This window comes from Calonectris borealis, chromosome 14, assembly GCF_964195595.1.
Source record: "Calonectris borealis chromosome 14, bCalBor7.hap1.2, whole genome shotgun sequence".
Classification (NCBI taxonomy): Eukaryota; Metazoa; Chordata; class Aves; order Procellariiformes; family Procellariidae; genus Calonectris; species Calonectris borealis.
In genome coordinates this window covers 8,382,902-8,527,080 of record NC_134325.1, presented here as the reverse complement: position 1 = coordinate 8,527,080, position 144,179 = coordinate 8,382,902, and the positions used below count along the sequence as shown (strand labels likewise).

The 144,179-nt window shown below is 39.1% G+C and overlaps 2 protein-coding genes across 4 annotated transcripts in view; both read left to right on the top strand.

The window, feature by feature from the left end:
• Positions 1-27,546, top strand: part of TRIM66 (tripartite motif containing 66) — a 52,691-nt gene extending 25,145 nt beyond the window's left edge. For 2 of the 3 annotated variants that reach the window (XM_075163115.1, XM_075163114.1), the window contains 13 exons: positions 1,017-1,163; positions 1,309-1,426; positions 2,780-3,669; positions 4,664-4,825; positions 14,698-14,970; positions 15,177-15,405; positions 18,615-18,675; positions 19,390-19,564; positions 20,927-21,234; positions 22,795-22,918; positions 24,459-24,533; positions 25,725-25,877; positions 26,480-27,546. In XM_075163115.1, the coding sequence (XP_075019216.1) occupies positions 1,017-1,163; positions 1,309-1,426; positions 2,780-3,669; positions 4,664-4,825; positions 14,698-14,970; positions 15,177-15,405; positions 18,615-18,675; positions 19,390-19,564; positions 20,927-21,234; positions 22,795-22,918; positions 24,459-24,533; positions 25,725-25,877; positions 26,480-26,749 (2,985 nt within the window). In that variant the 3' untranslated portion in view covers positions 26,750-27,546. The remainder of the gene's footprint in view (positions 1-1,016; positions 1,164-1,308; positions 1,427-2,779; positions 3,670-4,663; positions 4,826-14,697; positions 14,971-15,176; positions 15,406-18,614; positions 18,676-19,389; positions 19,565-20,926; positions 21,235-22,794; positions 22,919-24,458; positions 24,534-25,724; positions 25,878-26,479) is intronic. The other variant, XM_075163116.1, reaches the window with a different exon arrangement.
• Positions 27,547-36,555: 9,009 nt separating this feature from the next.
• Positions 36,556-87,391, top strand: STK33 (serine/threonine kinase 33). Its single transcript, XM_075163832.1, is given in 8 exon segments — positions 36,556-36,681; positions 74,128-74,251; positions 74,857-74,909; positions 75,688-75,732; positions 75,734-75,824; positions 76,843-76,931; positions 80,866-80,947; positions 87,312-87,391. Coding segments are annotated over 8 exon segments (690 nt in total).
• The last annotated feature ends 56,788 nt before the right edge of the window (positions 87,392-144,179 follow it).

The following is a 144,179-nucleotide window of genomic DNA, read 5'->3' as shown; positions in this document are numbered from 1 at the left end:
GAAGCACGTTTAATAGCTTGTTTTGAAAATGATCCTGTGGTCTACTTTCTGTAACAGAGCCTGCAGTTTTGACTCTTCAGTTTTCGAATGTCCAGTTGAAGTATATAAGATTTTGTTTTGAAATGTGCTGAGCACAAAAATTGCTATCAGATCTGATCCGAATTTCCAGTTCTCAGTTATTCTTGGGTAATTTTAGCAAGTATTGGAAAGACAAGGCACTCAGCACTTGCTGGCTACCTTTGAACTTACATATTTGACTCAGCTAAGTAGCTTTACAAAGAAGAGAAACATATGTTCTCATTTCAGTATTATTAATCATGAAGTAAATTCAGTGTTCATGTTTTGACAACATTTCCGTGTTTGTCTGAGTTATCTATAACCACAACCAAACTGTGCAAACACTTGAAGTATATGCATAGTGTTCTGTTGAAGTGCATGTAGGGGGCATCAAATGAAATTGGGAGGTGCCGGGTTCAAATCAAACAAGGGCAGATAGTTCTTCATATAAATGGTAAATAAGTGTGGAACTCCTTGCAGCAAGATGTTGTCTGTGGGTTCAAAAGTCATTAGACAAATTCATGGAAAAATACACTGAGGGTGATGATGTAGCCTCTGTCTTTGTGGTCCCTAACTCATGAATTGCTGGAGACTGGAAGACCATTCTGAGGAAATGCTGCATGCTTCCCCTCTTTTTATATTCTTTCTTGGGTCTCTTCTGTTGTGTATTGTAAGAGACAAGAAAGCAGTCCAGGTGCAAATTTGATCCAACTTCCAGCTTTCTTGGGTTACATTATTCTGTTAAACCAAGACCAGTAGATTGTTTGCTCCTGGAGAAGTCATTGTTCCTCCTGAATTCAGACGTATCTGTTGAATAGGATTTGCTTTCTTTTTATGATTGGTGGTTTAAAGAGATTCTAAACAACAGTACCCCTACAAATAATGCATAATGTAGTGTCAATGCATTATGTTTGTCTGGAGAATGACAACTATCTTCTACTGATTCGCATTATTAACAGAAAATCACCAGTGAAAGGAAGCAGAAATTGGAGCAACAACTGCAAGGTGTTGTGGTTTTAAGCAGACAGGTAGAACATGTGCAGAACTTCATCAGTTGGGCAGTGTGCAGTAAAAACAGCATCCCATTTCTCTTCAGTAAAGAACTGGTAAGAGCAATACTTATTTTCTCAGTAAATTGAAATTGTGCAGTAAATGCGAGAACTGTTTTAAGGATTTAATGTTTCTCAGATAAAACATTTTTCATCATCTTATAATTGTGAATAAAATCATCATCCTTTGATTTGTCACCAGATTGTATTTCAGATCCAGCGCTTGTTAGAGACAAACTGTAACACAGACATAGGCCCTCCTCTGAAGATCAGATTTACTTGGGATCCCTCCTATTGGACTAAACAACTGTCCAATTTGGGTAAGAAAAGTATTTTGTTTTTTATTAGGCAAGTGCCCAAAGCTAGACAAGACAGATATAGACAATACAGTACTTTCCCTAAAGTGCTCCCCTTTTTTGTTTTGACTTCCAGTTTTGTACCTCTTGTCACATTCTGAAGAAAGGCTAGTGTGGCTGAACTTCCCTGGTTTTCCCTCCAGTTATATCAGTTCACCTATTAAAAGACATCGTTATATATAAATATAACCTAGAAATACACTCTATAAATATCATCTTTGATGGTCTTACAAAATCACAGTTTAAGAACACAACTACTAGTTTAGTGGAAACACTGTGCAGAACTAAAAAGAAAAACTTTTAACTGAAATTACTTAAAATGTAGCATTACTGGCTATCAAACAGCCTTGACTTTGCCCAAGGTATTTGAAATTCAGTTCTGTCCCAGCAAGCAATGGCTCTGTAAATACAAGACTGTGACTCTGGCAGTCCTGTAAGGAGTACTCTGGGTGAAATGGAGTATCTGCAATGGGCCTTGTGCTATTTCCTCTGCCTTACCCAAGGGCAGCTGGGCTCAGTCATGCCCGTGCTCCTCAGATCCTTTAGTATCTTAGTGGCCAAGGGACCTGAGCAGTGCTTGAGACGCTTGCAATTAATGGGCACAAAGATGGCTTTAAGACATTGACTGTATAATAATTGCAGTGTTATTTATATAATGAATGTGCATACTGTGACTTTGTTTCCCACCAGCTATAAATTTCCCAACTGCAGTGGGTTTTTACAGTAAATTCAGTTCGGGCTGATCAATGGTCTAAAAGATTGGTTCTCTTCCCATTTTAAGATATTTAGAACTAGATGGGGTAAAATACTATCAAAAGTATTACAGGGAATAATCTTCTCTTGACTAAAAGTGTGGACAAGATCAGTTCATAGGTCACTTCTATTTCTAGCTTTTACGATTCTCACCTACATAACATCAATCTCTTATTTTTGTCACTTTCACCCTTTCACCTGTCACTTTCAGGTCTTTTGTACCTGTGCTTATGGATGAGAAGGTATGCTCATACTTCAGTAAAAAATGAAAGTATAAGCCATATCCATCAGTTAAAATAAAATAAGTTGAGGTCAATTTTTCAAAGCATTTGCTGGTAATTCAACCATGAGTTCCACTGACATCAGTGGGAGTTTGGTGTGATTTTAAATCACTGAAAAGTCTTGCAAAATTTGTCTTGAAGGTGTGTTGAAGGACTGTTTGGATAGGAGATTTGAATATCTTTTATATTTGAAATGAAGACAAGGAAGTGGCCATTGTTCACAGTTTTTATTGTGTAAATTTGTCAAGATCATAGAAGGGAGTAAATTTGCTGTTTTTTCCAGGAGGTTTCACTATGGAAGGTGGACACATTTCTCACTCAGATGTGCTACTCTGTGGAAATGTGCAAGCGTTACAGACCTCCTTGTATCATGGGCACCGTTCACCAGCTTCACAGCTGGAGCCTGTGAATAGCCAGCCACATCAGTTTCCACCTGCAGTTCAGTGTCCTACGCCTGTGTGTTGCTCGCACTGCCTCAGCGTACCTCACCCAAACAAAGCTCAGCCTTCTTACCAAGACATAAACCGCCACCAAAATTTTCGACAACCTCCCGAATTGCGTCAGCAGCACTTTCCTCTGCAGTACAGCATGCAGCAACATGACAAAGAGCAAAGGGGTGCCCCCCAGCCTATGAAGCTAACACAGTCTGGGCTGGAACAGCAATCACGCTCAGAGCCAGAGAATGTGTCTGGGAGGATGGGAAAGCACTTACCATCCCAGCAGCTGCAGCAGACTGCACCTCTGGGTTATGCTGTTATATCGCATGAGGCTCAGCAAGTTCCCACGAGCCATCCACAGCAATTCCGCACACAGGCTTCTTTGCAGACATCAACTGTGCAAGTGCAACTTGGTCATCTCCAGAAGATAAAATCTAACCACTTGCAGCAGCCACCACAGCAGCAGCAGCTGCCACCAGCATCACCACCATCAGCTCAGAATGAGAACACCCACAAACAAGTCATCCAGCAGAGCCTGGACATAATGCACCACCAGTTGGAACTGGAGGAGATGAAAAAGGATCTGGAGCTTCTTCTGCAGGCCCAAGGACAGTCCAGCTTGCAGCTAAACCAAGCCAAGCCACCTCAGCATGTTCAACAGACCATAGTTGGTCAAATCAACTACATAGTGAGGCAGCCAGCCCCAGTTCAGCAACAAATCCAAGACGAAGCACAAGTAAGTTCTCTAGAAGTTCTTTCCTATTGCATTTATTCAATGTAAGCTTAGAAGTGGGAGACACCTTTGAGATTTCATGTATTTGGTTGAACTTTCTGCTGTTGTCTTGTCTATGTTTGTATTCAGCAGAGGCTTCATGCCTCATGCAGATTGGGCCAAAATTTTCTATAAAGTGCTGCATAAACAACCTGGATCCCAAAGATCTGAATCTCTAAATAGACCAGGTGAGCAGCAGGTGGGAGAATAAAAGTATTATTGTTCCTCCTTTGTGAATAGGTAACTGGGGGACTGCAGTAGTCTCACTCTCCATTTCAACTCCTTTTTACTGGAAACTTTAAGCCCTGAGTCCTTGAAAAAGATTCCCTTTTGATTCTGAATGATTAGTGAAAACAGAGTGAAGAACACCTTTTTTCGTTCTGAGAGTTATTTCCCATTCTACTAGTAACTGGTCTTGCTACTGCATCATGTCCTTTAAGATTTTTATCAGTATTCATACACGCTGTTCTGTTACAGTTTTGTCAGCAGGGCTAATTTCTCCCCTTTTCCCCTGCTTTTGAAAAAGGGACAGTGCTTGGTAGTAAACATCCAAATAAGACAGATAAAGTGCACAATAAGGTGGCTTTGAAACTCTCTTATAACAGTGGGGATTGCAGTGGAAAGGTGCCTGGGACTTCCTATTGTGTAAATTCTGTGGAGTTCCCACCTTGAATAGCTCTCAAAGTGGCTTACCTGTAGAGGCAGACTGCAGGCTTTTGGAATAGCTGTACATTTCAGCTGCTTTACTGATATTTTTTTTTTTTTTTGAATTCATTAATGTTTGAGAGAAGTCTTTCTCTATTCATTTATCTGTCTACTTAGGGTTACTTTGAACATCTTTGTTGTTTTAGAGTCTTTCCAGTCTTGTCATATTGTGTATGCTGTGAGTTGATGGGAATTTGTAACCATTTTTCTTTCTGAGATTTTGAAAACACAAATTCTTAATTGTGATTTGTAGGTCTGTGAGAGTTCCACTGAACTTGATGCCCAGAAGCCTGTAATTCCTCTTGACAAAAGTGATAGTCCCTTCCTGTCACAGTCACTAGATGAAGAAGCCAGTGTCAGCAGTCACTCCCCTGAGAGCACATTGCAACAATCAGCTTTCCATCCAGTGAGAAAGGTATAAAGAACTTTTTTCAAAAAAATATTTTAAAGGGAAAACATGATTTGATAATATTGAATATAATATTGGAATTGGAATTTGCAATGAGGTTGAAAAAATTAAAATACAGTAAAAGTTGACAAAATGGCTTGTAAATTTTGGAAGACAGTCATAGCCTAACTGCGTATGCATCTCCCAGAAAGATGCCTACACACTGTGCTGTAGCCAGGATCAGCAACTGTTCTATAAGCTGGTAGTGTTTAGATCTGGCTGGCATGATTGTTAAGCATGAACTGGTAAATAAATAGAAGACCTATTTCTTCACTGAGTAATTCTGCCCAGTCCCTATCTCTAGGGATTTAACTATCAGGACTCGTTAACTACCATTACTTAGCAGTTAATTTGGAAAAAAAAAAAAAAAAAAAAAGAGTCAGAGATTCTGATGAAATCAGGTCTAAGAAATAGTTGCTCCAGAAATAACAACACTAATTATTCCTGAAGACGTGGTGTCTGAAAGGGATATAATTCTGTTATACTCCTTCTCCTTGTTTGTGTATAAGCAGAAAAATCATAGATCTCTGTATCTCTAGAATATTTCAGCACATAATAGAGCCATGCTTTAATCCTTCCACCTACTGGGAAGCCCTAACTATTGCAGAAGTGCATAAACAAAACCAGGAGGGCTCATCTTTATCAGTAGATCCTTGCTGGCTCTGGATATCACCTGTGCATTTGAGGCAGAGAAGCTGCCTTTTACCTCTCCGTACAGTTTCTTTAAAACACTCCAAACAGCACTTCATATTCTGGTTGCTCAAAACTGTTTGGTACTTCTGTGCATGACTCGTGTCGTGTACCATGTTGAAGTCTTTCATGGATATTTTTTCTTGGAATTTGTGTGTGAAATATTGTGGAAGAACTTGTCTTTCCTTACTAGCCGCAAAAAGGAAGTTACTTTATCCTTTTTTAGTATGTAGCTTTGTTGACCCAACATATTTATGATGCAATACCCATTCAGAGAGTTGTTGGAGATCCTTCTGGGAATTGTAGAGACACAGAAAGGTAATGATTACTGAGCATCTGGAAGCAGCATGCAAATCAGATTTGGAAGCCACAAAGAAATCTGCAATTGCTAACTTAATCCTGTAGATGTGATGGAATTTCTGGATCAGGCTGATGGTATCACAACATTCTGAGATGATATTCTTTCGCTCTGAACTTTCACATGTGGAAGCAGATCTGCCTTAACCTCTGATGATAGAACACAGGACTGAGGAAAGCTATGCAAATTTTCTAGGATAGGGCTACCTTTACTTTAGGATATGACTGTAAAAATTGAAGATGTGTATTTAAGGTCTGAGCAAGACTATGAACTGAGCACGTACTTTTCTTGTAATGCAGACACACCCTCGAAGTTATTTGTGAAAATGAATGGTGATGCTAACCAATTAGCTTTCAGAGGCTTTTTCTATATGCATGTTGAAGAAGCTGTCCTTCGTCTTCTGGACCTTAAAGGAAGGTTGCTCCCAACAGCTTAAACATGAAAAGTCAGAAAGAGGGAAGAAAATGCAAGCAGATATGCAAGAGAGAGACTAGTGTAGTCTAATGGGAAAAGGAGGAGAAAAAAAGGAAGAAGGGCTGATTCATTGCTGTACAAGTTGAGAAGGTGGCAAGAGGAGGATACTCCTAGAAAAAACAAATAGAAATTTTTCTAATGGTGCTGAGAAGTGTATGCTCTTGTGCAGAAAGCACAGGTGTCTCTGTTTTTTTACTAGTTTCCTGGTACCTCTGCAAGAAATGAGGACATTCAACAGCTACAGTACCCCATCTTTGCTTGTATTTGTCTCTTGTAATGAGCTGTTTGGGATGAAGCCATAAAGTACTGACAGCTCTGGCAATGGCTAATTAGAAATGACGAAGGGAAACAGCACAGTAAGGAAATGCTTGAAATATATTCTTCATGAACGCTGTTTAAAGATATCTGGCTGCTTTTGCTGACAATTAGATTAAATCTAGGTTTAAATGGGAGATTGGTTCTTATTTAAGGACAAGGGGACGTGTCTATTCATTCTCATCTCTGTTTCACCTGATTAAAAATTTTCATGCTCATCTCCAGAGAAAAATTTCTGTATAGGTTTTGTCCATTTACTTTTATATGGCCTGTATTCAGAACATTTCATCTCTCTCAAGTTCTTGGAGGACATGGAAAAAGTGAATGTGGAGAAGTCTAAAATACTGCACTTGGAAAATATGGTAGAGAAAATGGCTAGAGAAAGCTTTTGCTACCTGGAGAAGAACTGTATTCTGCCTTTTGGAGAATAATTGGTATTGGACTTCTTGGCCTTGTGTTGCAGTTCAGCAGAACTCTGACAGCCTTCGTTGTGCGCAGCATTCCTAGTGGAGTAGGTAATTCTCTGGCTGCTGAGATTCTTTCATTGAAGAGAAAGCAGTGTGAACCAGGATGTAGCAAAACTCAGAATTAACTGTTTAGTGATATGTTTGCCAAGATCTGTCAAAAAATAAAGGCTTCCATCAACCCAGAGGTTTCCTTTATTTTGGAGGGGGGCAAGGCTTGATTGCTCATGTAATTAAACTTCTGTGCATTAATTTTGATGCATGTTTACGGTATGCATTTGATACTATTGACAGATAACTAGATGAATTGTCTGCATACGGGATCATATTTATGTGTGAAGTAATATAGAGCAGATGCTATTAATAGTTTGGGATCACAACGTTACTCATAAACGGGGAAACCACAAGTACGTTATTCAGATCATCCCAGACAAGTGCTAGTGCAGCCGTTACACCACGGTGTGAGGCGCTTGTATGCTGTGTGGATGCCTTTGAGTTCAAAGAACGCCCATTCAAGTTATTCTGATCAGTACTGTTTTCTGTCCCTCACATTTAAAGCTGATTATTGATAAGCAGAAGTAGAGAAGCAAGGATGAAACACTTCATGCACTTGTAAAATGCCCTCGTGTGTTACATTTCACCATCTATCAGGACAAAAATTAAATCTAGCTTCACTGAGCAGACAGAATTTTGGCTTTCCAGACGTATAAAGTAGGGTTTCCTAGCTGGTGTCGATCAGAAACATTGGCATCAAGGCTATTGCTGTCTTAAAGTTCAGAGTAATTCCTGTCTGTGCCCACCTGCTCTAATGCATGTGTATAGTATAGTCTCTAAACATGTAACTTCAGTTATCTGTGGGCTTGTTTTAATTTGTTTCACTGTTTTTGGAACATTAATAGTGATATTTTGTCAGCCTTTTTGTCTTCCTGTATATTCCTCTAAATACTCTTTCTCTGTGAATTGAATTTTTTGTGCAGAATAAATGTTTCTATACTTAGACCATTGATTGTTTGATATACTTAGTACTGCACTTAGAATAACTTTGGGCTTGATTGGCACCTTTTAAGAATGCAACACTAGAAATGGAAGTTTTCTGTCTATGTGCAAAATGGATATAATCTTCTCTTCACGGTCCCCTGTCAGTATACTTCACTCATGTAGCTGGGACCTCTGTTTTGGATTGTGGAGTTGTTCCGTCTCCATGCCTGTCAAATACCCAACCTCTCCAGTAAGAATGGCAGCAAGACAGAGGAGAAACCTCAGAATAACTTTTGTGATACCCACGCTTTTGTTCTGGGGAATCACGCCAAGCTCTAGCAAACAGATTTTATACAAGCTATTGAATTGCTAAGGTGCAGTGTGAAGGAATGAGTACTCAATTAGATTAACATTTTTGTGGAAAGGGTTACCAACCTCCTGCAATGATATGGTCCTCCTGTTGCTTTTACATATTGTGATATTGAGTTATTAATTTGCGCACAGGACTGGAGAGGTCATCTATTCTGTAGCAGAGGTGAGAATAATAAGATATTTTTGGCCTAATTGTGTTTTCAGGAGTAATAAAGGGCATACAATCCCTGTTTTGCTTACATGTACCTAATTGTCATTTGTGGCTGTGATGAATAAGAGGTCTAAAGGCTGTACCTAGCATTTGAAGAAATGTCATAATTACTGTACATCTATAGCACAAATTTGTAGTTTGAGCCTCAGGTACTGCTGCAACAGACATTGGCATTGTTGCAGAGCCAGCTGGACATCTCTCAGACTCCATAACTGCACCCCTTTCTCTAGTTAGGAGCAGGGCCTTTACTTCTGGAGGGAGGATTCCTTGTCTTGTCCAGCTCTTGGGTTGGGTCCTGGGCAGTGGAACACTGTATCATCCCCACTCATCCTAAAAACCTAACTGGCTTGGGTGCTCGTGGTTCTGCCATCTCGGACACTGATCAGTTATGAGTAGACTGGACAGTGTCTGTCAAACTCAGGTTTGGTTATGTTCCTTAGCAACCTTTGAGGGTTTCTTCCCTTGAGCTATTATTTCACCTTCTGCTTAAAATAAATCTTTGAATATGTCATGCACTGTATTAGTAAATTATTACTGAACAGCTGTATCTGTTCATTTATAGCTGTAGCCAGTAGCAGGTGCTTAGGAAAGGGTATAAGAAACAGACAAATATAAACTGATCCTTTGATGATACACTATCCCAGCTTCTGAAAACCAGCACTTTTGGGGACTTTCCAAACTGAAGATTGTACCCAGACAATTGTGTTTTGCAGCTCTTCATGGACCCCTCCTGTGTGAATTTGTCTAATCCATTTTTTGAGTCTGTTTTAATACTATTGGTCTCCTCAGAATTCTGCAGCAATGGAGTTTCACATTGTATGAGAAGTTCCTCTGTTTGCTTAGTTTAAGTCTGTTGCCTGATAATTCAGTAGGATGCCTTCTAGTTCTTGTGTTAGGAAAACCAGTGAATAATCACTCTGTATTCACCACCTTCATAATATCCGTATTTTATAGGTCTATATTGAATTTCCTCTCAAACATTTCTTTTTGAAGCTGAGAAGTGATTGCTGGCCTCTCTCCTGTCTTTTTTTTCATGGAAACCATTATATACTTTGGTCCTTTATATCTTTGGCCATTCTCCCTATATTTTGTGGTTTTGATAAATCCTTTCTGAAAGAGGGTGACCAATAATCAAGGTGCAAGTGCATGGAAATTTTGTATAGTGCTATAACTGATTTTCGTATTGTTCTTTTTGATTCGCAATAAGTCCCAGCTTCTTAGTTCAAGAGCTCTGTTTGTCTCAAGCACCATAAAGTACCTGAAATGGGGAAATCCTAGAAAATATTCCATGCCGCCCAAGGAGCACTCTTGAGAGCACTCTGAGAGAGGCTTCTGGTTTATTCCAATTTTATGCAATGGTGGCATTTCATGCAAGACTAATAGAGTGACAGTTCATGGTGGAACCTCTCAGCCTCTCCTGGGACTTGATGCATGTGAACTTCTAGGCTCTGACATGCCAATGCTGCTGTTACTACAGGATTATCAGAGAGAACAGTTGATCTCAGTCTGCTGTAGGTGGCATACTTGGGTATATTGCCCCCACACATTTGTCCTAAGCTTTATTAATGACAACTCTTCATCTCAGTGGCAAGTGCTTAACTAATGGTTTGGGTTTTTTTCTTCTTTAAAAGCATGTGAAATTTGTGGGAGAGGGGTTGGGGGGCACAGTACAGGTTTTATTTTTGTTAGTATTGCACTGAGCATGTTGTGATTACTTAGTGACTGAAAGTAATAATAATTTAATACCAACCCTAGGACTTTGAATCTAAGCTTGGGACCAGGGTGGGTTTGTTGTTGCTGGTTTTTTTTCTAATTACTATTAATTTTAGGGGCATTAGAGGTGAAGGAAATAATGATTACAGCCTGGAATTTAGGGTCCTGCAAATTCCTAAAGTATCAGGGTATTTTTTGACTTCAAAGAATTGAGCTGCTTACAGCACAAATGTGTTCATTCTTAATGCAATTGGGTACATTTCCCAGAATGTTAATTTAACAAAACCTTTTCCTTTGACCTGGAAAAAAGGATAAATAAAACATGATGCTGCTTGCTCCATACAATCTCTTCCTCCTTCCGCTTTAAGCCAGCTCCAGTTTATTCAGACAGAATATTAAGGAAGATTTGGATTCTTTTTCTCATAAAAACGGAAAGGAAATCCTTTGGATTCTATTCTGAAATTGGGAAATACGAGTAGGAAGCATGTGTAGACTGTGTTATCAGTGCTGCTCTGTGCGGCGAGTTAAACAACTGGATTGGAGTAGTACATTTGTTTAACCTCCTAGCATAATGAGCTGCCAGGGGGATTGCTCCACTTAATAGCAGCCGTTCATTACTCTGCAACCATTTGCAGCGTGTTATTTCTCTTGTAGCAAAGAGAATTGGCGGTTTCTAGTTTTAGCTTTCTTTATCTGTGACACTTAATGTCAACAGCCTTGAGACTTTGCCAAAACAATTCTAACAAATCCTAATCCCAGTGTTTCAAGGTAAGTATTTGCTTCTCAGAATTCTTCTGTATTAGTGCTGCATGTTTACACTGGACCTTTTTAAATGCAACAGTGATCAAAGAAATATTTGAACTGAACAATATGTTTATTTTTTGCTCTCTGAAGGCACTTTGCATGTTCTTTCTTCTTACCTTTCACTACCATAGCTATGAAATTTGTGGTAGAAGGCATTTTGGGGTGGTGATGCTGCTGCCATTATATTATAAGGATCATCAGACCAAAATTAATTATGAGACAATGAGAATTCCATTTATATGACACAGATGTAGTTTGATGTGCCAGGCTGTACATTAAAATGTCAAAAGTTTCAAAATTAACCTACAGCTGAAGCCACTATCTACCCAAGAGCATAATTAATGCTTGTTGTTGTTCAAAGGGTGCAATGTAAAAGCAATAGGGCTTTTATAAAATAGAGATCAATTCTTTAAAGGCATCCCATTTGCAAAAACTAGCTGAACTGTCAAGGGAAAAGAGAAATTTTTGCTAATGGCAAAAGAAATGATTATTTTAGGGAGTGAATTAATAGGCTATTAATGAGCCTTGTTCCCAGTGCATTGTTCACTTCACACTTGACAGCAGCTCCATGGATCAGAATGGAATGTGTCTGTTCTTAACTGTGAGTTTTAATATTTTGCACTGAAAGATCATAATGTTGCTTCATCATTAAAATAACCACAAAATTAACTTTTGCCCCAAGGGAAAGACAGATGGCAGTTTGATGGCCTCATTATTCTTTTTTCTTTTTAACAAGAGTAAGGTTTTATATTGGCTTATATAATCTAAAAAGATCTCTGAAGAAACTGATGCTAGCTAGAAGAGTAAAAAAGATATAGCCATATAATGCAATTGAATTCCACCTTTCTAAAAATTTTAGTTACAGCAAAGTCTTATGCGTGTATCTATTTCTTTTTTTCTGCAGTAGGAGTTGTCCCAGTGACTACTCCCAGTAAGTAAACTTGTCTGACTGAAGCGAGGAATAATCCTACCATTGTCTTAGTAGGGCTAACATTTCGCCTGCAGTGTATACAGTTACACACAGACGGGTCTTCACAGGGTCAGGTCTCAATACGTAATAGATGATGGCACGCTCTCGTAACACTAGTAAAGGAAGATGCATGTAGTTATTAGAAAAGTGAATAGCCACAGGGTCTCCAGTTACCTTGCTATGCAGCTTTGGGTGGTGTGCCTAGCACGTGTGTGCCTCAGCATGCCCATTTCCAATGGAGCACAGCATTAGGTAGTTCCTATTGACTCAGACAGGAATTTGTGGATGCTTCGTGGTTTTGAGAATCTGGCTAAATAAATATTTAACTACCTCACAGGGACTTAATTAATGCTCACAATGGACTTCAAAATAAGGGGAAAAGGCAAGGCTGATTACAGTCCATCTGTTCAGTTCAAGCATGAATTCTGCTTGTTTGTTTTATTTTCTGTAAGTGATATGAGAACAATTCACATGTTTATTTTGTCTGAAAAAGGCTTGTGATAAAAAGAGTGATGGAATGAAACGGAAAATGTGTACTCGATAGGCCACATTTGTCACTGCATGGAACCTGTCACAAGCAAATTATGACAGCAAATGAACATTTTTGATCTGTGTGGATTCTTTAGGATGTGTGACCGTGAAAGCTGGATTCCTTTCTGACCTACATATATTCCTTTGGTTTGAAACCTGAGCATACTTAGGAATGCTCTGTCGGACAGAGTATATGGAAAATTGTGCCTCCACCAATGCATTTCCTCATTTGCTGTGTTCTAGTTTTCAGCTCAACTGTAAGGTAGGAAGAACGTGTTTGACTAGTTCCAGCTGGTTCCAAGAAGTTTTTATAGCTCAGACAGCTTAGATTCAGGGACATTCATTTGCCTCAAGAGGAGGAAAATGGCCAATACCCTGGCTGCAGAGACCCAGTACTCTCTGGGGTGCCTTCTACGTGAAAGGACTGTTTAAAACAGACTTACTAGAGCACTGTGTGGTGGAATGGCACAAGCCTTCCCTAGCACTGCAGAAGAGCTGACCTCTTTCTGTCTCAAATGCAGGCTATTTTGCCTCATTGAATATAAGTGGTCACTGTTCAGGCAAATCTCGTACTGTAGCGTCTATTGGAAATTGAGGAAAAAGAAATTAAATTACATCCTTAGGTGGAAATTAATGTCCCTGGGCAGAGTGTTCTCTTAGCACATAGGTGATATGCATTGCAGGCAGAGGAATTCAAGACTGACTTCTTTGGCATTATATAGGATTTACACAGGCGCAACTGTCAGCTCAATCTAGGCTACTGTCTACCACTGTTGGATTAAGATGGACAGAGGTATCAAAATCCAAAATGGAGTAACAGTTGAGAAAAATACTAATTAAATCTAGGAAATGGGTCCTGTCTCAGATTCACTTCTAAGTCACAGGCCCCTAGCAGAAAAATAAGTATAACAATGAAATTAAACTCTAATTCAGATGCAATCAACACATTTCTTTTATCTTGATTTATATTACAATAAGTGCTACTTACTGTATTGTAGTCAAATGAAAATGATTTATTCAGTCAATTATCAAGGATGAAAGACCAATGAACTATGATGAAATAAATGGAAAATTACATATTCAAATGACACAGATCTGCATAGTTTTTAAGACTGCTTATATTTGCTTCATATGGATGCTAGAAGAATCCTGATTTCAGTACAGCTGCACATACCTGGATGTAAGGCAGCTTAACGAAGGTCACCTAGATGGGTGAATTTGCTTTGTTTTGCATAACAGTATTTCTGTGGTTTTGACAGTGACGAATCATGAGACAGTAGAAAATGCATGTTGCTAAAACTATTTCAGAGACTTTGGTAAATATTCCCTTTCTTTGGAAACTAGAGATGTACATCCTTTCCTCATTAGTACATGTAGGATGTTTCTGGGTTTACACTATGATATTTAAAGGGTAAGCACCTTAGGTTTTAATGGGACAGACTCACTAACTAGCATAAAGTTTTCAGCATCATTAACAGTAACAATAGTTTCATCCACTTGTGTCAGATCTGAATCTTATTTCTTCTGAATCTTCTCTCTGAATAAAGTGATCTGATGATTTTTGAATAAAATGATAAAATTTCTAATCTGAATCTTATTTCTTCTGGAGTAACTTAATGGAAGCTAGTAGGGTTTATATCAAGGATTGATTCAGTACAATATTCTACATGCTTAGATTTCCCATTCATTGTAGGGAGTTAAAAATCAGGATTCCTTGGACTGAACAAAGGAAGACATCTTTTGTAAATCACAAAGGTGTCTCCTTTTCCAGTCTTCAGTTTTAGTGGTGGAAACTCTAAAGCTTTTGGAAATGGTGTAAGATTACAATAGATACTTTCAAGCCCTCGTGACATGACTAGCTGAAACAGAGTATCTCATCCATTATAGAAAGAACAGTAGCATTTTGCTGCTGAAAAACTTATTAACGTATTGGTTTTTTTTTCTTTTTTCTTTTCCTAGCGTTCGGCATCCTTAAGCATTGTGGGCTTTTCAAACGGTTTAGAAATGGAATTACCTTCAACAAGGTTATCTAACTCGGCTGATCCACAGATGCAAGGTGCAGCCGCTGTAACACTTGGCCCATCCCCGAATGCCCTCTGTGACTGTGATACTCCACCAGAGTCGGTGCCCAGCTACAGCTTGGCGTTGGGCAGAGCTCCAAGTGACCTGAGCCCTGGGGCTGCCACTGGCTTCTCACCAGGTGATGCGCTCCAGGGCAGCACTAAGTGCAAGGTAGGAATCGCTCAAACTTCTTTACTGAAAGGGAATCCACTTTCATTGATAGCACATGTTATTGTTGGTCAGTCAGTCAAAGGCAGCTATTTCAGTAAGTAAAGTTTTCCTTATCTGGTATTTGAAGACTGATTACAAATTATTTTCTTAAGATGGAGAGAAAGAAAACTAATAATAAAATTTGATTTTTTTTTTTCCCCCTGAAGCTGGAAAATGAAGACTTCAATCCTGTAGATCATCCTCTGGAAAACAGCTTGGCTACTGCTGGGCAAGATGTAGTTAATGAATTAACTCTTTCTATGCAAAAAGTGCTGGAAGAACCTATTAATCTTTCGATCAAAAAATCTCAGCATTGCACTTCTCCTTCTGAACTGCTCAGCAACACTTCTTTCCTGCCCGTGAATGCCAGAATGAGACAACTTAGAAGCAAAGAAGGTACCAGGCTTTTCATCATTTCATTTAGGTTTTTGGTCTTTCTTTCTTTCTTAGCACTGTGCATTGCAAGCATTTCAAAGCAGTATGCTTATTAATGTACTTACATATAAATGTGCTTTTCCAGCAAGCTTCAAATATTATCAGAGTACTTAATCCAATGGAAAAGCGTGTTTGATCTCATTTGTGGAGGAAAAACATGGAAATGATATGCCTTGAATTTGTAACATCCTTCATCTATGAACCAGAAATGAGTGTGTCTGTGTGAAGTACCTGGAGTATTAGTTCTCTTAAAAGCATTCCTGTTAATGAGACCTGCAGTTATGACTATTGAAGAGCTGGTTTGGAGAGTCCAAATTCAATTAAAAAAAAAATTACTTCTGAAATGTAATGTGCCTTCTGCCTAAGTCCTTCACATCAGTAGCAGAGCAAATTTTTGTTAGGTTAATGTATTGCACAGTATGTGCTTTTGCTTGGCTCTGTCTACTGTGGAATATTCCCTTCAGCCAAGGCCTATTTCTTCAGCCTTAATGGAGAATTAGACCTTACTTAACTCTTTTCATGGGCAAATTGCCAGCATCCCTATGCTACACTGTAAAGCTTCATTCCTGCAAACTCTAAAAGTCAATGGGACTATCCATGCAAGCAAGGGATTGCAGGATCAAGCTGTTATCCTGTGACTTATGCCAATATTTGGCTGCTTTTCTCTGTAAAAAATGAATTAATATTTCTATCTCTGTGCTGTATTTTTATTCAGAGAATGCTAATTAGTACAAAGGAGGCCTAGCTCAGTGAGCCAAGGAAATGTATTTGTCTTCTCTTATATGTACTATGCCAAACTGTGACAATTATGCCACAATCATTTGTGTGAGTTGTAAGAATCAGGCGCACCTCTAAAAAGCTGTGCCTCAGTCAGGCTTAAGTGTGTCTGAGAGGAGCAGCTTTGTAGTATCTGGTTTGGGTCGCGTGACACTACGCACAGAAAGCAGCCCCAACATACAGAATCTCACTATCTATAACAGATGCTACAGATTTGCTCTGTGCAAAGCACAGGTCCTGTTGTGCAAGAGGATGGAAAGACTAGAGCGTTGAATTCAATGCTGCTCCCTTTTCACGAGGAAGGATCAGGAGTGAGCAATTCTCAGCCTGCTTTCACTGTTTAAAGGCGTGCAGTGGGGGGAGACCTGAGGAGATACAGTCCCTGTATGCAGTGTGCACCAGCGAGAGAGACTCACTCTGTTGCAAAGGCAACGTTATCTTTGCTAGTGGCTCTCAGTAGGACTTACTGGCTTCAGCAGTGCTGTGCTGCCAAACCCCACTGCTTCTGGTATGTATCTCCAATGACTCATCCTTTTCTAATATCAAATCTAAACATTTCACCTTAATTTACAACAACGTTCTTCTTATCGTAGCCCCAAGGGATGCGGTAAAAATTGTACATCATTTCATCATTTTCCCCCTTACAGCCACTTCTCTTCTTATCATGGCCTGCGTAAACATTCTCCCCTCCCCTTCTCCTTCCTAGACTAAACAAATCTGACAGTTTCAGTCTCTCTTCATGGGTCAGGGTTGTGATTTTTTTAAAACCACCTCATTCCTGCTGCACTATTCTGGCTTCTCTGCAATTAAGGAGTGCTGCCCACAGCCAAACGCGGTGCTGCAGCTGAGGCCTCTGGGGTGCCTTGCAGAGCCATGGTATCAACTTTGTGTGTTTTACGTTCCCCACTGCTGGTAATACACTGCAGGATGGCATTTGCCTTTTTTGCAGCAGCAGCATTACGTGGTTGACTCGCACGTAGTGAATGGTCCTCATTAATCCTTAGTTCCTTCTACAGAACAGTTCCCTAGTCAGTTATTTTCCTTTGTGATTACGTTCATCTGATCCTTCATAAGCATAATAGTTACAGTTATCTCAATTCAGTCTTACCGATTTAGGAGATTTTTTTTTCTCTGATGTATTAAGATAATTTTTTAATTGTAAACATTCTCCATAGTGTTTGCAACCCCTCTAGTTTGGTGTTTTCCACAAATTTTATAGGTACTATTATTTCATGATCCAAGTTGCTGATGGAAATGTTGATTAATATTAAGAAGCCAGCACCACTGGAACATCCTCTGGTTTGACAGCGTCCAACGAGAGCTGCTCCTTCAGCTCAGCGTGCAGTCACCCTTTAGTAATTCTGTCCAGAGCCATGAGTACCACCCTTCACCTGCACAACAATCACAAGTGAATAACACTTGAGGAGTGATGTGAAATGCACCTTTCCTTGTCAGCCTTGATTGTATTTTGTTTCCTGTGGCTGGGAACAACAGAGTATCTTAGAAGCACATTGCTTTCAAGCCATGGGCTAGGTACCATTGACCTGAGCTAGATTTTTTTTAAAAAAGCATGTTTTCCTGGCACTCCCTTATCTCCAGATAGCTATGATATTTTGTTTGTTTTCTTGTTAGTATTGTCTATGTCAAACTAATCCCTAACAAAAGGAGGAGTTACTGTGAAATTTGTCAGTGGACTGGTATTTACGAGGGCATCCACTGGGGCATTCATCTCTACCCCATCCCATCTCTCCAAAATTGTTTTGTTACTCTTGTGTCTAGTATCAGTCAGGAGCTACTTGCATGCTTATATAACGGATAGTTTTGAATTCATGTGTTTATATGTTACATACACTGGAGGATAGAAAGGAATCAGACAATGTAGCTTTTGTCCTTTAGTGGCAGATGGGAGACACAATTTCCTTCTTGTTTTCAAGTAACTAGAATTATCCAGAAGCTTCTTAGCATGGAGCAGGAGACTGCAGAGACTTCCTGAGCCTCAGGGGTTCAGACGTCAGTAGGTCTGTTTTTCTCAAGTGAAGGCTGTATAGCAAAGAGGATTACTTATGTTGTTCCATGTATATGGATGAATGTGGCATGGCTGTGTACATATATAATTCCCTGGGAATGTAACCATTTCGAGAAAATATTTTGAAAAGATTCCTCATATTCAGTACAGAAGCTGTGGTTAAAAGCAAAGAGAAAGACAAAGACTGTATCCCAGAATAGAAAATAGCATACACGTTTTCTATACATATAGATGAAATGATTCCATAATTCACTTATGATATCATATTAAACACCAGTCAGAAGTACATGAATATTGAAGTACTTTCTACCCTAATCTGACTCTGATACTATAAATATTTTATTCATTTTCTTATCTTCTTTTCCAGATTCCAATAACTGTGAAAAGGAACATTTTGAAATGGATATGAAAAGCAATCAGAATGTCAGGTAACAGAGTCTTTTTTATACAAAAGCACTGGCCATGAAATTTTATGCATGTATTTAGAAAATTTGTCATACTTAATGATAACAGAGAACTTAAAAAGAATGCAAGATTCCTTATAGATAATAATTCTGAAAGTTGTAAAGTATTCTCTTAAACTTGAAAACATCAATTTAAAAGAAGCGGTGAGTTCATGTATTTCTGTGTAATTTTCCAGAATGAATAAATATTTGCAAACTTATCTCACTTAACAATTAGAAACTCTTTAGCCCAAATTAAACCTAAAAATTATAATGGGAACAGAATTAACATTATCTCAACAGTTTTATAAAATTTTGTTTTCAGCTACTGCTGTGATAATATTTTAAAGTAAAGTTCATGATGTACTGTGTTCCTGCTTGAAGCCAACCACACTGAAAAAAATCAAGCATGACTTAAATTAGAATAATTAAAACAAAAATATACGGAGCAGGGCAAAGTTTTAGCACAGAAGTTAGTAATGCATTTACACATATGATTAATTTAGAGTGATTGCATTCACATTTTTTAAAGAATCAGCATGTGAAAAGATGTCCAGATTTTCAGCGTTTAGCCAGCAGAGTCACAGTTACAAAGGAAAAGGAACACAAACAATAGCGCGTGAAAAATGTTGAAACTGAATAGGGAGGAGAATTTTATGGAATATGATTGAATTTAACCACGGGTCATTTTGATTGTAGAGCTGGCCCTAAGGAGCAGAAGATCCCTTATGTGCGACTGGAACGTCTGAAAATATGTACATCAGAATCAGGGGAGCTCCCGGTGTTTAAGCTCCAGCCACAGGACAATAAGCAGGAGGGTAATTTCCTCCTGATAATTGAATGTGGGACCTGGTCTTCAAGTATGTCTATAAAGGTGAGTGGAATTTCCTTGAGACTTTACCTGCTTTCTCCCCTTTATCCCACTGGCTTGTACCCACAGTTTCTGAAAGTCACTATACACCAAACAAGTCTGTTGATTCATTTCACCCTCGGACACATCTGTGATGGATTGAAGTAATAGAGAATGCAGTTTTTAGTTTGCTGTGTAGCTCCCTGATACTTCCATTTCTGAGAAGTCTGTCATCGGGATTGCATAGCTGTAGTGTTTTTGTATTCTAACAAACAACCTGGCTCGTCTGTCTAGTTACAAATATCGGATAAATAGCTTAAAACTTACCTGAATGCATATTTGAATGATAGGTACCAATTCCAGAAATCACAGTGTAAGAGATTTTTAAAAGCTTTGTATTCCATTGCTTCATTGGAGTCTTGCGTGTGAACTTCTTTCCACAAAAGAAAATGGAAATTTCTGATGGGAACAAAAAACTATACTTTTTTTTTTTTTTTAGCTGTTTACTGTAAAATTTGCAAATAAGATTGTAAGGTATCCTGTTTCTATCATCTACCATCAGAAATAGTGTGGCCAGCAGGAGTAGGGAAGTGATCGTGCCCCTGTACTCGGCACTGGTGAGGCTGCACCTTGAATACTGTGTTCAGTTTTGGGCCCCTCACTACAAGAAAGACATGGAGGTGCTGGAGCGTGTCCAGAGAAGGGCAACGAAGCTGGTGAAGGGCCTGGAGCACAAGTCCTATGAGGAGTGGCTGAGGGAACTGGGGTTGTTTAGCCTGGAGAAGAGGAGGCTCAGGGGAGACCTCATCGCGCTCTACAACTACCTGAAAGGAGGTTGTAGTGAGGTGGGTGTTGATCTCTTCTCCCAAGTAACTAGCGATAGGACGAGAGGAAATGGCCTCAAGTTGTGCCAGTGGAGATTTAGATTGGACATTAGGAGAAATTTCTTTACTGAAAGAGTGGTCAGGCCTTGGAACAGGCTGCCCAGGGAAGTGGTTGAGTCACCATCCCTGGAGGGATTTAAAAGACATGTAGATGAGGCGGCTTAGGGACATGGTGTAGAGGGCATGGTGGTGTTGGGTTGACGGTTGGACTCGATGATCTTAGAGGTCTTTTCCAACCTTAATCATTCTATGATTCTATGATCTATGATATGAAATCTGTACAGCTCTCTCACAGTGCTATTACATTGTAGTATGTGGAGGAAATGACCTGACTTGGCCAGCCAGTGGCAGACGTCGAGCTGAGCGTGGGCCTGCTGATCTGCAGTGGCCTCTCCAGTGGAGTTCACTGCAGAGAAACCATTTTGTCTGCAGATAACCACTGCTGTTATATGCTTATATATGAAAATGATGATTGTGTGATCTCAAATTTTTTTCCTTCAAGATAAACAAAGATAGTTCACCTGAAGGACTGAAATCCAAAGAGGAGAGCTCAGAGGACAGAAAACTTCTCATATCCCAGGCTGGAGGACAGACACAATCTCTTCCTCTAGATACTCTGTCTGTTGATCAGAAGCTCAGCAATGGCATCTCCATCATGAAAAAGTCTCCAGTTACTCAGGAAGTCAATCCAATTGAAAACGAGGATTTCTGTGCTGTGTGTCTTAATGGAGGAGAACTATTGTGCTGTGATCACTGCCCCAAGGTCTTCCACCTCTCCTGCCATGTTCCAGCCCTGCTCAGCTTTCCAGTGTGAGTATGTATGATATTTCACTGATGTGCTCAGTTTCTGCTCACTGCCTTGGGGCAGAATATATCCTCAGGGATATATGTGTCAACCTTACACAAGAGCAAGGACTGCATGTCTCACTTGCGTTTTTTGTTACTTTTCTTGCAAAGGGAAGAATTGTCTTAGTCTTACACACTAGGAAGTAGATGAATTATTAACAAGAACTGTTTCCAGCCATGTATGCCCTTTCTGCAGTTAGCTGGCCAGTACAACAAAGGAGGTGGCAGACCTGAGCTTTAAAAAACATTCTTACGACTTACTGGAGAAAAATAAAATCCTAACTCTCATGTAACATCTGTGGTGTAGACGTCAGCTCTTCTCTGCAAGAACAGTGACTACCACAAGGAAAGGGCAATCAGTGAGTTCCTATTCAGTTTTCTAGATGGTTTTATGGGAAATCTAGGATTATTGGGGCTTTTGTGGAAATGTTTAGGACATTGGTTTCCCTACAACTTACATTGCCTGGTAACTTATCACAGATGAATTGTACGCGACAAAGAGCCAGAATTAGGTACACGTTCACATACTAAACTTTAAAAGTGAGGCTAAATAATGTGCATTACTGGAGGTGTATAATTCCGAGTTCTGTTACAAATCATTACCAGTTGGGACCAGAGGCTACTTCATTTGTGCCAAGCCCAAATAACTGTCTCAGCTGAGAAAAATATGTTGTGAGACATTAGTTTGGAGATTCAGATTTGTTCTTTCTGTTCGAAAAGCAGGAATTTCCATCTCTTGGCTTTCCACTCTTTTCTCTAATAGCTAAGTCATTATTAAACCTCTAGTTTCAAAACTGTGTGAAAACCAAGTTTTCCTTTTAAAATAAACTTCCTAGGCAAAGTTAAATTCTAATGAAGTAAATTAATTCCCTTAACTGAAGTTCTGCATTCATAGTTCTTCAATATACCTTCATCTATAGTTATTCAGGCCCTGATATTGCAGAAGTTGTATCACTGCCTTCATTAAATTCTTCAAGAGATTTCTGAAAATGTATCTACTAGGAAGGACGTTTATGCCCATGCAGAATTATGTCTGTTTCGTTTGGGAACCTGTGTATTAGCACACATTATGACCTTTTCTGATAATGTTGATTTCTTAGACAAATATGTCAATTATCATATCAATTGATACAAAAACATATCAGTAAATATATCAATTATCAAATGGATCTGGTTCTGTTTTATGACCCAACTCTTGGCTATTTTTCCTTAATAATTTTCTTTAAAAACAGCACTTGAATCAATGCAGCTGCACACACTGCTGGTACCTGATTTCAAACACTTACTGTTTTGTCTTTTTCTCTGTGACAGAAAAAGTGCAATGAGTATAATCTGAAATTATTACACTTCTAATTAGATTCAAATCTCTTGAAGAACACCTAGTACAGTGGGCTTCAGATTGCCTGCTATTGTAATACTAATTAAGGATGAGACTTGTTTCCAAATACAGTGATTCCTGAGGTTTGTTATTTGATAATGATGCTGACAAAATTTGATACAATTTTTTGGTTTCTTGTTTTGCAGGGGAGAATGGGTGTGCACGCTTTGCCGTAATCCAGTGAAGCCGGAGGTAGAATATGACTGTGAAAACACACGCTACAGCCACAGCTATAATGCACAATATGGCCTTGATGACTATGACCAGAAGGTGGGAATAACTATATATTGTACTCTTTAGAAAAGGACATGATCTCAGCATGAGGCTTTGCCTCTTCATTGGAAAAATGACTGTTTTGACTTGGTTGCTACTCGAATGTTTCAGAGAGTAGTAAATACAACAAGAGCATTGTCAGTATTCAGTTTTATCATTCTTTTCTATCTAGACATTGCTGTTCAATTTTAAAATGAATGACGTGTTATAGAAAGATGAAACAGGCAGATCTCGAATTCCTTTCTCCTTTGAACAGGGAAGTTGCACTCTACAGCAGAGCAAGCTTCCTGAGTCAACTTTGCCTGGCTTTCTGCCACTGAATCTTTTTCCTTTAAGATTTGGCACCTTCTCAGACATCTACTTAGGCCAGTTGCAATGACCTTTTTGTGATGTAGACACTTTCTGACTTTCAGTTGGATTGAAATCATCATATGGTCTTCATATGTACCATTAATTCCCTTGAAGATGACATTTAGGCACTGTTAACTCAGCCTAGATGAAAGTTTATCTCTTTACATCCCCATTACCAGTTTCCTCTACCAAATCTCCCATGAAAAAAATGCCTTTTCCTAAAGTGCACTTGGTACTTGGAAGCCACAAGTTCCAAATAAATGTCCTGTGTATATTGGTGACAGCTGGACAGGGAGGCTAAGTCCACACAGCTGAGTGCAGGTGCTGAGCTGGCCTTGCACAAATAAAGCCTAGAATAAGGCACTGGTCTAGTCTGAGCACCATACGTAAAGACAACAGCAATGGTTCTTAGAGCACTGGGGCCCCCTGGCAAGGCCTATGAACATAGCCACAGCACTGCTCAAATTCATCCTTGCTATTTCCAGACCTGAGCTACTCTGTCCATAAAGAGCTGGACATAATTTTGTGACATTGATGTGATCCCTGTTTCTAGTGGTTTGGGTACAACTGGCCAGAAATAGTTGGGATCTGGGTCTTGATTAGTGAGGTTCTGTTTAGAAAATGGAGTTGATTAGAAATTCCATTGCTTTTGAGCAAACATGGCTTATAATGTTTTTGCAGTCCATTTTTTTTCATCGTTGAAAAAAACAAAGACAAGTATTTTACAAGTTAACGATGATTAAACGGAACTGTTCTCATACAGTACTACCAACTATGTAACTTGCATCCATTTATGTGAATGGATGAACAGTGTGAAACATTTTCCATTTAACTGTTTCCACACTGTTGCTGCTGTTCTTTTAGTCAAGAGCCAAGGAATAGATCTGGAGTGCAGAAAGGAAGTAGTGATAGCGATGAATTCCCAAAAGTTTCCAGGAAAGATTCATGCATACAAAATTTTTACATGATGTTTCTTTATTTGCATTTCTTGACTATCCTCACTTTCAAAACTATAAAAATGCTATGAGGCAAAACGTCCCCTGGGTTAGAGTGAAGTGTGCCATTTTGCATCAGAAATGCACAGACTACATGAAAAATCCTCTTGTTACTATGATTGATTAACTAAGGGCAAGAATGAAACTCGCTTGTTTTGAATTAAAATTTATTTCAAATTTGGCTTCTACAGAAGTGTGAAAAGCTGGTGCTTTCCCTGTTCTGCAGTAGTATGAGCCTCCCATTCCATGAACCTGTCAGCCCCCTGGTAAGTACTGCACACGCATGGGTCAGAGGGAACCCAAAGAATACTCTGGCACCCCTCGCGAATTTCTCCTTTGTCTTCTTGAAAGATATTAATTAGCTTTTTTTCTGAACAGTATTGCTTCCTAGGGAAGAGTAGGTGTTTCCCTCTTGCAAGTGCTTTGAAGGTGCCAGGTCGGAGGCAGGTAAATGCTGGCCAATGTTCTCAGGCCAGGTTAGGTGCCAATTTAAGATGCTGGTAGGATACTAAAGGGATATAAGGGGTTCCAATGATTAAGAAAGTTGACTTGCTGCATACATGGAGAATGTTGCACTGCCATAAGAGAGGTCTGCTTTAGAAATAACCTCGGACTCGCTCTTTTCTGGTGTTTTGCACAAAAGTGGTAATGTGGCTGTTTTCAGGGGAAGATGTAGAGACTGCTGTTTCATCCATGTACTCAACATTTGCAATATTAACTGGCTATTTTAAGGAAAATGTAGATCCACGCAATTGTAACAACAGAAGACCATGTGACACGAGTTGGAGGAGGAAAATGAGAGTGAAAAAAAGGTTTTATGTGAAGGAATAGTCCAAATAACGATATAATAAACATTCCACCTAATAAAGTTTGCAGTGAACTTATAGAACACATTACCTAACAAGTAGATTTTGACCCAGAAAGATTTAAGGAGTGGGATGTCCTGATAGCTGGTGCTCATTGAAAAAGACTTTTGTTGAACTTGAAACTTTCAAAAAAAACTTTCTTTTGAAAAAGAGTGCATAGTAGCATATTTTTAGTCACTCTTGGCAGACTACTTCCCACAGTATCAGCTGCCAGTATCTCAGCACATTATTTTTATAACTGCTTGGGGGAAATGTTAGCTAATTGTCAATGTTACATACATTATTGATTATGGTTAAATGATGACATTTATATCTGGGGATAAACTTTAGAAAGTGCAAATAGCAAAGTAGTCACTGAAGTGTGCTATTTTCAGGATTGATCTTGCAGGCAAATACGTTTTTAATCAAACCAAAAAGCACCCAGGAAGATGATGTGCAAGTGTAGGTACTAAAAGACTAGAGCTCTCTTCCTTGATGCACTTGATGCAAGAAATCCTCTGCAATTATTTCTGTCCAAACTTGGTAGAAGTCACTGGAGAGAAAATGTTTTAATTAAAAAGTTTACATACCTGCGTTTTATTCTTATTGCAGGCTCGGCATTATTATCAGATCATCAAAAGGCCAATGGATTTGTCAATCATACGAAAAAAGCTGCAAAAAAAGGACAAGTCCCACTATTCTGCACCTGAGGAACTTGTGACTGACGTGCGTCTCATGTTTTGGAACTGTGCAAAGTTCAATTATGTAGGTTTCTAATAGGCATGGGTGGGGAGTTACAAACCGGAGGGTTGCTCTTTCAAGCTGTCACACTGGTGTAACTACTGGTTCCATTGACATCAGATATGGGATTGGGATAAACAGAAGTATTAATCAGTTTTACTCTTTGGAAATGATATAATTTTTTTTTTAATGACAGAAACGGAGATATATATGGATCTGAGAACTTGAGATACATATGGATCTAAAATTAAAGAGGCACAGCTTAGTGGACAGCTTTTTGGAATGATGTTGAGTTTGCTGTGAGAAGCCAGTCATAGCCAGCAAAATAGCTAGGGAAAATTCGGGTGTATAGAAATTCCTAAGCAATGATGACTGCTATTCTTTCTAGTTCACTGCACATCTCTTTTTCTTAGAGGTGCAGAAACGTGTTCCTTAATAGCAGCATCTGGTTTTTACTTACATTGTAAATGCAGAGGGACTAATGGACTGTAGAAAGTGGGCAGGAGACTAATGGAGATGTAGCAGACAGAACCAAGGCAAGACATTAGGGTAGGGTAGTAATTTGGTTTTGATCCTTGATGATTTCTGTGTGCTGTAACACTGAATGGTTATTTATTCTCTTACAGCCAGATTCAGAGGTTGCTGAGGCTGGACGATGCCTAGATGTATTCTTTGAGGGCAAACTGAAGGAGATTTATCCAGACAGGCATTTTCCTTCAATGCAACAAGAAGACTCTGATTCCGAAGAAGTGGAGAGTCAGAATAGCAAAATGCCGGCCCAAGATTTTCAGTGGCCATCATACGGACAGGAGTGCATTCAGCCTAAAAGAAGACGGCGCCATGCTGTAAGATTGCAAAAGCAAAAGCATTTGGTTTCTAAGTGGCCACCCTGCTAATTCTGTTTACAGCTACTGATGGGAAGTTTTGACAGGGCTCTGTGGGAAAACTGTCAAGCTTTGTGATGTGATCAGTTCTACAATTTTATGTCAAGATCCTCTGAGTGGAATAAAGTCTCAGTTGTGTATAAATGTGTGAGCATGAACAAATGAAGTCTCTCAGGCCACACAGTTATCTTCCTAGCAGAAAACTCTGTCAAGATTTTTAAAAAGACTAAGCCCTCTAGCTATTCACTGTTTGTTTCCTTTGTACACAGGAAAGTGAAAAAACTAAAAGAATGATGTTTCAGCCAGCTAACAGCCTTCCTCAGGTATGACCTCCTCAAGATATGAGATTTGCTATGAGGAATCCAGCAACATAACTGACAGAGTTAAGGTGTGTGGGAGGAAAGCAAAGCACTCGGGCTGTTTACTTAAACTCTCCTAATCTGCTGACCATATGCCTTATTTCTAGATCTTGTGGATAGATAACAGATCCAAAGTGTTTGAATCTGTGAATATTCAATCTGTTAAATCATGTATATGTTTTGCAGTGTTTACACTGAAGTACTAATGTTTTGGTGATAGGTAATGATGATTAATAATAAAAGTAACATGCTAATAATATCTAATACTGCAGTACTGTTTTAGAATCTGTTCAACATGACACCTCTGTTTTATAGAGCACAGGTAACCATGTAATAATCAAGCAATCTCAGTGTGAATGTTGGCCATGCTTTGTGATAAATACAATGTGTAGTCATAAAAGCCGTAATCCTGTTGTCTTATTCAATGATTTTTCTGAGAGCTTGACTGCTAAGGCCTATGAGATACAGTCTAATGTGATTATCTGATTAGCTGTTTCTTTTGAAGCACAGCATTTTCATTAAATCGCAAAAGAACAAGTGCTAATAGTGCTAATACTAGGGCTCTGTGTGAGCTGTTTCTGAGTGCATACTGGATGCTCTGTTTGCAAGGAATGATTCTTCTGGTATCTAATTCGTACTTGGTAAAGCAGTGTGGCATTTCTTGGGTCTCAAAGGTAACATTTTTATACAACCCAAGCCAGTTGTTTTTCTTTAAAGCAGAGATTAGAATTCAGTAAATTAACTATGAAGCAGATTACATGGTTATAGACATGCCTATAAAATAACGTCATATATTCCTGATTTTCTCTTTGCTTCTTTCTTGTAGTTGTGATTACCAACAGTGCTAGAAGATGATGATAATGTGTATATGTAGAAGCTCAAACAGAATGAAAGGATGTCTAAGCCTTTTTTTTTTTTTTGGCTAAATTCCACAATGTATTGGCAGAATACCACCAAGAGCCAGAAAAGCAATTTTAGACTTCACTTGAACAAAGGGTAACATGTAATTGTAAAGCCTGAAGGGTGGGATAGGCAACAAGACATGACACCAGATCAGAGAGTGATGGTTTGCAAGCTGCTTCTCACCTCTTTCAGAAGCAGGTGAGCCAGATCTTTGCATGGCCAATGCTTTCTTCGTGTGTGTGAGGGGCATCTTGCTCCCTAAAGCTCTGCCCAGCAGCGTAAAGCTGGGCTGTGGTCTGGCTCTGAGAGAGAAGGGTTGTTGCAGATCTCAAACACAATTAAAGTTAATTTTAATTAGGTTCCTGTAAATAAAGATGATATTTTCAGCATAATTTATATAGGCTATTTGGTCTGGTAACCACGTATGTTATTTTAGATAACACTTTAAAGTAAAGGTTTATATATGAAATAATAAGACGTGAATGTTATATTCTACTATCTATGTGACTTACTGTTTGCCATTAACTTGGTAGTGAGCTAATGTTTTCTTTTCTTTGAAGAAATGAAAATCTGGATATTATAAGCTGACTGGAAAACTGTGAGATGAAGGGACAGCCTTTACATTTTCTAGACATGAATTCCTATGTGTTTGCTTTCTGTCAAACTCCTGTTCTCAAAACAGTAAGTGTCTTGGCACAGGGAAATGAGTGCAGGTTTGTAACTGAATTAATCACCCTTATCTGTGCTACAGGTATCACCTTTTCTCAGTTGGTAATTAATTCCTCCACCAAATCTTTTACCACTAATAGCACAAAAATGATATGCTGTATAGCCTTCATCTAGGGGCAAAGGTAGAAATGGGAGAGACTTCCTCTTTTCCTGGAAAAGCAGAGTCAACAAGAGCCTGCTTCCATTTCTTAAAGGCTGTAAGATTGTTAACTGAACCATTAGTCTTGCAGAACACCTGTTTTAATAAAATTTTTCCAGAGTATATTATACCTTTATTAAAAATAGAAGTGTACCAGTTTGCATCATATATAAGATACCATTTGGATGTGTGCTGGCGGGACTCTATGGCCTGAGCACTCTTACGGCTAACCTTGTTTTTTATTACTTCTCTAAGACATAGTAACAGTTAAAAAAAATACTCGTAAACTTCATGTCATGTTGGTAAGCAGAACAAAAACTGAACTCATACATATGACTTCACATACTTTCAAACACAAATCTGTGGGTCAGCAACTTCACAATACATTGCATGTCGTAAGATCAACATTATCCGTCTTTGACGTTGCCTTAAAATTGCTGGCTTGTGATGTTCCTGCGGCTGGACACCATACCACTAGGGCCTGTAAATTCTTGGGGAGTTTGCTCTGTTGAAGTTCAATTGCACACTGGTAATGGCACTGACAGGTATGAAAGGAAGGGTCTCTCTTCTAAAATCTAACAGCCTACATGGCCCAAAAGAGAAGTGATAGGTTACGTAGTTACTTTTTTTTCTATCACACAGCCTGTTTCACAACCCAGAACGTAGGAAAGGAAGCAAGGAGGAACCCATGACGTTTTCCACTGGAAGTAAGTATAGCAGAAACAAATGTCAGAAACACTGTGAAAACCCCAGCAAATGCAAGCAAGGGCACAATTTTTCCTTTTGCCTTTAGTAATGGGTTATATGTAGAATGGGAAAGTCCTCTTTGTGCTTAAGCAGTTGGAAAAGAGATTAATTACACTTCAGTAATAGGTCTGTTGAAGAAATGACAGCTACAAATTTGACTTTCATTCCCCTACAGACAATTACTAAGATGTACTTCTTCCAGTATCATTACAGCAGAATGGCGTTAGAGTTAATACAAGCAGGTGTTTAACAATTCAGATTATCGAATGACTGCATGTTTATGTGTGTAATGTGCTTTGCTGAACAATAAAATATGTGAAATGTATTTTTGCACATCAATCTGAAATTTTTGCTCTGAATACATCTGCTGATCTGAATACATCAATTAGTATATGGATTATATAACATCGTTTAACACTGATTAGCTAACTTGTTGATAACTGATAGCAAAGTAGAATGGTTACAAAAGCAGCTATGCTAACACAGGAGATCGGCTTTCTATTTGTGCTGGAATTTTCAATACCAAGCAGGTATTTTGCCTTTTCGTTTTTCAATTAGTGCAAGTTAGTGAGAACCAAATGTGCCATGAACAAGTAACAAAAAATGTTTGTAGTTTAAATGTATGTATACATTAAAGTGCCAAGGAACATACCACTTACTAGTGAGACGAAAAAGCTATTGTAGTGTAATCAGAAGGAATCAGAAAAGATATTCTAAAATTGAAAATACTAGAAAATTAAGAATTATGGAATAATTTACAAAAAATATAACAAAAATACTCTATTGGCAAAAAGTCAAGCAGACACTGCAAGTGTTTTTCTATCGTTATTGGTTCCTCTCAGTTTGGTTTATGGGAGTATAAAACTATCAGCAGCAACTTTCTGACCTGGAGGCCTACTGGGTTGAGGGATAAGGAATCCTTTTTTCAGGGTTACAGCTGTGCTGCTCTTCAGACATAACTAAGAGAGGATTTGTAGATAGAAGTAACTTTTTTATTGTATAAACAGCAAAGTGTAGAAAAACTCCTGGGCATGCAATTCCTTCAAGTGTCAAATACAGGCAATAGACTTCAAAGCTAAATACCAGCTGAGTTTCTCTCACTTTAATTAGATATCAATGAGATAATCTGAGGAAAATTAAAGATAGGCAGTAGTTGTGGGCTAAGGAGGATGCACATCTTTTGAAGCTGTCTTTGTAGATCAGGAGCAAGAAGTGAGAGGTGGAGTAATTGTTTTTTGAGAAATATTACCCCACTGTCTGTTCCTGTCCTTTAGTAAATGTTTATGAAAGTCCATTTTAGTGTGTAGTTATGTGCATTTTCATGAGAGCATTTAATAGATTGGTAGCATTTAGTCTACTAAGTAGACTTTTGTAGAAGTTTATATTAGGATATGTAACAGTAGGAACATGGTATTTGGATGACTTTGTTGTGAAAAGTGTTTACTGTGGTAGGAATACTTACTGTGGAGATGAGAAATTGCAACGTTCAAATCTATTGTCAAATTTCTAGCTCCACTTGCTTCATTTTCATTCCAAGGGTCTGAAAAGAGGTTCTTGAAAGATATTTTTCAGATAACTTCTTCCTGCATAGGACGTAATTTGTAACGGATTCCCTGTAAATTCTATCTCACAGTATATTTTCACTGTAGAATAGAAAAGTCCTTTTTAGGTTAAGGAGATAAGATGTGCAAGTGTTTTCCCCAGAGCGAGTACGGTAGCGCCTGAAGGTCAGGGAGTATTTTACTGCTTTTGGAGAGTGTTTGAGATGGTTACCAGTTTTATGGAAGCAGCAACACTGATTTATGGTTGTGCTGTGGATGTTTGTTTGTAAATTACAGTTCTTGATCTTGATTGTAGCGCCTAGGACAATTATATCATTACGGAAGTGTTTCAGAGGCAGTCTGATACTGAGGCAATGCTTACTGAATTTGTTGTGAAAGTCAGTGAGGGAATCCAGGTTTCCAGTACAGATGAGAAAGATGTCACTTAGTTATTTTAGGCATAACATAGATGCCATGTTCCTAGATGGTCTGTGCTGAGATGATATACTGCCCTTTATTCTAACATTCCTCCCTTACCTGATGCACCTGATTGCTTGCCACACTAGAATGACTTTTTGACAATGTTTCTCATTAACAGTCGTGAGTTCACTTTAGATGGGGGGAAAAAAAAAATCTATTTTTATACACTGACATTTGGGCAGGAAACGAAACATGCTTGAATATTTTTCCTTGTTTGCTTATTAGCCTGCTCTTGCTTCTGATGAAGTTAGTAAGATGAGGAATGGTTCTTACATCTCTTATAAATTCAGTACTTGCTCATTATTCCATGATATCCTGCTCTAGGAAAATGTGTTGGTGCTATTTCATTTTTTACAGTAGACTTCCTAGAGTTTCTTGATGTAGTGCAGGTATGGGACAAACAAGAAAGTCACAAGATGCCTTATGGGAAATTTACAGTGAAAACATTGTAAAATACTCAAATTAGAGCTAATGTTTAGACTGTACCTCTGGAATGGTGCTCCTATGGATAGATGTTACAGACTTAGCTGGTTGCCAGGTCTTGTGCTGACTGCCTGCGCTGGGCTGAACTTCTCTCCTAGCTGAATAAACCCTAATAGTGTTTCAAATCTTGAATTACGCTCGTAGAAACTCATAGAACTTAATCTGGTTTTATATTGGGCCCAGCAAATGTCAGCATAGAGTGATCATGAAAAAGCAGCAGAACAGTGCTATCTTCAGACACTGAAAGTAAAACAGATAAACTGTGTTTAGGAACACAGTAGGAAAGTTAAGGTACTAGAGTGGTGGGATATTTTATGTAGTCATTTCTGGATCATACGGTAATTTATAAGTCAGTGTCTTCATTCTATAAATAATCTCACGTTTGCTATTTACTACACTTCTAACGTTTCTTGCAACAGATCTAAATTTAAGTCAAGGAAACAGTTTATGCACATGTCTATACGATATTGCGTAGTCTGTGATGCATAGTGCAACACTTCTGAATTTACAGATCACTGGGCCAAACTAAGCAGTTCTCTCCTGCAGCCAAACAGCGAATGGAAAACACCCTTAATCTCTAATAATGAAAATATTAATAGAATAACCAGCAGACTATGCAAAAGTGTTCTGTAAATCACAGAATTTAAACAAAAACCTTACAGGATATTTTCTTCTACGGTATAAATAAAGAAAAAATATAGAGCTTAAATAAAGTGAAAATCAATTCAAAATTCATCCTTACATCCTACCCAAACTCTGTGCTGCATCTTACACATAACTGTAAATACCTCAGGCATCTGCAGTGCAGTGTATTAACACATACAGGTGTGGGCTTCAGTTTATGAGAAATAACATTAAAAAATTCATTGCTTTAAGCAAACACTGGACATTCCTCTGTTTCTTTTTCCCTGTGGTCTTTGAGGGCTTTAGAAACATCGGTAAACTGGCTCTCATCCGTGTTTGTGATGTACTTATAGATATTTCCCATTTATAACTGTGAAAAACAGCATGATAAACTAATGGAACAAGTGAGCAGCAGAGGTGGAAATTGAATACAGCCCTCAGACCTGGTCGCAGGATTATCATCTAGCAGTGTTAAATGAAAGTATTGTGAGACATTTCAGGTTTGGGATGCACAGCTAAAACCATTCATTACGGAGGAGGGGATTTGGCTCTGGCAGCGTGCTGCAAACAGTGCTTGAGGTTAGCATCTCCAGTCCTGGAGCAGTGCTGAGAATCACACGAACCTTTTCTTACCTACCGGGAAGTTTTATCCAGTGAAGAGGAATGGGGCAATGTTCAATCCACTGCTGCAAACCTACCACTGCCTTACAGCACGGGAGCAGTCGCAGTGGCCTGGGCAATGCGGATACTATAACGATAATCTCTGGCTGAGTGAGGTTATCTCAGGGATGTTACAAACAGGATGGATTTTCTCCAGAGAATGAACCTCATAAAGGCTCCCCAGAAGTACTATTCACCACCATTTGAGAAAAATGAAAGTCTTTGTCTTTATTTTTGATTTCTGCAGTGCCAGCACTGTTGATTGGCATGAGTCTGCTGGACAAGGAAATCACAGCAATGATCTTTTGAGATGACAGTCTCACTGCTTGCTCGTAGCTCTTGCATCATGCTCAAAGCTCTTCCCAGACTGCTAGCACTGTGCTGTGCTGCATTGTGTTGCATCATGCCAGCCTGAGCCCTGTGCCAGGGGCCCTCTAATCCCCGGGAGCAGGGGAGAGGCAGCCTGCTGTGGACATGTGCTGGAGGGGTGGGAGCACCCTGGAGATATTCAGCCCCTGAGCTGGGAAAAGTGTCCCTCCAGCACACCCTTCATCTGCTATCTAGATGAGTCATATAGCAGAAGGATATTTAATGGAAGGAGAATATATAATTTCCCTCGTTTCACTGGTCCTAATTAGGAAATACTGTAAATATCTGAGTATATTTATAGCCACAGAACTCAGCCTTCTACTCCTCTGGCTAGAGCAGGGAAGATACCTGCAGAATTAGTCTGATTCTACATTTACTGGATTTTACTGCTTCCAAATAATGTATGTTCACTTTACAAACAGATTTACATTGGTTGCCTCACCTCTTTCCAGCTGTCAGTCCTATAATGCCCTTCTCGTTTTGAGTTAAGTTCTCCTGCATTATCAATTCAGCAGTTTGTAATTAAATGATTAGCTAACTAAATTGTTCCCTCAAGAGTACCTGTGTAAATGCATTGAAGACTGATTGATTTAACTGGGGTCACTTGGAGATAGTATAACCTTCAAACTCACCATTATGAAGGATGAGAAACAAAGAGGAACAGATCTCATAAGGAAAAGGCTCTCAGAGCTGAGGGCAGGAGGACTGTATCTTTTAACCTTGTACAAGTTTTCTTGTAATTCCTGTGGGAAAAAAATGGTTCTGGAACTAGAAATCCAAGATCACATGGACCTTTGTGTTCATATTACTTTATCTTTCAGAATTGCAGTTCAGATTTTAAAATGCATCATGACAATTAGCTGCTTTCTCTTTTGTTTTACACTCTCCCATCATATGGGAACAAAAGGAGAATTCCTTTAAAGGTACTAAAGGTGAGTAAACACAGAAGGGCGATACTATGGGGGTGGCATTTGCAGTATTGTTATTGCCGTTTTTGTCAGAGAAGTTAAGTTCTATGTATAACTGTCCCCACTGATTTGAGCAAAACTGCTTCTGCAGCTTGTATGAAAGGATGAAATGCTTACACAGTAGTAAAGGGGTGGGAGGAGATGAAGATACCTTTTTTATTTCTCCCTCAGTTAGCTTTTGCAACCAAATGGGTGTTTTCTCAGGTTCCTCAAAAGCATTTAGGTACTGGTCACTTCCAGAGGTGGTGGCACAGTCTGGATGGGTCGGTAAACTTTAATGATGCGGCAAAGCTCAGGTTTTCCCAATATTCCCTTTAGACCAAACGACACAGCGAGGCAACCTACTCCTCTCCCGTAACGGGAGATTCACCACCCTGTGGTAAAACAATGTAAAGATTTGGCACGCAGGCTGCTGGGCTGACTGTGGGGTAGCAAGCAGAGTTGGTACTTCTAAAACAAGGCAGCTGGCTCCCTCTGCTGATTTGCAGCATGATTTTAGTTGTTTTAAGCAACGAGCACTCTCCTCCTTTAGGTCCTGAAGGTTCCAGTATCATTGTGCTTTCTGGTTTTAATTTGGTTTCTTTCCCTATGAAGTAGCTACAAAGCTGTATCTTCCCCTTTAGCTTAAAATCTGTACAGACCTTTACAAAGATTAATATATGCATTTATAACCGAGAATCAAACTGTAATGTGGCAGCTGAGTATAAGCATTTTAGGTAAGACCTCCATAAAACCGTAATTACACCCATCTGTTTCCCTTAAGTATCCAGCAGAAAACAGTTAGCGCTTATATATCTCTTGATAGCTCGCTCTCAATCTGGCATTATGGGGAAAGAGGGAAATTAATTTCCCCCTTTCTTTCCTTTCTAGAAAAAGACAGTGCTTAAATTCAAATATATGAGAAAACCAAGCTGGAAGTGTTTGTCAAAGGAGCTTTATTTGTGTATGGATAGTATTAAAACAGCAGAGTTTTCTAAAAGTCTCTCTAACCCTTATGCATCAATTATGGAAAAGACAGAACAGCCACATTTCTAATAAAGCTGTGGCCATACAAATAGATATTAACAACAAACAAACACATACTATTTCTTAAAAATATGTACAGTTGCATCAAAGCTGTTGGATATAAAAAGAGCTTTGTAAATAGCTGTGAACTGAATTCTCATTAAGAAGATACTCAAATAAGCCTTACTATTATGGCCTGGCTGTTATATGATTATTTGACCAGATTCCCACCTGGGGTGAATTGGTGAACACTTCAGTGGAGGGCTGTGAAAGGCCAGTTTCCACTGTGGCAGGACTGATGCGCTGACTCTGAAATCGATACGTTTATATAGCCAAAAAGGGAACTGATTTGAGATGCTATTGGGGGGGGGAGAAAAGAAAAAAAAATTGGACTAAGAGAACTTGTCTGCTTGTGGGGTGTTTACCACTTATTGGTAACCATTTTAGGGACATTAGTGTTAGAATACTTATATTGCACACTTTTAAAAGGGTCACCTGTGAGAATTTGACAATCTGGGTGCAACCAAGTTACCTAAACCTAAGCTTCTCAATGCCTTTTGAAATGTCCTCGTGTACTGTACCACTTGGAAGTTACTGTGGAGTCTCAGTGATTTTTGAGCTCATTTGAAAGTACTTGAGACTTTCCACAGCCAAAGGAAGCTGACGCGCGCTGTCTCTCCTGTAGATACCTACATGAATCTTTCACGAACGAATCTTCCATGAACGAATCTTCCATGTGTCATGAACCTACGTGTGCCTTTCTCATTGCGCAGGCTGACCGGACACTCCAGCTGTCAGAGGGTTAAACATCATGACCAGGCGGTATCACTTTGTAGGGGATCTTCTGAATTCGCAGCAGCAGCAGCTTCCCGGAGAGGATCACGTTAAACTTGCAATTCCACCTGCAGCTGCCACTGTCGCTGTCCCGCGTGTTCAGGTGAGTGTCGCCTGCCGGCCGGCACTCCTCAGGCTGCTGCAGGGTACTTGGTACCGGTAGATGGAGCTAAAGGATCCCCATCACTAAAGAGATGGTAAAATTAATGTCGAAGGTGCAGGCCAAGATTTTGCCGTTGTCGTGTGCTGCTAATATTTGACCTTTGCTATGACATTTTTTTCCCCCTGAATGAACGTGCACTGAGAAATTTATACAAGTGGAGCACTTTACAAGATTTGAGAAGTCAGTTTGTCTAAAAAAAAATTAGATAAGCATTTACTGCTGTGTGTCTCTGCCCAAATAATGCTTCCCAAATTTTACCCATTGTCGGTGACACTGCAGCTCTTAATGTCACATTGTCACCGTCATGGCAATGAGTTAAAGGTACTGGCACTTGATAAGCTTATTATGCTCTGTACTGTGCAGGATGTAAAAATTTCTGTGCATCTGTATATGGGCTCTTACTAGAACCATGTTACTGTATGACAAATGACATCATTCTACATCTCTGGTAACTGTTTCCTCTGGTGTTGCTATTGATAGGGGGAGGCAAGGGGCTGGTGGTATTTTATCTACTGCGTATTTAATGCCATACCTATCCGAGATGAAAATAACTTTCTGCAGGCCCTAAGGAGAGAAGCAGGTATACTCACACATCACAAGATAAATATTTAGATAAATAGCAAGGATATCTAAAGCCATACCTAAAGCTTTCCCATGGACTTTCCGTTAGTACACACTTATGCTGGATTCTGTTCAAAGCACAGCTAAGTAGCACAGAGGAGTGAGAGCTTTCTAAAATTCCCCTTTCAGATAAAGAAGTTTAGATGTCACATATCAAATGTAATGTGACCTCAGGGGTTTCAACCTAGTCCTTAACAGGCATTTCTCACCCTTGAAAAAATGGCTGGCTTTTGAAACAATGCCTCCTTTCAAGAACTTTGGCTTAATATTATGGCATGAAGGTCGAGATTGTTTTGTACTGACTGAGAGGAGCACAGCAGCTTTCACAGTGGTTCCTTTCTTCATATGTGGCTCTTACTTGTACTTAACATTTTGAAGTAAAAAATGAAATGTAGCATGAGAAAGTATCATTTTCTGTGTGAGGCTTTGATGTGTTTTATCTCTTAGCCTCACTATTGTTGTCATATTGTCATAATAGTGAATGCTTATTCTCTTAGTAACTGATGCCCTTTATTTGACAGATCTATTTACTTTTGTTGGTCTTAAATTTCCTGGCAAGGTACACAGACAATTTCAACTTCAACCTTTCAGAGGAAGGAACACAGAGTCAATTCAGCGTGTCTCTTCTGCACAGGCCACCAATGGGATAAACAAACGATGGACCTGTGTGAGACTGTGAACAAGCCAGGTCAGCTCAACCCAGACACAATGAAGGTAAATTACAGCGCAGGCAGGCTGCGAGCAACCACCAGAAGGCCTGGAAAAGGTTATATTAAAACCTCTCGGATCTGAATAGAGGGATTACTTCTGGTTACAAAAAGAGTCTGCACATTGTATGTGTGCAATTACTTCAGAAGAGCAATCCTGCTGTAATTGACCCAAAAAGGCAGTTAGCCTGTCAGACAGCTGGCCATGGACAATGGGGCAAAACCCCCTGAAAACAGAGCTGCATTAGATTAGATTACATATTTTTGTTATCACCCACCCTGTATGGAGACCTCTTGCCCTCACCCCAGGTGACTGTTGGGTGGCTGTGTGAGCTGGCTCCTGGCCTGCTTTCCTGGGGTCGGGCGAACATGCCAGAAATAACGCACTTGTTTGGCAGCTGTAGATCAGAACATCAATCTGCAATGTAGGTATCTTCAAGGAGTCGGAGTTGCTCTTGATTCACAAGCCACAGTGGTCAAACAAGCAATTTTTCTTCTGTAGCTGGCATGTTATGCATGTTATGTATGATCTCTTCTGCTGGAAGTGGCCTTTCTCAGACGTACCTAAGTCACTCACTCTTGCCTCGGGCTTCATTTGCTGTGATGTATTTTTTTCTCAGACTGAAACTGAAGTCATCTGGAAAGGATGCCTGAAAGGACAAGAGAGAGAGATGGCTTAAGTAATAGGGCTCTTCCCAAACTCCTAGGGATAGCAAATATTGAGGAATTTAAATATAATCCATTCCTTTTTTTTTTTTAAGGTACCATTTTGCCTGGAAGGCCTTGTTTTTTATTAAATAAGCCTTTGAGAAAGCTCTCTTAGCATTGGTACTCCTGGTCACAGCTAGCGGCATCAGTGGGAACAGAACTAGAGGTGCTGTGCCCAAGCTAAAGCAAGATTGTAAATGGGGACTCCACTCCGAGGCTCACTCCATGCAAGGAAAAATTCAACACCCCTAAAGAAAGGACAGCACAAGTGCTCAAATTTTAATGGGAATGCCATGAAATTGTACCCAAAGCAGGGAGAACCACAGTTTGTCCCTAAATTGTGACAGTAGCCAATTTCACTTGCTTTCAGATTATTCCAGAGCTGACGAATACATACCCATGTATTTATGTCTAGGAAATTAATAATCTTTCTTCAGGAAAAAATAATGACAACTACACTGGCATACAAGGAATGCATAGTAGTTTACCTGGAGTAACTGATTCATCTATTACCTTAGTACTTACATAAATGGGTGGATATATGAGGTCTAATATTAAACTTGGCAATGTGGCCTATCTATTTGAATAGTATTGTTTTCGAGGACCTGTTTAATATGGTAATAGCGATAGTTGTGGAGAATATTTTTAAGCCTGGCTTTCTAAATTTCTCATCTTTAGGACTAATTCTTACTGAAGTAAATCCGGGGAGTCAGTGCTGGTTTTGGCAGGAGATGCCAGACGCTTAAAAATGTACCAGAAGTCCAAGCAAGGGGGAAAAAAAGCATCTTAAAGATCTTCATTAACTCCATTAGGTCTGACTTGCATTCAGATACCTTTTAAGATTACACATCTGCTTAAGTCCAATAAGTTAATATAGTAGTTTTCCTTTTTTGCCATCGCTATTCAGCATTCTCTTTGCCTTGCCCCTTTATTTTTTCCTGCGTTCAACTAAGACATTCAAGGTTTAAAACAGCGTACTGCCTGTGCTGAGAGAATCTCACCGAAACCATTGTCACACACTGCTCAGCAATGCAGGAATTTGTTTTTTTTCTCCAGCAGCCCTGTAATACTGTGTTTGTTTGCCTGCCTTCTGAAAGGCGAGTAGGGGTGCATGCCACCCCCCTGGGTCGACATGGACACTCCTCACGTACCACAACGGGGGAGGCTGCTGAGGTGAACCCCTTCCACTCAGCACGAGCTGGGACTGTGTAGCCTGTGCTACTTGAGGGAGACTGCAGCAACTTCAGATCCGTATTTTATAACGTATAATGAGCAGAATAAAAGCACTTTTTAAAATAGAACCTTTTTGCTTTGTTTCTTACTGGAAAATCAAATACATTTCAATCAGATTCTTCAGACATTTGTATCTATGAAAGTGAAATGACAATATTTTTGGCATAGAAAGAATATTGGAAAATTCAGAAAAGAAAATGTATAGTTACTGCTTGAACACAGCTTTTAATGCTCTAATCCCCAAAGGTGCTGTCTCTTGAGGTGGGAGCTGACTGCAGGCATAGGCTATGATGTCGTGCACCCGCTGGTTTTACTGTCTCTCCAATGGTGAGTAACTTTGGGGAAACAAGTGTAATTAGTTGAAGTACGATTACATGTGATGTTCTTAACATATATTAGAAATACCAATATTTAAGAATATTGAGCTTTTTCCTAAAATAAACCTATCTGGGTCTGAGTTAATCTGATGCCAAGGGTTAAGCTCTTTGTTACAGGCAGGCCAGGCAGTAACTCCTACTGTTCAACTTCTCCTACAGAATTTTATGAACAGACCAAAGTTTATGAATACACAGCGCTGGGCCTGGATTCACCTGCAGGATATAGCCCACGGCTACCAAAGAACAACTCAAAATTACAGTGGTAAAGGGAACACACCGGTGGGTCAGAGCAGGTGAGTGTGCCTGTTCATAGCACACCCGAGAGGCAGGCGGGACCGGTCCAGTCCTGGGCTGGAGACCGGGACAGCCATGGTTCGGCTACTGCCTGGGCGGGGGTGATGAGGTGTAGCGAGGCAGTAGCAAACCTCCGTGTGGGAGTCTTCGGGGAGTGCTCTGAATTTCAGTGTTAGGGAGGGGCAAGCAGCAACTCCATAGGTTTAAAGAAACCTGCAATAACAACTTAGGAACAAGTTAAATTAAAAAAACCCACAACTGAGTTAAGGGCACCACAAGCTGAGGCGTGCGTGGAGGGCCAAGCTGGTTGCAGGTCACTGGATGCGGGTCCGACTGCCACCCTTGCCGTAGCAATTTCAGTGAACAGAACATCGTGCTTTTACTAATTATTGAGCAATTACCAGGTCCACCCAGCACAGCGCATGCACCCGGCGCTCACGAGTGCTACTGCAGCTCTGACAGAAGGGTGCCCCAGGGTGGCCGCTCCTGGGCCCTGTGTGGCGGGAGAGGGTTTGGGAAGGCGGCTTCTTGGCTGCTGGGCAGGCAGGGGCTGAGCCAGAGCTTAGGGTCTGACTTCCAGGACGGTGCGTGCCCAGGGAAAGGACTGGGGTTAAGCAGCACTGTGAGAGTTAGGATTTTTATTCCCCCCCCGCCCCCCCTCCGAATTAACTTCATCATCCCTTAAATAGTTCAAGGAAGAGAGTGTTTTAGCCCTTCTCGTCCAGGTGAGACCACCTTCGCATTGCCCTCGCACACGCTCACCTGCTGCAGGCACGTGTGGAGCCACGCGGGCAGCAGAAGAGCGTAAGTGTGAAAGCTTAGCGCCCGCTGGGTGGTGGCCTCTGCCCCTCGCCTGCTGTGGAGTTGCCCAGACCTCCCTTGTGCCACCAAGGGAGAGAGTAGGCTGAAGAAGGAGGGAGAAACATCTCCTGTGAGGGAGAAACAGCTCTGCTGCCTGCCTGTGGGGAGAGGCCGCGCGGGGCCCTCGCCTTCGTTTCTTCCCTCCCTGAGTGAGCAGGCCCCTCGCCCCCGCCAGCCGCTTCTGCGCTCGCAGGGTGAGCACACGCGGCCTGCGGCTGCCGTTGCCATGCAGGAGGGGGTGGATTTTTTGTATGGCTTTGAGTTTATTTACGTGTCAAATGCGATGTGTGTCATGCAATTTAAATGAGTTGAAAAATACAAAGTTAATTTATCCTAAAATGGGTAAATTTTCATTATCGAGATTCTTCTGGCTTAGTAGCTGAAGACTTTGGTATTCTCTCATATTTAACAGTATGTCTGTTTTCATTAAGAACTGAATTTGCAATAAAGTAGAGGGTTTAATTTTGATATTAAAAGTATTCTTAAGTAATGTGTATTGCTAGCTTTCTCTGTTTGCCCGTAATAATCCAGTTTATCCAGAGATTACAGAAAAGGTAATCTAAGAGTTACTTTACTGAAATACAGCATATTAGTGATACGAATGCCAATTTACTGAATCAAACCATAAATATGTCCCTCAACTTTACTGCTACTTTTTTCCTCATTCCCAATGATGTAGCTATGTCCTGATTATATTGCAGTACAAACATCCAAATTCTTTGATCAAATCTACTTCACAATTGTGTAGACCCTGATCCTATAAAGCCCTTGCATTCTTTATATAAAGCTTTGTTTTGTTTTGTATTATTCATTTAAACACAGAAGTAATGCTTTGCAGTCAGTTTATTTTGATGTTCTAAAAACGGAAAACAGTGTCCCTGTCAGGGCTAAGGCGCAAAGGTTAGCTGCAGAGTCTTGCTTCTGTTGCCATAGCTGTTTTGTGGTTAAGATTTGTATTTAATTTTCCAGAACTCTGATATTATTCATAATTCTGGAGAGAAAAAAAAGTCAGCTAATTAAAAGCAAAGATTTTGATTTATGTAATAATGTCATGCAAAAGGCATACCATGAGAAGGTAAGATTGCATTTGGGTGTTTTCCAACATTGAAATGTGGCAGAAACATTGTTCCTCAAAAGTAAGATACTCTTCCTAAAATATGTTATTACCACAGACATGGAAGATGTGGGGATTTGTCTTGTATGGCAGTGATTTTAAACCTCCATCTGCCTCCCTTAGGCCCTAAGTAGCCATTTACTTATTTCGTGTTCAGTAGGTCTTTGAAAATGCTTAGAATGTTTAAAATATTAGGTGGTTTAAAAAGAACTAGATAAAAGAAAGTATAATTATTAGGTATAGATAGAATCACAGTAAAAAGTTTTTGAGTGCTTTCCAGGAGAATGCAGAAGCTCAGACTTGCCTGATCTATTTCCACCCATGTCCCTTCACAGTCTTTTTTTCTGATTCATTTGGGAAGCTTCCTTATCTGTACATTGCTTAGGAAGGGGTATGCCATCTGCATATAATTGTAAATTAGAGGATTCATCCATCTACTGTCTTAGATGAGTATGGCTTTCCTGCAGGAATTTGTTAAATTGTATGAATTTAATTCTCATATCCCTTCTGGAATATTGAACAAAACTCATTTTATCACTGCAGGGTTTTAAAGCAGAAGGGGCAGTAAACTAATATAATTAATCATTGTGTCAGTGCTACAGCATAATGGACTAATTCTTTTCCTAATTTCCAGTTACTTATCATTTTAAATCTCACAGGGAAAGCAGCACTGTATAGAAAGCAACAAGGAACAACCAATTAAAAAAAAGTGTTTTGTTTCATCATCTTAAGCAAGTGTAACAGAACTGAGGAAACTCTGGTTGTGATTTATTAGTTGCATTTGTTCTTTGAGTTTTCACATACAGTGAGATATTTCACTGAACTGCTTCATATGGAAAAAGTAATGATTTCCCTGTATCGACATATTTTGTGCATCAAATTTGCATTTTTAAAAAACACTCAAATATATAGAATAATTGGCTTGAGTTAAAATGAACAAAACAAGCCATCTAAAACCCTTAGTTAACAATCATTTTTTTTAACGTCAACTCTGAAAAAATTAAAAATTCCTGCAATTACAATTCAATTGTAATCTGACACTCTGTCCTAATTCAGGCCACTTATACTAAATACTTACATTTTACTTACAAGACTGTTTCAAATATTTATTTCACAGCTGAATTCAACTCTGCCATTACAGGTTGGTGAGTATATTCTTTACCAGCTGATGATTTTAAATGTATACTACCTGTCACTAGTTTGGGTGTGAGACTGTGGGCTCTACTAAATTTTTGCAGGTTCAAGTTTGGACTGGCACAATAAAGATGACCAATACCTCTGATATATCCCACTGGGATAGGAATTTGGATGCTTTTAGAGATTCAGGTCTTTTTTGCTAGAGGTAAGGAGAGATTATCAAGAAGGTGAAAAAGAATGGAAAGAAACAAAGCACTAGGAAAAACTGGTTCAGAGATAGCCAAGGAAGGAGCTGGGAAAAAAGCATCACTGAAAAGGCTGTCTGGAGCCTGTGGAGACGCAGCTGAGTACTAGATGAGATGAAGGAAAGGCAGAGTGGGAATGCAGGAGGGAAGAGGAGGTGCTTGATGGGAATAGAGAAGAAAGTTTTGGCACACATGAGATACGACTCCATGGGATGGGTAGGACAAAGGAGAGAGGGCTAGTAATGTCTGACAGGAGTGAATAGAGGAGGAAGGTAAATTGGTAGTTCCTGTTGCTGTACAGAGTTCAACATCATTTCTGGCAGCAAGCTGGAAAGCATTTAAAGGCTGAGCTTTCAATTAAAAATCCTCATTAAGTAGAGGCCCAGTAACCCTATCTGAAAGGTTAGAAGAAACACAGTAAACAGGGCAGCATTTTTTCCACTGGTTTTCATAGAAGTACAGCTAGTTGAACTGAACCTAGACAAAGTACTGACGTGAACCATTCTATGTTTTTTTTTCTTGAACAGGAATTCAGCATGAACTGTTTGTTATTTTGAAGTTTTATTAATCTGGAACAACTTTAGTCACTGCTGAACCCAAATTAGAACCTAACCAAATAGTTAACACATTTGACCCTTTGCTTAAATGTAATAAATTCAATATTAGTTTTGGGCAATACTGTTTTCTGCATTCCCCAGTTCAATCCCACTTCTCGTTTATCCTGCCCAGATTCCTTCCAGCCTCCTGCTTTGATTCAGGTGGTGCTATACATTGCAGAAGACCTTCTGGTGGGATGAGTTGGAGAAAATTGGTAGGGTTTGGCCTCTGTGAGTAGCATTGCTCAGAGTTCTCTTTTTTGGTATTTCTCTATTACTGCTTCCATCCTCATTACAAACTTCATGAAAGGTGCAAAGGAATGACCTACCTGCCTGTCAGACACTAGGGAGAATATTTCTCCATGTTCTGTTGTACGGCTAAGCCAGCTGTCCTCTGCCTAATCATCAGAGGAGCACTGCTGTGACAAGCCATCTGGAAAAAAAGTAGCAGGGATTGTGTGGGTTTTCATCTAGAACTGACATCAGGTGTTTAAAACATTTTAAAGAAAATGCTGGGAAATTCATATAGAAATTGCCATGCAACAGTTCATGCCAGTTATGTTGTTAGTAAACTTAAATGCTGTACAAGCAAGCTTTTTGAGTTTGATTTTTATTTTACTGTCTGGAGAACATGGTGTCAAATGCCCATTTTTTATTTTAAGTGTAGTCTTAAAGACTTGATTGTTCTTTGATCTTAATTTTGTGTTGAAGGTAGTTCAAAGTTATAAGGAGTTATGTATGCTGTATCTTAAGGAAATGCTTGTCTGAAATTGTACTGATAGCCTGCTGTGAAAAAAATCAATTTGCCATCAGCAAAATGAATGTACTTGATGTTCAATTCAGTTCACCCAACTATTTCATGTTCTTTCCCTATAGTAAAACAAAAGGGTCCTGAGAATTAATTACAGTGTTAGCATCTGCTCATGGCAGCTTTGCTGATATACTTAGTAGAATAAGATAGTTAAGGCAGGAGTGAGATGGAGCGTAAAGTTTTTCCCACTACCATTTCTTATGCAAATATCTTTTAAAGGACAGGCCTCTCTGTTGATTCCTGTACATACTTTTTCTTTTTGCAGTAGAGTACCCAATTGTGTTTAAAATCAGGAAATACTGATTGCTTCCAAATAATTGGTGTTATGTCACTTTTTCACTATAAATATTGCTGACTGCACAGTGGAGTATTGTTTATTTGAATACTGGTAATAACATTTCTTCCTTTAAACTAAATTCCAAACTTTTTTGGGATCAGTTGATGAATGAGAAGTTTGGTGAGATTACAGGTTCCTGAGATTCCTGATGTTGAATCTTGTATTAGTAGTATTATTCCAACCTGCTGTGCCAAGTGCACTGGGGAGCAACCTTGAATGCTGGAGAAGCATACTTCTGTGTTGTGCAAAATCTCCTTTGACAGTTTTGTCTTTATTAACATTAAAAAATATTAGTGTCCTAACATGCCAATCTAAACTGAGGTTTTATTGTGCTAAACATAGACTGAGCTGCAGCACAAGACTACAAAATATTGGTAATTCTTAGGATTTTAGTATTATATAATTTTGTATTTTAATGCATATTCAGGTAAATAAATCTCACTCATTTGAGCTAGAAGAAGGATCCGGCCCTGTATATTTTGTCTAGGCTTTTTCTTTTGGCTGAAACATCACAAGGTATAAATTACCTTTCTTGGAATGCCTGAGAAAACATGATCTCTCAAAACCAAGAGATTTTCATTATTTGTAAATTCTCTATAATTTCTGTCATGTTGGATTTGAAATGTGTTCATCCATTGCACTGTATTTGGAGAGGATCATCTTAGATTTCTGTGGGAGAGTGCCTGAAGTTCGGTCTTGTCATGAACGATTGTGATGCCAGTAATGGTAGTAGGGTTAGTCCTGTTTGCATTGGAGAACAATTTCAGTTCACATAATTATAATAAAACCCCGAAGTTTGGTGGAGTAAGAACAGGTTGACAATTGTCTTCAGTAATTTGAAAGAGGAAAATTATGACCAGAACTAGTGGGAATTCAAAATGTTTTTAATATTTATTATTTCATATTTTCTGACAAGCTGCAAGCACAAATGGGAAAATTGTATTTGCATGTCTGAAAGTGTAATATATCCTTTAAGCCTTCAGAAAATTTGCATGTGGCCCGTTAGTTGCTTGTGGGTTTTGAATGATAAGTCATTATCCAAAGAAATACAACCCAAGCTTTGATTAGATTAAGCTTTTTCTTCTTGAAGACATTTGAATATTCTTTATGATACCATTTGTTAATTTTATTCTTTTCTATATATATACAACATTATCATTAATGCTTAGGCTTTTATATTGGATACAATTCTTAATTTTATGTCCATTATGTTGCCATATACCAAATGCTTTTAACTTCTTAACTCATAAAAAAATTGTTGAAGCAGTGCCTGGCACTGGTCAGGTGCAGTGATAATTAATATTGAAGTGAAAAGAAAAATATATAAATTATATATTTCATAAATTAATACTCTTATAAAACTGTAGTAACATAGTGTGACATTTAATATGCACGCCTGCATATCTTGTTTCTTCTATCAACTAAAATTTTAACTAAAGGTTGAAAGAGTGGGTCTTTGCCCTATTGGCCTAGCAATTGAAAAGCATTTCTGTATTTTGTAGATATGCTTTAGTAGAACATCACATGGCATGAAATTTAAACTCTAAGCATGTATAACAGTTTTTGAAAGAACGTGTGGTTTGCTACTCTTCCAGAGCAAACACAGCCTCTAAATAATAACCATTTTGGTAAATACTTGGAATGATTCCTGAATATGTCTGGAGGAACCCTTGAAAGTAAAAGGCGGTCTAAGTGAAATGAAAACACAACTAAACTATCAATAACCCTGGTAATAAAAGAACAGCCTGATCCTCAGAACTGGGCTGTGCACCCCCATCCTTTTCTGTTTGTCAAAAATGCACTGCAGTTACGCAAACAGGGAGGTAACAAACAGCCTTAAAACTAAGAAATCACTTTTCCTAAAAACTGGATTAATCATGTGCTTCATACCCAAGTCTGAGAGAGAGTAGAATCTGCTAGTTGTGTAGGGAAGTATTACTGAAATTAGCAGTTTACTGAAATCATTGTGCTTTTCTCCCCTCAATTTGAACATATTTAATCGGCAAATGTCATAAATACATAGTTTATAATGGAACAGTCATTTTTGTTATTTAAGCTTCTTAAACATTTAACAGGTATGGACTGTTACATGTTGTTAGCCAAAATACTTGATCTATTACATATAGAGAATGCCATTGTCCTTCAGAAAATAGACTTTCTTATATTATTGTTTTATGAAAATGGCTTAATATCATGACATGTTTTAGCTATTACCTTTCTTTTCATCATATAAGTAGTTCCCATTGTGTACATGTAGAAAGAGTATGTTGAACTTGAAAAAAAATCTTCATACTTTGTTATTTCATTAATTATTGATCATTTTGTGTCTACTTAAAAAGGCCATTAGGAAAAAAGTCTTATATATCTTTATAAAAATAAGATGGTTATTTATTAATATTGCTGGTAAGAATGTTTGTGACCCCTTTAGATATGAATAGATACTCAGGTGAATTGAAAACGAGTGTTTTTTATGATTCTTGAACATAGTTCCAAGCAAGGTATATGTTTTATATATTGTTTAGCAGTATTGAGGGGAGGGAAAAGTAGAAACATGTTTTATCATTCTAGAATTTTTATGGCACATGGTAATTGTTACCTTGAAAACAGTCAGGATACATTTTCACATAAGCTGTAAGACTTCCAAAACTATTTTTTTCTATGTTAGATTTGGTCCAGGAGGTGTGCAAAATCTTGTGATCTTCATTCCTTGTATTCATATGAGAAATAATTGTCAGAAAGAAGTACTTTTTTGAATACTTCAACAAAAAAGAAGTGGAAACTTGTATGTAATGTCTTCTATGCTTTCAATTTCATAAGAAGGGAATCAATTTAGTAAATTTTTCTTTGGTGTGGGAAAAGCATTCCTGGTAGCCTAATGTTTTCATACAGTTGGGAGGAAAAATTGTAAGTTTTGTACACAGCTTAATTTCTCTAGACGTTGAAATGTTTTCATCTGGAGAAGCAGCATATTTTGTGTGTAGCATTCTTCATTACAGATCCTAATTAGCAATAGCTAACAAATGATGATGCTATGCATTAATACTCAGAAGAACATCCAGGAGCTCCAAGAGCAATTGGATCATTCGCTGAGATTGGGGACACTTGCTCCCAGAAGCTCTCAGCAAAATACCAAATGCATAAATGGTATTGAAACAGTATATAGCTTCAATTAGAGTAATTTATTTATATATAGTTTTAAATATGAAAAGTGAAAGGAGTAGAAGTCATAACAGAGAATGGTAGGAAGGGAGATTTTATTTAATAAATAATCTGTTGTTGCAGGATCACAGGATAGTGATTGCTTCCTTCTTCCTGTAGTCCATTGTAGTTGATAGTTTGGGCTAATTTAGTTAATTTCTACAACAGATGCTCTATTTGTCATGAGATTTGAAAAATGTTGTCTGACCTATAGGGTATATTTTAGCATGTGGATTAGATTGTTTTGTGGATTTGTTCAAAGTAAGCATCCTTTGTGTGGTTGCCTGCAACTGCATGGAATTGAACTTGATGATTCAGATAGTCCCAGGTATAAGCTCCAAATGAAGGGTGAGGGGACTGTTATCTTTACCCACGTCTGATGTCAGTAAAATACAGAATATTTTGCTACAAGTAGCTCCTATTTAACGTATGTCAGAAATGTTTCTGTAGTTTATTTTTCAAACCACATCATTGTCCTGATTGACTCCTTACTAGACTTTTTTATTTATCTCTGTGGCAAAAAGATTTTTCTTTCAGCTTTGAAGGGCCTTTATTGCTTGTATTTCCTTAATCTATGATAGCTAGATACATCACGTTGTAAGCCTCACCATTTATAGTAGTAGAAGTTTTTCCAGTCTGCCTTAAAATACTTCGGGAATTTAACTCATGCGTGTAGTTAAAAAAACAAAAAAAATTCAATAGAGGTCCTTCTTTCAGATAACACTCTCTCTGTTGACTGTGGCTGGACACATAGGGAAACAGCACACATAACAAAAATCTCCTTTCTCATATTAGTCCAGCTCATAAATTTGACAGGTGTTAATTTTTTTTTGATAAATTTTCATCAACTAATAAGCACAGACTAAAGTTATTATTTATGAGGTTATAGGGTGGCTGCTGATTCTTTCATGCTCCTGTACCTGCTACCAAAAGACCAACCAAATGGACTTTTCATTTGGTTTTCTGTTTGTTTGCTTGTTTGCTGCTTTTTGCTGAAACAATATGTGTTTTCATCTGCTTCCTTATCCAAGGCTGAAAAGTCTTATTTGAACTGGTCTAATTTCTCACATGTTTTTAGCATGTAGATGTAGAAAGGTTATAGTTTTTCTTTGAGATGGTTTATCTTTTTCATCTACTGTCAGCCCAGCCAGAAGTTTAGAGGGAAGGTAGGAAATTATATTAAAACAAGTCTTCAATAAACCATGACAACAGGTGCATATAGTTTATTGGAGGCTATTTCATTGCTACAGGCCAATGCCCAAGATAATTATTTATGCAAGACGCCTCTTTTTTCTTGCATATCTTATTTTACTTATACTAGCTTTTTAACTATGGAGACAATTTCCTGCCTGGCACAGCAGGGTGTCTCCTCTGTGACTACCCCACCTTCCCAGGTGCCCTTGCATAACAGGTATGAGGCTCTGCAAGTGAACCAAACAATAACGAGGACAATGGTTCATCTAGCTTGGAGGTGTCGCCTAGTTTAAGTCGGCCTATGCCCTGCGTCAAAATTGCTTACATAAAGAAAAAAAGGCGGGTCACTGTCATAGGAGACTCCCTTCTGAAGGGAACACAAAGCCCAACATGCAGACCAGACGCACTTCTTAGGGAAGTCTGCTGCATCCCTGGGGCCCGGTTTAAAGATGTGAAGAGAAAGCTTCCTACCCTGTTATGGTCCTCGGATTACTATTTGTTATTGATTTTTCAGGTAGGCAGTGATGAAGTTGCAACAAGAAGTCTAAGGGCAATCAAGAGAGACTTCAGGGCCTTGGGATGACTGGTTAAGGGATCAGGAGCACAAATAATGTTCTTCTCTATCCTTCTAGTTGCAGGGAATGATGAGGGAAGAAACAGGAAGAGCCAGCAGATCAATACCTGGCTCCGAGCCTGGTGTCACCAGCAGAATTTTGGGTTTTTTGATCATGGGTCGGTCTACATGATGCCAAGCCTGCTGGCGACAGACAGGGTGCACCTGTCTCAAAGGGGGGAAGAATCTTTGCACAGGAGTTAGGAGGGCTCATTGAAAGAGCTTTAAACTAGATTTGAAGGGGGAAAGGGATAAAACCAGGCTCGCTAGAGATAAGCCTGGGAGCGACATGCCAATGTGTGAGGGATGGTGTGCTAGAGCGGTCCTTCGGTCTGCTGTCTCAGTGGAGGTAGGGGATGGATATCCATGCGGCAGCAAAGATGCAAGGGTTATGTATGTGTTAGAAAACACAGAAGCGCCTGAGAATGGACACATAGGAATTAGAGCTTCTCCCTCCAAAAAGGTGGTGGGATCAATAGCCCAACTGAAGCGCATCTACACCAATGCACGCAGCATGGGAAACAAACAGGAGGAGCTGGAAGCCATTGTGCAGCAGGAAAACTATGATATGGTTGCCATCACGGAAACACGGTGGGATGACTCGCACAACTGGAGTACTGCAATGGATGGCTATAAACTCTTCAGAAGGATAGGCAAGGAAGGAGAGGCGGTGGGGTAGCCCTATCCGTTAGGGAGTGTTTTGATTGTCTAGAGCTTAATGATGGTGATGATAGGGTTGAGTATTTATGGGTAAGAATCAGAGGGAAGGCCAACCAGGCAGATATCATGGTGGGAGTCTGTTATAGATCACCCTACCAGGATGAAGAAGCAGACAAAATATTCTATAAGCAGCTGGGAGAAGTCTCACAATCGCTAGCCCTTCTTCTCGTGGGGGACTTCAACTTAACAGATGTCTGCTGGAAATACAATACAGCAGAGAGGAAGCAGTCTAGGAGGTTCCTGGAGTGTATGGAAAATAACTTGCTGACACAGCTGGTGAGCGAGCCAACTAGGGAAGGTGCCCTGCTGAACCTGTTTGTGAACAGAGAAGGACTTGTGGGTGATGTGATGGTTGGAGGCCATCTTGGGCATAGCAATCACAAAGTGATAGAGTTTTCAGTTCCTGGAGAAGTAAGGAGGGGGGTTAGCAGAACTGCCACCTTGGACTTCTGGAGGGCAGACCTTGGCCTGTTGAGGAGGCCAAGAATCCCTTGGGAGGCAGTCCTGAAGGGCAAAGGAGTCCAGGAAGGCTGGACATTCTTCAAGAAGGAAATCTTAAAGGCACAGGAGTGGGCTGTCCCCATGTGCCAAAAGATGAGCTGGTCGGGAAGAAGACCGGCCTGACTGAACAGAGTGCTTTGGCTGGAACTCAGGTAAAAAAGGAGAGTTTATGACCTTTGGAAGAAGGGGCAGGCAACTCAGGAGGACTACAAGCATGTTGTGAGGTTATGCAGGGAGAAAATTAGAAGGGCAAAGCCCAACTAGAACTTAATCTGGCTACTGCCATAAAAGACAATAAAAAATGTTTCTATAAATACATTAGCAACAAAAGGAGGGCTAAGGAGAATCTCCATCCTTTATTGGATGTGGGGGGAAACATAGTGACAAAGGATGAGGAAAAGGCTGAGGTACTTAATGCCTTCTTTGCCTCAGTCTTTAATAGTAAGACCAGTTGTTCTCCGGGTACCCAGCCCCCTGAGCTAGAAGACAGGGACGGGGAGCAGAATGAAGCCCCCATAATCCAAGGGGAAATGGTTAGTGACCTGCTACACCACTTAGACAGACACAAGTCTATGGGGCCAAGTGAGATCCACCCAAGTGTACTGAGGGAGCTGGTGGAAGTGCTCACCAAGCCACTTCCAATCATTTATCAGCAGTCCTGGCTAACAGGGGAGGTCCCAGTTGCCTGCAAGTTAGCAAATGTGATGCCCATCTACAAGAAGGGCCAGAAGGAGGATCTGGGGAACTACAGGCCTGTCAGCCTGACGTTGGTGCTGGGGAAGGTTATGGAGCAAATCATCTTGAGTGCCATCATGCAGCACATACAGGACAACTAGGTGATCAGGCCCAGTCAGCGTGGGTTTATGGAAGGCAGGTCCTGCTTGACTAACCCAATATCCTTCTATGACAAGGTGACCCGTTCAGTGGATGAGGGACAGACTGTGGATGTGGTCTACCTAGACTTTAGTAAAGCCTTTGACACCGTTTCCCACAGCATTCTCCTGAAGAAACTGTCTGCTCATGGCTTGGACGGGTGTACTTTTCGCTGGGTAAAAATCTGGTTGGATGGCCAGGCCCAAAGAATGGTGGTGAATGGAGTTAAATCCAGTTGGCAGCCGGTCACAAGTGGTGTTCCCCAGGGCTCAATATTGGGGCCAGTTCTGTTTAATATCTTTATCAATGATCTGGACGAGGGGATCAAGTGCTCCCTCAGTAAGTTTGCAGACGACACCAAGTTGAGCGGGAGTGTTGATCTGCTGGAGGGCAGGAAGGCTCTGCAGAGGGACCTGGACAGGTTGGATCGATGGGCTGAGGCCAACTGTATGAGGTTCAACAAGGCCAAGTGCCGGGTCCTACACTTCGGCCACAACCACCCCATGCAACGCTACAGGCTTGGGGAAGAGTGGCTGGAAAGCTGCCCGGAGGAAAAGGACCTGGGGGTGCTGATTGACAGCCGGCTGAACATGAGCCGGCAGTGTGCCCAGGTGGCCAAGAAGGCCAATGGCATCCTGGCCTGTATCAGAAATAGTTGGCCAGCAGGAGCAGGGAGGTGATCGTGCCCCTGTACTCGGCACTGGTGGGGCTGCACCTCGAATACTGCGTTCAGTTTTGGGCCCCTCACTACGAGAAGGACATTGAGGTGCTGGGGCGTGTCCAGAGAAGGGCAAAAAGGCTGGTGAAGGGTCTGGAGCACAAGTCTGATGAGAAGCGGCTGAGGGAACTGGGACTGTTTAGCCTGGAGAAGAGGAGGCTCAGGGGAGACCCTATCGCTCTCTACCTGAAAGGAGGTTGTAGTGAGGTGGGTGTTGGTCTCTTCTCCCGAGTAACAAGTGACAGGACAAGAGGGAATAGCCTCAAGTTGTGCCAGTGGAGGTTTAGATTGGACATCAGGAAAAATTTCTTCACCAAAAGGGTTGTCAAGCACTGGAACAGGCTTGACAGGGAAGTGGTTGAGTCACCATCCCTGGAAGTATTTAAAAGACGTGTAGATGTGGTGCTTAGGGACATGGTTTAGTGGTGGACTTGGCAGTGTTAGGTTAACAGTTGGACTTGATGATCTTAAAGCTCTTTTCCAAACTAAACAATTCTATGATTCTATGAATTTCATATTCATTATACAGCAGTCTGTGCAAAAGTTCTGAAATAGTTTGTGTTGTTACTGAAAAACTTTTAGGGGTCTTCAGATTGAAGAAGTTTGCAACAAGTGCATTAAATTTAATGGTAGGCAATCTTTAAGAAGGAATATAGAAAGTTGTATTGGATGGGCAAAGTAAAGTAACTGTAAAAATTAACTTTTACTCTTGACATTTCTATTCAGTAAATACGATCTTGCAACAGTGCATATAATTCACATTCCCCTGTTTATATTCTTAAATTTTGATAGATTTCTGGTTTTTATGACTGTTCAAATTGCATGTCGATGGCAGTATAAAAATGAATGATATTTAATTTAGTACCATTGACTTTTCATTTTCAAGAGAGATCTAAGTAAAATGCATGAATGTGATATACTCAGGAAGACCCTAGGAGCGGTTTTCTGTACACTTTCCCCCCCTTCCAATCTTTGAGAGCCAGTTTTTGAAATTGTATTTGATATTTTTAATTTTTTTGCATAAAATAGATAGATTAGCATGTGTTTGTGTGCATGCAACCATGTGTGTTTCTGTGAACTTTTTTATTTAATGTAAAAGAAAAATTGGTACCTTCCCAGATAGTGATAACAAAGTATGGAATTAAGGAATACATACATTTGGTTATGGCAGAAAACCAAACACAAAAGAACAGTGATGAAAAAAAGACAGCAGGGTTAGCATAACTTCTAGAGAGAAAGGCATGTTTGGTTGCTTAGCTTTTTCCTCTTCTTAATATAATTACTTTATTTGTGACCTTGCATTAAAATCTACCTTACTGTCATCTAAGAAATCTTTCTGTAATTTACAATTAATTTTTAATTAGTGCTACCTTCAGTGCATTTTCACAGACACAGTAAAATCTGTAATTACTTGTAATTTTATAATTTATTTTAAATACATAATGATATAGCTGTATATACATATTACATATATGTAATATATGTACTAATATGTAACTTCATGCAGCGCAGAATACTTTTTTGGCAGACACATTTAGCTGATGTTTGATTTTATTTTTTAACGGTAAACTTTATATAACTTATAAAATTCAGATCTTTGGATTAAGTATTGAATGACTGAACTGTTTTCATCAGTATCAGACAGGTATAAGGCTAGCTTTACAGGTTAAGCTAGCTTTATACATGTTTATAGAGTTTTCATTTTTAAAGCTTTAATACTGAGAGTACCAAGTATTAGTACACAGAATACCAAGAGATTTTCTGCAATCATGTCTAAAGCGATTTGGCTTATATATTTAGTAGATAAATTGAATTGGAAAAAACGTTGAACTGGATGCCATGACTTGCAAATTGATTCCTATCTCAATGGTAAAATCAGTAAACGTTTGATCTTAAAGGAAGAAATATCGGTGACTTCTGAATATAAATTCTAACATGTCTTTGTACGGTGGCGTCCACTTTTCATCTGAGGTTACAGTATTTATAAAGGATAAGTTGGTCCTATCTAGGCTATTAAAGAAGGAAAACGTAGAATAAAGATGCCACCTTGTGGTGAAATAAATGATTCAGTGAACATGATTCAAAGTGACTTGTTTACCAAATAGATTCTATGCATTTATGAGTGGTTGCTAGAATTTGAGCTTGTATTTTCTTAAACTTTTACAATTATTTTGGGGGTTTACCTTTGGTATTTTTGTATGAAGTGTTTAAGTAACTGCAGTTGGACCATTCTGGTCTTAAGTGTTAAATGACTGCTAAAAATCACACAATGTAATTTCATTCACGCTCCTAATCACCACACAACTTTGGCATCAAATTCAATGTATTGTTCTTAATGTATTGAAGCAAAATTTTAAGGCAGTCATCCTAACCTGAGTGGATAACCAGAACTAATGGTTTTATAGATATTCCTTGTATGAAAACAGAATGTTGATGCATTCCTGTGCTGGAATTCTTCTCACTACATACCCATATTAACATGTTACATGTATTAATTTGTCTGTCTTAGCTGCACATCATGGATTTCTTAGCGCAGTCAGTGAAATACCAGGTGTCTACAGACCTTTGTGCCATTATTTTGAATCACCTTTGTCTTAGGTTTATGTATGGTGTTCTGGATTTTGAGGACGTTATTTCAGGGCTTTTTTCCTCATTCAGTGGTAATGACCTCTCATAGCTGCTGTATATGGGGAACACAATTGAGAGAAATGATGTCAATACTTAAAAAATATGGACCAGCAGACTGTGGCTGAGTCAGCTCACGAGAGCTCTCAACTGAAGGCAGTAGTGATGCTTGGTATCCATGCCACAGTCCAGCCAGGTACCAGAAATTCCCCAGGCAGTTTCAGATAGAAATCTGAATTCTGTTCCTGTCATGAAGTATTGCGTCGTATTCATGTTTTCTGTTCGTACAGCTTCCACGGAGTGAGAGGGGTCTGTGAAGTGCTTCAGGTGAAAGACTTCAGATAAAACCTACGTTATTCTTATTCTGGCCATTTTACCTAAATTTACTTGTCCTCTTTATTATTGTATGGATTCTTGGAGACTCATTCATTTCGGTCTTCTGCTTTGGAAAAGCTATGTTTGCTGTTCAGCCCAGGTTTATTGCATAAGAATCTCAGAGGAAACTTTTCAGGACCAGTTAAGCTTGTTGTGACATTGTGAATCTTCAATGTGACATTGGCATGGGGAACACTTCCCAGTGTCGTTAGAATTTTTTTAGAAGTACTTCTGTGACTACATGCTGCACAAGATTTTTTTTTCAGAGGTCATGTTGGGGAGCTCAGAGTTGTGTGACCCACACAACTCACAGTTTAAATGTTGTTGCCGTGAAGCATGTGCATTTTATTGCTGATTGAGGGAATATGCACGTGGAAGAGCATCTGAGTTACCCAGATCTCAGATGTGGCAAGAAATAAGCTAATGGGGGTTACCAAGACTGGTGTCAGGTTGTCCTGGAAGCCAACTGCAAGTCAAAATCCAGCCTCTAGTGGAATTGTCTACCTTGTGTGAGCCCTGGTACGCATCCACCTAGAAAATAGCTGCTTACCTTCACTCTTTGCATTACATGTCTTGTACTTGTCCACAGGGTTGTTAACTGCTAGGTGTTCAGACTTTCTTTTAATGAGAACACTTTTATTATGGTTTTTGAAGAAGATGATCATCTACAAGGGGGAAAAGGTTTATTTTTGCAAATAGCAAAGATAAGCTACATGTGCAACTGAGAATTTGCATTCATCTGCCTCCAGACAAGTCCTTACCTCCCCATGACATTGTCTAAGCTGGATAAGGCTGCTTCAGAGTTCCTGCCTTTTGCTTTGCCCCTTCACATGTTCCAACATGTGCAAAGCAAGACCCAACCTCTCCCGAAACATCCATTTCTATAAAAACCTGATGTGTGTACTGGAAAGCAGCCATGACACAGTCCAGTTCCTGATGCACATTACCAAAGAATCAGGGCTTCATGGTGCACACTAGGGAGTACTTGCCCCTCAGTTTGGCCACAGTGACCTCAGTAATCTAATTGGTAAATGCATTTTATTGTAGTAGCTGTTTTTTGTGGTTTCTGTTGTCCAAATTTCAGAGATATCCAGAGATATATGACACAATTCTTTTCAACTTAGTCAAATAAATAAAGTACTCTACATTTCCAGTGGACCATAGAGTAACAGACTTGTGCAAACAGGTAATAGGTCCCTAGCTTGATGTGTTTATAATCTCAGTGCACAAAGCAAAAAAATCAAGTTCTACATGAATACAGCACGTGATAAAGTGGGGTCTTGTGGCAGCACTTCTAAAATTTCATGGAGATGGCTAGCCAGACATTTCTTGGAGAGACGCTGCAATGTTTTGATATTATTTTTCATCTTACAGTCTTCAAATGAGGTCTTATTGGTAGCATTCTTTCAAAGGTTAGTAGATTTCTTTTTTCTTTTACCCTAGAGATTTTATGCCTAAAACTGTACTCCATTTACAATGTATCATATGTACATCATTATTATTGGAAATCAGTTGCTAAGCTTGAGAAGCCTCTAAAGGAAGGGTTAAAAAATTCCAAGCTCAGTCAGGGAGAGAAAAACAAAAGTTGTTTAAAGCTGCTTTCTTTAGCATAGCTTCAGATAAAACAAATGTAGTACTTGGTCTTCCTGCTTATTTGAAGTATCTATGAGCAACATAGAGTTCCAAAGTGTTTGGCTTTGGATTCACTTCTTGCTGATTTGTCTGTAGGTTTCGGGAGGATTGTTAATATAACCTATATAAATACCTAGGTAGGTTTCTTCTTTCCATGACTAACTTTGGTTCAGATTAGGCAACAGCAATTTCTGCCCACTTCCTTTTGTATGGACAACTGGAGTAATGCGGATGGGAGTTCTCCTGTGCAGCTGAGCAAGTTATGGCTGGCAATTACTTTCTCCATGTCTTGCATCTCAGATTATTTTGTAAAGGACTGGTATTACTTCTAGGCAAGAGATGGAATTAGACCTTCTTTATTTGGTAGCTGGAAAGGTAGTGGAATTCCTAATGCCAGGTCACAGCTCTGAAATCTGCTGCTTGCTCACGTGCTGTCATCATGAACTGCTGAGCAAGTTGCAGGGAGTTTGTAGTGGCACAGGCTCTTCCCTGTGCTGAGCAGGGCTCAGATTGTCAGACGTGCTGTCTCCGGTCTCTCCTGGGGGCTGAAGAGTAGTGTGGTGGCCTTTCTTGGCTGATGTTGACCATAAAAGGTCAGGTATTAAAAAAACCTCTATTGCAGCATAGTAAAAAACAAAATCCTAGTCTGAAGATGTTTTAGGCTGTTCTCTGTTATGCTTTAAGTTAACTGGTTTGTGTAGCCTTAGGAAATAATTGATGACATTAGAATCACCCAAGAAGCCAGGTACATACTCTGGTAATAACTGTCAGATGCAGCTTTTTGGTATATGATCTGCTCTGCTTTATAACCCCTCGACCTATGATTACTATGGTGTTTATGTGTATTTAAATACTAATGTAGTGCAAGAAATTAACATCGTATTTACTGGATCAAAATATATTACTGCAGCTATCTATTCCTAATGTCCTGCAAGAGTGCCTTTGTTTTGAAAGATTTGTCCTTCCCACAGCTCAGTATTCTGAACCTAATACTTCTTTGCACCCTGCTCAGAAATTACAGGGTATATGAAACATACTCTGAAATTCATTCAAACTTTTAAAACTTATTATGACTAGGAGAGACAGATTTAAGATTACTAAGGTTTCTGGTTGAAGTACTTCAAGCAGAAATCCATACTCCATTAGGTTTTGTAACATTATGTGACCTTAATTTTCCAGGTATTTTGCCCTTCAAATTGAAGATAGTATTTTAATACTATTTGAGTCTCTTGAAGAGCCTTGTAATATGATAGGCTTAAGTTGTGAAACATTTGAACAAAATGAAAGATAAAAAAGTAATTTAGGATTTTATATTTTTTTATGTATAGCAACATAAAGATACGCATCAAATAATAAATTGAAATAGGTGATAAAAGGTTTTTTTGGGGTGCATTTGTCAGTGAAGTTATGTGTACATGTAGTCAGCCGTATTTCTTGTATGAAGGTTTTCTTTGCATTTGATTATTTTAGGCAAAGCCATTCCCAGTGCTTTAAACTTAGGGATTTCTCTCTTACGTTGCGGGGTACTTCAAATGAAATTCTGTCAGCTGTAGGACAACCTATCAGACAACAGCTGTAGGATCCCATCTCAGGAGATGAAATAGAATTACAGAGCTATACTGACTTGCTGGGGAAAAAACTGAAGCATTATTTTTAAAAAATCTTGTAGAAAAAGATAGAGGAGAAACATGTTTTCTTATTAATAAAGGTGATACATGCTTTCAGTACTGTTAAATACGAGGAAACGAAAATTATCAGCAGCTAGTGTTGTGTGCAACTCCATAATATGTTAGAACTGGACCTAATAAATTAGAGCAACAGCTTCTGTTGTTTTACCCCCCTACACTACTCTAATGTAATCCTTGAGCAGTCAAATAGCTATGCAGTATGACAGACACAAAACACACCACTTTCGAAAAATCTCGAAAAAAGTAGGAACAGTATGTAATCGAAGTGTAACGGCACTTATGCTAGATGTGCAGTTATATATATTCACACGTCTATTTGTACATTTTGTGTGTATCTTGATGGTTACCCTAGGCGCTGGGGTTTTTTGTCTAAAAATCATGTTTTATTCGTAGACACCAAAAGTGTCCCTTGCTAGGTTTTCTGTAACCATCTACAACACTGGTTGTTACTATATACTGTAACAACTTAGTATAGATTGCCTTATCTAAAGATTTTCATGATTTTGCTGATAAAAACAAAATATTATTTAATGGAATGTCCTTTTTGCAGGCTTGTGCACTGGTAACTGCCTAGCAGGTTGTATGAATGTTACAATGTCAAACAGAATCGCCTGAGATGTGGGTACTAATACCGAGACATTTTTCAGTCGCAGCTTCAGGCTGGGTATTCTAGTTACTGAGTACAGGAAGGAATTTAAAACACAACTCAGCAGGCAACAATTAATTACATTTTGCTTGTCTGAACTGTTGTTTTCTTGTTCTTGGCTGGCAAACATTGAGATTTTCCCACCTATTTCATTAGTTGTTTCCCAGTCCCTTGGGCTTAGCTGTATGTTTGGTATACTTCTCTGATAGTTTCAAATGTAGCAGTCAGTAGTGGCTACTAAATTTGGTCTTACTGGCTGGTCCAGTTTTGGTGGAGTCAGAAAAAATTCCTTTTGCTGACAAGACTTCCAGTCCTGATTTTTAAGCATCGCAGGCTGCCTTGGCACTTGGTGAGTGTGAACATTCACCCTGTATTCCTGCCAAACTTGGAGTAGGACAACTGTGAGTGCAGAAAGGCAGCCAGAAATCTTGAATCAGAGCTGTGAAAAATTAAGTCCCCTTTTGTCTGTGCTTCTGGACTCTATTTTGCCAAAACCTACCAACTTGACTTCTGCTTTGCTAAATTTTACTAATTAGCAGCTGCAAGTAATGTAAAAAAGATTATTCCAAGTTAATAAAGATTGCATATTTGCTGATTTTTTTGTCTCAGCTAGAAAGCTGTGAAGTTTTGTGTCTACTTTACTAACTCAGAGTACTTCGCTGAGCATCCTAGCACTCTGAAATGGAGAGAGCAAGGGTTTAGGAAGATTGTGGAAAGGAAGTTGCAATCAAAATATGAAAAGGTTTAAAACATAAACAAATTTTCATCGTTGGTGGAGTTAAGGAAGGGTCTTTGTCAGATATCTGGAAGTACTGAGTTCATACCATAACATATCAACTTACTTTATCTCAGAAGTTTTCTGTGCCACAATTTTTGTAATCCCGTTAGTCTTTATTGAGACAAGCTTCCGTCTGAGTTTGGAAGGACAAATCTGTTTTTGCATCTTACCGTCACTAAGAACTAAATAAATTTGTGGCCACTGTTTCTGCAGTTTGCAGAATCACTTCACAGCATATATCAACTGTAATGGTGGTATCAATAGTGTTGTGATCTCCGGTGGTGTTGCATGGTAAGCATTGTATGGCATTCTTAAGCGAAGTCAAATTTTCATGTTTTTCACATTCCAGTCACAGATGAAAATAATTCTTCTGGTAAAATACAGGGCAAGAATGTTTCTGCCTAGCATTTTACAAGTGAAGAACAAAACTTAGTTTTAACTTTGAAGAAATGACACGGTCTTGTCCTTTTAATTGAAAGAAAGTATCCTTTGCCTGTGAAAATTAAATCTTCCACAGTTTGTAGTTTCTTTTCAAACTCGTCAACCTGACAGTGAAATCGTGTAATCTGGTAATAGCATGCCTGAGGCTTACTGCAATTTTTTGGGCAGTGGTATCAGCAGATGATGTGCTCTGTTGATTTTAATCACTTAGGGTTTGATTCTGATCCCACTGACCTGGGTGTAAATGCAGAGTAACTTCACTGAATTCACTGGAATTATCATAAACATCTCAGTGTAAATGAAATCTGAATTTATTTCATTGCACTTATGGTTCCACTATAGGATCTTCAGAAGTCACCAAAGAAAGGAAGGTGTGGATGACTTTTCCCATCTCTTCATGACAGCTTTCTTATTCAAATAGCATTCGTCTCTGACCAGTTGTTAAAATTGTCAGGTATCTGTCTGTATGTTTGTATGAAGACTCAAGGTCATTGTGCTAAATACACACGCCAGTTGACTTTTCAGTCAAACTGGTCTTACAGCCAGTTTGTGTTTCTTTAAGGTTCCTGCAGCTTGTCTCTTTATTCATGAGCTTTTGTGCTGACTTTATAGTCAGTTTGAAACTGATATGAATATATTTTAGTGTATCTGGATGGATGGAGTAATTGGACAAGTTCTGGAATACTTTTTGGTAAGTGGCCATAAATAAAAACTATTGAAATGTGGGCTCTAATCCTGCAGTCGTTTTCTTCACCTCTGATACTGTCAACGGGAGATCTGTCTACATAGAAGGGACGAAGGCGTTAGGCTTGTACGGAACAGAAATGTAGCTTTTCACAGCAGATTTTATAGCACAGATGTCTTCAGTGGCACAGACGTGAATGTTTGCTATTTAGTGAAGACTTTTTCTTAACACTGGAAGCTTGCTTTTCAGACTTGTAAGCCAAACTCTCCACAGCAGACCCTTCAGTAGTTTTTGGGTTTTTTTTAATGTGATAAGACCAGTTAATTTGGTGCTGAGCCAGATGTGCGTTTTTCCTCCATTATTTTACTGACTAATGAAAATTAATGGGAATCGTGTGCCTGCCTGTTACTTGTGGTTCTCGAAATCTCCCATTTCAGTATTGTACAATTTTGAATAAAAGGTGCTAATTGATGAAGGTCAGAGATGTCTGTGTTAATAACTACTGACTGCTACTCATAACTAGTAATTAAGTAGTAACTAGTTTCTGTTATCTCTGTTAATAAATTGGTCCTCTAACTTTTATGCATCCTCAGTGTAATTTAGGGGTAATACAGAAATGTGAAACACAACCAATAGTATAAGAAAGAGGAGCATGAATAAAGTGTGTATGGGCTGTATTTTTATACCAAAAAATACCTGTTTATTATAACATGGTAATATGGTTTAAGTGAACACCTGTCCTAGATTTGACTAAGGTATGGATATGGGGAAATAATTATCCATAAGTATTTCTAAAGCCCTGGTACACTGGTGTATCTAGAGCTAGATTAACAAACTACTTGAAGTATATTCACAGCCATTGCTACATGACAGTACTTCTAGGTGTTTAAGTTATGGAGGAGAGCTTAAGATCTGTCTGTTGTGTATGGGGAGACGTGTCTGCCTTAGAGTAGTGTTTGTTCTGCAGGAAGGGGTGTGTCTTTGCTCCTTTTTGTTCCCAGGGCTTCCGCTGCAGGACAGCCCTGAACCATTCCCCTCAAAGAACTGAGGAGGTCTTCACCTTCCTTTAACACACGGCCGAACGAGGAGGCATGTTGCACCCTCTATATAGTCACAACAGAAGAGCTGGCGGAGTCTGTCCTGATCCCCGACAAGCCTAAAATGTCATATTCTTCAGGGAGAGTGCAAGATGTGCACTTGGGTCTATTAGTGATAGGGAGCTTGTGCTCCCCACACCTGCCTGTGTGGCTGTGCAGGGCACAGCAGCCTGCTGCTCAGGCTCCCACGGGTGAAAGCACTCCTACAGAAATGCTTTGGGTGCTCTCTGAGTGTCCATAGCCGAGCAGCCACCAGGGCAGACTGCACTGGAAACCCGATTTGGATTGAGATGCAAGATAACTGTTGAGCTGTATTTTTCCTAGTTCAAGTGTGGCAGTTGGGGCGTGTGTGAAAGCAGAATTTTAGGCGTGTTCACACTTTGAGCACCTGCAATAAACAGTAGGGAAGGTCACCCCTACCTTCTGCCTCATTTCCTTTGTGTATCTGGCCCTCAGTGGCTGCAGAATAAAACAAACAGATCAGTCTAGAAAAGAAAGTATCTAGAAGTGTTTGACCTAAATGATGACTTTATCTTTGTTTGCACTGCCAAGTTATTTTTCTTATTTTGTCACTGAGGGAAGGGGTGATAATGTATCCTAGCACTTCTGGTCTCTGCACAGACAAAAACTGATGCAATTGTTAAAGCTGGAGTGTAATGCTGTGTTGGAAAGACCTGACTCTGTGAGTCTCTAGGAAAGTCTCCATGTGCTTTCTAGGAATTCCTGTCTTGCTTTCTAGGAATTCACCCCTCAGCTTTCTAGGTGTACTTTCTAGGAAACCCCATCTTCTACTTTCTAGGTATATTTCCTCATCACTTTCCAGCATTATTTCCCACCTGCTTTCTAAGAATTTTCCCTATGCTGCTCAGTAATTTCCCCCATGTGTTCTAGGAATTGCCAATGTGCCTTCTAGAAATTCCCTCTTTTATTTCCAGGAATTTCCCTGTGCTTTCCAGGAATTCTCTCTGTCCCCTTCCTAGGAATTTTACCTCTTGTATTTTGGGAATTTTCTTCGTGCTTTCTGAGAAATCTCCCCTCCAGGTGGGAATTCTCCAGGGGGTTTGTAGATTTTCGCTCTGTGCCTGGGAAGATCATGGAACAGATCCTGCTGGAAGCTATGCTAAGGCACATGGAAGACAGGGAGGTGACTCGAGATAGCCAGCATGGCTTCACCAAGGGCAAGTCCTGCCTGACCAACCTAGTGGCCTTCTATGATGGAGTGACTACATCAGTGGACAAGGGAAGGGCTACAGATGTCGTCTCTCTGGACCTCTGTAACGCCTTTGACACGGTCCCCCACAACATCCCTTTCTCTAAACTGGAGAGGTATGGATTTGATGGGTGGACTGTCTGGTGGATGAGGAATTGGTTGGATGGTCACACCCAGAGGGTAGTGGTCAATGGCTCAATGTCCAGATGGAGGTCGGTGATGAGTGGTGTCCCACAGGGGTCTGTACTGGGACCAGTACTGTTTAATTTCTTCATCAACGACACAGACAGTGGGATCGAGTGCACCCTCAGCAAGTTTGCAGACGACACCAAGCTGAGGGGTGCGGATGACACACCTGAGGGACGGGATGCCATCCAGAGGGACCTGGACAGGCTCGAGAAGTGGGCCTGTGTGAACCTCATGAGGTTCAACAAGGCCAAGTGCAAGGTCCTGCACCTGGGTTGGGGCAGCCCCCAGTATCAAGACAGGCTGGGGGATGAAGGGATTGAGAGCAGCCCTGCCGAGAAGGACTTGGGGGTAATGGTGGATGAAAAGCTGGACATGAGCAGACAATGTGCGCTCGCAGCCCAGAAGGCCAACCGTATGCTGGGCCGCATCAAAAGCAGCGTGGCCAGCAGGTCGAGGGAGGTGATTCTGCCCCTCTCCTCTGCTCTGGTGAGACCCCACCTGCAGTCCTGCGTCCAGCTCTGGAGCCTTCAGCACAAGAAAGACATGGACCTGTTGGAGCGGGTCCAGAGGAGGGCCACAAAAGTGGTCAGGGGGATGGATCACTTCTTCTATGAAGAAAGGCTGAGAGAGTTGGGGTTATTCAGCCTGGAGAAGAGAAGGCTTTGGGGCGACCTGATTGCGGCCTGTCAGTACTTAAAGGGGGCTTATAAGAAAGATGGGGACAGACTTTTTAGCAGGGCCTGTTGTGACAGGACAAGGGGGAATGGTTTTAAATTAAAAGAGGGTAGATTCAGACTAGATAGAAGGAAGAAATTTTTTACAATGAGGGTGGTGAAACCCTGGCACAGGTTGCCCAGAGAGGTGGTAGATGCCCCATCCCTGGAAACATTCAAGGTCAGGTTGGACAGGGCTCTGAGCAACCTGATCTAGTTGAAGATGTCCCTGCCCATGGCAGGGGGGTTGGACTAGATGACCTTTAAAGGTCCTTTCCAACCCAAAATATTCTATGATTCTAAATTCAAGGAATTTGCCCTGTGCTTTCCAAGATACTTTTTGTGTGTTTTGTAGAAATTTTTTGAGGAATTACTCCTCCTCTTTCTAGGAATTTATCACGGGCTTTCTTGGAATTCGCCTTTCACTTTCTGGTAATTACATACTTTTCATTTAAACTGAAGGTAAAAACATACTCCTTACGAATGGTTGTGTATTAATTTATTAACTAATAGGATCAACTATTTTTATGGTTTATATTGAGGCCTTTTGTGTTGAGCCTTTATTTTTTGCAAGAGGGTAGGATTAGTTCTAACCTTTCTTTCTAAAGAATGGTGCACTGTCAGATTTTGGGAAAACCTACATTACATGCAAAGATTTTCACTGCTTTATTAGAGCAGTTTGTAGTAAGCTATGTGTAGGCAGAGACCATGATCTTGCTTTTGTATGCACACATTGCCAGCTGCAAGGAAGTCCTGGCCCTGCTTTTGTGTGTTCTAGGTGTGGCTCTTTTATAAGTAAAATTGCAGGAGGCGGCCACAGAACTAATTCATAGCTCTTGCAGTACTTGTCTTCCTGTACAAATTATTTTTCATGTATTAATATTTTACAGCATTAATTGTGATAAGTGGCATTATCTTAATTTAACAGATAAGGAAAATTGTAGCAGGAGGGTGATGTAACTTCTCAGCTCCCAAAGGAGGTGCTATGTCTGAGAGAAGATTTAATTTCTGACTCAGTTTAGAAGTAGATATGCCACAAGTAGAAATGACTAATCAGTAAGACTTAAAACTCAGCATTCTGGTTTGTTTTGTTTTTTATCAAGTTCAGGTATTGTAGATGTTAAAAATCATAAAGGAATTGAAATAAAAGAAGATCTGGGATCTTAGATTCTGATATATGGGTCAAGTAGTTCCTATCTTTCAACACCAGAAAGTTGAAAGTGGGAATTCTTAGTGTGTGACCATTCTTTATTCACAATGGACACTGTGTCTATTAGTGTATCCGCCTTGACCAGTAACAACTGAATATATCGATGTGAGCTCGCATTCCCTTTGGATCCCTCACCATTGTAACTTTGATCAAAAGCACCTAAAAGTACTTTTGGGTTGGGAAGGAAAAATAACTTCAAATTGCTTTTTGATCATATTGTCAATTCACAATGGAAAAGAAAGCAAGCTGCAAATATGATAGGGAAGTGCTTCTAGGTGCCTCAAGCTGTCATGTGACGTTTCCTCCTCTACTATTTCCATGTTTGTATCACATGCATACTATATTGCCCCTGTTTATTAAAAACAAAGCAAATATTCATCTACTCCTCCTGTACAGATTTTATGTACGTTTGTCATAATTACTTAGAGTGGCAGCTAATTCACTGCTGGAGCATTTAAGATTTTGGATATTTATTACTAAAGGATGTCTAACAACTGTACTGTGTATTCCAGAGTCCTCTCTATTCTTGCTGTACTCCGGATTCCTCTCAACTACTCTCATTTTTATCTATCCATAGGGTTGTCTGCCATGCTATCTGTTCATTCTTTAATTGGTTAATTAAATCTGTTGTTATAGTTTCTAACTTAAGCAATTAATAAAACATTGCAAAATACTCTGTTAAGTGCACACAGACGTTGTGGTAGGGTTTGCCTGATGTCTTGTCCTGTGGTACTGACACCCATAAGGGTCTGAGGAAGGCCACATAACTCTCAGAGGGTGATTAAAGTATTGAGAATAGGAAGTCTCAAGCAAAAGCTAATGTAGGAGCAGGGTTTTTTTCTTTTTTTTTCTATTGGCAGTAGTTTGATTTAAAGCAGCTGTAGGTCCCTCCCTCCCTTATTTATTTATTTATTTATTTATTTATTTATTTTGAACGAATCTTTTAGTAGTAGTACTTTCTTGTGACTAGACAAAGAGTTCACAAGGATTTTCTGGAAAAGTAATCCCTCCTTTTTCTTGCATAGTCTTATTGATAATAAAAAAAAAATCCTTCAATTCATTGATTTGTCAACAAAAGACTTTACTCAGTTCAGAATTTTTTAATGCAAAAATTTTGTCCAGAAGCAAAATGTAAAATAAATTCAGGATTTTAGCCTTTTTTTGCATTTTCAGAATATCTTCAAGAGAACAAATATATTTCTACGTATCATTAAGCTTATCTCTTCTTTGTGCTAGTTATCACATTTTTTTGCCTGGTAAGTTTCAGAGAATCAAATACTGTAATAATTTTATCATATTACAGTTAAAAATTTCTTAGATGGTAGGAATAAGAGTACTAATATTGTCAGAGATTTAAATATGGAAATAGGGTATTAATCACATTTCATGTAAATTGCAGAATGTAAGCTATTGAGTGAGATTAGAAGATATCTCTCATTATAAAAGAACTATATCAGAAAAGAACATTCTCTTAAGTAGTTTTTTCCTGCATGTAAGGGTTTTGTACCATTGTTTTCTAATAAGCCATCTGTCATTCAAAAATAAAAGTCCTGGATCTGCGAAGTAAGGGGATAGGAGAAACCAAAGGACTTAAGGATGTTCAAATGTCATCTGAGTTTATGTCTGAGGTTCATCAGAGGTATTGGAGCAGAAGAGATTTTGCAGAAAGCCTACTGAAAATTTGGTCCTTGTTTTCTGCAGAAACACAGGTTGTACAGTCTCAGTTTAAGCCAATGTTTTCCATTTTCTTGAAATTTGGATCCTTCTTTTACCTCATTTGTCTATCTTGGTCTCTAAAATGTCATCACCCTTGTAGTCTCCATAGACTGAAGCCCCAAATTGCCTGAGGTAAGGGGTGCTGCTTTTCATGGCTGGGCAGGGCAGAAGCTTCAGTATGGGGAGTAGGTGCTCAGTGAGGGATGACCACAAGTGTACGTCAGGGACTCAGGTCCCTGTCCTGCAGGAGGTGAACCAGTATCAGCAGTTAAAGGTAGTTTTCAGTGCCTCACTCATGCTAGCCATCTGGAATGCAAGAACAACTCTCTTTTCTAAAGTTGAGCATCTTCAACTTGATGGTTTTCCAAGAGTTAAAGGTGGTTAATAGTTCCCTAGTTAATCCCCTAACACTTTCAGGTATTGCTTCTTCTCAGTCCTCCACCGTGGAGGAACTGAGCTCTTGCCTTCTTGCCTGAAAATGTTTAGACAAGCATGCCTTCTTTAGTGCTTTTTATCTCCCTCTGAGCCTTTTTGTGCAGCTTCTTTTTTGAGAAAAGTTGACTTTGACGAATCGTGTGCAAATCAGTAGCTCTCCGGAGGAATTACAAGAGTACCTGGGAATACTTGCTTTCATTATCACTGTCTTGGCAGTACTGCTGAAGTATGTCCTCACATGGTGCCAGTTAGAAGCAAAAGTTCATTTTTATTTGACACTCCAGATCAACAACTTCCCAGGTTCAATGAAGTATATTGAAATCTTCTAAAAATGTGTTGTACACCATTTGATTTAAAGGAAAAATCTATTACACTTTTGAACTGTCCGGTGGAAAAAATGCTTTTTTTCAGTCTCTGAATGCAACCAGCAATCCATAGCTAGGCAAGCTGAAGTATCACTTCTGACTATGTTTTTTTGGCTTTTTTTTTCAGATCTGCCGTCCAAACCAGTGTGCTGTGTTATGTCAATCTACTTCCTCGTCAGTGTGGCAGACAGCTGTAGTTAGAATACAAGGTTTTTGTGTTCCACCAGCCCCCTCATCTCTCAGGTTTTATTCTGTTTCTTCAAGCAGTGGACACGTTCCTGCCAGTCTCTGTGCTTTTATTTAATTTCTGCAGAGCCTATATAAGACTGAACAGATGGCTGAAAGCAGTGAGGGGAAGACCATAAAATATACCATGTACTCAGCCTCGTTTGAACTAAGCAATGTTCTATTTTTTTGCCCCTATTGCACCTCCAGAACACATGGGATCTTTGTTGCGTTAGCAGAGGCATCCAGCCAAGCAGCCAGTGACAGAGAGGATAATGAATAGCCTCACCTTCTGAAGGATCCAGCATGTGTAGAGAGGTAAGCAAACTGGAATTGGACCTATCTTTCTTTGCTATGTATTTTTGAAGTGTGTGTTCAAGAGTAGGTATTTCTTCATATTCTACAGTTACTAGTGCTCATTTCTCTGAAGTAAAGCAAGGATTATATTTCCCAATGAATTCTTTAAAGTATTATATAATAGAGTAAAATCTCTTCCACAGAGAATGTTTTTGAACTCTTGCACCTAATGACAACTTGATATTATTTTCAATTTAAAGAAAGTGCTGGGTTCCAAGAAATTAATGAAAACACAGAGGAGTAGTTACACCAGGCAGGCACAACAGGAATTCCACAGCAGAAGTTTTTCACTGTTTAAAAGAATCCATTCATTGGAAGACATATTGAATAAATTAACTTAAAATGTTGAACTTTTAAAAACTTTTTATTTTTTTAGACATTTGACATTTTTGTTTTACCTCTAGATAATATAATAAATGGGATGAATTACGTAGTATTTTGAAATGGTGTAGAGGTTTGTAGTGATATTTATCTGGTGATATCATGCCTTAATTCTTAAGATTGAGTCAATTAATGCAGGAGGTTTGTCTGCACACCCAATAGATATATTTTCTTACCACTGTATAAACTGATGAAGAAATGCATGTTCTAAAGGGTTTATTAGTCCTACAAGAAGCCTAACATATGTTAGATTATGTTTATAGGCTGTAAAGTTATAAATTAGTCTAAGGATTTAGGTCTGGGTAATTACGTAGGGAAAAAAAAATAAAGTTAAAGAAGTAAGTAAAACTCTATTAAATCCATGTCAGAAATAATCAGGTGATACCCAGTTAGTTAATCTGTCCCATGGTCAATGAATACATAGAATCATAGAATCATTAATGTTGGAAAAGACCTCTAAGATCATCGAGTCCAACCATCAACCCAACACCTCCATGTCCACTAAATGCTCAGCCTTTTCTGAATTTGGATTATTTGTTGACTCAACCCCTGAAGAATTGACCTCTGAGGTCACATGCTTTACAGCTCTGTTGAATAGTACTCTAAGTACAGCTAACTTGATTGTTAGAAATACTGGAAATGCACACATTCAGTTGAAGTTAATGAAATTTGCACGTTCATCATACTTTGAAAATCAAGCTTTTGTTTTAGGAGTCACAGTTTGCATGTGGTGGGCAATTTTCTGTTTTTCCTACCACCCACTGTGCCCCTGATGTCTTTCAAATATGGTACTCTACAGCTATATAACAGCGTGTAAATGGTAATACTATACTAATGATAGGACGTGAAAAAATTTAGGCAGAAGTTGGATTTGAAGTTGGTTGTCTTTAATTTCTCCATAGTTCATTCTTATCAATGTACAGAGTCTCTTTTCCTGTCATTCCTGCAGTAGTTAACACGTTGATGGAGACATATTTATCTTGATTCATAATCCCTTCTTTAATATTGTAGGCTTTAAAATTGTTCAGTTGAAAACTTTAAAAGCTGTTGTTGGAGGAGGTTGTATTATATGTACATCTGAAAATAAAATTCAAAAAAGCACTGAAACGGAAATTTCAGAATAAAATCCATCATTTTGGATATTAACATAAATGGGTCCCCTTTCAAGTAGCATTTCTACATATACATTTCTTTATATTCATATACATGGGTATAAAGTAACTATCATCCTAAATTAGTCATATCTGAATATACAACCAATTACTTGCTTTTGTGAATTATGTGGAAAATGTGGTTAGTAGGAGGACACACAAAGTCTCAACAAGGAAGTTAGAGATGTGTAGCCGTAGATATTTGTGATGCTGCAAGAGCAGTGCCAGATTATATTGGATAGTCACTTTTATTACCCCTAGCAATTGAACCTGGAGTAGCTCTCTAGTTGGCTATTTCGTTGCTGGCATCTAAACAGTATCCATTTTTAGATCTCATAGGAGTTTTATGAAAATGCATGAGAATGTTTGATTAAATGACACTCTCTTTATGTGAAACATGCTTGGGTTTTTCAGTATTACATTCATGGAGTGCCACTTTATTAAGAACATTTTTTAATATGTAAATTCTCAATTACAGACAGTTTTTTGCAATTCCCAAGCCATAGGCATCATGGAAGGGGGGGGCGGGTGTGTGTGTTTTATTTACCACTAGCATTTATACAGTGATTATGCACTTACTGTCTTGGTAGCTGCATTGCTAGCAGAGTCGTTATTATCCCAGGTTGACTAGAGAAGTCGGTGGGTATTTGTTCGGCAGTGGATGAGGCAAGGCAAGCACTCCTCTGTGTTTGATTTCCATCCTCTGCAGATTATTCCATCAGCTGCTGCAACTTAAGAATTTGCTTCTCCCTCCTGTTCCCTTCACAACCTTTGTAGTACCTCTGGCAAAGACAAAGTGTCCTACTCAGCAGAACAATTTGGAACCAACATAATTTCAAATACCTGAGATAAATATCTGAAAAATAAAGAGGAAAATTCCCACGAAACAATGGGGAGACGTCCTAGAAAGCATGTGGAAAGTTTCCTAGAAAGCACAAGGTAAATTCCTGGAAAGCAGATGAGACATTTCCTAGAAAATGGAGGGAATTTCCTGGAAAGCATGATGGTAGTTCCTGGAGAGCAGTGGGGAGGGTTCCTACAAAGTAGAGGTGGGATTTCTTAGCAAGCATATGAAAAACTTCCTGGAAAAAGTGAATGGAGAATTTCCTAGAAAGCAGAGGGAGGTCTACAGAGCCAATAGGGGTTTCCCAGGAAGCACGTGAGAAATTCCTGGAAATCAGTAGGGGGAATGCATAGAAAGCAGAGGGGGGAGTTATTAGAAAGCATTTGGGTGGTGGGAATTCATGGAAAGCAGGTGGGAAACTGGGAAGCTGCACAGGAATTTCCTAGGAAGCACAAGGTAAATTCCTGGAAAGTAGGGACAGAATTCCTAGAAAGCAGAGGCAGATTTCCTAGAAAACACATGGGGGAAACATCCACAGAGCAATGGGAAGATCACCTGAAAAGGAAAGTGGGCATGCCTAGAAAGTGGAGACGGTATTTCTGGAAAGCACAGGGGGAATCCTAGAAAGTGAAAGTTGGAAAAAGGAGCAGAGCAGGGTGGGGTGTGTGGGGCAAACACCTGCAAAGGTAGAAAGCACCCAAAGGATTCCTAGAAGACCAAAGGGGGATATTCTAGAAAGCACACTTGAAATTCCTAGAAAGCTGGGGTGTGAATTCCCATAAAGCACATGAGCAAGTCCTATAAAGCAAAGGGGGAATTCCCAAAAATCATGTGCAAAATTATGGACTTGCGGAAAATTTCCTAGAAAGCTGAAGGTTAATGCCTAGAAAGCAGAGGGATATTCCTGGAAAGTAGTGGAGTGCACTGCTAGAAAGAATGAGGTAAATTCCTACAAAGCACATTTTGGGGTGGGGATGGGCACTCCTAGAAACCAGAAGGGGAATTTCCCAGAAAGCATGTGGGAATTTCACAGAGAGTAAAGAGGGGAATTCCTAGACAACATGATAGAATTCCAGGCAATCACAAGTGGAGGGTTAGATTATTGAGATGGGCGAGGTGACTGAGACAGGTTGGGTGGTGGAGTCAGGGGTTCCACCTAACCCTGGCAGGGGTCTGCATACCAGCGGCAAAGTCACCGAGTGTTTGCTGTGGGTGCTGAATTGTGATCAACATGTTTTGTGTACAGGCATTTGCACAGATAAGCAAATTTCTGAACTTGAATCTTACCACAAATTAGAATTTGTAAGTATTTTTTTTCTGAAATCATGTTTGTACTCATGTTGCTGTTCTAAGTCAAAACGATGCTAGCAATTTCTTTGCACACTAACCACATTGTTTTTAATATTTCAAAATTGCACCTCACCTGTTACTCCTCTGGGATTGTGATTAGAATGCTACTCATATGGATGTGTATGAGTATGGGTAGCTCACGGCACTTTGCATGAAGTAGCAAATTCATACCGAACTCTACAAGTTGCTGGGCTTAAAACTTACGGTAAGCATGCATGAAGACTGGAACATAGTAGAAAAATCTGTATATATTTTTGTTGAAAAATGAGATTGCTTCTCTGCCATTAAAAACATCTTTTAAACATTTGTTTGCACAGTTTAGTTTACTTCAAATTCATGGATAATAAATATATTATGTTAAAACTTTTTTAAAGCTGCAGTTATTTTCTTATGATTATCTGTTTATTAAATCTATTCTTTTGGAAGATAACTAGGACAAGGCAGCTTTGGGGTGGTAACTGAAGTAAAACACAGGACTACCAGCAAAAAATGGGCCATCAAAGAAGTTAACAGAAAAAAGATAAATATCATGTACATAGGTAATTTTCTTTAAAGTATTATTAGCTTTCTTATAATCTGACGATTCTCTTTTTCCAATCTCTGTTTGAGCACCAAGATGTCATATTAGATTCCGAATTTCTCTTTTCACCTATGTAGATATTTATTCTCATTTTTCACGTATTATTTTGTGTCTTAGTCATTGCCCCTGTGGCAGAAACTAGAAGCAGCATTATTTTTTAAAATACTCAAACTCTATTGTCTAACCATGTAAGTTAGGGTTCTTATTCCTTCATGAAAGAATAATTGAAAATATGCATGCATATTAGATTCCAAACTATCAAAATCTGATCAAAGAATATATGCAATTGAAAGGTGTTTCTTTTTTAAGTATTTATTTTAATTTTTAAAAATAAAGTAAGGTATAAATTAGGAACACGAAGTGTTATATTCACGAGTCAGTATGAATATAGCGGTACAACTTTGCCTAAAGTTTTTACGGCTGCATGATGAATCCTGAAACTCGCAATTTACCAGGTGAAAATTCAGATACATTATTTTGTTTCTCTTGATTATTCTAAAATTTTCAAACTGTTAAATTGGCAATAACAAATTCTTTAAAATTTTGGTTTATTTAACAAGTTAGAAAAATACTGCACTTTGGTCATTGTTAGCACATGGCAGCTGTGGCAATACTGGGTATGATTATGTTTAAATGGGATACCCTCATGTAGGATAGATTGAATTGTTTCATTTCATTGTGTGCTGGTTTTGGCAGGGATAGAGTTAATTTTCTTCACGGTAGCTATATGGGGTATGTTCTGGATTTGTGCTGAAAACAGTTGATAATGTTGATAATGCAGAGATGTTTTCGTTATTGCTGAGCAGGGCTTACACAGAGTCAAGGCCTTTTCTGCTCCTCACCCCACCCCACCAGCGAGCAGGCTGGGGGGGCACAAGAAGCTGGGAGGGAACACAGCTGGGACAGCTGACCCCAACTGACCAAAGGGACATTCCATACCATATAATGTCATGCTCAGCATATAGAGCTGGGGAAGAAGAAGGAAGCGGGGGATGTTCGGAGTGATGGCGTTTGTCTTCCCAAGTAACCGTTACGCGTGATGGAGCCCTGCTGTCCTGGAGATGGCTGAACTCCTGCCTGGAGATGGGAAGCAGTGAATGAGTTCCTTGGTTTGCTTTGCTTGTGCACGCGGCTTTTGCTTTACCTGTTAAACTGTCTTTATCTCAACCTGTGAGTTTTCTCACTTTTACTCTCCTGATTCTCTTCCCCATCCCCCCGGGGGATATTTGCAGCAGGTCAATTGCCTTTTGTCTTCTGTTCATAAAATACTAAATGCATTGGGGTTCTAGGTCATCACTGCAGCTGGAACACATATTAATTATATATATTATTACATTAAAAGAAACTAAACTCAGAAATAAAATAATTACATTCTCTCTTTATTAATATTTGCAGATGTATCTTGTAATCGAGCTGTGTGAGGATGGAGAACTTAAAAAGAATTCTTTGTAATAAAGGACATTTTACAGAAAATGAGACAAGGCACGTCATTCAGATTCTTGCTTCAGCAATAGCGTAACTTCACAAAAACGGTAATTAAGTTCCTCTGTCTCACCCATATGTTCATTGATTTCGAGTGTTCATACATTTAACAACAGTTACTGATTGCTATTTTTATCTATTATTTATTTGATAGGATAAAGATAGTCCGGTAAAGAAAAAGTAAAATATAGTGCATGAACTTAGAACTTTATTTTTCTTACAGATGCAATAACTGCTACCATTTTTCTTTTATTTCTCTTTCCATACCAGCTATGGATAATAAAATGTATTATTATTTCCTAACTTGCAACTGCTTTGCATTGTAACATTAACTTAGTTTACTTGTTAAGTGTATAGTCTATTACAGGAGGTAAAAAAGCAGTAGTAGATTGTTTCTGATACTTCTTAACAATATGTATTGCATTTAGGATTCAGTAATTTTCATCCACCACACAGAAGCATTACAATTCTGCACAGTCCACAACAGAGTTAACCTATCCAGCCCAAAATTTAGCATTGGTAGGTAGTAGTGTAGGATTGTGAATAATTCTGGAGTTTTTTACACAGAAATTATTAATCTCTCTGTTACAGCATACTACTTCTAGGAATCCTTCATTTACCTTTTTTTCCACAGAGATACGGGGTTATGCAATGGTGCCTTTTTTAGAGCCTTGTTTCTTCTGTGTAGTCATTGGAAGGGCAAAAACATTGACTGGTTTTAGATATGAAAATGAACTGCAGGTATGAAAACGTGCAAATTTGATAATTATACAATATAAACCCTACTTTTTTGTTAGATGATGTCAGGTGATCTACCCATATGAAAGACTGAATCAACATGGATTTTTTCCTTTATTTCAGGATTGTGGGAAGGAATGAGATTTGAAAATTTGAAATACTTATATGACTCCCTGGATGAAATGAGAAAGATGCTTTTGGTTAGGCTTCCAGTAGTTCAGAGTAAAATGCACTGGAATTGCTCAAAGAAATTACTCAGTCGAAAGAGTTTAAAACATTTCTGTCAGAATATCTTCACTGCAACTTTTATTTCTTACTCTCTCTTGGCAGATACTGTTCACAGAGATCTAAAAGTGGAAAACATTTTAGTTAAAAGCAGTGACATTGATGAAGCAAATTAAATGAAATTAAACATAAAGGTAAGATGACAATTGTAGCAGTTCTGCTTCAAGAACTGGTTTTAATATCCAGGTATTACTGGGAGACCTGACTTTGATACCTATTAGCAGCCTTTGAAATGAGCTAGTAAATGGTGTTATTAGGGGAAAAAAAATCATTTCAGAAGCTAAGTGCCACTGCTGAAAAAGGCTTTTTTTTTTTGTTTTAAATGATAAGTATATTTCTAGGTCAATTAAAAAAAAAAAAATTCCTTAAAGTAACCATACCTTGTTCATCTAGATCTACATTAGCATAGTCCCAAGCCATTAGTTACAGGAAGCCAGCAGGTGCTGTGAAGTGTAATTAATTTTTAAATTAAGAATATTGTCAATTTAATGTAAATCTGTTAGTAATTTAGAAAAAAAAGCCTATTTAAACTGTGCCCTTAATTGAAATACAAATATATTACAGGATTCTTTTGATATTAACAAATATTTACTAACTAAACACAATGTGCCATATGCTTACATCTTTTTATTGAAAAAAATGGTCTTTGATGCTTAATAAATTATATGCTAATTATCCATTGCTGATTTGCTGTTTTAGTAGTAATGAAAATGTAGGCATCTTCTAAAATAACCTTGTAGAACTGAATATTGGATCATGAATGTACTATCTTGGGTAGAAAAGTCCATGTTGAGAAGTGTTTCACACAATGAAGAATGTGGACATCTTGGCAATTCATGGTGGGAGAAATCCAGGGTGCAGAACTCTGTTTGCTGTGTTTCTTAGAGCCTATGTATTTTTATATAATATTATACTCATTTTAAGAAGCATAATTTCAGCTTTCCCTATATCCTTCAGTTTGGGGCAGTTTGTACCTTTCTTCCTGCAAATGCTAGAGGTAGGCAAGACATTGATATAAATCTTCTGGTTTGTCAACCGGCTTTCCATTCTTGTAGTCAGTTCACCACTTCCATCAGTGGAAACCATCATGGCCAGCTATTCTTGTTTCATGGCCTTACTTTATATATCCATTTGGAGCAGCAACTATCACACTCTATGATCTCTCCTTCAAGATGCAAGCATCTTTCCTGGCCTCTGTTCTGTGAATGAGAACAGATCTTCCCCCATTTTCCTTGTTCTCCTGACTTTAGAGGAGAATAACTCCTGAATAACTTTAATGGGAGAAGCGGAAAACACAGAAGCAAACCCCAAGGTTTGTATGGCTAATAGCAATAAAAGCAGCTACAGGAAAGGGGAGGTCCATCACACAGCGTGAAATAGATAAACAGCTAAGAACAACATTTATCTGCCTCAGAGCTTTCAGGCTTGAGACAGCTGGTGTTAAACGTGAGGCTAAGGTTTGCACCCTCCTGGTTTTGGCTGTGAGAAATAGTCTTCCTGAACCTTTATGACTTTATGGTTTGGGGCAGGACATGCAAGGAGAATTACGGGAGAAATCCAGACACAGTTTCCTCCTGGTGAAAGAACAGAGATTCTTCCATCTGATACACTAGTACATGGCACAAGTGCATACTGGCATGGGGTTTAGATGAAATTTTGTTTATAAGTATAGATAGACCTTCAGTTTCAAACCACCTGCAGGTATCGGGACATTCCTTCCCAAACTCAGAGACACTGACAACTTCAGATATTTGTATTGTCTCACAGACTTTGAGATAAAAAGTGAAAAATATACTGAAGAAATTGGCTTCTCCACATAAATATTACGCCTGAATAAGGTTTTACTATCAGGATAAAACCCCATCTATTAAAAAAAAGTAAAATCAGCATTTCTTTGCACCCTTCGAAAAGCTTTCCCACATGAGTGATGAATTCAAAGCCCAAGAAATGGGTCCTAACCACTTCCAGTTTTTGCAACAAAAAAGACAGAGTTTAAGTAATTTTTCATAAGGAAAGGTGTTTCTCCAAAAGGAAACAATCAGGTTTCCAGTTTGCTGTTTGTGAGTATGTGGGTATTATACCTCTATGGAAGATGATGCAAGTGAATTTTTTTTTTTTTTTTCCTCTTCCCTCTCTCAATTTGAATATCAGCGCTCCCCATGGTTTTGTCACATGGGAAAGGAAAGGGAAGAAGGAAGTGAGTTTAGGCAATGACAGCCTATTCTAGGACACCCAAAATGCCTGCAAGGAGGTACTAGAGAATGGGAGCTGCTGCCCTCCACCCCCCACCATTTTTTTCCCCATTAACAAAAAAGGTACGGTGGCTGAATTGTAAGATCCTGGAATGCTGAAATACTAGATTTGTGACCAAGCCTCACTTATTTCATCATGGTGTACAGCATGGTGTACAGACTTTAATATTTTAAGTCAACTTTTCTTACTTCCAGGGCTTTGATATTGTGCTGCTTATGGCATGACAATTATTTGAAAGACACAGACTTTTAGCTTTGTCTCCTTACAGGTGATTTTTAGAGGCAACCATAATTTGGCCGCATTTCATTTCACTTTCATTTCATTAATATCTCAAATATACAGTGCTTAAAGTCCTGAGGAGGCAGAATGCAATAATCTTATTCCTTCATAAAGTGTTAACTAACATAAACTTGGCGAAGTAGTTTTCATCAGTAGAACAAAAAGGAGCAGCTAAGGTATTTTTTGGGTTGGTTTGTTTGTTTGTTTGCTTTTAAACCCCCCCTCCTCCCAAAAAAAACCCCACAACCAAAAAATCAACCAAAACCAAACCACAACCCCTAGCTTTGTAGTTAAAACTTTGCCCACTGTAAAGATTATTTTTTTTGGAGGGTTGGGAGAGGGTGGACACACAAACGTCTGTTTCAGTGATTCCAGGATTATAACTGGACAAGGGAGAAGTCTCTAGATGTGGGTATATTCTCTCTCTTTCTTAATTTGTTCACTCTACTTCCATATGGAATAAAATTCATTTGGTTCAGCTTAAACCAAATCAAAAGTAACACTCCCTGGTTTTAGTTAAGATTTTCTAGCCATCACCTTTTGATTGAATGTTGGGGCTGGTGGGGTACTCTGATGTCTGGTTCAGACCAGCAGAACAACAAATAGAAAACTGCCTCCAGGAAGTGAAATTTTCATTTTGCATCCTCTTTTTTTTAAAGACCAGCTTGAGAGACAGTGGAATCCGTATCAGTCTAATGGACAAGCACAAACGCATTTGTGCAATATAATATGAGATGCAAATTTCAGTGGGCCAAAGCTGCTGACCCACTGAGTGGTTGGCCCTGAAACGCTGCCCTGAAGGCAAAGGGGGAAGGTCTGCTGCTTAGTTGCGTTTGGAGCCGTGCCAAGGATCATCTCTTTCTGGTGGAGTCGGTGGAGGCACATTTCCAGCCATTCCTCTTTCCTGCTGCTACGTGTCCCGACAGCTGTGAGGAGGAACAGACCCACCGAGAGCATGCTGTAGCCATCAGCTGAGGAGTTGTCCATGTTCACGTGACAGTTCAGGTTTTCATTTAGGTTCTTAACACGCAGCACTCCGATTTACCAGCCATTTGGTTTTATTTATCTTGACCTTCTAACTTTGGTCACTGTCCCTCCTTGCCCACAGCAATGTAGCATCTCCACCATTAGTCTGCTGTAGTTGGGCTTTCCAACCTGCTTTATTCACAGAGAAGGTAAAGTGGTCAGCAGGGATTTGGCCTGTGTCCTTGTGAGCTTGTTTAAGGTGAGCTTGAATGTCAAGGAAAAAACTGTTACATTAAAAAAACACTTAGATAGCGGAACTATCACCAAAATAATTACCGGACAAATGTAATTACAGGACAAACATTAGTGGTGTTTGGCACAAACTCGCTTATCTTTATGGAAGAATAGGGGAGGAAAAGACTGAAGATCATTATATGAAAGTCTCATTTTTAATGTTTTTTTTCTCTGAGTTCAGCATTTTGACTACAAACAGTAAGTTCTGCACTCAACAAAAGCACTAAAAAAGTCCATCTTTATTGCTAGCTTTAATACTGTATTTTGTTCTACTAGGTGGCTGACTTCGGTTTAGCTGTACAGACTCGTGGTAGTGAAAGCATGTTTCAGTCTATCTGTGGGACTCCTATATACATGGGCAAGTTCAACACTTTGTTCTTTTTAAGAGCTACAACTCGCTAGATTCCTTCCAGATCTTCTTTTATTTTCTCACAGGAATTGTCATACTAGCTTAAACTCGCCTATATTTCTAACTCATAAAATTATCTCTGAGACCCAAAGCATCAGCTTCAGAGGAAGGTGGAGCTATAACTGATAACAACCTTTTAGTGGGGCTCCATCAGATCTTATGCAGTTGCTGTGGAATAAATTGTCCATCATTATAAGAATTTACATTTCATATGTGTTTTGCATTATATAAATGTGAATGTTCATAGTACTATAGTCCATTTTACTACGTTACAGCTTCTACGTAGCAGCGAATTCCACAGATTAACACTGTGTTCGTTCACAGTATGGCGTAACTGTTGGATCCTTGGCAGATCGCGCTCTCTCTCTCTCTCTCTCTCTGGTCTATCAGGGATCAGGCCCTCTCCTGAGGATCTGGGGGGGACAGGTTGCAACAGGTATTGGCAGGTATTGGGGCAAAGCAGCTGGCAAAATCCTGATACTTGCTGCTGTTTTAAACATGCTTACTACTTGTTATATATATGAAAGAAATAATGAATTTATGTGGCTTATCCACATGCACTCCACTCTACATGCCTTTCAGTTTCTTTTGTCTAATGGTGTCTAGTAGGAATGACACCTTATTGTCTTTATTCTTTTGAGATGCCAACACTCATTGTTAAAAATATGTAGACTGGCTGCGAGGACTGCAAGGGTCAGCTCTCTCAACTCTTTCTCTGCTGATAGTAGCCAGGTTGCACAGAGGCCTTGTACCTCCAGCCTCTACCTCCAGCCAGGAAGCGCATTTTTCTGAGCTCAGTTTTCTGAGCTTCTGAGGTTTTTCTGAAGGGAATGATAGAACCATCCTTGACCCAATAGCTGCATAGTTTTTTCTCCCCTTCTCCCAACTTCTTGAGATGGGTCTGGGCCCATTTAGGCAGAGTCACCTTTCACTGTTGCCTACAGACAGAGCGATATGCAGGTTTCATTTCAAGTTTGTGTATTCTGAATTTCAATTACGATTAATTTTCCTTTTTTGACTTCTACTCTAAGGAAACGAAGCTAAGGTACATGCCTTGCAAGCTCAGATTTTGTCCTACAGAAAAATGTCATCTCTTCAGCTATTTGTAGCTTTTGTTGAACGGGTATGGAATCACCGTTTTAATTTGGATGCTACCTCTATCAAACAACATTAGGGATGACCTAAGATCTCATGGAAATAATTGTATTTCATTGTGCTGTTATTCAGTCAGCCTTCATAAGTCTTCTGAGGCATATATTTCTGGTAGGTAAGCAGAACAGCTGCATAGGTTCTTTACATCCCCTTTTAGGGACAGGTGATGAGTAATGCTTTTTTGGTAAGTTTCTTTTAATAGTCATGGGCTTTATTGTCTGCCTTGACTGGTTCAGCGAACTGGATTGGAGATAAATGGGGCTCTGAAGAAAACAAGCAATGATTTATTTTAAATCAACTCTGGGGTATGTTTTCCTACACATGTTTCTTCTTTCTCTTGCTATTCTGGAAGTTCAAAACCTCTGAAATTATTCAGTGGTTAAGAACTTGAATAGTATTTAAGGTTGTGCCATCCTTTAAGCCCGCCTTGGAAGCTTAATGGATACTTAAAGCCTAGACAAATTTGACAGGAGACATTACTGACCAAAGAATCTGAAATCAAGCGCGTGTGGTTTTTGCAAATGTGCCATTGGTAGCCAGAGGTAATCAGAGATTCAAAGAGCCGGCTTTTATGCAAAGTAACTAATTCTTTTCAAACTCCCTTCTGCATAAGAGAGACAGAAGAACTCCGTACTTCTCAAATACTCATGGGAAAAGAGGTCCAACTGTTGCACCCAGCTGAGGACTGCTGCCAATCACTGCTTGGGTCAGCTGATTGAGGGGATGCTCTCACTCCACTCACTATCCAGTCCCTGAAGGAGACAAGCAAGCAGGTCCCTAAATGAGGACAAACAGCTATTCCAGCTGATTGTACCTCTTCAGAGTGCGAGCAGTGACATGCTGTGTCATGCAGGGAGGCACTTTATAATCAATACCTACAGACTGCATGAAATTAACTCTATGTCTACTACGACAAAGGAAGGTAGCAGTTAGGGAATATTTTGATCAGATCTTAGCTGTTGCTGTAGAGGAGTCCGGGTTCTTGTCTGATGATGTTCCTTGACGATGCTGTACTGTTCATTGTCAGGTGCTTCTTTTCTGCTGTTTTTTTTCTCTCTGCTCCCCTAGCCCATCAGGTACTCATTACAATCTCTTAGATGATATGCAGAACTGATTTCTTGTTATTTTCTCATGAGCTTTATCATGATCTCCATGCAGACAACACTCACTTTGCATTTCCATTCTACATGATGTTGTCTTCAAACTGCCTCAGTCTACCTTATATTATTGCTAAGTTAAGTTCAGCACAAGTAACATATTCTGTTGTTACAAGGTCAGCTTTTTCTCTGTTGCTGGATGTTTTTGAAGCCAACAGTGCTACCTGAATCACAGTACCTCCCTCTGGTTACGTAAAGCTAATTTGTAACTTCTGATGTGCTGCAGAAACTTTTAGGAATCTTCAGCTAAACAATAGGATTAAATTCTAAACCAGGTTTTTCTTAGAAAATTTCCATCCAAACAATGTATCTATCTCAGTGTATAACACTGATTATTATTTGATGTTGAAATGGAAGTTGAAAAAAAAAAACATGAAAGCAGGTAATTATGATGTGGCCTGTCCAAAGAGCATGCTTTTCAGGGTTTTTTCTTTGCCTGTTCAGGCAATGAATGCTTTGCATTCCATAATATAAAGATTTGTATACCCCTTTCTGATTTATAATGCATGCTATAATATAATTCACTTCATTATCCAATATAGCATTCATTTTTTTTAATTCTGTGAAGTTCTTTTCCTCAATGGTATATACCAGCAATGCATTTCACAGCTTGCTTATAACAGACTGAAGCAAAAAATAAATCCTTTTTGGAGGAAGACAATTAGTCCTTCTGACACTTTGATTGATGAAATACTAGTATTATTAAATACTTCTTTAAGTGAGGGGGTTGCATGGGATGAAATTACTTTCCGATTTACTAATCATGACAGAAACATAGATCTCAACACTGGAAGGGACCTCGAGTCATTTGATTTATTTCTCTGTCCAAAGAAAGAAGCAGCTACACTTAAGTCATTTCTGATGAATATTTGTGTAAAGTGTACTTAAAGACCTCCAGTAATGGAGACTCCATAATAATCTTCCCAGGCACTCTATTCTGATGCTTCATTATCCTCCTAGAAATTTTTCCTCCTGTCTGCCCTGAACCTTCAGTTTGACAATCAGCTTAAACTTATACCTACAGGCCATGATCTAATCACTTTTTTCATTATAAATTTTCAGTTAACTCACCTGCAGCCACATAATTGCTAGAGCTGACCTAAGGGAGGTGGTGGGAGCCTATGTGTCGGGCTAAAGAAAAGGGTGGAACTGCACTTCATAGTTTCAGACTATTATTTCTCACCCTATCCATCATGGATATGAAGAACAGGTAGCCACCTTCCTATTTTCAGCAATCTGATATCACACTTCTCCCTTGGTCTCTTGTTCTTTACACTAAACAGGATGAATTTTCTCAGTCCTGTCCTGCATTTCTGATCTTTGTGATTGACTCGCCATGCTCCATTTGGTACCTGTTATGTTAAAATGAGAGTATCCAAAACTGGGAACAACATCTAGTTGAAGCCTCACCAGTGCTGGGCTGAGTGGAAGGATTGTTTTGTATGTACTGCAGACCTTAGGCTTGCATATAAAACACAGGTGATGACTGTCTTTCTGTAATCTATTTAAGGACTCTGAAGTCCACATAAAAGAACAAGAGGTAAGTGCTTGGGAGTCAGGCCATTGGCCTGTTTTTCATCTGGCATATTTAAATAGGCTTCTAATCCAGACAAGGGGAGGAGTGTTGGCCTCGGCCTCCTCAGAAAGGGCAGGTGTGCACAGTGAGGTTTTGTACCCGAGTGGCTGTTTTACGCTATCCTGCCTCGCAGAGGCATTGTCTGGTAACACGGAACTGTTAACTTATGTTCAGCTTGTGATTTGCGACAGTCCTTGAGCTGCTGCCTGACCAGCTCTTCTCCTTGTCTTTGCATTCTGAGCTTGTCTTTCGCTATACTTACAGTCATTCCTGGCTTGATGTTGTCTTCAGATTCAATAAGCGTGTTCTCTCTTGGATCATCCAGGTCATCAATTATAATGGTACCATGCCTAGGACAGACACCTACAAAACATCCCTCGATGCAGCCTTCCCCTTTGACAATGAACAAGTTACAACGACTTTCTGAGAAGCATTTCTTATAAGCATATGTGCATTGTTCCTGTGATATTTTAATATAGACAGTGTTATGAAAAAAGTTACATGAAACAGTATCAAAAGCCTTACTAAAATAGAGATATGCGATATTTAGTGTTCCTCCTCTAACCCCGAAGCCTGTCAAGCTGTGCTACATGGAGATTTGTTCCTGACAGGTGCATAATGGCTGTTACTTACCTCTTTGTTTTCTTCTAGGTGCTTATTATTTCCAGTATTTTCCTGGGAATTAAAATTAATGGGACGCACCTGTAACTCTTTGATGCCAGCTTTTCCACCCTCTTACAGATAGATACCATGATTGCCTTTTTCAGTTTTCAGGTATTTTACCCGCCTTCCACTAATAGTTCTTGAACCACTAATAGCTCTGAGAAGTCTTGTCAGTTTTTAAAGTACTCTGGAATGAATTTTATCGGTTATGGCTGATTTTAAAATTTCCAACCAAAGTACTTGCTAACCTTTTGCTTGTCTGTAAAAAACGGAGGTCTTGCCCCTTTGTCATTGATATTGATTGTGCTATCCACTGCCTGCAGTTGACGTTTTGGTTAAGATTGATGTAAGAAGACATTAAATACATTTGCCTTCTGAGCATCATCTATCAAATGCATTCTTGGTGGAATAAAATACCAGCCTCTTTATTCATTGTCTTCCTACTACTCATATACTTATAGATTATTTCATTTTTAGTTACGTCCCTTGTTAGTTGCTCCTCATTTTTCCTTTCTGATTTTGCCCCTCTGTGCTTATGTTTTCCTTTTGTTCTTATTTCCATCTTTTGTATGCTCCCTTCTTGTGTGTGAGACTTGTGGAAATTCACAGTTCAGCCAGCCTGGTTTATTAATTAAAAAAAATTATAAAAGTAATAGCAATTTCCTGATTAAGTAATTTTATTTTCTGTAGGATATGTATATAAGGACATAAACTTACATAAGTTTGTAAGTTTTCCTAGGATGTTAATAGCATGAATTACTGTTGGTTTAAAATGTTCTCAAAACAATCGATTAAAAATGAGATGATACTGTAGGTTTTGGCCAGTTTGGCAATATTAATGCTAAGAATCTCCTTTAAAGTTTTGTTTTACCAGTTGTGGTATTATCAAACCATTAAGCTAACCATTCTAAGTTCCTTGACATAATATTTAGATATCTGAAGCTTGGTACCTACCTAAAACACAAAAAACTGAGATGACAGTTAAACAAGCTTTTTGATTTGGTGGGACAACACCAAATAAAATAGTCTCTGTCAATCTCCTCTTCTACTGCGTGAAGATTTCTATCTTGTGTTCCTTACTGGGCTAAGTAGGTCATTTCCATTGACTCTGGAAGTGAAGACCATAGATTTTGCTGTGAACTCACAACCACGTCTCCCATGATATAGTAGATAAAATACCACTAAGATGCCCCAAAGCAGCATCTTTTTGACATGTGACTGAAATAATATAAAGTGATTAGTGAATAGATTATAATTTGTGAATTTTTAATCTAGGATATAAATAAATATGTTTGAAAATTTTTATTTTAGAGTATTTTAGCATTGATTTCGTTCATCATACAATGTATTCAAGCTAATACGTGCAAACAGAGGCTCTTGTGTTTTGCAAAAACCCTGTGTTCTTATGCACTACACATATCTGGGAGAAAAAGAAAAATTTGTGTGGTGTCTTGCAGTACTTTTAGTCAGTGTGTCATGAATACTGCTTCAATAACTTATTTTGGAGAAAAAGAATACTAAGTTTAATCATACAGCTAATGTCACAATGTCACCACCCTCTTAACAGCTAAATGATAAAAGTAAGGACACATCAGCATGAATTGTTAAGGTCTGTACATTATTCATTTAAACATCTGCTGTTGGTTCCTCTTTACATACGGGAATAAATTATACCACATCAGCACATTCTTCATGCTTTGTGTTTAAGCATTTAAAAGTTTTTTTTTTTGTATTATTAATACTATTTTTTCTGCTTGGTTGGCAGCTCCTGAAGTTATCCGTGCCTATGACTACAGCCAACAGTGTGACATTTGGAGCATAGGTGTCATTATGTACATGCTGTAAGTAGCTTGTAAAAGTAATATAAAATGTACAGACCCATTTATAATACAAGTACTTACAATTTTGCATTGAAATGAAAAATAAACCCGTGCCCTAAACCTCACAAAAGACTAAACTCCTATAATTGCTTGTATGTAAACATTACAAATTTCTATGCAAAATAAAGTCAAAGATACAGTTCAGTGTTAAAAGTTGAGTATTTGATTTATGAACCACTTTATAATCCTGAAATAACAGAATATTACAGAATATTGCAGTGAAACACTGTAAAACTAAACTGAGAGTTTAGGCCTCTCTTTTTCGTATGTTGACTGGATCGATATATGAGAACTAAGTTATTGATTTACAGATTATTGGTCAAATCCTCACATGGATTGCACAAACCGTGCAATCAGGGTAAGGGCTTTTCTTCTCCACCTCTGCCTGTGCTAAGTCTGTAACTGAGATGTTCAAGGGCTCTCAGGTCTCCCTGTACAGGTTATCTCTGTCCTTTGAAAGTTTATTAGTCCGCTGTTATTAGAGGAAGAAATGAAATTTTACATTTGTAAGAGCATATTTTTATCGAAGTCTTTCATAATTTATAACATTTGCTTTAGTTACAAAATAATAATACTTCTCTGAAAAATCTTATCCTGCCTATACCACCTAAATAATATAAAAAGGAACCCCAGTAACTGAAAATAAATTGTAACAAAGTACATAAATTACCATTCATATGATGCAACTAAAATGCCATATTGTATGCAGGGACTTTTTTTTCTTTCATAATGCATTTGCATGGTTTTTTTCCCCACTTTCAGTCTTTTTCTTCTCTCAGTTACCCCCAGATGATGCTTTAATGCCAGTGTTTTAGGACATTACCACTTGCCGTTTCATTTGTTGTCATCATTCCTGTCCTGTGATTATTTTACTTTTGTTGCATGCAACTGAGTTCTTTTATAACTTAAGACTTTGTACATGAGCATGCAGACACAGGCACAGCTTTTCTGGATTTTTCTTTGGTTTTTCTTTCCACATTGTTTTGGTTCCTCAGTTTCTTTTCTATACAATTAGCTTACTTTTCTTCTTATGTCAGCATGATTAAGTGTTTGTAGCTTTATTGCCTTTATTTTTTTTTTTTAAATTTCTAAAATCTGTGTGTACTTTTTATGCTGATACAGAATGAGTTTTATTGTTGTACTTCACGATATTAATGTTTGCATCACAGTAGTAGGATTTGCACAACATAATACAGTAGAATATATTATAAAATGGTTGGTAGAAATTGGATGGTTTGACTGGCTAATAAGAATCCAGAGCAGTGCCTGCAATCAGCACAATTCACAGCTCAGAACTTGCAAAATTCAGAGCAGTGAACTGTGTTGATTGCAGCCGGAGCTTAGAACTTCTGACCTTCTTCCTTAATTAGCAATATAAATATTTTTTTAAATTAGCATTTTGTAATCACAACAGTGTCAGAACAAAGTAACATTAATTCACCCCTTGTTGTGTTGACTACACAAGAATGAAAATACTGTGTATGAATTAATAGAATACAATTCACACTCCTTTTTATTGCTTAATTTGAAAACAGTAATACAAAAGCCATAAGATCTTCTTCTGATTTTAATTCTCTTTTTGCAAATTACTTTTCTTCCCACCCTGAATAATAGCTTGTGCTCCTGGTGCTCCTTTAATGGGCTTAAAGATACTGTTAGAGCCATTATTGCTACCATCACAACTTTGACCCTTCGAGGCTACGGCTAATGTCTCCCCGGTAATTTGCTAGCTGCCAGAGCCCTTTCTGCAGTGCAGACGGCATGCTCCATCTTGGTACCAAGGGTGTTATTGCCACGACAGGCTCAGTCTCTACCTATATGGGGAGCATAAGCCCCGAGGTGACTCATGAACTTTGTTTTCATGAATGTTAATGCACAGGGTTGCCTCTGCATAATGGGGCAATGCCAGCGTGATCGATTTTTATATGTAATTTAAACTGAGGTGTACTTTATACTTTCTATTTCATTTCTATAGAAGCATACACAATAGTAACCAACAAAAAGAAAATCCATTAAAATACAAAAGTATGGCAGCATATTGAAAGAGTAGACTAGCAAGAGTCCTGCCGCCTGTCATACTCCAAGAGTATGGCCCATACGCTGCTCTCTAATAGGAAAGGGTCAGGGACTTCTTTTTCCTGTGCAATCTACGCTATTGGATTTCTTGCTCATTCTTCCAAGTGTGCTCAGAGACTCTGGCCCCTGCAATAGTTCTTGAAAACCTTTGTGCAACTAAAGACGTCTAGGATGCCTAATAAATTACTTCCTGCATTGCAGCAATAAGAAACCTATTAAGAAAATGTGGTACTTTTTGCTCCTTTCTAAAGGCACAGAAAATTTCTTCACAGATTTTCAAGGTTCCATGTGATACGTTTCACCTACTTAACTTGAGTTCTTTAGCTGAATTACCTGTTGTCTGTCACTGCCTTAGTCTGGAGAGAATTTAGTCCTATCTGTGCATAACAGAATAATGGGCTTTGTCACCAGCCAATACTTACAGTATCGTGTCCTGAAATGAATGCATTCTTCCCATTTTCTGTTCTTTAAATTGAGTTCCATGTGGATTTAAGTCCTGAGGGAGATTGGGAAGGAGAATTGGAGGGTAAAAGAAAACAGCAATTTTTGCTGAAGACATTTTGAGATTAAAAGTTTTGGGGAAAATGCACTAAAATATAAATTTTATGTTTTACCTTAAAATTAAAAATTAAATCCATGTGAATGAAACTCCAGAATATTTTACTTTGATATAAAGTTACAGGCATCCTTCTCTAGGATGTGACAATTATATTTTCAGTAGCTACTTCTGTGTTTTGGGAGTAGAACTAAAAACATAATTTGATGCAAATAATTTATTTGATGAAATTAGCTTCTTTTTGGTTTTAAATGGCCACAAATAGGTGTATTAATTTCTTGAAAGTATTTGCTATGTAATTTTTGCATGTCAGTTGTGCATGAATAGTATGATGTAAAATCTATTAGAAATTTAATCCGTCTTTATTAATTTTGATTGAAAACACAGATCACAAGATACGTTTTTTCATTCGTTATGTGATTAGTAGAACACAGATCAATATTTACTTTCAAAGTATATTCTCTAATAAACATTTATAGTTCATGTTTCTGGTTAATACTTTTGTTGGTAAACAGTAATAGTCACAGAAACCAAATACAAGGCAAGTTTAAACACTGGGTTTGACATTAACACAATATTTTTTAGGAATGCATTTGTTTTAGTTTCATATATATTACCTTTTATTGTTACTACATCATTAAGAATACAACTGGCATAAAGGAAGCAAATGATACAGAAAAAGTAAATTGAATTTACAGACATTCAGATACCACATTAACTCAACTATTTTACTCAAAATAACAAGAAATGGATACAGGCCAAGAATGCAATCAAGGTATATTTTTATGAACCTATGTACTCTTCATATGTACACTTACGGGTATGTCTTAACATTTTTCTGACATTTCTGATATCTTTGCTTTTTTATTATCCTATTTCTACTGATACCTTAATTTAGATTAGGACAAATAAGGCAATGTTCACACTATGTAGCTAAAGGAGGTACAGCTTGATACCAGAACAAAACATGAAAAATTATTGTCATAGTATTTTCTGCTTTACGTTTTTGTTCCTTAAAATGTATCTTTTGTAGCAGTAAAAGGATATCATATACTTCTATATTTTTCTGTGAATCACAATTGCTTTGATTTACTGCTATTCAATGAAGAATAGCAACTTAGACTGAGAATTGAACATATTTCATAGATTGTAAGAATTTGGAACTGACTTTATCACATTTTGAACAGCAGTACACTTGACTTTAGGGACAGAAGCAACCATTATGTATGACTAAACTGACTTCTTATATAAAATAAGGTTATAGAATAAAACGTATCTAGTAATTCTTATACTGAGTCAGTGACCTGTGTTTGATCCAAAACCTGTTTTTTAGAAAGACAGCTGATCGGGACTTAAATGCCTAAATTGAGAGCTGTCTGTTTTGTCTTGCTGCTGTTGTTTCAGTTCTTGTGATTGTTGTTAACTCAGTGGAGTTTTTGCTCACCAGTCTAAAAGCAGTGGGACGTGAATTAATGGTGGGACATGAATTAATGATGGTTCTTATTACTGAAATGTAGTGTTTGCTAGGACAGAATTGTTGAATTGTTTAATGGAAAATATTACTTTGACATGAAATAAAAAGAAATGGTAAGTATAAAGTGTTTGCAGTAAACAAAATTTCTGTGGTGGAAATATTGCACATGATGGCAACAGGTTAGCTTTCAGTTAGCCAAGTGATTTGGGTTTATGAGTTACAGAATAGCAAAATACTACATTTCAGTTTAATTTTTTCTAGCTTCTACCTTCCATTGTTGTATCTTGTTAAACCTTTGGCTGCTGCTTTAAAAATCCATATAATGTCAATTATCTTTTCCTTATGTGGATGCCTAGTGACGAAGATTAAATCACCTTTTAACCTCATAACCTTTTTCCTTTAAATCTCTCTGAGATGCACATTTTTCAGAACTTGAGTCACTTTTGTACAGTTCTTCTGAAGCTTTCCCAGTCCTGCAAACTTAGTGATTTCACAGTGATCCCATAATACACAGTTTTTGCCTTACCAGTAAAAAATAGTAGGTATCCGTTCACTGACCCTAATTATCTTACCCCTTTTATAGCAAGCTTAGAAAAAAAGCTTTTTGAACTAATAAGAAAGGGAGACCTGTGCTTTAAAAATCTGGTCTGGGAAACAGTTAGTGAGCCTGGTAAGTACACAATGCTTTCACAAAATGCTGACAGTATTGCAATGAATTCCACAAATGTAGTAGTTTTGATCTTTTTTTTGCTTTTAAGTAGCATGCATTTTCTGAAAAGCAAAATTGATGTTAAAAATAAATTGATATAAATGATATCATGAACTAATTTCATAGCATTGTAAGTAAAATATTCTCTGCTGAATTAAAGCACTCAGTTGAAAAGGTATTGAGTTGTTGTTAGCAGAAATGAGATGTATCAAGTTGTGGGGTTTTCTCCTACCAAAACAAGTATTGAGACTACTTCTGAAAGTCAATCCTGCTCACCAAATCGCAGCTAATGAATTACTTGATAACCAGTGGATAACAACGAGTTTTGAGAGGTATCATTTTTTCACCTTGTGTTCTACCTCTTACTTATTTGGTACATAAAGATGCTGTATTGCCTCAGTGGAACCCAGTAGGCTGGAAAATTTTAAAAAATCACAACCTAAACAGAACACTTGTAGGGGCCTTATCCAAAGCTCCCAAATCCATTAACATGTTTTGCTTGTAACGGGCTTCTGATAAGCCCGTTAACTAAGAGAAGCTTTACATTCTGTTCCTTACCCAAACCAACTTTACCTGATTTCCCGTATGTTTTGACATAGTATGGAAGTATGGGTTCAGGTCAGGTTTAATTAATTCTCACAACATCCCTGTTATTATAATAAAAGTTGGGTTTTTTTTAATTTAAAAACAGAAGATTGAGCTACAGGGAAATCTGGCCATTCTGAAGGCAAGTGAGTTGTACTGCTGGAACGGGAACCTGCAGCCTGGGCTGCAGACCATGCCACTGTGAGAATACTGAACTTTCAGCTGTCTGATGAAACAGTTGCACTATTAAAGCAGGGAATGCTTTAATGCTGCTACTTAAAGATAACACTGATGATAGTAAACCCTAATTTCTTCCGTAGCTGGCTTCAATGCCATCTAGAAAGAGAAATGCCTGTGAATCATTGAAAAATATTCTGGTATGTGGGAGGATAAATAGCACGCTCTATTCAGAACGGACCACTGGTTTTAACTCGCACCTTTATCTACAAAAGAGCCATTCTGGACTAGCGTACATCTTTCTTCTTTCCTGCTAATTGAGTAGAGCTGAACAAGAAGCTTTTTTTCAAAGTTTCAGTGCATTCTTATGTGGGGGAGAATAGCCACAAACAAATGTGTAATTCTAAAACGGCCTGAAAAATGAGACAATTTTCATCCACTTCTGCCCTGCCATACTATAAGTACCATACTGTGCTTGCTTCATGAAACTGAAGATATGGAAAACTACCATCTGTGTGATTTTATGACTTTTCACTATGTATATTCATTAAGTTTGAGACTAAATTCCATATGATAACATAATTGCATGTAACAAGACCTTCGTATACGTCATAGTAAACCATTCCTTCTCTGCGTACTATACAACATTTCAGGCACAGTAGATTTCAATCTACAATGGTTTTCTTCATTTAAGAAGTAGGTAGCAGACTGGTTGTCTTAACTATAAAATATCTACAAGTGCAACCCCATATTAGTTGTCTTCCGTTTGTACTTTCACAGTAAAAGTGCAATAACTTTAAGCATTAGTTTCAATGCAGAACTGTATTTTTTAGATTTTTTTTCAAGTTTGAATGTTTCTAAATGTTGAGAGATGGCCATTGTAGACTGCTGACAGAATTCCCTCCTGCCAGGGAGCCCTCTCTGAAGTCTGCTGTTACAGACAGCTTCTGCAGACATTATTTGGTCAGAAATAAATACAATCAGAAATGAGCTCTGGAAATACACTGAATCCATTTGTTCCTCCAGCTGATCTACTGCTAGCACACTTTTAAGCTTCTTCCTTAAGTGAAAACTTTCTGGATGAGACAGTGCTTCAGACAGTGATCTTGCCTTCATGCTTCAACCTTTCCTGTATGTGACCAGCCAGTGTTTTCTATTGCAGTAGAACTGCAAGGAGGCATTTTGGTCTCTTAAATATCGCTACATTAGCATGAGTGGACTTTCAGTGCCATTTTAAGGCTTGAGTTGCTGTATCTCCAGTTCTAAAGGAGACTTTGGCAGACATCTGCCTGTGAGCAGTAGCTCCAGCCTTAGATGCTTTGGATCTGCTGTGTGTGAACACAGCGTGCAGCTGCTCTGCTCGCAGATGGTACTTGGTTGAACTTGCTCCTCAGGCTCAGTATTGTGCCTGCGCAGTGCCCAGTGTCCTCTTGTGGCTCTACTGAATTTCTTGAAAAATTTTTTCAACCAATATGCCTGTTTTCTTGAATACTGATCGACCTGTTTAACATTTTTACTACTAAATACATCCCTGCCTCTGTTCAGTACTGACACTTCCAATTTATTTATTTATTTAATAATATTTTTGTTTCACTGACATAAATAATTTATTTTGTATAAGGAGCTAAAAACACCAGAATGGTCATACAAGGTAATGTCAAAGGTCTTTCTCACATCATCACCAGTGGCCAAGGATAGATGCTTAGAGGATAAGAACAGGAAAAGCATTCTGTACTGGAAAATTATACCAGCCTTCAGTCACTTGTTGCTCAGGGTTTCCTGAACCAAAAGAGAGTGGTGGTAATAACGCTCAGTTGACTTTTTTCCCACTGATTTGTCCAAATATTTTTAAGCTCATATAAAAATTTACTTGTGGCAAAGAATTCCCCAGCTTCAGTAGGCACACTGTGAAGGTGAGTCTCCCTTGTTGTTCTGTTCTACCTTCCATCTGCATGTTCTGTTTGAAGACCCCAGTTGTCTTATTTGCATTCTCCTATGCTGCTTATGGTTTTCATATGTATTACATATTGCAGTGTTCGAAGTGGTAGTTAAATGTTTTTCCGTTTCTAGCAAAAACCTTAGTTTTTTAGAGGAGAAACAGGGACTGAAAGTGGTAAGTGATGCTATGCATAATTCTTTAACAAATGCTCATTAAGATGTCCTAATATCGCGCGATTTTCAGAACTACTGAGCACCTGTGGCTCCGTCTTACTTCAGTGGGAGTTGCGGATACTCAGTACCACTGAAAATCAGGACACCAATTTCTACTTCATGCTTGTGCCTTCGCAGCCTTTGTGATTTTACAATAGCCAGATGGGGAACATGAAAGTGCATTATCATGTAGAGAATTCTTTGTGTAAAAAAATTAACCCCTTGGTGCCATGTGACATGTGAGCTTCTGCATAGGAGTAAATGCATTTGGCACCACAGTCTCCCAGCAGGAAATCCCTACCATCTGTACCAAAAATTTATGAAGTCACAAGTAATTCTATATGATTAAAACTGGCATTTCAAACATAGGTGCAGCAATTCTATATTCCAGAACAATACTTTAACAATAAAAATTTTAATTTAAAAGTTACCATGTACTTATAGCTAAACAAATGACCTCAAGCTCAATTCAAGTTAGTGGATACCTCTGGAGGTTTATGTTTTGTCAGCTTGAGACCATATATAGTTTTGGCCAGGGGCTATGCAAAGGGTCGATGATTAATTATTTACCAGAAATACTAATTAATGCAATTCTGTTACTAGTTTTGATTATTCTGATCTGTATACCAGTTAAAACTTTTCCAGACACATTTAACTTTTTACATCTACTAAAAAGTAAGAGCAGAAAAAGATGACAGGATAGCAGAATATTTTTAAGTTTCTAAGAAAGACAAAGATTGTATTCCTACCATGTGTTGTTTCTGCATAATCTGCAGGAGTATATTACTTATATACTGAGTATAATACTAATGAAATATAGGGTAAATCTTATTTTGCAATAAATATTTTTATGGATATACATATTTTGGTTTGATACTGTAATTTCCAATTATTTTAAGCTAGATTTTTAAAATACACTCTATTCAATTTTTTTCTACCTAATAGTATATATTGTATGGATTGTGATACATTTTAACTATAAGAATACTCTACCTCCTTTTCTTCACTTCCCACTAGAAGAATGTGATATTTTCTTAGGTCTGATTTAACAGAAGGTGATGTTTCCTTTCAGGTAGTGAGGTTGTTCTTTTCTTCTTTCCTCTCCTCTACTCATTTTTGTTTTTCTTGGAAGAGCTTTTGAGCACATTGAAGGTGAGCTCCGGTTTAGAATTCTGTGTTATTGCTGTGATTTTTGGAGAAATTTACAGATACTTGAGTCTGCTTGACTGAGGACTAAAAGCAGGACCCTAAATATAAAATTACGTGTACAGGGTGTGAGGTTTCTTGTTTCTTTTGGTGGCAAATTGACTTTTACAAGCAAACAAAATGCCCAAAGCCCAAATTCTCTGGTGCCTGACTTACAAACCCAGTTCAGCAAATAGCATATATGTGCATTCCTGTTCTGCAAATTATTTAAGCGTGTTTCCAAAGTTATGTGAGGATTTGAAAAATTTGATCCAATGAAGGACTGAGATGCCTAAGGATGCCTAATGATTCTGAGAAGAAATCTGCTCAAAGCTCTCGCTTTAACAGAGCTGCCTCTCACTTTCCCATTTGAAATTTTCTCAGCTATCTGGAGTTGGATCTTTTTGTGCACCTAGACCTCCCTCCCTTGGCAGTTCGGAGCCTAGTTACAGATTAGGAGTTAGAAACTCACGGCAGCCAGTGCTTCGATTCCTCTGCCTGCAGACACAACTCATGAGTTTCCTGACAGAATGCAATAAAAATCACAACTTTCTTTTAGTGACTGGCAGAAATAGAACTTTTTGTGGGGCATCCTAGCGGTCAGACTACTTGCTGATGATGCAGGAGACCCAGGCCCGATATACAGTGTAAACCTGCCTAGAGGCAAAGGGTTGTGGTAGGTGAGAGCATGGCATTGCTTTTTCTTCCCTTGAAGTGATGACAGCCGGGTTGGATGGCTTATGACAGGATCGCTTTCTGTGATTTCTGTAGAGCAGGCATTTGACAAGAATGATAAGGGCTAAAATATGCACTAGGCAAGTGGATTTAATACACATTTAATACACATACACCCTCACTCTGCACAAAATATGGAACTTGAAACCACTTCAACATTTTTGCTACCAGCAAAATAATGCATTCTGCTGTCATATCTCAACAAAATAAATAGCAGTTGCACTCCATGATATTTTTCTAATACACAAGTTCCCTTTTGTTTATATTACCTGTAATTACTTGTTGGTTTATCACTGTCCTTGTAAGTTTATTCCATCTTAGTTATCTTATGTTTATATTTTCCATTTCTGTGGATCAGTCTCCTTCTTTAATTGATGGTTGTACTCAAGATTTCTCTGAACTAAATCAAAAGCATTGTCTCTAGCTTTCTTCTGTATAGAAAAATGAAGAAACCAGGCAAGAGCATTTCCTGTTGTTACTGTCAGAGAGAGTACTGAGCTAGATGATCTCACCCAATAAGTCATTTCTTACATTCTAGGGTTTTGTCTATTTTGCTATGACTTCCTAAGAAGTTGATTTGGAAGGAAACAGGTCTCCTGGGGAGGCATCCCATGAAAGTCTGCTAGGCATGGTGATCAACTTAGTAGCAGGAGCAATCATCTCCATACGGCAGTGCTGCACTTCGGGTATGGAAAGGTTGTTTGGGGTTTTTTTCCCCTATCACTATTTAAAATATTTGTGCCAAGTCCTGCCTTTTATCTTGTGTGGGAAAGAAGGAGGAAGAGAAGGGAAATATAAGCAAATTCCAACACAGGCATTGCCACAAGTAACTTGTGCATACATGGTCCATATAGTGGAATCCAAAACACAGCATTTGCCCTCTATCTGTGGAAGGAGCACTAGGGTTCTTTGAGTGATAGTGATGAATGATGTGAAAGGAGATATGAAATGATAAGAAATGAATGAAAAGTCCTCTCTGAGAAAGGAACTGCCTGCAGGCAGCATGCTCAGAAAGAAGAGGAAACTGAAGTCTCCTGCAGCTTGTACTCCATGCCTAGCATGGCTAGCATAAAAAAGAACAATAGCACTAGCATCACCACCTCTATCTCTTCAGGGCCTGTTTCTGAGAAAGAGTAGTTTTCAATGTTTTTTATAAATCCTATCCTATGACACTCCGGAAACACTCCCTGACCTAGCTCTTCAAAAGGGCCTAGGCAGAAGACTAAGACCAGACATTTGTGGACATGCTCAGCAGACAAAGTCTTAGATGCCCACGGAGCCTGGAAGTAAGGATAGTAGTTTCCATATCTCCGGTTAGGGTGGCATGAAGCAGAATTTCTAGAACTTTGATTTTGGCATATAAAGTGTATTTAAATCCTTTTTTGCATATAGACCCCTCATTTTTAATTCATACAAGAATATTCAGCTGTAATAAATGCATTATTACTCCATATGAAGAGCTCATTCTTTGCTAAGTAGCCTCTTTGAAAGCAGAAACCATCCAAACTGACAATGATGCTTTCAGATTGCAGCACAGCAAGCTACCTTGTGCCTGATAAATCTGAGAGCCTTCGAGGTCACAGCTAATGCAGAATCCTTAGTATTTGCATTATGGTTTTTCCTTGCTTCAGCTGAAGGATCAAGAGAGGCACTATGAAAGAAAATTCAGTATCTTGGGCAATCATCTGAAGAAATCAAATGACTATCCTAAATATTAAACTTTGGACTTTAGTATTAATTGGGGGCTTATACATTTGTTGTTTATGAACAATTATTTCCCTTTTTTTTTCTTTTTTTTCCCCCCTCTGAAGATAGCATCACAAGATGGCTACTTACATTATTTAGAGAGCGTATGTACAAAAAATTGGTTATCTTGTGAAAGATTCCTCTTCAATGCCCCTAAATATTGTTATCTTAAGATCCCACATTTTTCTGCCACATTCCTCCTCTCCCCATTCTATATATACACATACTCCCTACACCTGAAGAGAATGAACAGGAGACATTATGGACTGGTATCTAAGTCAAAATGGTTTCTTATAGTGCACAGTACTTACATGACAACTGTGCGCTGGAGAGTTCACCTTATATCCTAGTCTTTATTTCTATTCTTACAGTACATTAAAATGTTTCACCAGACATCAGCAATTTTTCTCTGCACTAGGTCACACTCAACGTTTCCTAATTCACTATCAATTCTAGTTATCATTTACTTTGTTGTATATTATAACAAGTAAACCTTACCTGTTTTGCTGGTGCAAAGGATTTGTTGCCCCCATTCTCTGTTTCAATTTCTGCACCAACTTCCATTGTTACTGGTAGAGCTTTCTTGTGCTTCACTGGTTTCATCATGTTATTTCATTCTTCTTCTATACTGCATTCCTCACCAATGTCTAGATTATTATTCCATCCCTTCATTAACTCCAAGACATCGTCTCTGGACAACATGTGTTTCACCCTAGATATAATAGTAAATTTTATTAAAGTTTGACTTCAACAAATCTAGGAACTGTTATTAAAAACATAACACCAGAGTAATGGCCCTATTTGTTATAAGCCGTGCACTTTAACCCAGTCAGACACAAAAAAAATGTTTTCCAAATGCTGGTCATCTCTTTCGCAAGCACTACCCTACAAGCAGTACCCTACAAACACTTCTACTACTATTCTCCTTACCACAGTCAGGAGGGAAGCAGATGATCTTTTCCCCAGAACTCCTTCAACTAGGGATCCCAAAAATTTGCAAAGGAATTTTAGGTCTTTCTACAAAAGCAACAAGAAAACCCGACGAGTTAGAGAATGGCTGTGAGATTTTCCACTGCCCCTGCTTCTCCCTGTTTCTGTATCCATCAGTATTTCTTCACGTTGCTGAGCAAATGAAGGTGCCTAGACAACACTCCCATTTTACTTAGCCTAATCTGGAATGGGTAGTGCAACGATTTCTGGGTCCAGAAGGAACAATTTTTCTTAGACTGCTCAGGCTTCTGTCCTCTCAGCTCACACTGAATGATCTGAAATAATTTTGGTTTGACTCCTTTGGCCATTCAGTAAAGCTGGCAATTATGTATCTGAAAGTTTGGAGAGAAACGCAAGTGCATACTATATGCAAAGTTTATGCACAACTCTGAAATCTAGAGTTCTCCTGTTATTTATTTTTAAGGGATAATATTTTGCATTAATACTACCAATCTTCTGATGCTCTTAGAGCACTTCAGTAACAGCAGAGATTTTTTTTTCTGATATTAATCAATTATATATAGTTACTAGGTAGTTTTTTATCTGCATTGTAAGCAGAATAGTAGTGGTAGTTGAACACAGAATATATAATTATAATGGCTTTTTCTGAGGTTACACAATGGATCCAACAGAGGAAAGAGGTCACAGAGAAGACTTTTTTTAGAGCTCTTTCCACCATATTATTGGACTAGCAATTCTTACTTCAAACTCCTATTTGTTTTCTTTTACATGGGGACTGGAATTTAGAAAGTATTTCCTTTGTTTGAAATAGATAGCTATGTACACATATGTACCAAATCATCAAGGAATAAACACTCATATCCACTAGAAAGGTAAGTTTCGATTTTGCAAAACAACCTCATCTGTTGCAGATGAAGATTTATATCTGCAATTATGTCAACTGTGGGCATAACTGATGACACACATTTTAACTACCTCTTTTACATGAACAATTATGTAGTTAAATATGTAGTGTGCAGTGAATTGCACCCACAAAATCAGAGGCTGAGTTTAGGCCTTTTTAAAAGATCTAGGCCTTACGAGTGCCAGATAATTGTATACCACATAAAAGAGAAGAGGGATTTTATTTCCTGACAGTTTTTAAGAAAATAGGACCATTTAAGTTAATTATCTGTGTTGGCTCATTTGAACACCTGTTGGGTTTAATTCACTAGCACCTGGTGCCAACTGCAGGTAAAAGGAGTGGAGGTTTACTAATTGACAGACTATGTTGTTTCTGTTTCTTTTGTTTCCATTTCAACTTTTTTCTGCTCAATTTTTAGGAACCAAACTTTAGCAGGATTCAAGACAAAAATGCAGGGATATCCAGCTGCTTATGGAAAATACAATAAAGTATTTTCTCCATGAAAACATCTAACATACAAAGTTTCAAACCTGATGAGCACCTTTATTCTGTTTATTAATCTCAGGGCACATACACCACTTTAAAAACACCAAGGAGAAGGACAGGTTGAAGTGGTCATTTTCAAGAGCTGTTCAAAGCATTAGTCTGGAGTATTTTAGATTTAGATTTTAGGGGACAAAAATTCAGTTGGGGGGGGGGGGAGATTTTAGGTAATGCCGGTAAACTGCAGGCAGGAAACAGAATGGTTAAATTCTTGATTCATTATCAGACATTCAGAATCCAATAAGCATACCACTGAAACAATTAAAATGTTGTGGAGATAAATAGAAAAACCTTCAAATTAAGTATGATACACAGTAAATGGAAGAACAAGATGTCTGGAAATACTAAAAACTATTCTGATATCATGGGGAAAGTTGACAGACCAGAGAAAAGTCTTGATGCATACAGAAAGATCTTAGAGTTTAAAAACAAAATCAATGTAACTATGGACAAGGCAAAAAGAAGCAACTGGCTATTTCCTCCCATGTAGTATCAAACCTGGATATTTCCTCCCATGTAGTACCCTGACATCCAGAATTGTCCTTAAGGTTGATAGAAGATACATCCCAAACTAATCCTTTTAGTATTCATTATGGACCTGTTGTCAATGAATATGTCTGATTCCTTTTTGAATATGCTGATACCATCTGCCTCTGCAGCTGCCCGTGACTGCAAGATCCAGAAATGCACTATTTATTGAGTAAAGAAATAATTTCTTTTCTGTTTTACACTGATGTCCTACTCGGTTCATCAGATGGTCCTTATTTCTAGAAGTACAGGATGTGGTGAATAGCTCACATTTATTATTAAGTAAAATCTCAGATATATCCCTCCTCAGTCACCTTCTCACCAAACTGAAGACTTTTTAATCTCTTCTCATATCTGGGTGCTCTATCACTTTGATTATTTTAATCACCATTCTCTGTACATTTTCTAACTCTAATATGTCCTTCTTGAGATGTGGAGACCAGAACTGTGTACAGTGCTAAGGATGCAGAGGCATCAAGGTGCTAAGGATGCAGAGGCATCAAGGTTTTATATATTAGGAAAATGGTATGTATACCATCTCAGCAATGTCAAATGTATTTGGCTTTCTGGATATCACTGCCTGTCCAGCCACTGATGCCAGACAGCCCTCAGTGATGGCTCCAAGATTGCTTTCCTGAGTTCATAGGATCATAGAATAGTTTGGGTTGGAAGGGACCTTTAAAGGTCATCTAGTCCAACCCCCCTGCCTTGGGCAGGGACATCTTCTACTAGATCAGGTTGCTCAGAGCCCCGTCCAACCTGACCTTGATTTGTGACTGTAACTGCTACTTTGAGTTGAGCATCATGTGGACCTGCTTTGGATTATTCATCCCTAAGTGTATCACTTTACTTTTTCCCCCTCTCTCTCTTTTTTCCTTTTTTCTTTTTTTTCTTCTTTTCTGAAGTCTGTTTCTCTGTGTTTTGCAAGGGAAGAGAAATATGGTTTCTCCCAAGGGTAAAAGCGTGTGTAGAACACATCCAGGAGCTTAGCTGTGTAAGAATTTTAGTGATGATAAACATACTGATGTTGTCACTTATCTGGATTGCTCTTTTCCCCCAAATAGAGCCCTGGTCAGAATTACTTCATTGATGCTAGTTTTCCAGGGCCTTTTTAAGCCTCCAAAGTGTATCAGCTGATTGCTTCAGCCCCTTCAGTCTTGTTTCACGGATCAGCAAGAAAAAAAGTAGCATGCCTGCTTTATCAAATGCAACACTTGGAAATAAGAATACAACCCTCAAGATTTACAGTGTTTTGAGTACATTATAAAATGCCCTTGCTAACATTTTGTTGAAAGTTTGTTTAAATTGAGAGATAAAGTAATGTGTAATTAAAGACCAGCTGTTTTGTATTTCGCTGGTAAAATACTAGTTTGCATTCAGGTAGGAAACACAATGCAGAGGAACCAGTATTTCCCTTTGAGATGACCAGGATTTAAACACTTGGGTTTCTGCATGTATATTTAGGAGTGTGATTTTAAGCTTTAAAAATATTGGACTACTTCATCTGTTAGTACTGAATATTATTTGTGTTAGCAGGAGCATTTAAAGAATGATATTTTTGAAAGTCAAGAAATTGTTGTCATTGTACTGAAGCAAAGGGCTTAGCTTTTCAGTAGGTGTAAATTGTTATTATGATTATTACTAAAATCACACATTCTTATCAATTAAAGATCTGTAACAAGGAATATTCTAGCTTTGTCTTGCTTTCTGAAGAGATTTATGGTAAAAGTTGGACTTTGTCCAGTGAAGACCATTGATCCTATCTTGGCTGAATTTTAACCATGAAACAGACCACAGAAAGAGATACCAAAAACCATCATTTTTATGAAAGATGAAGATACAATTCTCATTGTTGTAAGATGAAGATACTATTTTAAATTGTATTTGAATATTGTGATGAATTAATATCTGTGATTTTGATTCAGAAGCCTAGTGAAGTTTAAAATCAAGAAAATGCAGCTCTTTTATTATCTTATTATTAGGTATTTTATGATATATAGTAGAGTTACACTAGAATAGTATTTTGTAATTGTTCTCTGTTGCACTACTTTGTTCATATCTGTGTTCTTCCCACCGTTTTAGTGTTTTTATAAAGTTGTAGTCTTTATTTTTTTTTTTTTTTTAATGGTAGTCCCCTGCAGGTAGGTCAGTATCTCCAGTATCAAATTTAAAGTGGAATCAGGATTTCCAAGAAAAGAAGGGAGAATTAGACGAGTGCTCGGTGCCTTCCACCCAGGAACTGGGAAATAAAAGCCTACTGAAGTCTGCTGTCGCACTCAGAACCAAAAAGAAATCATAGGACATCCATCAACTCTGAACAACTTAAGAGTAAACAACTATTACTTGTGCCAAAATGAGCAGACTATATAAAGATGGACAAATATATCCTGAAGTGTTTGTCTCTTTACTCTCCTGAGCCCTTTAATCAGAAAGCTTTAGCTTTCCTTTAGCACTGAAGAAAATCTAACAGCAGTGTGAACTCCTAACCTGTAAGAGGACATCCACTGACAGTATTTCTGTCAGAGTACAAATTATAGAATTGTCTAAAAATGTATGTAATTTATTCGTTCTATACTAATAGGCACCATGCCAGGTAGGCAGTTTGCTTTCACAAATCCATTTTACTGTGTTTTACTTGCATTTACGTTCTTTACTTTTGTCACAAACATTTAGAGGGAAAAAATGAGGCCAGAATCTGTAATAGGGATTCCTGATAACTGCTTGCTTTACACTCTGAGAATATTCTAGGAAATTGCTTATAAATTTGCTTGAGGCATTATAGCACAAGTGCTTCAGTCTGTGGAATTTGTTACTGCTATTTTAGGTTGCTGTCAATTGCTTATTTTTAAGCAGAACTTATTTTAAGCTTGACAAATAGGAAATGTATTTTTAAGTACAATGGAATTGCTATGGTTCTCACTACTGAATTTCTGGTGTGTTGATTAAATTCTTTAAATAAAACAGGTGTTAGAGTAATGGCTTTTACAAGTTACTTAATCTTCATTTTCAAAAGGATGAGCTACCATTAAGCTTAGGTTTATTATATGTATGTGTAAATTGCAATGTGATTTACTGTTCCAAAGACAAAGCCATTCTCTAAGGACAGGTCTTACCAGTAGACTGGCATTATGGTACATGATATGAGCAAAATATGCACACTCCTGGTTGGTTGAAAACGTTTCCTTAAATATATGTATATTCCATGTATTCTGCTGAGAATATCAGTCTGAGGAGACACCACCTACTTAAATATCTTCTGATCTCCACAATAATATTGAAATTCCTCTTACAGGTATTACAGCCTTGATTTTATTTAGGTGTGAAGTATTTCTATTACAGGGCCAAAATCTTTCTCTGTACATACGTGAAAACTTGGAGAGATCTTATTTACAGTAAACTAAGCAAGAGCTTTTTGACATAATATAATATTAAAAGAGTAATATATAACTCATTCTCGCTGAAGAACATAGCTGTCTGTATATAATCAGGCACCTTTTTGAGAGTACTAATCTTCTAGTTTCCATTTTTCAGATGAGATCAAAGTCAAGTCTGTTGAGGAGCTGGGCACAAAAGGCGTATTCTACAAAACGCAGTGAGTGTAAGAAAGTCACAGATTTCTATACTTTTCTGACAGAATTCAGTAAGAATTTCACTTTAAGCAGGAAGTTGTCCTTTCTCTCTCTTTTTGTTGTGCACTCACACAATAATGAAGTCTACTTCACATATGAGCTCTAATAGTTACACTGGTTTTATTTGATGTGGTTCAAATCTTTTACAAAGTCCAGACTGCTTTCTGGTTCTCATGACACCAAAATGTTAGGTCAGATTGTGGCCTGAATAACTATCTCCTCAGCTATTAACCAACACTGCTCATTCTTTTCATTTAGTGAGACAGTTGCTTGAAGGGCATGTCTGGACTCACTATTAAAACAGTGGCTGCATCATTAGGCACCCTCACGGCAGTCCTACCTGATCACTGGAATTGCATAGCGGTAAACTTCTTTCCCTGACAGGGCACAGTATTGAGGGTGCTGGTATTCTGCTATCAGACACACTTTTTTGTAACACAGATAAAATTTTCAGAAGCCCAGCAGACGTGCTGACATCTTCTACCACCCCTGCTCTTTTGAACCAAGGAAGTTTGAAAATGCACTAGTTCACATCAAAGGGTTATGTCATTTTTACAGCACTAGCAGAACAGAGTAAGTATAATTTACCTTTAGAGAGTGAGCTATTTCCTTGTCCGGGTGCTGTGCTGGTTTTGGCAGGGATAGAGTTAATTTTCTTCACAGTAGCTATATGGGGTATGTTCTGGATTTGTGCTGAAAACAGTTGATAATGTTGATAATGCAGAGATGTTTTCGTTATTGCTGAGCAGGGCTTACACAGAGTCAAGGCCTTTTCTGCTCCTCACCCCACCCCACCAGCGAGCAGGCTGGGGGTGCACAAGAAGCTGGGAGGGGACACAGCTGGGACAGCTGACCCCAACTGACCAAAGGGACATTCCATACCATATGATGTCATGCTCAGCATATAGAGCTGGGGAAGAAGAAGGAAGCGGGGGATGTTCGGAGTGATGGCATTTGTCTTCCCAAGTAACCGTTACGCGTGATGGAGCCCTGCTGTCCTGGAGATGGCTGAACTCCTGCCCGGAGATGGGAAACAGTGAATGAGTTCCTTGGTTTGCTTTGCTTGTGCACGCGGCTTTTGCTTTACCTGTTAAACTGTCTTTATCTCAACCTGTGAGTTTTCTCACTTTTACTCTCCTGATTCTCTCCCGCATCCCAGCAGAGCGGGGAGTGAGCAAGCGGCTGTGTGGGGCTTAGTTGCCGGCTGGGGTTAAACCACAACCGGTGCATTCTTCTATCTTGAGGTATTAAATAATTTCCCAGCTCTGTCGATCTTCAGGTATTTTGGTTAGAGCATACCTTTTGTGGCTGGCTCCTCAACAGACTTGATTTTGATCTCACCTGTTCCGATTTCATTCTCCTTTCCTCTTTCCTCTGCATTCCTGGATTTATTTTGTGTGTTGTTCTGTTTTGCCTGGGTACATTTCTGTTTCCACAACTCCTCATGCTTTTTGCCACAGACCAGATGTGTACCCTATGTTGCCCCATGTAAGTCTCACGTATGTCCAGTGTTCTCCTGACGTATCAGTGCATTTTGATGATATACAGTGGAGGGCTGTGGGGCTCACATGAAAGAGGGCAGCAGCCTGTCAGATCCATGGCGTGTAACCTGCCTCCTGCTCAAAGCTGACTTGTGTCAGAGGAAGAAGGGGGTGAGGAATTAGGATACAGGCTGGATGTCTCTCAACGGCGATATTGCCAGACTGTGGATGGGAGTGGTTGGAAGATGCCAAGTGGTCAAGCTTGTGTTGAAATTGCAGAAGAGTAGGACATCATCTTCCCAAAGGCTGTAGAAGAAACTTTCATTATATCAGTGACTCCTAGTGTTAAACCTCTTGTTAAACAAAACAGAGCTCTTACAATAAGCTCCATGCATTTTTCCTTTTTCTTCCTTATCCTCTTTTTTTCTTTATGTCTTTTTTCACTCCTTTTCAATACCTACATTTTCTCTGTTGATTTTTTTTTTCATTTGTCAAAAGATTTCTTTTCTTCTTCCTCAAATCTCTTTCTTGTTTCTCCTTTTGATGTGGCTTTTCTCTGTGTTTCCCTTTCAACTCTCAGAGCTTACTTTAGTCTCTTCACTATATTTGCTACATGGAGGAGCACTATTGAAAAATTAAAAGTAGATTGCATGGGAATTTCTTATTTCTCCTTTCCTCTAGAGGCCTGTTTCTCTTCCCTCCTATTTCTATGAAGTTTACCATCCTCAAATGCTTTCTTCCTCTACTTCCAAATCATTTTACTCATCTTTTGCTCTCTTGTTCTGTCCTTCCACTTCATCTTCCCCTTCACTTACTGTTGCTTGATATTTGACTTCTCAAGTAGGGTGAGAATTCGTGGTAGCATTCAGATATGTTGTGGATAAATACTCCGATCTGTATCTCGGCTTTACTGACAAACACTAACTTTCTGACTGCATTTATATTGGCTTTTTTTCCTTTTTTTTCTATTACACGCTCAGTAGCAATAGCTAGGTTGGCAGTATTAACTGTTACAGCCACATTATAACCACAGTCTTGTATAACCCATTACAGATCAGGTCTGTATGACATTGTAATCTAAATAGCGGTTGCTGGCAGCCTATCTCTGCTTGTGCTCCTATTATTACAACCACCAGTAGAGCTGTTCTACTGGGAAATTTCAACTGTAGACAAAGCTTTAATCAACAGTAATCTGATCCTTTAAAAATGCAACACCAATTCATTTATTTCTCATTTCACATATGAAATTTTAATAGGTACAATCACCCTTTAGGATGTTTCAAATATTAACATTATGCACAATTACAAAACAGAATCTTTTTTCTGTATGAAACTATCAGCATCTTTGAACCAAGTAAGTAGTTTTCTGTGCAGACATCAGGTTTACTATCAATCAGAAACTTATTAACAGCTGTGTTAGCCCTAATTAAGTGCAAAGCAATGGCAGACTTTTTAATTAAGTCTTATTTTCCTAAGAGGAGACTGGTGGGGTTTTTTTCCCTTCTCTTCCCCACCTCCATCCTTATTTACTGTGTAAAGCCTGCTTTAAAAATAACTGGGACACAAGATGGGGCCCTTGACATGGGGCCAAGACACCAGGAAACATTTCCTTTACAGAATGGCTGTGTGATTATACTGACCATATTTTATTCCTTTGGCTTTGTGAAATAATTCCAAATTTTTAAACTTTTCTGCAGTGTTTTTCATTTGGATTTCTTTTTTAGTTCTCTTCCTGTCTGAAGTGTATTGCCTGTACTGTCAGTGTCAGCAGAATTATTACTGAAATTAATTTTAGTGTATAAATTTATATGAGAGAAAGTGGAGATGCATGACATCTTATGCACCAAAAAAAGGTCCTTGTTGCCTGAGTAGACCTCTGGGCGTGTACTAGAATTAATAAAGTACTTAGTTGTTAGGAGAAAGAATGGGCCTTGCAGATAAATTGAAATTTAAAAGTGTCTACAAGTGTTTGATTTTCTTAGTCCTGAGCAGTGCCAAGTGGTATATGTGTACTCCTGAAGCAGGGAGAGAAGGACTCTGGAAAGTCTCTTAATCTGCACATTCTACCTGGCGCTATTTAAACTGGAGATCTTCTGTAACCACAAACAATTGCTGGATCGTTACTTTGCTCAGAGGATAAGCAGCGTGTGCCATGTAAGAGGGCAGACTAATCTCTTACTGCTCTTGACAGAGTATTGTCAAGCATGAATATTTTTATTTATGACTACAGGTATAAAAATGCCTTTACTTGAGCTGTGTTTAGTTTGTATTTTAATCTGAGAGACAAGATGACTCAAGGCAAATCCTGACCTTGATGCGCTGACAGTTTACACCAAGGACTCCAGTGAAATGCTGACAGTTTACATGGGGTGAGGATCTGTTCCTTGCAGTTTAAAGAGAGGGTGGTGTCAGACAGTCTCTTGTTTGGATTATCACACGAGATGAATTCAAGGGCTCACTTCTCAAACCAAACTCAGAGCTCCTGGATTGCTTTTGCACTTCTTAGAAAACAGACTGATTTTCTTTGAGCAACATGTTCAGCAGGAAGAACTTAACATGTTCCTAGAAAAAAGTGCTCCAAAGATGCTTTAAGGAAGAAAAAAAAAAAGGGGGGGGGGGGGTGTTCAAGGCTTAAAAGGCGCAGTAGATCACTGGAGCCTAAAAGCCATAAAAACTCATGGTGTTGCCTAGCTAGCCGTAACACTGTGAGCTCTGGGGAGCAGGAATGGTCATTTTCTAAGGGTTTACAGAGCACTTGTTGCAACCTGAACTGGCTTGAGCCTAAGGCACTGACGTAATATAAACACTGAGGTCAGTAAAATCATAGTAACAGTTGTGATGGCCACTAATGGCTTTAAAATGCTATGTCTCTATTATGGCAGTATATCCAAGTCTAGATATAGCAACTCTTCATTTATGGGCATGCAGGTATGTCCTAATTGTCTGTAATACATAATATGATGGAAATTAAAAGGGCAACATTGTTTAACTCCTGCTTTAGGAAGCTTTTTTTTTTTTTTCAGCTACACCTATTGTGTGGTTTCTCTGTTGTTTCCAGCACGGATTCTGGGTTTGTATATTTAGAAGTTTCTGTTTAGTAATCCATATGTGGTACACTCTGGTTCATTACAGTCAGAGGGGTTAATGAATGACTATTGTTTATACGTTGTCTGGATATTAAAGCTTAATCCATATTTAAGTCTAACCGCAGCTTTGTTTCCAGGGAGAAAGCAACTGAGATAATGCCCAAGCATATTTAAAAAGAGAATAGGGTTTTTTTATAATGGTTATGGATCATTTTTATACTTATGTTATCTTGAATACATTGGACCTATATGCTTCACGAGTGTCCAAGTTTGTTCACTTTTGTACTCTTACTTTAATAAAAATCAGAATAAGCTCAGGAATTTCTTCTGCTTCTGCTTGCTGTCTCTTATCCACTTATATTAGGTTCATATTCATAATGTAAGAAATGTTTATGTCCTCTGAAGATTAAATTAAAAAATGCTATTTTACTTCTTTTGATGGCAATAGTGATGATAGGTTAAGGTGGGATCCTTGACATCCGAACAGGATGCTCCAAGGTGCTCTGGACAAGGCAGCTGCTTGTGACCAAACCTGTGCTAGCAGCTGCTGTTTGGTAAGGAGTGCTGGCGTAACCAGTGCGGTGGGAAGAACTTTCTTGGAAGGAGGACTGGAGTTTTCATGAGAGTATGGTTTTGGTGGAAGTGAGTTCAAGGTAGCACCCTCCTCCTGGGTTTGTCCCCTATTTGGTTTAACTGAGGCCTTGGAACAGACTGTTTAAAAACAGCTAGTACTGTAAAATTCCTGAAACTTCTGCCCCTTTTCCATCTAAAATACCTGCTTTCCAAAGGTGGAAGTCTGTTGTGGTAACTCTTAGATTGCTAAGAGCTCTGCAACACTCAGCTTGGGCTACTCTGCTATGTCCGGTGAGGGGTTTTAGCTGTTGAGTTACTTTGCTTTTCTGTCCCAATTAAACATATTAAGGAGCACTATAAATGATGCAATGTTTATCCAAATAACTACTGTTTTCTGGCAAAATTTGAATTTGGTGTAGAAATAAGGTTTAATTAAAATATGTGCTAAAAGTGAATTTATCTTTCATGTTGATACCGTGAAGAAGTACAGCATAGCTTATCATGCCTATGCTTATAATTTGTAAGAAAACCAGAAAAGTATTGTGCAAACATTACTATATCCCAATTCAGAGTCTGCAAATAAAAGATGGTGATTAAAAAAAACAATTACTCCCTTCCCATAAGTAAGTGGTTTGCTAATTATCTATAAAGATAAAAGGATAGGGGCAGTCATAATCTAAGTGTGTCTGTCTGTTGAAGAATGCATTATGGAGTTCTTGGAGGCTTCTTAGCATTAACTAGGAAATGTTTTGGAAAAGATGGTGCATCACTACATACTATCAAAGAAAAGGAGACTGTGGGGTGAAATAGCAGGAAGAGAAAACAGCAGTGCAAGGATGACTGCTGTTACAGGTATCTGATAAGGAAAGACGACTGCACCTATCTGGAATGAGGAAAGTCAGCAAGAACATCTTTGAAAGAGGTATAAGGACTCTCATCTCCCTTTTCTCCCTTTATTTATTCAGTGAATTTCAGTGCTTGCAGAAAGCACCTGGTTGACAGCTCTGTACCTTGTAGTCCTTGGTTTATTCCCAGCAGGGTATACAGTACAGACATCTACAGCACCAGTTTCCCCAGTTTGCTCTCCTAACGGGTAATATAGGGTATACTTTTATTTCCAAGGTGTGTTCAGTGTTGGGCCTGTCTGTCCACTTCTGCAGCAGTGTGGGTACAAGCTGAGGTGCCTGGCAGACTTGGAGGCTGGACCACAATACGGCAGCTAATGCTGTTACTGCCCCAGCCATCGTCCCCACCCTTTGGTGGATGTTGCCACCCCTGAGGCAGTGATGTCTAATCCACTCATGAATCAATTATTGAACTGTCGCATTTTTCAGCCTGGCCTATTAAATTAAACTGACATCAGTCTCATCTCACAAAGACATTAGATAGTGATGAATTTCAGGTACTGTTAACCTGGTTTTGAATTGGCCAGCTAGAGACAGACAGATTCATTTTTCATTCCAGCTGCCAGAACCACTGTCACGTCCTATCTTGCTGTTGCTGTTGTGGCTTGTTGATCAATGGGTTGCCTTCCTTGTTAACTCCTGAGAGAGGGGGCAATTTCATAAGGAGAAAGGTAGTGTAAAAAAACAAGAAAGGTCAAAACCTGGTTTTTTTCTGTCTTTGTTAAAATTGTGATGAAGAGAGTGCATATGTAAACGGTGAGATTGGCTGGCTGGTTAAAAAAGCTTCACTGGAAGAAAAAGCACAATACTGCCTATATGGACTTAAAAAGGCACTGCGTGGAATTAATGCAATTCGTGTTAGGGGAGCTTACATCCGTGGAAAAATGGAAAAGAAATATTTCATACTGCCAACAGCATTGCTTTATAGCTACAGGTACCTGCAGTACACCTACCGTGTATAGGCCCTGCTTGCTCTTTGCTGTACTTCCATTCACTGGGTGCACCTGCTAAGGAAGCTGTGGAAACCTTTTTACTGCAGCTTGTTAAAAGGTGGAAGGTCCTCAGACTGCTGTGAGCTGAACCTGCACACGTTTGGCTTTGTCTGTACTCGTTCCCTTCCTGGATTCTGGTTTTATTGGTAACTGAAATAAAACAAAAAGATGTTCTAATGGAGGTTGATGACTATTACAGTTTTTCCTGTTTTCTCTACCCAGGACTTGGGGGGAATTGGTAAGTGTCTGTGTGGTTTGTTTTGACTCCTCATGGCAAGATGGAGCCATGGGAGACTTGTTACATATGGCCATGAACGTAGGGCTGTAGGCAGTGCCCTGGTTCGCAAAGCGGAATGCTGGCCTGTGTCAGTGGCCCGTAAAGCCTGTGTTTGCGAGTGCACTTTTCTTCGAATGCAATTCTCTTTTTCACAGTGGGAAAAAAAAAAATCAACAAGAAAATACTGGCAGATATTTCCTGCCTGCTGGAGCTGTGGATTCATTACTATTAATAGAACTCTTAATTGACTACTCTAGAGCAGCTATAAAAATTGATTATATGCATATGAGGAAATAAACATGGGTCAGGCTGTAGTGGTGCAGTGATATGAATTTGATGACCTATTAGGACACTTTTGTGTCTAACAAAGGATTTTTTTAATAAACATTAAACACTTAGCCCAAATTCTGCCCTCCAGCACTTCTCCTAGTCTAATGAATGTATAATGAAAGCAAATATTTGGTATAGCAAAAGAATCCCGTTTTTTAAATCTCATTCCTGTATATTTTCAAGAGGTTAAGTTACTTGACATGTGAAACATCTATGAATTTTAAGTGAGGCCAGATTAGTAAAGCTCTATAGTTGGTCTTTCATCTTAATGTGACCAAGAATGTCCTCTAGCTCACTCTATTTACCAAGAAATTAAAAAATAACAAATTGCACATCATCATATGCCATATGTCCATTCCTCTCCTGGGCTGTGCTCTACAGCAATGTTAATTGACTTGCTTAAGCCCTCTTCTCCTGAGTTGTGACCACTCCTGATGAAACAATCAACAATGCTGCTGAGCAGAATAAGGAATGAAAAAAGAAAGCATAATATTGAGCCACATTAAGAATAAATTCATTTCTGCAAAATAAAGATAAAAAGGAAGTACTGACATATAACCTATGCTTTCAAAGGTAGAATCTTCAGTTTTGGGTGCTCACTTAAAAAGCTGGGTTTTCAGGCTCAGCATTGCCTGAAACTCAGAGGCTTTTTAAAGGCACTTTACACTGAGGAAACAAAATCATTAACGAGTAAACAATGTAGACTGTTATACACATTTGTTTCTGTTTTAGCAGACTTTGAATAAGGCACTCAAAATTTAAAAAAAAAACTCAAGGACTGTTAAATAAAGACCATATATTCTTCTATGGGGCAAATGAGTTATTTAATAAATCTGTATGCAATAGGTAAATGGGGTTAGATTACATTGAACAAAAATAATAAGGACCATAAGCCTGCGGTACATTAATGAACTTACTTTTTATCTTTTCACTCTGGTCTTCAAAGAACCTACATTAAATCACAAGCTTTGTCTTTCATGCTAATACATAGTATTTAGATGAGGATGCATTACCCCAGCTTCACCTGCCGTAGCACAGCACTGTGAAACGCTAACGAATGCACCTGAGTGCAGCAGCCAGCTGAAGCCCGTTTTCACCACAGCCTGTTGGCGGGTGGGGGTGCTGCGAGCTGCCCTGGTTGTCCTGGCCTGCTTGCCCAGCCCATAAAGAGGTGTTAGCGGGCTCCCATCCTCCTTTGGGGAGCCAAGCCATCATCCTCAGGCCTTCCCCTCCTCGGCCAGCAGGGCTAAGCACGCCTGTGGGAAGGAGAGCCCGGAAGAGGGGCCCGAGCGTAGCAGGAGCCCAGGCTGCAGCCCTGGAGGTGCCTGCCCCCGCCCGCCTGCGTCCCAGCATCTGCAGAGCGCTCGGTGCCTGTTGGCCAGGGGAGCTCGCCCACAGGTAATTACTGAATGTTCCTTCTAATGCTCACCTTTGAGGGTGTCCGTGTTGCTGTTTCTCAGCGCACTTCATCGAAACATGATGCTGACTGTGGGGTTTTCCAGTTTCTCTGCAGCTTTCCTGTGTTGCCACCACTGTTAAGCTTTATGCAGGTTACTTAGTGTAGCAATGTTAGCAGTCTCTGATAGAGGTGTACTGTCCCTTTTCTGTTTTGAAGACTGCTGAGGCACACTAAAGAGGGAAAGAAAATCTGGCTCTGCACACCCACTAGTTTTTAGAACCTTTCACGTGCGTGTAACTCCTGCTGCTGCAGTACCTGGGAGCACGCAGCATGCACACTTGTAATGGCTAATGAACAAATACTATCAGCTGAGGGGAGAAAAAAATAGAAATACAACCAACTCTCAACTCTTGCCAAACTTTTATCTTTCTTGTTATCTTAAATAATGTGATTAGGTCAGAATTGCCTGTGCTTTCCTTTTTAAAAAGGAAAAAAAATTAAAACAGATTAAAAAAAAAAAAAAAAACAAAACACAAAATACTAGGTCTTGTGGATGCAGAGAAAATACTGCATATATGAAATCTGAAAAGACTCAGAAATGAAAAAGTGAATATAATGAATATGATTTTATTATCATTAATAGTCTGATCATTTTCTCTAGCAGTTTCATAATTTTTGACCCCTCAAAGCTGGCCGTGCACAAAAATGTAGCACAATTATGGCAGGCTTAGTCTAGATTTCCTTCACAATGTTATTTATTCAGTGATACTACAAAATAGCTATGAAGTTAGAATTTTAATTTTAATAGCACTTTTTTCTAGGTATGGTCAATCTATCTTTTTATTATGGCAAGTTATTTTAAACTACTTAGTATTCAGGATGTTTGCAGTGGCGATGAACAAGTTCATTTAAACACCAAATCAATCAGTATTTTCACTAGAGAGAAATTTTTAAGTACCAATTAAGAATGAAAAAGTGATCTACATCCACTAATACAATATTAATGTGCTGAGAGGGGCGATCGCAACTGCACGAGAAAAAACGCAGCTGTGCATATGCTTGTCTTAAGAAAGGTTTTTTTTTTCTGTCACTTAGAATAATTTAATGAATAAAAAGTGGTTCTTTTATTACTACTAATGAATGGAAATCCCATCAAATTGCAAGGCATCAACACATGACATTACTCTTAAACTAAAAGCGCAGTAGATTATCCCAGTGATAATGGAGGCTATGAGCACTTTGTACGATGGATGGATCGTACTTGTCCTGCTATGGTATACTGTTACCTTTCAGCAGTGCATAGATCACAGTTAAGAGTTATGGTAGGTGCTTAATTCTGTTATTGTCTGTTGAAATATCAACCTATCTGCTCATAATGAGACAGTTTAAAAAAAAAAAAAAATACAGAGGCACAGGGGAAATCATGTCCTTTAGGTTGATCAGGATGTGCAATGATCAGCTGAGGGGAGTCTTGCTGATGAAGTAACTTAAACCCACGCTGGTTGAGCAGTCGGACACATAATGGTGGGAAAGATCTTGCCTTGGTGCTGTCGTCTAGTGGCCATATTCTCATCTGGTATCTCCAGTTTGGGTTTTTTTAGCTTTGAAGTAAGAGGAGTGGCACATGAAACGGCCTTGGGGGAGGGGAGCCAAGTTCTTTACAGGAATAAGCCTTTGGATGGAGCTACCCTGTTTAGGTGGGGATTAGGTTGTTTGGAAAAGGGATTTTACAAGGCTCCAGCAACTGGAGGACCAGATCAGGAGACATTTACTGAAAAAGAAGGAGTTGGTGCTTTAACCAAAAGAGGTTTTATCACCTTGACTTAGAAGCTTTGTTTCAGCTTAACACCGGCTTGGTTCTTTAGCGGTTGGTCTGCTGGGGATGTCACTGAACAATCAGGTGACAACCTCACCCTATCAAAATGACATAAAATACGTTTTCTTTTAAGTTGTGTTTGAACTTGTCTTACCGTAAAGGTATTTTTGGAGCACAGGCATGGGGAACATCTGAAAATGCGAAAAGAACAACAAAACAAAATGAACCTAAAGTTGTATTGTTGAACTAAAGATTGCCTAGTCTCTCCAAGGATTTCATTAGTGACTTTCCCGTGAAACAGTTTCAGAAGCCTATTTACAACAATTTTGGTTTTCTTATTCTAGTGACTTTCTTGCATTAATTTCTATAAATGCTTTTTTTCCCTGTGATATTTCTGTAAGTGTTATTTAAACGTGCAATTTAAAGGACTGTTAGTTTAACTACTTTAAGACAGCATCCTTATGAAATAGATTTTTTTTTTTTTTTTTTAGGATAGCAAAAGATATGTAATGTTATTCTAATTATTTGGGGGGGGAAGTATTTATTATTCATAAACACAGAAGAATTTGTGCATATAAACTAGAGCCAGTGAAGTTAGCTTGATTTACACAAGTTGGAAATCAATCCAGCTTGTTCTTAAAATACTTGTTTTGCAGTTTTTGCATGGAGAGTCTGTAAAACAGTGCAGCTTCTGCTCCCTTGCTGGGTTATAAATAGTTTATAAATTAGGCATTTAGTATGCATTTTTTAATAAATCATCACTTGTCCTGAAATTCAGGATGCTTTGATCTGTGCATGTTTTCACAAATACACAGCACCTTTACGATGACCCCACTGCTAATAGCAAACTACATGGAGGGCTTTTCATAAGAATATTCAAAGTTTTTGCTGTTTGGTCGGCAGCAGCCTTGGCTGTACACCACCTCACTCTCTCCCTGTGCACCACTGACTGAGCGTTGTTGGAGATACCACAAAACCAGGCTCAAAGTTACCATGCACAGGATAAAAACACCTTTGTGGGATATTGCCATCGTAATTCCAACCTCACAAGGTAAAGCAACATTTAAAAGATCTCATCAAAAGAGAATAAGGAATGTAGTAAATGGGGAAGTGAGTGGAGTCATCTGGGAAAATATTTGTACCAGATGACTCTCTTCCAGCACAGCGGATGTTACATTAAAGATGTGTAAGTTAATGCTGCCTGAGGCAGGATTAACTTCTAATGTGTAGGGATTGAAGATTGCTAACGGCTTCACTCGCTTGAAAACCAGCTTGTGTGGGAAGGTGACTTACCGTGTTTGCAGCTGTTATGTGGCCATTGCTAGGTTTGTTATGCTGAGCACCTGCCACCAAATTGCCACCACCTGCCTGTCCAACTCCTGAGTGGGCATGAGGTCTGTCACAGGATCAGCCAGACCCAAGGCAGGGCAGAGTTGTGCTGCTGGTGGTGTGATTTGTGTATGAGGCCAAATCAACGTGTATGACTGACTGCCTTCCTGATCTCTCTCTCTTCTCAAGCTGCTGCCACTGGCACAAAAGAGCTTGTGCTACTTTCCTGGACCAGACCTGTAGCTATTGTCAGTCAGTGAATCCCAATGAAAAGAGCAAAGATTTGCACCCTCTGGGGATGTGCTGCTTCTGTTTAGGAATCCACTTTGCTGTGCTGAGGCTTTTCAGTATGAGAGAAGGTGTGTTCTTATGTTGATAGAGGGTGTGTGTCAGGGTGGTAAATGTCATGATGGATGGAGATAAGAGGATGCCCTCTTCCAGGCTTGGCCCCAGCTCTTGGTCCTCTCCTCTGCTGTGGTGGGGTGGCTGGGGTCTCTCTGGTGCACCTCAAGTATTGGGTCGAGGTAGATTCCCATGGGAGCCTGTTCCCCTGTGCCCCTCTACAGTTTGGGTGTGAGAAAATGGGCTTGCAGCATTGCCTCACACAAGCAGTGAGGTAGATTCAGTGTGGGTGGCAATTCTCTAGGAACACTTGCTACGGTGTTTTGTATTGCTCATTGGATGTTGTCTTTATAGGGATTTAGTCTTGATTGTATTTCTTCCCCAAATGTATTTCTTCCCCAAAGTGCTCCCGGGCTCCTAATCTGCTCTCAGTTCCTTCTCTGGAAAACCACTCCACTGTGCTCAGCTGTGCATAGGGCACTACCGCTTCAGCTCCTGGCTGCTTTCTCAGCTAAAGTGTTTTGCTTCTCCTGGCGTGGAGGCAGAACACCTGTATGTATCCCAGCTACACGAATGACAGCTTCCACCCTCTTTCTTATCAGTAGTTGCTGTTGATTTGTGTCTCTGTGTTGGCAGTTGTGCAGTTAATCCACTTTCTTATTAAAGTGCATGCTGTTTTAATATTGCTACATAACTATCCCCTTAGGATAAAATGGAATCTCAAAAAAAAAAAAAAAAAAAAGATTAAATACAACTGATGGGGTAAAACAAATGTCTTTTCCTCCTTTTTATAAAACATGTTAATTGTGGGTCAAAGAATGCAGTTGTTTGACTCTTCCTGATGAAGTGCTTGTATAGACTCAGCAGTGTTGTTTGGGTGTTTTTTTTTCCTCGAAAAGAATTTTTCCAAATAAAAACTCAAAATTTGTACCTAAAAATAGTATTTTAAATGTAATATCTTTTTGTATATGCCTCCTTTATGTGAGTATGCTGTCACTCAGGTGTTGCAGAGGCAACAAGACCCATCAGTATCTGTCAGTCTGTCTGAAGGTACCTTTTTGGTTGCCATATAGAAATTTCTGCCTGTGGTGCAGCTTTCTGTCTGAGTGCAGAACATGGAATATTTCTCTAGTACATGGGCGCACAACGGCTGTGCAAGGAAGCAGAGGAGATAAGTGGTGTTGGTGAGAAACCAAGGAATTCCTTTAGCAGCACTAGGTCGTGTTCTCCTCCCAGTGAACATGGATAACTCAAATTAACGCTAATGGGTGTTATGCACAAGGGAGAGGATGATCTACCCCATTGCATGCACTGGGAAGTGCAATTTAAAGCTTTCCTGAGGCATCTTTAAATTAGATTTCTTGGAGTGTCTGTCTTTGAGTTGTCTCACATGCAGAACTCCCACTGACTCAACAGGGCTTGCTGCACACAGATCGATGGTAGGGGGTGTCTCCTTTGTTGTCTCTTTTCCAGAGGTGTAAAATAGACAGAGGTAAATTGCTCTTGTTGGTATGATATACAGATGCTTGCCTGTATATATGGTAGTGATTCACTTAAAGGCATGCACTTTCAGGTTACATGAATGCCAAAACACTGAAAAAATAAGCTCATTAAAAAATATGTGAGAAATTTCCTTCCCTTCAATCCAGAAGAGCCTACTCTGTGACCTTGACTGCTGACAGGAACTGAAGGAGGATTGATCGGTCAGATCAACTGTAAAGACTGGATGTTTAAATGGCTAGCAAGGATATACAGATTTGTTGTGAGAAGGATTATACAAACCAAAACAAAATCCCCAAGGCCATAGGACTTGGGTGACAAAGGGATGTAACCATAAACAGGTAGATTCTGTAATGGCTACATCAGGGCTTTTAGCACCTTCCTCGAAAGCATCTGGTATTAGCTGTGGCCAGTGGTTACAATACGGGATTCAGCTGACCTCTGACCAGTTCCTATGTTCCGGTTTTGTCCAATAGGAATCAAAGAGTTGGATGCTTTTAACTCTGTAGAAGATGGACTTGTGTTATCATAGTTACACAGTGTTTGGCCAGACCCCCTGCATTTTGTTTGTTAAATGAAGGAGGCAGTATGTGAATTGTTCTGTTGAAACCACGTCCTAAACCAAGCCAAGTGGAGGAGAAATAATGTCAGAATAACGTCATCATATGATGCTGGTATCTGCAATGCCAAACTGCCATTTTATGGTCTTACCTTATTTCTTGCCCTTTTTTAAACACAAGGGAGATTTTGAAAGGGTATCTTTTTCTTAAACAACTTTTTGAAACCAGTGGGGGTTAATTAAAAACTAAATATGGAATCTACAAACACCCAGAAATTATATACACTGTTGTTAATTTCTTCTTTAATATTCATAACTGTTTTCTGTTAATTAAGAAGAGAGGGAGAACATGAAGAAAGGCTCAGAACAAAAGCAGTCTGCATGCTGATAAGGGTCTGAGTTCTCAAAGAACTGGACTAAATGCATACTGCCTGCACTGAGTGAAGAATTTATATGCAGTGATTGTGTATTGCAGCTGAAAAATCGGGTGGACTTACGTATGAATCTCACTACATCAGCATTCGGCGTGATCCTCTTACTACCACAGTTGCCACTTCCCTGTTTTCTGGCATTAGACATTCTGCAGTCCTGGAGCAGTTTAATTAGCTCTTAGATAGTAGGGCTTGTAGTTGGGAAATATTTCTAGCTTTTGAAGTAGTATTATATAAAGCATTTGTAGGCAGTAAGGCTGCATAGCTTAGAATAGGATGCTGCATTTTCTTTATACTGAAGAAATCATGAGCCTGCTGCTAATCCTTTCAGAGGTATTAGCTATTATCTTAACAGCATCTTAACCCTGGTCAAGATCAGGGTTTCACCATGCAAGGCATTTCACATAAACATATAGACAGCCAATTTCTTGATGTCACGCAGTATTGGTCAGCAGACATAGGCACTGTTACCTCTCTGCGTGAATGGCAAGTTGCTTCCTTTTCTCCTTTGTGGAGGTATTTGCAGACTCTTCCACATCCAGGACCTTCACCAGCTTTGTTCTTTTCAGTTTTTAGTAACACTTGGTTAGCTTCATCCCAGCAGCATATTTACCTTCAGTCTTGAAACAACCCTCTAGTGTAAATCTCTTATTTGAACTGTTTTGAATACTGGCCTATTTATGAATTGGGCTGCTATCTCTAATCAATTTTAAACCATTGCGTACAATTTGTCATCTCTGTAGGATCTGGATGAGTTTTAAATAATGTGTTTTAGAATATACTCATGAATACTGTATTGTCCAGTAAGATTTGGGAGCCCTGTGTTAGTTGTGAATAGCAGAAAAAAGCTGCTCAGTAAATGCTTGGAAACAGAAGGGTTCCATGAATGTGAGTCCATCAGTTTAGTATGGTCCAGCTCGCTTTCTTTTCCAAATGGACAAGAAAAATGCTACTGCTTGTTGCTGGAGGTCAGTTGATACCTGGCGCTTAACTCCCTTCAAACCCATTTGAAAACCCAGTCTTAAATGATTTTGTAATAGTCTGCTTAAAATGTTCAACAAGATGCAAGAACAATTCTGTACAGCATAGGTGACCAAATCACATGCTTGTGAACAGCACATGACTGAGATAAATGCTTCATTTTCAGATGCTGGAGATTTAAATAATCACAAAGAATAAATTGCTTCAAGAAAAGGGTAAACTAGCTTGAAGAGAAACCACTGCATTCCCCTCTTACTTTCTTTAGCTATACTCCCAACCCCCTGTAGTAGTAAATAATATATTTCATAACACATTTAATGTGTTATAATATCTATTGACCTAAATGCAAGGTTAATTGAGACTCTGCATTTCGTGTCCATCAGTAGAAGTAACAGTAAAATAAATAGTCAACAGTCAATTCGGCCAGTCAACAGACTTCCTGCTGCATCATGCTTGGAAGAGACTCTTTCTCATATATACCTATAAAATGTATAGCACAATATGCTACAATATGCATGCAACATGAATAGATGACAAAGTGAGATGAAGTGCCTGGTGCAACATGCTTAGTGAAAGACAACCTTATTTCATTCCCTTCCCCTTTTCTTCACCTCTGTATCTCAGCAGACACAGTTTGAAGGACTGTTTGCGATTGTGAAAATAGATGGCTAGTATCCAGATGAGGCATGTGAGAGGAGAAGACTAGAGAAGAAGTCTAGAGATAATTAGCAAAGGCCAGGATCATTAAAGTTTACGCACCAGGATAATCCAAAGAAAAATGATCTCTTGAAATAATTAATGCAATGTTCTAGCTTTGTTAATGATAAAAACTTGCCTTTGTGCCGAGGGCCTGCACACTACTGAAGTTCATTCATGCAGAAGGTTTAAGTTGGACTTGGTGCCTGTGTTGATTCTCAGTATAGAGATGAGATTGTTGAAAGACTGTTTGACTTTAGCTAAGGGTATATTTCATTTAGGATATTGAATATACCTGTATCTGATCTGTTCCACAAGTAGAAAACAAAAAAAAAATCTAGGCTTTTATGAAGTCCTCTATGTAAAATAGCCTGCATGATTGGGATTCCTACACTGATGCTTGCTGTCTTGCAGTGCTACCAAGACAGGCCCATTTTCAGGTTTCAGACTCCACCATCCCTATCATCGTGGCAATCTTCTAAGAATGAGCTGTGGGGATAACAGAAAACTGGAAGTACGGAAACAGCACTTTTAAATGAGAAAGAAATGGATTGTATTTCTTACCTCAGATCAAAGGTAGCAAACTTTTTTTTCCAAGGGTGGAGAATCGGGAATGGAGCAGAGGGAAGAAACAGGATTAAAAGAGAATCCGAGTTCCCCTGTGCTCCAGGGAGGATGTTGCATGCTCTGAGCCTTATAAGGCTCATTGCATTCAAGATTTTAAGCTGTGACAGTAAGGTTAAAGTTGCAAAAAAATGATTTTAGCAAAGATTTATGGAAGAAATGCAGCATATAGAGGAGTCTGGAGATTAGAAGCAGACTTCAGACTCTGGCAGCCTGCACGCAAGTTAGAGACCTGGGTTAGAGATGAGTGAGCTGTATGTACAAATACATGTCTGTGATCTTTTTGATATGAAAAAGATCACAAATTATGTCAGAAAATACAGGGTCAACAGTAGCAAGAATATCTTGAGGGAGACAGGAGTTACAGTAATATCAGAAGACAGCTGGTAATGGGGCAACAGCAGATATATTTCCCCCCCTCCCTTAGGGACAATGATGGAACAGTAATTACCAAGAAAGCCAGCAACCTGCAAAGTGTAGGAGTGTCTTGCTTGTAGTTAGAGATGCTGAAATCTGGCATATATAGGAATCAAAATTTGATCTCTGAACAATTGAATCTGCTGATGGTGGACAGGTAAGAAGGCAGATGGGGTGGGGAAGGGGGAGAAGAAGGAAATGAACACTGTGATACAGTGCCTTCCTCGAAGATCTAATATGCACTAGTTATGTCCCTTCAAACGTTTATCTGTTAATGAAACTGCATCTTTCTAACCCAAATTTTATCTAAAATTGAACCCATGGAAAGGAATAGTCCAGGTATAAATGGATCCAGTTGGATCAGTCCACTATGTCAGCCAAATAAAGCAGTGTGGCTGTGCTCTTTGATCTCCCCTGTTCTTTTTCCATCGCATTGACAACAATATTGTGCTGGTTTAATCAGTGATCTGTAACCCTTGATGTTGGAATTGCAGACAGCATTTGCATGGATTGTTGGTGTGAAGATGAAATGGGTTAACTCTGCTATAAGTAATAAGCTGCAATGTAAAAGGAATAGGCATATATTGTTTGAAGTGACAGTGATTTAAGATACTTGAAGCCCAACGTGAGAAACCTGAAAAGGGACTGAGATTTGGGGACTACTCAAACACTGCTAAAAATCAGCCCTCTCTACACTGTCCCAGGGAGGTCACTTAAAAACTAGATAAGGTATCAGTAATCTCATCTGCAAATGTGGGCTGGTTTGTTCTAAAAATTCTGTCTCCCAGCAAGACAGTTAAAAGTGGGAAGTAAAAGTTTGCCGGTGTGCTGTACATGTTTTCTTTCATACTGATTTCTGTGGCTGGAACTTACTGATGCTTGTCTCTGTCCTTGCCAATATTTCTGTCTCCGTTGCAGAAGTAAATGTAGTTTCTTTGGGGATCTTGTTTTGTTATTATCTGTGCCAATGAACTCCAGATTAATCTGCAGGGTCAAAGGAAAAGGAAAAGCAAACCTAAAGTCTGAGATTTCAGTGGGAAATTGCCCATTTCCTCTTGTCCCGCAGGTGCCCCTGGAGTTGCTCAGCCAGTATCAGTTGCTCTATTTCTCTTAAAAAGACCTCCAAATAGCTTCCTTTCTGCTTTATGCTTATGGAGTCCTGCATGACTTTTGTAAGTTGTTATATTGTATTTATATGTAAGCATGAAACATTCTTCTCTTTGAACAAGAGATGAACCAAGTGGCAATGAAAACACAATTGAAAACAAAATCCTACACAGTTGAATAAATACTGTGCTTTGCATATTAATGAAGATCTGATAGGATCAGCAGAAGATACAGTGGTGGAAGAGAAGTGTTTGAGTGTGTCTGTCCAACCACTGTGAGAATCTCAAAGGAGACGGGAGTTAAATGCATTTACTGTAGAACAGAGTTTAAATGCCACAGATTTAAAAAATCACAGCTGCTGTTTTTTTGGGGTGAGGGTTGTTTTTTTGGTGTGTGGGTTTTTTTGTTTTGTTTTGGTTTTAAGAGAATAGAGTAACTGATACTGCTTTTCATTTACTAGCTATGGACAGAACTAATTTAACATCTACATTTGTCTGTCAAGAGACCATTATCTGCTTGTGCATGTAGTTGAAAACTACCAATATAATAAAGGTTTTCTGTTTCTAAGTATTAAAACATTAAGTATTGTGTAGCTTTGAAATGCATGCTTTTTAACTGAGATCTTTCATGAAATCAAATTAACTGCACATCAGTATTTAATGCGTGAAACCATGATTTACTGTCCTGAGAACTAATTTTGGCTTGCTGCAAATGTAAACTCGCCCTCAATTAATATACTGCTGGGCCTGATTCAGAGATGGGTGAAGTCGGCAGGTCTTTCCAATTACTTTTATGGGTATCAGATGAAGTCTTTAATTAATGCATCACTGAGTGCTCAGGCTCATTTAAAAAAATTCTCGTTTCTAGATATAATGCAGATCTTTCAAAATGTCATTGTACTTTAAAGCTGTTCCGCTCTCTTGGATGAGAAGTTATTTACACTTGTGTGAATACATCTGATATATTCCTCCTTTCCTCACACCATAATATGCCTACAGTATGTGTTTTGATATATTATGTGTATCTTTGAATACATAATATATTACCAGATGGTATATGATTAGCAGGGTACACTAAAGTAGAAAGATATCTTCTGCCCTGGGTACATGTACACAGTCTGGTAGTGTATGTATTTAAAGTGAATATTTCAGAATGTATTTTTAGGAGAGGAAATAATCTGTTGATACATGCGAAAGTTCTGTGTATGCAGTAAATGGAGCTACCCGGGAAATTTTCATATCTAACATGCTACTTGAAGTATTGGAAAACTATTTCTGGCTCATGAGCTTAGCCGGGTGAAATTTTGACTGAGAAGACTTATTGTTCAGAAGCCGTTGGCATGTTTTCAATTCTAGTAGCTTAATAGTTCACATTTGGAATATGGAATACCCTATATCCACATGACTCTTTTTTCGGGTCCCTGTTGTTCTTAATACGTAAAGGAGCAAAAAAAAAAAACACCACAGTTTCCGATGAGTTACTGCCTGCTTGGGTGGGAGCACGTGAAAGTCATTGTTTTCTCAAAACAAGTAAGCAAAATGCCAACTTTGGGCTTGTAAACAAAACTCCACTGTCAAGGAAAACTTATGGACATGTTTCAGATTCCTGAAAATTCAACATTTAAATCGGAAGCATTGATACAGCCTTGCCTGAAATCATGTAATTTGCTGTTATAATTAAGGCTGGTGATGTGAAGAGACCAGAAGTTATGGCCACCTGTTCCTAGCATAGATTTTAGTCATCAGAAATTGAATGCCATGGGCCAAACTTTCAGCTCTTAGTAATAAAAATTACACGGTGAAGAGAAATTATAGACATCCAGAAGTGTACTCTTTATGGGTCGATTCAAGTCTGGAGGTAACTTTAGGTTGGTAACTGATAGAAAATTCGTGTAAGAGCCTTAGCTCAGGTAAATCAATAAGGCTTCCTTGATTGTAATGCGCTAATGCCAATTTATACCACCTGCAGAGCTACTGCCTAGATTTACAGTGTAAATATAATTACTATGACATAGATTTGCTTTGGTTCACTGAGCTGGCAACCAGCAAGGTTTACAGTATCGTGTCTTTTTGTTCTTGCTTCTAGAGGGTGGCTGGAGTTAGAACCCAGACCACTGTTTCTCTCCCAATGTGCTGTTTTGACAGTATTAGCATATAAAGTACATAAGTTGCAGAGCGCGGGGTTCTTTCCTACAGGCCCTGTGTACTGCGAGCGCGGCGGGGAAGGTCCATTTCAGTGTGTTGTTTGGCACAGCGGGAACCTGCTGACTCGGTGGTACCTGCAGGAGACTTAGTGCTTTTCAGTGGTGGCTGCTGTAAGTGGTTGCAATTAGGTTTTGACATTAACATCCTACCCTCAGTCAGGCCGACTGAGAGAGCGGAGCAACTTGCTAGATATGATTGCTTTCCTGGGCTCTGCCAGCAGACTCAGTGGGACGGTTGGGTATTGATTTAAAGATGTGAGGCTAGCTTTGCAATCAGATGGGCTAGAAGCATTTTTGAAACTAAATATTAAAATCCTGAAGAATATAGTGACCTCTCTGAATAAAAGCGAGGAAGTATCTGAGCTTAGGTTGTTCATTCCTGTAAACTATGAAAAGTTGGAGGATGGTTACCACAATCGAAACAGAGAAGGCAAAAGTATCACCTTGTTTTTTTTCATTAAGTTATGTATTATGTAAGTTGAAAGACATTCCATGTCTTTGGCCACAGCTTTCATGGACTCCAAAGTATGTCAGCACAGGTCTCTCTTTGCCTGGTTGCAGGCTATAATTTAATTTCTGTTATTTTTCCCCTTTTCCATTCATGCTGTGGTGTCCCTGCTAACAGCTAGTATCAGTAAAAGAATCAATAAAGAATTCTTAATAATAATTAAAGCATGGGTGGCCCATTATACTGAGCGGGCTTAGTCTCTCCAAGTATAGATTCTGCACTCAGTTTTGCAAGTGCAACTGAGGAGACTTGGCGCAACTTCAGTAATCTCTGGATGTAACTGAGAGCAGGATGTGGCCCTTGGCTCTAGGAGCTATTCCTTTAAATTATTGTTAAAAGCAGGAAATCATGACTTCTGGTTCTAAGTGGTCGAAATGCCATGTAACTCAGGGAAAATTGTGAGGGGAGCAAAAGCACTGAAGTGAGTCAGTGAGCAAGCTTTTTGTGCTTGGAAAAGAGAGAAACCTGTTTTCAAGTGCTCTTTATGTCACAAATAAGAGCGCAATAGTTTCAAAACCAGCATCTAGCAGTCATTTTCCACAGTATAAGTGCACCATAACTTAGCATGATTTCTATGCTCCTGGGAGGCTGTGGACTTAAATAACAAGGGTGCTCCAGGTCACAGCTGAGATGCAATTAACCCTGAGATTGAAGAAATACCTTCTCACCTGCAGGAAGGATTCTCATTTTGAATAGCTTTCCATTAGTTTTCCTGTGGGAATGACACAATATTGGCAGTATCTCTAGAACTAATATGACAGTGCTAGCCAGGGAGCAGTTTAGCTATAGGTCCTTAACACTTCTGTGGTCACTAGGGGTTCTGTGGGCTTTCAGTCAGGCTCTGACTGTCTTCTGGCTATTGGGAAAACTTTTTGTCCTTCTGCGATTGAGGTAATTCCATGTGGCAAAAGAAATGCCATGCCCGTATTTTAGCAAGGGGTGCATTTGTGTGCATCCGAGTTGTGATTTTTGTTGTTCATTAATTCCTTGTTCTCCCTCAGGTGGCATGTAGAGCTGATAATGGTTGTGTTTTCAGCTGACCCAAAATATTCAGATGTGTTTGAAATTCCATAAAATAAATTTATTTGTATCTGAGGAATAACCTGATAGATAAACCAATGAGTAGGAACACTTACTAGGATCAGAATTTCTGATCAAAGTCGTATAGCTACTGTGTTAAGAAAACTTTAAGAACTTGAAAATGATCATTTATGGTGGAAAACAATTTAACTGTTTTTTGAATTTACTGTAGAATTTTCATCCATCTGTAACTTGATGTGCGTCAGAAAACCATTTGTCAGCTCCCTGCATTCTTTGAAATCCTTTGCCTCTTAGGGATTGGTTGCGTGTTGTCTCTGCTACTGAATTTTTAGATAAACTGGTATATCAAAACTCTAATCCTGGTTACTATTTACTTACTTAAATGTTCTTTCATCTTTTTCTTTTTAGCTTTGCATAACTCTTACTTTACTGCAAACTCACTTTTGCAGAGGGAGACACAAAATAAAAATGAAACAAACCAGGAAAAATTACTGTGAAAGAGACTTGGTTTAGAACAGAACACTTCAGTGAAATTTGGAAGATGTCCTTTAATTCTTAGGAAGTGTGGATGCTTCCAGCATGAGATGATCCTGGAGAGGACTATGTTCATCTGGAGAATGGGTTTATGATGACTAATTGTTCATTTTATAGCTACTCCTGCAAATTTTCCTATCAGGGACATGCAATACCAAAAGCCACTGGCTAAAGGAAGAGGCTGACTTCAGTTGGTGCTTGTGAAATCTTTAGAAGACATGGTCAGTGGACTGAGTCACTGATAGATGACAACAGGACTCAGTGAATTCAAAGCGCATGTGATACAGAGGTAAAACAGCCTTTGTGAAATCAAGTGTTACGTATCTGCTGGCTGCCTGCCTCCCCCTGCCTGTGGAGTCTGACCTGTTTGGCTATCCAGGATTGTGACTTGATAAGCGCTACTTTCATGTACGACGAGATTATAGGCAGTGTTGCCACTGGCTCATGCTATCTTTGTAAAGCATAACCTGCAGGATCCTGTAGAACAAAATGGGACAATATTGAAAGCAGTGAGAGGTGGCTGTAGTGATGAAGAGAAAAATGATAGCTGTAAAAGCATCACAGAGACACTCTGGCTCATCAGGCGCTGTATGTTGTAATGTGTGTGTTTGGGAACGGATTATTCCTAGTGATCAGTTCCCACTCTAAGTATCAGATAAGTCAGAAAGTACTCAGAAGCATGAAAAAAGCATAGAGGACAAATATTTTAATCACCTGAAACTGAAAACAGATTATTTAGTTTCCTTAAGGGGTCATGAGAGAGGTATAGAAAATTAGGAATGCTTATTTATGTTTATAGTGATCGTTGAATGAACATCAAATTTGGCTTTCTTTTGGCGGGATTTGGACCACATGATTTTCTGAGGTCCCTTCCAACCTAAATCATACTTTGATTATCATTTTTGATTAAGCCAAGAGGCAATAAACTTTTAAAGGATGTTTTGGCCTGTGGACCCCATTGGCATAGCATACTACTGAGTCCATGATGTTAAATAAGAAAAAATGCATTAGACATCAGTATAGATGAAACAAAAATCCACTGTTGGATTGGATGGAATATCTTTTCCCAAGAGCTGGATCTTGTCAGGCCAGCACAGCTTGCAAGGCATTGTAAGAAAATTTCCTCATAGGTAAAAAGGAGTTTCCTCTCCTTTCCTTAGTGTAGTTGGTGCGGGCGCTGGACAGGGACAGCTCATCTGGTTTGTCAGGATGTGCTCTATGCCGGGTGAGGTTCAGCTTTCAGTTACAAAGGGATAGTTCTAGTAACTTCACCATCAGGAACTTCTTTGTAAGGCAGTTTGACTTTCATCAAAATTATTGAAAAAAATCAATGTATAAATTGGCCCTGGATTTAAAACTTGCATTTTGCACTGACACCAGATTTACTATCTGTTGCACAGGTGGACAGAGGGTCCAATTCATCAGTATTTATCAAGGTAGCTGTGCTAGGCTGAGAAAGGTATGAAAGAATTAACTGGGGAAATGCTGAAGTCCCTGCCTTGCAGAGGGTACAGCCAACTGTGTTACACTGGTCTGTGACCCCTAAAGTAATGTTACCCCAAATGAAGCCAATGGTTTCCTATTTTATGCAAACTAGGCCAACAGATTCTTGAAGTGTTAAAAAAAATATTCGTATCTTCTTCTGAGTAAAAGCAGATTAGTGGAAGCTGGTTGACTGTTTTCTACAATAAAACCCACCAACCTGTCCTTGTCCAGAATTTATTTCAGTAACATGTTCACTTCAAGAGTGGGTAATAAGAAGATTATTTTTGAAAACTAAGAGGAAAAGAATACAAGCCTGGAAACCACTTTTGTTAGTGCTGCAGTATGCATCTGTTGCAATGTTAATAATAGAGTTATCTCTGTCGACAAAGGAAGGAGCCTGACAACAAAGAAGAAATCCAAATGGGTTTGAGTTCCTTGCGTAATTGTTATTTTAATTGTCATGTTCAGAAAAGGCTTCAGAGGTTCCCCAAACACTGCTCATCTCCAGATGAGATTTACCAGTGCACCACTCACAAGCCTTCTTTTGAAAAGTCACTTTCTTGTTTTATCGTGTTTACAAAAACTGAAGTGAGAGTTAGTTATGAATCTTCTGTTATTTGAGTCGATGGCAGATGCTAGGAAGGCTTTGCTGTGTGATAGAGTTAAACTCTCTGGGACTGATTACAAAGAAATTCCATTAGCAATATTTAAATGCCATCTTTGAAAGGCACTAAATAATATGTGTGTTGGCGCTGATCAAGAATAGTACCTTTTAAATATGAAAAAGTAATGTGACTGTTAGTTTAACATAAAAATGTCAAACTGTGGGCAGTCTCTTGTCAATTAAAGAATCTGGGCTATTCCTAATGGGAATAAGGATGAAGGGGGCGGAGGGGGAGAAGTGGGTACTAAAAATTGCAGATGTGCGGAACTACTCAGAGATAATTTGTGCTGGCAAATAACACTGTCAGCCAGTTTGGGAGTAATACAGACAGCTTGATACCTGTTCTTCCTGAGCCACCTTAGTGATTTCTTTTTCTTTGTATCTTCTTTAATAGCTAGCAAGGCTTTACAGCAAGCAGGGCTACATTAATGGTGTGCTGAGTGGAGGTGGATTTGTGCAGATTTAAAGAATGTGCTTTAGCAAGTTCATAAAATGTATTAAAACAGCAAACCTGCTTGTTGCTGAATTGAGGGATATGCTTGTGAGAGGGGAAGGAGGATCCTTAAACTTTGAAGGCTAGTGGAGCTGGTGCTTAGATAGGAGTAAAGGGATGAAGATGTGAATCTCTGTTACCTGTCAGTTCCTGTTAAGGTTATGTCTCAGTATAAATAAAACACTGCAGTCAAGCATCAACCCTTGCCTCATCTAAAAGTAGCTTCCAAGGAAACAAAAGTCTGGTAGAAGTTCACTTGGAGGGAATGTCATGTAACAACTCTCTCTCTTAGCTGGCACCTGGGCCTATTGCTTGCTTTTGGGAGGTCAGTGCCTGTTTTTTCTTTTAAGTTAACATTATTTCCATTGTGTCATTCACATCTGTCCACAGCCCCCCCCCCCCCCTTTTTTTTTCTTTTTTTCTTTTCCCCAGCCATCTTTAAACTAGGCTATGTATCTACTGTTCTGTCTACCTGGGCATGTTTCAAATCTCTTCTCACTGTCTAGATAGTCACTAAGTGTTTGCTCCAAGAATGTCCCACCTAAAATGAGGCCTGTGCAACAGCAGCTGCTGTGGTAGTATGTGGATGTACATCAACAGCTGTCTTATGATTTAAATGTAAATTAGAAAGGAAGCATTAACATCTCCATTTTGCAAAACAGGAGCTGCATGTTAGAGTGTGATTTGACCAAGGTCATGCAGGTCTGTGGCAGATCTAGAAACCGAACATCCCAGTCCGTTGTGTGAGCCCTCAGACATTCTTTCATTTTAATCTTTGTATCTTAATGACAAATTCTGACTTGTTTATCTAACCAATTGCCCAGACTGAAACGGATTCTTTCTTATTTTTCCCATGTGGTCCTTTCTTTTATTCTTCTTCCATTTTTTCAAATCTTTCTAAATGCTACTTATAAATTGCCTAGCGTACTTTTTCTTTTCAACCCAAGAGTTTGGATCTTCCTCTTTTGTTAATTTGTTGCTTTTTGCACCTTAATGTCTTGTTTTAATGCCTCTTTTATCCCAACTTCTTAAAAGCATTTCATCCATAGATTTGATGCCTTTTCATGTCAGCTTAATATTTTGTCCTCACTTGGGGCCACCAGTTGTTGGCTCATTGTTTTTGTCATTGCTAATTGTTATACTTTGCTGTATTGCTGTGTCCTTCTGTTGTCCTTTCCCAATACTTTGCTCAAAAGTGCTATATAAATAGCTGAAATATAGTGTAACGGGCCAACTGTAAAGTAAATCAATGGACAACCTTGCTGTGACGCCAAAACTTGGAGTCCCCTAGAACTATGCTGCAGAAGGCTAGCTGAAAGTTGAGCACCGTTTTCTCTTAGCACCACTACTATCACAATTTCTCTGTGTGGTTAATCCCTAATATTAACATTTTTTTAATTTGATCTCTACACAAAGGATAATTAGAAGATCTGATAGAAAGCAGGTGCAGTAGTTACTTAGATTGCAACACAAAAGGCTTGTCTTGACATGCTCCTAAAAAGGCAATGAAGTCCTAGGAATGCTGAGGACCAAATCCAGGAGGGTTCTGAGTGACCAACTATCACTTCAGGTATTTAAGGCAATAGTTGTTTGAGGAAGCTACAGTTGAACTGGATATGGAATGAAGTCAGTTTAATCTCATTTCAAGCTCTTGCATCAACTGTCATAAGCATGTGCCTTACTTTTGATGGGCAATTGCTGTGGAGTTCTTGGTTTAACTCTTGCCAAGGGCTGACCAGATTTCTCTCTAAGCCCACCATCAAGGCAGCTTTGGATGGGAATCTTACAGATGTTGGTATGTTCCTATAGGCCAGCAGGTGAAGCAAGGATTTCAGTAATTAATGGGAGTTTTTAGCATTTCTGTTGTGCTTTAGAGGTCAGTGCAGTGTGGTTGGAGCTACTTTTTTCAGAGCAATAGTAACCAGAATGAAGCAACTGGGTGACAATGATATATGCAATGGGTTCTAAAAGATCTTTGGCACATCAAGAAATACGATATGCAACTGCAGCACAAATTTGAGCTCAAGTGATTAAGGATTGGGAGGGGTGGGGGTGTGGGGCGAGAGTTTATCTCTTTGAATTTGATATAATCTCTTACAAACTAATTTGCCCAAAACAGCAGTTTTCCTTTGGTTTTGGCTTTTATGTTTAAAAAACCCAACACCATCTATTGGACGAAAGCATTGATTTTTTTTTTCATCTGGCTAAAAATTGAAAATGCAGAGAATAGAACAAATTACAGGGAAAAATAATTATTCTGCTATAGTTGCTACCATGGGAGTATGCCAGGGGAGATCAAAAAGCTTGTTCTGCTGTGCGAGTCAAGTGCTGGTCCAAGAAATATCCATGCAGGAACAGTTTGAGGTGGAACTGTTTGTGCTTCTGATTTCAAGGTCAGGGAGAGGTGTTTTCAAGTGCAGTTGGAAAGAGAATTGTTGTGCACAATTAGTGCTTCCGTGGAACTCAAGATTTATTATGTATCATAAGATTGATACATTTGATAATGGCTGTGAGGCTGTTCCTCCTGAGGGATGTCAATAATGCTAGGGCTGTTGATAAGACATGAGAGGGGGCTGTGATAGGATAGCACAGAGTATTTTAGAAGGGTGCAGGAGAATTGTTAGAGCTGTGTGATGGTGCATTGATCTCTTTAAGTGGCCTCTAAACCACTCATTCGCAACAAGCTGACTTCCCACTGACAGACAGTCAGAGGGGGAGGTGTCCTGAAAGGTCAGCGGTGCAAAGAAATGTCCGGAAACTCTGAGGGGTACTCAAATCCATTTCTCACGCTTACCAGTAACAAGTGATGCTAGGACCTCCAGATGTTGTGAGGGGAATTTTAAAACTAGGTGCAAGTAATCGAGTTCATAAGAGGCATATGAGCATGCACATTTCCCTAAAAAAGCAGGAGGTGGCATCAATTTTGCTTCTTTATAGGAGCTCTGAATGTGGATGTTCAAATGCAAATGAAGTTCTCCCGGTGTTTGGAGCTTGTTAGGGCAGGTACTACAAAACAGTGAGAGAATGCACTATAAGTAGACACAGGGCAGCAGTGGGTGGTGTACATCTCTGGCAGACTGGACTTCTGTGCAACTGTAAAATAACTTTAACTTTTGCAAACTCCGTGTAATCAGTAAAGCAAAATTTTTTCACATAGCTGAAACTTTTGGCAGCTTTTAGGAGAAGTAAAATGTACCTTGTTAATTTGACACAGGAATGTGTAAGCCTTTAATTAGGGACTCTCTAATAAGAGCAGCAGCAGACTTCCCCTTGTGTAATTGCTGTGGTGGAAACTTGTTCTCCTGAGTTTTAGATGCGCGCATTTTTTTATTATTGCATTTTATCTTTAAAGAGGGAATAACTGTGTTTATTAAGGTGGTTGTATTTACCCTTAATGCAATACATTAAGCATCTATTTATTACTAAGTAGTCTGCTTTAGCAGAGTTTGTGCTTGTAGAAAAGCAGAGCTATTGATTAGACTGCTTCTGAGGCACTTTACTCTCATTACAGTTGGAGTAGATTTGGTGTGGTGTACTCTGGTTTCTATAAGCAGTGTACTATGCATGCATGTTTTGCCTGCTGGATGTTTAATGGTTGCTGTTGGAAGTGATTTTCTGTTTTATATGGCATTGGTACTGTTTGAATGGTGGCATTTCCTTCTCCTTTCCATTTGCTTTGTTAATGGTAATAATTAACCAGCTCTCTCACTTTTATTAATACATTGATCACTAGAGTATTGTAAATGGAGTCTCAGTATATGTACTTTTACATGAAACGACACTCCTGGTAGCTCTAATATTTATCCCAAATACCTCTTAAAAACAAAAAAAAAGAACCTTGCAGCACAAATGTTCTAAAATTATTTACGAAAAAAAAGGGTTCAGAAATCTGGGCACCAATATATGACTACAGGGTTTTTTGTAATTCTTTTATCTGTTATGTTGAATATATAGAGGCCTGGCTATGATTTGTGTACATTATAGCATTCACAGATTGCAGTGAGAGTAGGGTTGAGCAAGCTCATTTAGTTTTGTTAATTTTGTTAGTATTTTTGAGATAAGGGAAAATATGCTAGAAAATTAGCTTATTGTCTTTTCAATGTCTTTTGTTTCAGTTTGAGACTTTTGGTTGTAGTTTAACTTGGATTTTAATTTTAGGAAGACTTTGGAAAACCTCTGTCCAGATATTTTCCCTCTTTTGAGCTCCACAAAACTCATTTTTCTTGGGGAAATCAAAACAGTCTTTGTTTTGTTTTGTTTTGTTTTCCCCTTTTTGACTCTGTTTTTTCAGCTCCTAACTCTTCTTTTACCCCCTACGCTACCCCAGGTCAGTGCAAAATCAGTTGCAGGTTTCTAACTGGGAGTTTCACTACTTAGACCCCTTGCTTCCAGTCTTTTAATCCAAGGTTGTCCATGTAATACATGTGAAAGAAACTTGTTTCATGAACACTGAAGTATTCCCTGGATGGGAAACATTGATTTGCTGCTTTATAACAAATTTAACATTTCTGCTGCGTGGTGTGGGGGTTTTCTTTGTTTACTCTGGGTTTTTTCTTTGGGTGTTTTTTTGGCTTTTGTTTGTTTTATAAATAACAAAACAACAACAAAGCTCACTTTCTTGTCTTTGGAAACCAGGTTCATTTTTGGGAGATCTCTGCTTCCTCTCCCTTCTTCCCCAGAATGCAGCACGAACAGCAGTGGCAAAGCCTGTGCTGTGCACAAGCATAGGAAGATATGTGTTGGAGGGGTGGGGAAAATCAGAAATATAATGCTAATTTTCATACCTAGGAAGCCCATTTCACCTTCCTTGTACTGATCTGCAGCAGCAACATCAGAGACTGAGGGATGTAAAGGCTATGTCTCTTGTCTTCAAGAGCCTTCACCTAATTTTCGAGACAAGTCTGGGAGATTTGAGCACTACGGTGTCCTATCACAGTGCTTTTAAATTCTTGTCAGCATCTTAGGAATGCTAGAGCTGTGGGCAAGTTTGTAAACAACAACAACAAAAAAATTAGCCTCTAGCAGGCCTGAAAATAAAAGAGCTTTGGACAGCTTCCTCTGAGTTAGAAAATAAAGGAAAGAATTGAAATTTAAGTCAAGTTTCCTTTCCAATCCTTTATTTGTAAGATGTGTGTGGATTTCTGTCCTGGGAAGCTAGCTGTGTAATTTTATCTTCCCTTGGCATGCCTGAAAAATTGGGTGCAAAGGTTCTGTGCTGCCTTCTCAGCAAGGCAAGTGCCAGTACTTGAACAGCTGCAACTTCGCAACTACTATAGCAGGACTGGGGCTTGTCGCAAAATCAGGGCTGATTCGTAAAATCAGGGTTGTTCTTCTGGAAAAGCGTTCAAGTTTCTGTTGTAGAAAGCTAAACACTTTTTTTTTTTTTGATTCTCTGGTGAGTGGGAAAGGATTATTTGTTTGAAGGACAAGAACATTTTAATTAGCAGAAGAAGTAGATTTTCACTAGAGGTATTGATATGGGTGGATGTTCTAAGTAGTTCCTGCAAACTTTTAACTGAGGAGCCGCCTTTGGTAGGAATTTCAGAGTATAATGAATGAGTACAGTTTCGTCACATGGGTTACTGCCTAGGTTTCGAACAGTGTAATGAAAAGAAGTAGTGTGCAAGAGGAGTTAAAAAAATAAAGCAATGAAAAAACAGAATTTAGGTAAATGAAACTTGCCATTTGAATAACCAGTATCATATATTGAAGTGGTGGACATGGATGCTACTGCTCAGGTACAGACTTGGTACTTGTTTTTCCCCTTCTAAGATGCATTCTTTAACCATGTAAAATTGCCTGCCTTGGACTGAATGTTACGTTAAACCAAACCCTGACTATTTCAGTATGTCTGGGGAATGCAGTAATTGAAGCAGATTGTAACAATTCCAAATAGCTAGTCCCAGCATTTGTATCCCTGTCATATATTCGGATCTTCGTAGTACTAAAAAAGCTAGATAACCAAGGAACTATGTGTGCATGAGACTGGATGACAAAAAGTGGTCTTAGCCGTGGGATATCTTTTTGATCAGTACTATAGCTTATTCTTTTCTTTTGTCTCTTTCTCCAGAAATGCTATTTATTAAAAGTGTTCTTTAATGTTTCCTTCTGCCCCATCAGTCTCGAGCAATAGGGTAATGCCAGGCAATTGTGCCAGTGCCATGATGAAGGTAGCAGGCACGGCTGTGTCCTCTAAGAAAGTGTGGTCATTTACTTCAAAAACAGGAATCGGAAAATCCCACACAAGTACCTTGCAAGGCTTGCCAGCTTTCTCACCAGGATCCCTCATCATTCCTGAAATTATTTTATTGCCACATTCCTAAATTTAGCCAACTTGCCATCAGCACAGGGACCAAAACAAGCAGAAAAGTGTTTTCCATGTAAATCTTTCCTAAATTGTAAGACCCTTAAGGACTTTGTTTTTCCTTGCTGCGCAGGCAGGTCCATACCCACGAGTGTTTCTTTTGTAGCAAACCCACAGGTCGCAGACACGTCTGAGTGGTGGGGTGGTTGTGCGGAAACCTAGTCCTGGGAAGGTACTTAAGCTCAGATCTGTGACAGTGCTTATACACGCAGTAAACCTAATAACATTGAGAGTGCTTACACACATATTTACTCTAATAACATCAGTTCAAATCCCATTTGTTCGCTTGCTCCATACTTACGTGCCTGGCCAGACTGGGAGCACTCCTACAGCTGCTGCTTCTCTTCCCGCTCTCTCCCCTAGAGGCTGGTGGCCATTTGGCCGTCTCAGAGATGCTGCTGAAACCTTGCGGTGGTCTCCTTGCTGCTAGTTTCTCTCAGTTTAAAACATCTTCCCTCACCACGTGTACTACCAAGGCCACTGTTTGTCACTGTTTGCCTTTTGGGGGGAAGCCCAATTTTTGGGGCTGGGCGGTTGTTTCCTCAGCTGCCTGAGGGGAGCCTGCCCTGGCCACTGCCGGCTCTGGAAGGTTCTGTGGAGAGGCACTGCCTGTCAGCGCCTGAGGGGAGAGAGCACCTTACTTACAGCCTGTGACTGTCAGTGCTTCAGCAGCCCCTCAAAAAAAGATCAGAAGTGTTGGAAACAGCTCAGTTTTGGGGGGAAAAAGGGTGCTCTTTGCTTAAGTGGAAGTTTGGTCTCAGGACCCCTCCACTGCTGTGAGAGAGGGGATCTCATAGCAGTGGATGGCAGCAGCGGGGGCTGCCTGCTAACATGGCGGGAATGGAGCGAGGTGACAGGCCAGGCAGCGAGCAGCACCAGGTAATGGGAAGAGATCGGTTTGGGAACCAAAACTACTGCTCCCTGGCTATGGTCTGGCAGTGATGGAGGTGCCGTGGGGTGCTTGGTTATCCCGGGACTGTGGGGCTGCTGACGGCCAGGAAGGGGAGAAACCTCCGGAGGACGGTCCCCCAAGAATGCTATATGCACAGCGAGATGAAGACATATTCCACTTCACTGAACCAGGCTAATACCACATCACTAGCTATCTTATCCTTGCTGATTCTTAAATTAAGTTTTTCCCTTACAGATTTTTTTTAAGATTTAAAGATTCTTACCCTTTTTTTTTGTTCGCTTTCGTAATTACGTTTTTGAGCTGCAGCTGTGGAGCTGCGCTCCTCTCCCCCTGGGCTGAGGGGCTTAGGTAATGGCAGCAAGCGCTGCACCGTGGGTCAGGGAGCAGGCAAGGGAAAGGCTTCCTCCTGGCAGAATCATATTTTTTTCCATAGGGAGACAACATTTCTTTGCAAAACACTCCTCTGACTTTAAAATAATACATAATAACTATAAAATTACCAAATGTCAGGTAAACAAAATGTTATTAAGGATGACCTTATTAGTTCTATCTGCAATTCGCAGAGCAAGGTAATTGTCAAGTCTCACTGTTATTAGGTTGAAATAATAGTTTGGGGACCATCAACATTAAAATTTCATTATGATGGGACAAAAAGGCTCATGTATAATCAATAGTAAGAATCCATTATTATTGACTTGGAATGAATGAAGCATGAACGCATTTGTGCAGATATGAACAGTTAGCAATCTTTTGAATAATAAAGAATTAACACTACACAGATAATGTCATTCTGGGAATTGGACTCAAACTCAAATTGGTACATGTCTCTGTTATAAAGTCGGATTCACATCCCTTGGTAACTTCCATTAAGCTGTTTCTCAAAATACTCTGTGTCTACAATTTTGTATTCCGCAGCTCTGGCTTGTGAGGAAGGTGGGCAAGCGTGTCAGGGTTGTGGTGGAGTGTGCTGTGTTGCATGCCAAGTTTGGTGGTGGCACTGGGAATAGTACTGCATTGGGACACTTAATGCAGCAGGCGTGGGTGGGGTAGGAGCAGCTTGGGAGGGTGCTGTTGCTTTCTGCCATCCTGAGCTTGGCAGCGGTGTTTCAATGAGACAGTGAGTTGTTGCTTGCATCGCAGGCACTGGGTTGAAATAGGTAAGGGATGGTGAATGCTGAACGGAGAAGAGAAGCACAGAGCCTGTGGAGCATGCTGGTTCCTGGGGACGTGGCCAAAGCCGTGGACGTGGTGTACGACACTACGTTGTCTACTGTACATGATGTGCTGAGACAAGCTGTTCCCAACATGTTCTTTTCTGTCACTGTGGGATATGTCACATTGGCAGTATTGTTAGTCTCTTATTTTCCACTGAGGAGGTGGACCCAAAATGCACTTTAAAAAAAAAAGGCGCACAAGTCATTATGTGCTAAATCTGATGCGTTCAAATTTTTTTCAATCTCACTTTGAGTTTCTACATACTAAGTGCCTTTGAAAGGTGTTATTTAAGGGTATTTAATCCTGCTTCCAGACTAACAGCTGCTTCTCAGCATTATCTTCTGGCTGTGCTTTACTCACTTCCTCATGCTGACTCCTAGCTGCTACGATACCCACAGTACTTTGAATCTGAGTTAGCTGTTGACTTTAGACTGCAGTTTTAAAGGGAAGAAGGTTTGGGTTGCTCCAAACCTGCCTCTGCTATTACAATGAAGGATCTCGGACATGTAGTGTTACTTTGTGTGTTATGGAGTGTTCCTCAGTGCTACTACTCCCATGTCTTTCAAATTCCCAATCATGGAGCACTACAAGAGAGATTCTGGCCTTCTGCTATGAGACATCCCTACTCCAGGTATCAGATGTGCAAACTTGCAGTCCTCCCTATGCTTGCTAGCTCAGCCAGAGAGCACTTAGGAGCAGTCTCTTCCAAAAACTCGCTCTGTTTTCTCCAGTGGCTTCCTTCTGTAGCATGCCTTATTTCTGAAGGAATTGGGAACGTCACCTGTTGCCAGCAGGAGTAGGGAAGTGATCGTCCCGCTGTACTCGGCACTGGTGAGGCCGCACCTCGAATACTGTGTTCAGTTTTGGGCCCCTCGCTACAGGAAAGACATTGAGGTGCTGGAGCAAGTCCAGAGAAGGGTGACGAAGCTGATGAAGGGTCTGGAGAACAAGTCCTATGAGGAGCAGCTGAGGGAACTGGGGTTGTTTAGTCTGGAGAAAAAGGAGGCTCAGGGGAGATCTTATCGTTCTCTACAACTACCTGGAAGGAGGTTGTAGTGAGGTGGGTGTTGGTCTCTTCTCCCAAGTAACTAGCGATAGGACAAGAGGGAATGGCCTCAAGTTGTGCCAGTGGAAGTTTAGATTGGACATTAGGAAAAATTTCTTTACTGAAAGAGTGGTCAGGCCTTGGAACAGGCTGCCCAGGGAAGTGGTGGAATCGCCATCCCTGGAGGTATTTAAAAGACGTGTAGATGAGGCGCTTAGGGACATGGTGTAGTGGGCATGGTGGTGTTGGGTTGACGGTTGGACTTGATGATCTTAGAGGTCTTTTCCAACCTTAATGATTCTATGATTCTATGCCTTAAAAAGAAGTAAAGAGATCTTGTGGCTGTGGCACTTGACAGGCTCAAGGAGACTTTCTGGGGAATCTGGGAAGTAATTTATTTTTTTTCAACTGTGAAACAGGAATAATCATTTTCTTAATCAGTGGAGAGGGAATAATTATTTATTACTTACATTACAATAGCGCTAAGGACTGGTTGGGCTAAATGCCCAGAAATTGAAAAAGTTACTTAAGGAATTAAGTATATCTTTTTTTTTCTTTTTCTTTTTTTTTTGAAAGGCACCGATACTACTTTAGATGGAAGCTCTACAGGGGAATGAGTGGTGTATTGCAGTGGCACCTGCTTTAATCCATTAGAATGGGTATAATTATGAAAGAAAGAGAGAGTGTTATTTCCTTTCAACTTTTTCCAATGGTGCATTTCTTCTTCCCTATACTTAACTTTCAGCTGCTTTTCAGGGGTAAGAGAGGAAAATAATTGAGAGGCCAAGGGCAGTAACCCAGCTGAGCAGCCTATCTGTTGCTGAGAGAGGCATGGAAAGGAAAGAAGGTACCACCGGTAGGGCCTTTAGATTCTGTTCCTTCTGCCTTGCTGTGGGGGAAGAGGGAAAAATTGGACCCAATCTTTGGAGAGAGGGAGGATTATACTGGCTTATTTTCAGTGTCCCCTTTTCTGGGAAGAAGGGGGCTAGAAGAGGAGGAAGCTCTTAACCTTTCCAGCAATGAAAGGCAGAGATCCAAACAGTCTTAGAGCATGTGAACATATATTTAATTTGGCTTAGTACCCAAAGCCTATTTGATGAAGTGATGTGCATGCCTCCTTTTTTATCATTTGTCCCTGTGAGAGCAGACGTAGTGGACAACCTGAGATGTCTTCAGTGAGAGAGGCTGAGGGGAAACATGCAGAATTATGAGAGGTACTGAAAATTTTTGGCCTGCCGAAGGCATGAGTCGCTTTCTCACTTGCTTTTTTTTTTTTTTTTTAGACTTTTTTTTGTTGTTTTTGTTTTGTTGACCTGTGATGTAAGGCACTGGCATTTCCTTTACCTGCCTGAGGGTGCGGAATAAGGAATATATAGGTGTTTTAAATTTATGAAAAAAGAGGTTTATATGACTTTTTTTGGGCTGAACCTAATTTCTGAAACTGTTCTTCAATTTTTATTTTTTTTTTAAAGCGAGCTATACATGCAGGGCACATAAAAACAGTAAAAAAGTTTTACGGAGCACATACCGTAAATCAATGAGTAAGTTGTTCAGAACAGCACTAACAATGAATATAACTGAGCATATATAAATCTAGGGAGGAGGAAACCTTTTTTTCTCATTTTGTAAAGCCTCCTGCTGATTTATAAAATAGGTGAGTAGCCAGAAAAACCATCAAAGTATGCCCAGGAATTATACAGTAGTTTAAAAATACATTACTATTGTATTCACAACACAGAGTATTCATCACTGATACAGTTCCATAATTATAATTGTTAAACATAAGTCCCCCAAACCAAATCTGCTACTTTATTACATTGAATGATCACTGCAGAGTTTGTCTATCTAGAAAAAAACTATTCTTCTCCCACTAAGTTGCATCAACCTGTTTTCCTTTTAGTGCTAAAACTAATTTCAAGTAATCTGTTTCAAAGCTGATTTTTTAGCATAACTAAGTTTTAAGTTAAGCTGTAATTTTAAACCCCAAGTCTTTCAAATTATTTTTCATATCTAAAACTAGGAAACATGCATGCTATAAAACTTTCAGATCTTGCCTTCTGCTTCTTCTGGGTGTCTGCTTCCCTGCTGTGCTGTTTGATCCCTGTTGACTTCTGTGTGAGTGTTTGTTTCCATTTGCATGCAAAAGTTCTTGTACCATTATCAAGAACAGGTAATATCTGGGAAGAGACTTACGTACTTGAATTCTTTTCATGGGCAAAATATTTCAGTTCTGCCTCTCTTGTAATCTATTTTTGATTTTGAGGCGAATGATAAAGGTATAGTGCCTGCCATAAAAAGTAACATTGCAAGTAAAAGCATTTACTTACAGGTCATAATTGTTTTTAAGTAGTATTTATAAGGGGTAAATGCAGTGCAATTTACAATAGTTTAAACCAACCATGAGAATACTTCAAGCTCATAAACTGCATTTCACTTCTAAACTGTTATAAATACCCAAGAGAAAACGAATTTGCACACATACATTTTAAAACCTGGGTTTTCTTTCCTTTTTTGTGTGTGTGGAAACTTCTTCCTTGCTGATTGCCACCTCATGTCTCTGGTCTTGTTTTTATTGCTGTAGCATACCTGCCTCCAAATAATTGCAAGTATAGGCAAGGTCTAATTTTATTCCTCCTTATTCTTACCAGTTGGAGAGCACATAATACTGCTGAAGAGACATAAAGAGAAGTTTCAGTTCTATTAAGGTGAGAGCATGTCTGAATGCAATAGAAGCCCTTTTTGTATGACCCCTTCACTAATGCAGCCCTTTGGATTATAGAGAAGGATTTCTTTTTCCTTAGCAATAAAGTAACCTACTCTCAGAACTGTTGGTACTGCTATTTCTACTTCTGGATAGAAGCCAGTATAATGACAGAAACTGTAAGTTGTTACTTTTAGTGGTTTATTTTTATTAGATAAGAGAAATAAGTTCTATATGGTCTAGCATCTTTCATATTTAAAACAAATAATGACCTTCCTTACCTTTCTCCCAGCCAAAGTGTCCAACTCAGACAAAACCAATTGGTTTGTCTAGCTGACTTTTTCTAAGACAATTCACAGAAATTGACTCTTTTTATTAAAAAGAGATGGGGCAATTGTATCGATTCAGTCTGAGTCCGTGCAAACAATTCTAAAGGTTTTGTAGTCACTCCAATCAAGTTGGCAAGACCTGCCATGTTTAATGTCCTTCAAATGAAGAAGAGGTGTGAGCCACTGAGAAATGAAAGTCTAGTCCTCAAAAACAAATCTGTTCATTTTTTTTGAGTGCAAAAAGCATCTTAAAAAATTTAAATTTTATTTCTTTGTCACTTTTATAACTCAAAAATGCTAGAGAAGTGTTCTTGAACTTCAGGAAAACTTTGTGAATTTTACTGGATTTTGAGTGGTGGCAGGAAGATTCTGAAGAGAAATACTTCTGCTCATATCAGCTTCGAAAAGTTTAGAACCTCATTTAAACTTGTTCCAGTCTTTGATCTGGCAGATGGACTGGAAGT